Below are 144,179 nucleotides of genomic sequence, written 5' to 3' on the forward strand. Positions count from 1 at the left end.
AGCCGGTAATGGATTGTAATGAGTTGTTGTATAGGCCTAGTTTAATGTTGAGAAGTCTAAATGTGGTGTGAATATGTTTTGTGCATAAGCAATTAATTTGTATATTTAGAGTCTTGTTACCAACAGCCAGTGTTGTGTCTTGCATGTCAACAGGTTTTACTCCTTAAAGGGACAGTGCACTCAAAAAGGACAATTCTGTCATCATTTTCTCACTTTCATGTCATTCAATACCTTTATGACTTTTGTTTCTTCTGCAGAACAAAAAAATAAATATAGTGGAGAATTTTGGTAACCAAACAACATTGGACCCCATTAACTTCCATTGTATGGACCCAAAACCACTGGCACATTTCACAAAATGTGTCCTTTTGTGTTTCACATATACACAAGTCATATACAGATTTTAAATGACATGAGGATAAATAAGTAATAACAGAATTTCATTTTGGCTATCCCTTTAAAGTCACGTCTTGATTCTGTAATCTTGTGCATCTTGATCCAAACTTGTCTTTCCATATCCACTCTGCCCTCTGCCGAGTCGGTTAGCGTGTACATAAGAGGCAGCGAAGGCTTGCAGGAGGCCATAGCTGTAACCTGCTTATGAGTGGTTTTGCCAGGCTGACAGATGGTGTGGAGCGCCAGTCAGATGTGCCACATCCTTCACCAGTTCCCTGGCCCTGTCATCGCATCTCCAGCAACACACTTGGCCTCTTTTGGCTGTCTGAATACTTGCCTTTTCTCGCTGGGGATGGATTCAGTGCCAAATGGGACTGTGACTTTTTTTATTTAAAATATTAGTAGATCTTTGTAGGTCTTTTTGGCCATTCACACATCTAGCAGTGACAAGCCATCATTAGTGCCATGATTGATAATCCTTAATCTTGTTTGTGATATGAATTGATGCACGTTTATATTTATACTGTGAAACTAAATTCCTATCAAAACTAAATGACAGTTTAAAAAAAGAATTTTGACTGTTTAGCTAGGGCATGTTGGTTCGCTAACCAGTAATATTAGGGATTCCAAGGAGCATTTTATTATGTTTTATTTTATTTTTTAAATTACACAAATTACATTTATATTTAATTTATTTTAAGTTTAGTTCATTTTATTGTTAGTTGTTTTGGTTGTTTAATAAACTTTTTGTCATTATTTGTTATTAATTGTATGTGATTGCCTATAATTAAACAAAATGAATTATAATCTTTTTAATATTTTGTAAATAAATCCGCTAAAAATATCTTGATAGAGTCACAGAATCATAAATCCAATATTGTTTATCGTTTCGTGAGCTGAACACATCGCTACCCCTCTGTCCGCAATATATCAATTTCAACATAAAATGGTGCCTAGATTCATTTATTTGTTTTCTTTCGTCTCCTCTCTTCGGGTTGAGCTCAGGTCCTCATCTATTGAGAAGCAGGAGTAACTTTAGGAGGGAGGGGAAGTTTTGCTATAGCAGGAGCCTGAGCAATGTGCTTCTCATTAAAGCCGTGCGGAAATAAGTGCTGACCCCGCTCGTTCATGGGGGCACATCCATTTAATGCAGCAATGAAGTGAATTAGATACGGAGAGGGCTCTGGTAGCAGACGAGAGCGAGAGATGGACCGTATTCACGGGTGGAGGGAGCGATCAGACGCACGACTCGAGCGTCAGCTTAATTGAAAGTGAAGCTGAAAACTAAACACTTCCTTCGACATTCCAGGCTAGTTTGTCGGAGTTGCGTGTGGTCTCCATAGCCCATCACCTTCGGTTCAGATACTTGTGTTGTCACTGCAGTAAGACGTTGCGCTTGCCTTATTCAGTGAATCGTCACGTTTTGTGTTTTTCTTTTAGACCTTATAAAGAGTAGACGTGATCATTTAAGACAAACTAAATACATCCACCTTAAGATCTAAATATTGTACCTGAACCTGCTAAGCTGTTCTCATGTAGCATGAATAAATAGGACAGCACGGATCTTTTCCTTAGACCTCCTTGAGACTGATGGAGTTGTCAAAGGTGAAGACAGGCACACATACTCGCACCGTTGCTCCTCTCACACCCCACACTGGGCAGTCAGGCCGGCTGAAGTAAATGATGTTGTTCTTCTGTCCCAATTTTCCTCGATGCATCCTTCATCCACACCTGAAGGCTTGGTAGGTTTCTACCCCTGCATTGTTCATTATTCACCTGCTCCGTATCTATTTACCTTCGTGTCCACCATTGCACTACTGGAAGCATCACAAAGACTTTCATGAAGGTGTGCATGAACAATTCTTGGACATATTTGTCTGTAAATATACAGTTTGAAATGTTATAGGAACTAAAAGAGAAAGATAACTGGATACTTGGAACATTGTATTGAAATTCTTTGTTGCTTTGGAGCACATCTGTGTTGAGATCGCAGTGCTTCCGCTTTTAAAGCTGTTGCTATGTGAGCGTAAGCAGTGGGCTTTAGTCTGGAAGCCAAGCGATGACTTCCTTAAAGGCATAGTTCACCCAAAAATTTAAATTGTTTCATCATTTTTTCACCCTCAGGTTGTTTCAAACCTATATACATTTATTTGTTCTGTTAAACAGAAAGAATTGTAAGAAACATTGTAAGAATGTTTGCAATTTTCAGTTCTGTGACATCATCCACTACCATAGTAGGACATTTTATTTTGATCTCGTTGTTCAGTTGAACACAAAGTGAGATATTTTGAAGAATTTAGGAACAAACTGTTCTGGGGCATCTTTGACTACCATTTAATGTTACTTCTATGGTAGTCAATGATGTCACAGAAAAGAAAATTCCTAACATTCTTCCAAATATCTTCTCTACTATCTGTGTAACACAGGTTATACAGGTGTGAAATGACATGAGGGGGAGCAAATGATGTCAGAATTTTCATTTTTGAGTGAACTTTCACTTGTACTCCTTGCTTGAATGGACAGGACTGAAGGAATAGAAATGGTCATGTATAAATGGTCGGAGTTTCTATTTACATATAAATTAATACGTTTTTTAATACCATTGGAAACCAACAAAGAAATACATGACTTGCCTTGAGTCAAAATCATTTTTACCATCGTAGAAGTGCAGTTACCACAAATGACCGTTAGAGGGAGCCATTACTCTAAAACAGACGTCTGTCTTATCACATTTACATGCAGATATAATGTAGTACAATACATAATGTATACAACTGTTTGAAGGTTTAATGACATTATATATGATATATTTTTCTGAAATCAAGATCGCTTAGGATGATCAAAGTTATTTTTTTGTTTAAAGATCTTTTTTTTCATTTGGTATTGAGACAACATAGCAAATGACAAAGTCATCCGACAGCAAATGTGAAAGACTGACAGGATGACAAGATGTATGAAAACTGTGATAAAAACTGAGGTTATCACATACAAAAGTAATTTTTAAACTTTCCCTAATTGCAAATATTCCTGTTGTATTGCTTAAAAGTGAACATGAACTTTTCTTTGCAGTATTTGAGATCTGTAAACATCCAGAGTATCTTTTCCGTTACTTTTACCTGTTTCTCCAGTTTTCATTTTCTACCAATAAATGCAAATTGAAACAACATTTTTATTTGAAATTTGGGAGAAATATCGTTAGTAGTTCACAGATTGTGAAAGAACATCAATAATATTAAATTCAGAAAAAGTGAAAATAAATTTTCCAATTTAATTTCTTCTGTCTCAAAGAAGACAAAACATTATTCTAACAACAAATGAACAATTTAATGTTGCATAAAAACAATTATAACATAACCCTCTTAATTTAAAACAAACATGATTTTTTTTAAATGATCACTTATGTAAACGTATGACCCCAGTCATATTCCTGCTTGATAGAGACTGAACTGTTATGTAGTGGTAAAAATCTTTGGCCCAGTTTGAAAGGCAAGGCTTAGCTTAAACCAGGACTATCTTAGTTAAATTAGGATATTTAAGTAGCTTTTATTAAAATGCTTAGGATAAAAACATTACTGCTGGGCATCTTGAGATAAAAGAATGGCCATGACATATTTTAAGATATGTCGGGGCAATTTATTTTCAGTAAGGAAAGCTCAAGCTTTCATTTTTGTCTGAGACTAGTGTCAAGCCACGTATTTCTTCTGACTGTAAGAACACCAAAAATACATCTTCAATCCTTTCTCTTCCCTTTCCCTCTCTCACCCTATTAGTACATTTACAGCATGCACCAGACCCCCCCCCCCTCCACACTTAATAAAGGTAGACACATCCACATGGCAAATGAAGACGTTTAACACAATACTGTGAAAAGCAGATTTCAATTTTTTTGTGGGATACTGCCAGGGTGGGTTTAATATAAGCACATGTTGTGGGAAGATAGCAGAGCCACAACAAAGGCGGCCTTGAGTGGAAGCAACCAGCGGTTGGTCCCTTGGCTGGGCTTGGGCCCTCTTCATCCCTGGCACTGTCGTCATGAGTTAGTCACACCGCAGGAGAGGGCCCCGAACGGCCTGCCTGTCTGTCTCTGCCGCAGATGGGCACAATGGGCCTGGCACTAGCGCACCTCTGATCGGAGACATGAAAGCTTAATGGAGCCGCATCAGAGTCGCCCTTCTCTCCACAATCGTTGACTGCGTGGAGCTCTTCATGGGCTTCGTCTAATGATGAACGACACCTCTTTGGCACAACGTGTTTAGCTTGTGGTGGGCTTAAGCTACGTCAATTTAAAAAATAAAGTTACATAGTTCTAACGTCGGTTTAACGTAGTTTTAATGTTATTTAAAAAAAATCACTTTTAGCTTATTCTGTTTATTTTTTCACTTTATATATTTTCATGAGAACATTCCAAATGCTTATTTGTGTGTTTGTATTTTATTTTTTAGTAACCAGCTTTTCGCTTTGCTGTGATCTCCTCAGCCTGCTTTCATTTCCATCTTTAAAATAAATGGGAGACTTTTCTATATCGTCCCTTTAGTTAATTTTCATCTTATTCACCTGTCATTTTGTACATGCTGAGACAGCATGCACATGTGCACGTTGCGTACGCTGGGAAGAGGGACCTGTTTCCGTATCCAGCTGTGCGCTCCGAGTCTTCTCTCACATTTTTTTCCCGGGCCAGGAACAGCTGTCAGGTGTCTTGTAATGTTTTTAAAGCGTTTAGAGGGGGTAGGTTGCCTTGCCACATCTGTTTGCGTGTGTGCGCGCGTCACCTTCGCGACGGCTCTCTCTCCACGGGACCCGGTTTCAGTCATTCTCCTCATCGGTGTCCATTGAGGGTCATATCCTTTATGCACCCGGTCTGCTGAATGAATGCACGTATGCAGTAAACAGCGAGCATGCGGTCTGGTGTGCTCCTGGCGGTCTGCGTGGCATTCTGCCTGTGCACAAACAGAAGGAATGAGGGGGAGGGTGAAAACGTGTTATATATACCCGGCATATGCCCGGCTATTCCAACAGCTTGCATATGGACCATACTTGCCTGCGGGCTTGTTTTTAAGAAAGACTCGACGTGAGCTGTGGACATTTGTGAACATGATGTGTTTAGTAAGGCGTGATTTCTCAGAACTGATTTCCCAACATATTCAATTCAAAGGAAATAAAAACACTGATGCACTTATTCTGAATGCCAACATTTTAATTTTTTTATATCTAATGATAAAGAAGTGTAAGTTTTGCTTGTCCATTCTTAGTTTGTAGGTTTTACATGCTTTTTAAGGTGCAGTAGAAGGTCATAGAAAACTTTGAAATGTCTATGTGTGGGAAAGTCAGAAGTAATTGTCACATTTGTTTTAAACTGAGCAGAACTAGAAAAACGTATATTAAATATACAAATGTTTTTTTTGTGAGTGTGGTTTATACAATTCTGGAAATTTCTTATAAGGAAATAGGAGATTAAATACTTTTTTTTACTTTGTATGGCTACAGGATATCAAAAATACGTGATCTGGCAAAATTTCAACTAGAAAAACTTTCAAATGATAATGCTTTTTTGTATGTAAAAGTTTTTTTAATTATAGTACATTTTAAAACCCGACAGTTTACTTGAAAAATCCCATTTCTCTAACATTTGAAAGTTAGTCTCTGCTATATGCATTGCACTAAAACGTTTTAAAGTATAAAGCAGTTCTCACAATATAATTTTTTCACTTTATGGTAATTGTGGTCAAAATAATTCCCTGTGACAATATAACCATTCTTTATGATAACAGTACAATTTAAGTTTATTTACAGTTTTATCTTTTAGAGTTTGTAAACATTATGGCTCTTAAGGCAACACTTTAAACGGGCGCTAAATCATTTACTCTATTATTACACGTGAAAAATGAACACTGAATATTTTCTTTAAAATATCACGGTTATTGACAATTAGGGCTGGGTATCGATTCTGATGTCCCATTCAATTGCGATTCACGAACGCTCGATTCGAGTCAATGATTATAGATTTCATCCAAATCCTTTAGATATTTCTAAATCAGTCATTTAGTCAAATATCCCATTACGAGTTAAAATTGTTCATTAAACGTTAAATGTTAATAAAAAAATGAAATGAAGAGCCACGAACCTGTATATTAAACTTAAAACACACTTGGGTATATTGAAACGGAACAGGTTATTTTACATTTAAGATACAGTATAACAAACATAATTCAGTGGTTGCGATCATATGAACCGCTGACTTTTATGTTAAGGTGATGTTAAATTCGGCATCCACCATGTTAATCAAGCAATGAATGAAGGATATGCTCCCTGTCGTAACATCCACCCATTGTAAAAAGAAAAGGGACATCTAGTGGATAGTAGTAGCAATAACTTTGACGTTAATGAATGTATTGAATTAATCTATTTTTTGATTATTTTTTTGCCAAGCCCTATTGCTGATACCTGTATGTTGAGACACCTGTAATTGCAATATGCCTATTACAATAGCTGGATTTTAATGTTTTTGATCATTTGCAACACTAGCACTTTGTAATCCCTAAAATAGAGAAAAAAACAGAAATTAAATCATTGAAAAGATGCCAGAAAAGAAACCCTTTTATTAAAAGTTGCTTACATTTTTTGCCGACATTCTCTCTCTAAAACAGCCCTCAAAAGGCTTCTGAAGAACTTCTGATCAATGCTAACGTTTTTCTCCACTCATCATTTGCGTGCGATCTTGCACAAGAGGTCTCTATCACACGCAGTCATCAAGGTTCTCCTCATGTGCGCGTTTCCTGTCCATAAACCCCTTCTGTCCGCTCTCGCTCTTCTTTATTCTCATGACTGCCTCTCGGTCCTATCAAGGCCTCCTTCTGCAGCGTGCCGTGCTCATTAGAACCGCCGTAAGCATCACCCTTCATTAATCTGCAGCCAATCTGCACAAACCGTGCTTTAAACACCACATCGCTCTTATTGTTCGCTATTTGTGGAGGCTTGCAGGAAACCTCATTGTATTTATTTGTTTTGTTTTTTACAACAGAGAGACGATGTGAATGCGAGTGGAGTCGTGCGTGTTAGCCGCAGGTTCGAGCGCTTTGTGTTTGTGAATGAGGAGAGTGCCATGCAGGCCCGTGTGTGTGTGTGTGTGTGCGTGTGTGCGTGAGAGGGGGTGTATTATGGGCCGGACCTGGCCGTATTCCAGCGTTGGCATCTCAGTGGCAGCAGGTGGAGGCCACTGCTTCCAAATCACCACCACACCACCACATCTCACCCCGGCAACACGCACACACGGCTATGTAATGCATGAATTCTCTCAATGCAGATTTAATAATGAAATTGTTCATTTAAAGTTATATTTCCTCATTTAACTGGTCATATAAAGTGCAATGCAAACTCTGACAGTGCTTAAGGTCTGATCTGTTTAAAAACACAATAGAGGCTAAGTAAGGGGATCCTCTGCCTTTTTTCTTGTTGTTTATTCATAAGGAACAGCTTGGCAAAGCCCCGAAGGCAAGCTGCTGTAGCGCAGGATAATGTTATTACCCTCCGGCCGCTTCAGCAGAACCTTAGCCCGGGTTCCAATGTCTCCACACAATCCTCCTCTATCCCCTTGTCAACCCCCTCCGCAGAAAAATCCTGTTCTTCATTGCAGCAGGCTCCAGGTGTGTGCCGCAGTTGTGTTGCCGAGCGTGGGACTCCGGCTCGGGTGGTATTTACATTTAGAATAGGCAGGGGGCCACCTGGACGTTCCCAAACAGCCATCTTTAAATCGGTATCATTTGAGGAAACGTAAAGACGAACACCTGCATTTATAGCTTGTGACAAATTACACCCAGATAGGTGCGCTTTGCAAATGAGAGTATTTTTGTACCTATTCTGCGTATTAAATGATTGTGTAAATAATGCGAATAATTCAAATTGAAAGCACGATTGAGAAATGTTTGGTTTTCTGTAACATTCAGAAGCAGAAGTTCAGGCCTTTTGGAGATTGATGGACTATGCACTCTTGGTGAACTGGAGGGAGCTCATAGTTACAGCACATGAGACGGGATTTCAAAGGGGCTTATGTATAGAAAGATCACCCTCTTGTGGCTTTTAATGGAATGAAGGGAAAAGGGTGAATGTGTGCACCTCCACATCTCTCTCCTCTATGATTCATATTGAAACCAAATTTCGTTTTCAACAATTATCAATGTTCTGTGTAATATTTTTAACATGTTAGGTTTAACAAAAAGAATACAGTAGCTAATATTATACTGTAAATTTAAAAAGGTACAAAAATCACATTTTACATTTAAAAGATCGTTCACCCAAAATAATTGTATCATCTGCTCTCTCTCTCACCCCATTGACTTCCAAAGTATGGATACAAAACCACTTAAGGCATTCCTCAAAATGTCAAATGTTGTGTTTTTCAGAAGAAAGAGTGAAATACTGAGTTTAAAGACATGAGGGTGAATTAAATGATGACAGAATGTTTGTTTTTGGGTGAACTATCCATTTAATCTTGATAATTTTGGAATTGTATTATTATTTCAGTAAGCGCAAACTACACAACTGAAAATGGAACCTTCCTTTATATTATGTTTTAAGTTAAATGTATTATAAATATTATAATTACAATCTTTTTGCCTTTATTTTAAAGTGGTTTGTTTTTATGGTTTACACAAAGTATATTTCATTTACATTTGAATACATGTTTAATGAAGCACATCCACCCACTGATCCTTTTATCATTTTAATTCTTTACAGATTTGCGTATTGTATTTTTGCGAAAAAGTAAGAAAAAGCCTTTGTTGACTCAAGCTGCACATATTTACCATCCAGTAATCTTTAATAAATTGTTTTGACAAATATCGCATACATCACGACCATTAAATCTGTTCTTTAACATTTTACATATGCTTTAGCACTCACTGTATTATAAATAGACAACAATATTATATTGCCATATGCATGTGCTTCACATTTTTATGATATGATTTAGGCTAAAGAAGACCAGAACTTGAATAGTCATATTTATCAAGAGAAGCAGACTGTCATCTCTGTTGAATCTACTTTATTTTTTTTTTAAATAATGTAATGAGATACATAATTATTATAACTAATATATAATTTTCCAATTTTATATCGTAATGGTCGAGCCGCTGCAGTTCAGATCATGGCCTCTAGGTGGAGTCTCTACCAATTTTTGATGGCTGGTCCATTAATAAGAAGGCAGACTTCGAGCCAAATTACTACTTTATTAAAAACTTTAAGTGAAGAAAGTCATAAAAATGACATACTGGATTTATAGGGGAAAAATAATAAAAAATAATACGCTTCATGATTATGATAATATTACCATAACACAACCTGTAGGCTATGAATTGGAACATTTATTAGCTCCAATATTTTATTTGTAAATGTGTATGTACTGCTATTTTTTATCCTTTTTAACATACAGTGTCAATCGCCTTAAAGACTACCGTTAGTTTTAAAAATGGTTTTCGCTCTTTTATGACTTAAATACAAATATGTTTTATTATCTTCTCTAATTCTTGATGATCTTAAATCAGTCAACAGTAAGCTTTAACGTGATTTTTTACTATACATGTGCCTTGCCTCAGAACCACGATCACGTACACTATTTATAAAACTCATTTCGCTTGTGTTTGTGTAGAAATTTCTTCTTGATTTGAGCTGGAACGTCAATTTACAATTAGTTGTGAACTGACGCTCGCTGCGTACAAAACCTGTAGGAAATATGACGCACGGATTAAAAAAAAGTTGTATTTGCATATAAATTAAGACATCTGCTGTATTTTGAAGATAATAGACATTTTTGTGTGGATGATTGGCACGGACATTTATGGACAACGTGTTAAAGTTGCGGCAATATACTTGTATTATAGATTATTTCTATGCGATCTTCCGTTTGTCCAGTGTGTTTATAATGGAATGATGTCTAATTTACACTAACTTGATGTCTTGTCTTCCACGTTTATCCAAAGTGTCCAGTGTGATGAACATATATTTGTATGTATCTGAGGCATTGAGAACATAACGCAGTATCTTTTTACTACTTTAAAGCCGCTTTAATAATAGTTTTTCAGGAGATGCAACTCTAAATGTTATGTCCAGTTCAACCCCTGATGACAAACGAGCTCTTCATCTTAATGTGACCGCAGCGTGCGTGCGTTTTCCACACACACACACACACACACACACACACGCTAAATTTACTAAACAAGAAGCGCCAGCGACGCTCTTTCACACCCGAACGGATTAGCAGTCATTCGCAGCAAATGTATTTAGATATTTTCTGTGTTCACCACGAAGAACAAAATCGTGCTCGCGTCAACCCCTGAGGCTGCAGAGAAACTTTATCCGAGTGGAAAAGTGACCTTACCTGATTTGGTCCCCACTCTTGATATGAAACAAAAGCGCATCATAAAACCAAAGCGTACAGCATTTGTATGGAGGAGTTAGTTCGATCTGTTGTCCATGCCGTTGCTCTTGACACACTGCAGTTTTTGCTCCGTCTTTGTCACTCTGCATCCAAAAGCCTTGGCACAGTTGTCTTGGCATTTAGTACCTTCTCGTAGAACTTGGCAGAATATGCCATAAGGCGTCTCTGATGTCTACCACAATTAAAGACACAGAAAGACAAAGTCCTCGTTATGTTGTTGTTGACAGAAGGAAACGTGAATGTCAAATCTTATTTTAAATGAATGATTTGAAATCGAGACTGTTTTTTGTTTTCATGAGAAAAAAGGAATGCATGATGTAGATTTGATCATTCGTGTATTCTTTATGTTCAAACACTGTTCGTTTTAATTCTAAATTTATGATATAATCAACCAATTAATTTATTCTTAATGTTCATTCTTCATGCTTTTTCCTTTTGATAGTTATTGTATAATATCATCTACTATCTTCGTTTGAAATGGGCCTTAACCAGAGTTTTAATGGATGAAAATGAAATGCCATTTAGCCATGGGTGTTGAATAAAACTCAAGTCATTGCGTGCTTTTGCATTCATTTAAATTCTTTAAAAAGAATTGGACACGTGCTTTCTCCTACTGACAATAGCTCGTGTTCTTGAGAAATTGTAATTTTCCTCTCAAAAATGGCCATTTTAATTGTTTTATACAGTGCAGGTAGTAATATGAAATGATGAAACGAATGCGTTTGGCCTGCTATTCCGTGCGTCATAGGCCCTACAGGTGTAAAATAAATGATTTAATGTTTCTAGAAAGTCGACTTGTGCGAATAGAAATTCGTTTACTTTTCTAAATCTCATGAAATGTATTTAAGGTGTGAGTTTTAAACTTCAGTTTAGCATTATTTCGACCGGAGTTGAATTATGAATGTGTTCCACAAGGTGTGTGTTTATGATCAAATGATATCCCACATTTGACTTTGATTTATACAACCTGAAAACTGATTATTTCGTTCAGCCTCATACCGATGTCTCCATGTTCTCGATTTGGAGCTTCAATGGCTTCGAGATCAAAAACAGATTTGCTTTTAAAAGCTTAGATTTCGGAACGACGATACATTTGACGTCATCCTTTTCTTATTAACCTATAAAAATCGATCATGAAAAAATCAAACGCATGATGCCAATTAACGACGCAGCGCATTTGAATGGGACATTTTAAGCTCTAATATCAAACCAAAGAGACCAGTCCACACACCAGATTTACTTTAGCGAGGGTTGAATAGGCGTTCGTGTGTTAAAAAAAGATCAGACCGCTTCCACCCGACTCCTGTTCTTGCGATCGATTGCAACTTTTGCGAACCGAAACGAAACCGAGTCACGTCGACCGGCACTTGTGTGACTGGACGCTGTCAAAAGTTCAGAAATGAATAAGATAAAAAGAACAGATCTACAACAGTGACGTCATTTAGCTTATTCTGAAATTGAAGCAACACGAATGTTAGTTTTTTATATGTTGCAATGCATTACCAGTCAAAGCAATTATTGATATTTGCAACATTAATTTTCAAAGCAATAGTAAAGCGGATTAGTAGCCTACAAGAACTGTTCTGAGATTTACGACAGGTCTGGATATTCATACGCACATTATAAGCCTTATCATACTCCGCAGGCTTTCAAAACGAAATGTCTGATGTCATAAAAGATACGTTTTTTCTTCATTCCCAAATGGTTGTGTTTACGAGAAGCTGTTTTAGCTACAAACCGAGAGTCTGTGAAGGTGTTTCTCGTTAAGCGTGGTGGGCTGTTCGCGTTGACATGCGTGTGAAACTTGGACCAATAGCAGCCTCATACGCGTTGATTTTTCAGATCTTCGTCCAATCACACGCGATCTCGTCTAAACTCGCGAAAACGCCGGAGGAACGCTCGCGCACCTGCAGCAAGTTAGTGTGAGTGAGAGTAATTATAGACACTGCATATTCATTTTTCATATTTAAACATCACATTACTTGCATTTAACAAATCATCCTTTTGGTTGGTTTGTCTAATGCTCGGAAATCTCGTTGCATGTATACAACTCGATGCACGCGCACGAATGCGTATTTTCAACGGATTAAAACGATTGTAAAACACTGTACATTAAAATAAACGCAGAAGGCACGTTGCGGTTTCCTAGGGGGCGCCCGTTTGACTTATAGACGAGAGTTGGTTAATAATAAAACGGTGTTGAGTGCCAACTGAACAGCGCAGCTGAATTACATTACATTGGACTTGGTTTGATTATTAATGATGTTTTCACGTTCAGTACGCGTGATTAGAACCATAACATCGCATTGGCAGTCACTTTTCATCTCGTTTTCCCAAACAGCAGTTTTGTCAGACCAGAGGATGTGGATGACAGTATCATTTAGTTTTTACCATTTTCCAGAAAGAGTGCATTGGACCTGTTATTTAGACCGATTCTTAAAATATAATAAACTTAATATCTGAATTACAAATGTTGATAGGCGTATGCTCAAAAGAAGCATGCAAGGTACGTGAAGTTTGCACTCTGATATTGACAACGTCATTGGCCTCTTTGATAGCCTATACATTGTACGCAATATGGAACAATACTGATCACGTGCTCCATATCGAGAAAGAAACGTCATTATACTCTAAAAGCGTGAAGATGTAGCCTACACAATACTGTGTATTTTACTCTCGTAATATATATATAATAGGTAATTCTTATTATTTGGTATGTCAATATAAACCACGTATGCGTTATTTACAGATATTTTAGTGAATTACAGCGAACATCATTTTCGTCACTTACTGTATAAAAAGGCATATCAGTGCATTAATCGAAGCAATCGATGACAGTAGTTGAGCTTTCGTAAAACAGCACTCGCGACACTTTATAATTTTTAGCGATTTTCTACGATCTTTCGTCATCGCTTCCCTGTGCGTTTACATTAGTTTATTGGTTTATCTTTCTCGTGCCTGCGTAACCGTTTCCACTGCCATTTTCAATAAAGGCGAACGAAAACACAGAGTCGATCACTTCATATGCATATTTAAATTCACCGCGCAACTTATCAAACATATGCGCCAATGCGTGCGAGATAAATCACACTACCCCCATCGCAATACTTTTTTTAAACCGAGCAAAAAGTGCTGCGCCATTCAGAGTGCGCATTTCTCTTGTCCCGCATGAGTGTATGCCTCTTGTGCCGATACTGAGGGCGCTGTGCTGAGGGAAGAGCCCAAGAGTTTGTCCACCGGCCACTGTGAACGGCAAAAGTGCACGGCAGCTACGTCTCTGCGCTCTGTCGGACGGACTCCAATTGTGCGCTTCACTTTTTTCCTCTCTCTCTTTCTCTCAGGTCGAAGCTACCACGACACAAGTGCCAGCTTTTGCAACAGGGTGTTTTAAGGATATTGCTCTCTTCCTTAACCCGCCTCGCCGCATGTAAACGGGACTCGGTTCGGCTCCGCACCGCCACATGCCTGCAAAGCTCGCGGCGGGTGCCAGCGCGCGACACGGCTCTATGAGGGACAGCGAATAACGCATCACACGAGACTTTTGTTAAACACCCGGACGACTTTTGACATCGTTTTCTTTTCTCCACGAGCGCGAGATGAAATGATCGCTCATCTCGGCGGTTCACCACCACAGTTTTACTCATGGCTTTGTGAAATCTCCGCGCGTCCGCCCGCCGTCGGGACTTTGCTATAGGCTGCGATTGACGATAATGCCTTTGGTGGAAGTTTGGATGTACAGCTTTAACAGCACAGTACAGTAGATGTGTGTAACTCGAGGCGGGGTTAAAGTTCAGCTCTATGGAGCGCTGAAGCGTCGCGCGCACTTCGCGGAGTTGGAAATGTGAAAGCAAGAAGCGAGGCTTTATTTCCCCTCTCTCCCTTCTTCTCTGTCTCTCTTTTTTTCTCTTTTCATACACACGGACACGCATAGACATACATACACAGCCCATACATTAACACACACGCACCCTCACACACACAACACATACATAAACACGCCGATTCGTTACAGTTATCCAAACACGCATCGTCAATTCAGGAGTCAAACCCGACAGATATGTATTCTCCGCTATGCCTAACACAGGTAAGTGACATTTTGATGTGTTCTTGACTCCGTTTGTTGCATTTGAGCCGTGTCTTTAGCCGGGACGAGACGTATAGAGAGGGTTAACCGTTGCTTAAGTAACTTTGTGTGCTGTGAGGCACTGACAGAGTCAACCGAACTACCACATGGCGGATGGCGCCCACCTCGCATATATGTTTTTTATACGCGTTGACATAGTTGGCAACTATTTTTCTTACTTCGGACGCGTTTTGAACAGGGTGGACCACTTGATGTTCAACGCGTTAGGTTTTTAAATAGCGCAGTGCATGGAAATAAGAGGAAAGATGTGTGCACGAGCTTGCACAAAGTTTCTTTTTTTAAATCGATACTGTAACCTTAAATCTCGATGCACATTTTACCGACTGCTCGTTGATACGAATCGATCTTATGCGTCACGGAGGATGATGCACGTAAGGAACAGCACGTGAAATTCATTTTTTATTCCCTTTAAACTATATTTTGGGATCAGATAACAACGTATTTATAAATAATATTTGCAGGCATTTTATTGCTAATTGTTCATACGACCCAGTGTGTTAACTTTTGTGTGAAGCTGCCGACATGACACACAGCAGACGTATATGCGACTTTTTCCTTGCACAAAAGTTCGTTCTTCTTTTAGGTCCATGTATCGTTAAGCCACTAAACAACCTTTTTTGATTTAATTGTTTGTTTTTGGTAAAACATGAATGATTTTTAGGGGTTTATTTACCATGCACATTATTTACATTTTTGAAACTTTGGTGCTCTCTCATGTAGGTTCGACAGAAAAGAGGCGAATGCGAAGTGCATTTATTCCTTTTAGTCTGATTTTATTCTTTGCTTTTATTCACGAATAACCCAGAAAACGCAGCAACAGAGTAAATACAGCGTAAAATAAAAGCCATTCATTGTAGGAGTCAAGGTAGCAGGTGAAGTAAGGTGACAGATCTGCACAGGCTCTACCGTTATATTGTAGACATGGTGGGGTTTTAAGCTGTTTGCTTATTAAAAGGTTTTTTAAATGCACAAAACAAAGTGAAGGCCTCAGTGTTGGTTTGTGTGTTTAGGGATGCTGTTTTGGCCATGTTAAGGGTATGATGTGTATAGAGATACTGAAGTGGATTTAAAGGGGGAAAAGTTTGCTAAATTATGATACGCGAGTTCAATGTTCAAAGATTAGGCCTGTGATCAAAACTGAAGTCCAGTCTTTAAATTTGATATCGTACAATTCATTTATTTTTCTGTAACATTGACAATGTCATGACAATTTCTCAAAACTACTGTAAATATACAATTTTAGCTTGAAATCTCCTGACAGACGTCATGCGTCCAACACTTTAGCTTATATGTTTTTATTTGCTTGATACAGAATGTAGTTAAAAAAAGTTTGATGTTTAATGAAAGGGTCTTTAGACAAAATTTAGAGGACTAGTGCACTTTGGACTTTGGATTTATTTTTATAATTGATAACTAAGAATATTGAATGGGTAAAATATTTTTGATACTTAATGTGGCTGGGCAGTGATCCTCTGTTAGAGACAGCATGAGGTTTGCTTTTTTGAATGTGTGTGTTATCGTCTTTAAATATAAGAAATAACTGTAGTCGTCCTGTAAGTTTTAGAAAATCACCTTCTGTGGTTATTGCTTTCATTTTTAAAAGTTAACTTTAAAATAAACTTAGTTGTAAAAGCATGAGAGCAGGTAAAAATGTAATGTCAGGTTAATGTAAAAATATATTTTTATTTTGCATTTTGTCAGTGCACCTTTCAGTCTATTTTTTGCAGATGTTTGTCTTATTAGAGACCCCTGAAATTACACGTTCATTTCACCTGGTACTGTATTTTAACACGCATTAGAACTTCAACGTCTGTCTTTGCTACGAGGGGCTATTGTTCCCTGCTGAGGCCTTTTTACGGTTTGGGACAGAGAAGTTCAACTTGAAACACTTTAATAGTCTGGACAAATCTGACGGGATGACTAGACTTTCTGCACATTCTTGTGCTTTTAGAAAGCCTTATATAGTTTTTCTCCAGTTTCTCTAAATTCTGTTTATGTTTAATGGAACTATAACAAAAGGAGAAACGTTTTCTGGATGTATACTATAACACAAATGTTTTCCATAATTTGCACTTTTTGTTTTTATGTTTATGTTGTTTACTACTACTGCTTTTCAACAAAATGCACCGAAAAAAAGTCATGTAGGGACAGTCCTGATATACCTCGGTATATTTCAATTATTAATAAAAAGAAAATCTAAAACGTACATGGATATACATGTACGAAACCTTCAACAAACGATGATGTCTGTTATAGAGTCCACAGTTTTTCCACACAATTTGGATTAAGTTACTTCGAAGGACACAGAAGGGAGAGAAGAGAGTTCATTCACTGAATTGTGTGCAGAATGAAACAATATCATTTTTATGTTGCAAAGGCAAGTGAGTTTGATTCTTGTACAAGACAGCAAGGAAACAATATGATTAAACATACAGATTTGCAAAAGTGTCTCAAAAGGGGAGGGCTATCCTCGCACGCACGCACGCGTACGCACACACACACACCTTGTGCCATACACAAAGATCATGTTATATTTGCTTTATGCTAATTTTATTTTCTCTGTTTTGTAACAAAAGTGAGATGTCCATATGTGTCTGATTGTTGAGTCCAGATAACTGTTAAAATCAATACAACATCAAATAGCAACATTGCACATTTATTCAAATCCACAGCGATTATACACCCTTAAAAATAATTTTATTTTATTTTGGTTGAATTTCAGATTTAAAATGTGTGTTTATTTATGCTTGATAATATGCATTAAGATGTAGATTTTTCTATTCACCCAAACAAACAATAGCAGCAGTGCTTGAAATTGAAGAATTAATGTCCCTAAATTTATGTTAATAAATTACACGTGTTATTTCCAAATGTGCGGTTATTTAAATGAAATCTACGTCCAGCACAGAGACTGCACTACGCTTGCTTGTTGGCAGCCCTCTCGTTGCTCACCCGGTCGGTTTTAGGACACGATGCGGGACTATTGCTGTTTGTGGAAATGTTATTCTAGTGATTGGCAGCCTGCCATTATTCTCTCCATGTTATAAAAACCTGGAGTTGTTTTTTGTGTAAATTCCCAAATTATTTCATTTAAAAACACACGCATGCATTATTCGCCTTTTTCAGAAATGTGTTTGTACATGATCAGTTCTCATAAATACATACACAGATGCAAAAAAAGCTGTTCTTATGTTAAAAGAATACCAAATATGAATCAGAATAGCGGCTTAAAGAATTCAGATTTTGTAGAATAATTATTACTTAAGTTTATGTAAAACAGAGGGTAGACTCGGACAAGTGATTGTGTTATGCAGCTTTTTTCGAATTTTTTTCCTCTGTAGACATGTATGAATGCACAATGCGCCCTCTTTTGTCATCATTAAGCCATTTCGTCCCTAACTATTGTAATTTTGAATGAATTTTGTTTCTAGGTTGTGAGTTGGCAGCAGATAGAAAAAGCAACCCCAAAATCCCCACGATCCCCCTCACACACACTCCTTTCTGAAAACAACACACTCCTCTCTGATACAGAATAATGTAGCACGCTTTTGGAACTCTGTGTGCATTTTTTAACAGAGAACAGATAAAAATAGCCAGTCCAATTTTCCTGGTCTGTTGTTGTATTTTCTCGGCCCTGGCAGACCCCTACAGACCAGCATTCTTGCCAGAGAGCCAAGATATGTCCTAGACCAGCTACACACGCACACACACACACTGCCCTGTTCGACACAAACACACACTCATGCCTTCCAAGGCTGTTTTTTTTTATAATTTTGTTTTGATATACAGGCTTGCTTTGAAAATACTTTTTACTTCAGCTTGTTTTATGTGTAATCGGTTAAGATGTCCTGAGAAAATGGTTTAATTTTTACTGCTTCAGTTTTCAACCCCACTATTTTTTTATACATATGTAAATATCTACTTTATGTTATTCTGTAATTTTTTTAAACGTTAAAAACTGTAACTTTGGGTGAATACACATTTCTGTGCACTAATTTCCGCTCTCTTGCTTTTCCCAGGATGAATTCCATCCTTTCATCGAAGCACTGCTGCCCCACGTGAGAGCGTTCGCCTACACCTGGTTCAACTTGCAGGCCCGCAAACGAAAGTACTTCAAGAAGCACGAGAAGCGCATGTCTAAAGAAGAGGAGCGAGCCGTAAAGGACGAGCTGCTCAGCGAGAAACCGGAGGTCAAGCAAAAGTGGGCATCGCGGCTACTGGCCAAGCTCCGCAAGGACATCCGGCCGGAGTTCCGCGAGGATTTTGTGCTCACCGTCACCGGGAAGAAGCCCCCGTGCTGTGTGCTCTCCAACCCCGACCAGAAGGGCAAAATGAGGAGAATTGACTGCCTGCGTCAGGCGGACAAAGTCTGGCGCCTGGACCTGGTCATGGTGATTTTATTCAAAGGTATTCCGCTTGAAAGTACTGACGGCGAAAGGCTGGTCAAATCTCCGCAGTGCTCGAACCCGGGGCTGTGCGTACAGCCTCATCACATAGGAGTGTCCGTAAAGGAGCTCGACCTGTACTTGGCCTACTTCGTGCATGCAGGTAAGCCCTTTATTGTCTAAGCTAGCGTCAAAAATATGTTTGTATGTAAGCAGCGGATGCATGATTGAGTGTTTCTGCTGGGTGAATCGTTTTTTAGTCGACATTTTGGATGTGAGGTTGAAGGAAGTTACAAACCAGATTAGTGGCTGAAGCTCTTCATTTAAATAAGCAAGTCAATAAAGCAGCTAGTAAGAATAGGACGAGCGTGTCCGGTTCCCTCTTTACTGCCTGCACGCAGATTTGCTCCAAACTAAATGACAATCATTTGCTTCTTTTTGCCAGTTTACACTTCCCAAATAAATACAATGTGGAAATTGAGCGCAGGGACCGACGTTTGTCAGAAAGTACGAATACAAGCGGCCAGGCGCACATCTACACGGCTCTTAGGGTTTGGTTATGTCGGATCTGTGATTGCCTTTGTAAATTTGCAGTGTGTTTTTCTCTTCTTTGGAATCTGTGGTAACTGGATCGAGTTTTCCCAGATCCGTCCCTGTGGCCCTTTATTAAATATTTGAGTTAATTCAATTAAGCCTTCGAAGCGCTTTCACCTTCAACAAATTGTGTCGCACTTAAAATCCATCTGCAGCGTTAGGGTGGATTATGTGAAAAAGGCCACAGGTTTCATCTAGACATATGTAAGTGATGTGAGTTAATTAATCGCCTTAATTGCAAAGTCACCGTGGAATATAAAACAATACATGTTTAACTGTCGTGTTAGTTTAGCTTGTACGTGAAGTACTCAGAGAAGTCCAACGCAGATATCTGACTGGTAATTGGCAGAAAGCACCAGGGGATCCGTCTTCACTCTTCAAGCGTTCACTTGGAAGCACACTTTGTTTCACCACCTTAAATAACAGAGCTTAATTACTTTCACTTCTCGCATGCGAATCGCAGCACGTTAGCAGTGATCGCTTTCTGTTACGCGTTCTGTACAGTTTGGACTGTGATAAAAGATTTAAAATGTGTGACCCGTAGGCCGCTGATAAAACGCCGTAAAAAAGCGAGCTTTAGCGCAGGATATATCGCAGGTTGCGAAACAGGATCGTGTGAAAGACTGCGACTCGCCGGGAACACAAAGGCCAGAGCCTTTGAGGTCTTTGTTAGGACAAGAACGACGTAACGTACACTGTCGCTTTAAACGCCAGTGCTGAATTCCTCCGTTTTGAGGTTCTGAAAGCCTATTCAGCAGGGAGCCTATTTAGCCGCCTTGCTCCCGCTAACATCCTAATCGGCAAAGTCGCCTTTTTTTTATTCAGCCGTGACTTGTGATCATGAATGGGTGTCAGCGAGAGAACAAGAGGAAGGGAAACTCTCTCCGGTTCCTCTCAACTCTGACCCGGGTACAGCCGATCAGATTTCCTCAGCTGTCTTATTTAAAGCAGCCGAGCGTTGTTGGAACCCCCGTGATTAAAAGCCATCTGAAGAGAGGCTGACCTCATACGCAGATGGCGAAAGTGGGAGCTAAAGTCAGTCATTAAATTTATCCCACAGTCTTGGCAGGGCAGAGGGGTGCGGGACAGTGACACACCCTCTTCCTCTGGACAATAACACTTTGCCATTGATGCTGGGTGGGTTGGTTTGTAATTGCTGGAGGAAACATTATCGTTGACCTTTGTAACATCCGAAGCAGTGTAAAAAATGTCGCGTCTGACTTAAAATATCCTTTTTGGGGTGTCATAGTATATCGGTAAATATGAAAGTTATATAAAAAGTTTAATATAAAATTTGACCATAGCATTATTTTTTATTTCGATTTTATAAAGCTGCTACAAAGGAATCTTAAGGCCACGATAACCTTGGAGTAAAAATCTGATTCCTTGACAGCCCAATCCTTTTGAAATAAAGTTGCAAGTTCAAAGATGAAGTGTGTAGTTACATTTTTACTTTAAACTTTCTCTTTTCTCAGCTTAATACATGGAGAAAAAAAGAAAATGTTTTATTTTCAAATACATGTAGATGCTATGGCTCGACCAATTGTGCAAGTTCGAGGTTGGACCATCAGTTTGACCAATAGTGGATTTTAATTCATGTCATGCGTCACAAAAATGATACTCCTCAACTTTAGGTTTTCAATATTCAATGCATCTAACCTACACATTTTGCGTTTTTTTGTTGTTGAATTGTATTTAGTATATAAATATATTTAAAGTTGACACTGTAGGGGGTTTGATTTTGGTGGGCTTGTTTTTGACTTGTTTTAGTCAATCCCACTAAACCTGTTAAAATAATATTAGGATTTCTATGCAAAAGACACACGTGGTGAGGTCGAGGCCTCCGTCGCGCTAGGGAAGAGGCCACGTGCGTACGGCTAATTTACGACAGGAGCACTCCACACGTGGGAGAGGTCACGGCTTAAGATGTTAAGGTCACGACCCCATCTCCAAGGCATTTGACCCCCTAGATAAACATCGACTCCTATTAGCAGCCAGTCAAGCGGAAGGTAAGCTTTGGTTTTGGCTTTGACCCCTTGACCTCCTGTTAAAACAGGTGGTTTTGTTTGGGCTGCTGAGTGCTGTGCGTGGAGACCCAGACTAATGTTACGCCACCGGCCGTTTCTATTTAAAGCTGGGTTTTGGAGGCGAACTGGTGGTTTGTTTCACATTATGAAGATTCGTTTGATGCAAATGTGTGAAGTGAGCGTTCTGTGTTGTGCTAGGCTTGGACACACATTTTCTTTTCTTTATGGGATGTAAGGGAAGTTGGTTTTGAAAATAAAATGGACACATTTGATCATTTTTTTATTGTGAGGTCAGATGCGAGGTTAAGTTCAGTTATATATTCAGTTCCATTTGTCTGCGAGAAAAACAAAGATGACGTATTGTGTTGGATTGAACCTTTTATAATACACAGAATCAAAATATAAAAAGCACAATTTATGGAAAAATAAGCAATATACGTCTTGTAACAATAGAGGTCAATTCAAGCTCTTTGTTGCTATGTCAGCTTAATGGAGTTTAATTTGTTGAGAACTGTACTTGTGTCTCATTGCACTTTGTGTTCAATCTTGCCGCACAATGGAAGGATACCGCTGGCATACATAGATAACAAACCTGAGACTGGGCCGTGTGGACATTTCCAGAGCGCCTGATAGATATTTATATTGAACTTACCTTAAGTGACCTGCACTGTGGCCAACAAACTGTTGATGGTGTCTGACCCACTTCCATTTGAGCTCTCAAAACTTGTTAGCCCAAGCCTTATGTTTTTGTGAATTTGTATGAAGTTCTGAGAAGTCTGCTATAACTGTTTTGTCTTTTGTCATGGGATTTAAAGACTACGCAAAGGAGAGGACGTAATACAACCTTATTGCTACGTTAAATCAACGTAGTTTTGTATCCACTGATCCAGATATCTTCAGGCTGACTTTTGGCTTGTCTTGCGTTACAGCCGTTTTATATTCTCTGCCTTTCCACAGGCTGAGGAATAACAATAATTTGGCTCTATTTAAGGCGATTGTGGGATAAACCACAGCCTTTGTTGTGGTTACTGCAGTACACACTGCGGCTCGGGACCTCCCCGCCCCCTCGCACCCATCCTCTCCCACTTCTCCGGCTGCTCGTTTGCTCTGTAAATCTCAACAAGTACCATTCATTAAAAACCAGGTTGTTGTCCATTCATAAAAATATAATCGTGCCACACAGTACGTCGCTCCACGGTACCTTTTCTCCTCCGATTGTGCAAACCGGCCAACCTCTACCCTGGCACAGGCCCAGCGCTAAAAGACAAGCCTCCATCCAAAGAAAGAACGCAGTGCAGTTAGTTTTAATATCGTTGCTTTTGACCTGCTTTTGAACCATCTTTTTTCTGCATCGTGATCGGATTAAAGAAAGCAGATGGTTTTGTGGGACGGGGAACACTGGGAGATGTTTTGTTGCGCAGCGTTTGCCTTTAGTGGGTACGTTTCTTCTAAACCTGATTGCAAGGCAAATTTGTGTAATCCGGTTAATGTGCATTGTCAGTGCCGATCTTTTGGACCAAATTCGCTGGCTTGAGTTTCACATGTCAACGTTTCAACACAAAACCATTTTTTCCCTGTCGACTGTTATTGCGCTTCCAAAACGATTGTCGTCTTTGTAATTTTGTTTTAAAATTAATTTACATACAGATCATCTTTTTGGATTCTTCTCATCTGTCTTCCGAATTTCTTGACTTTTCCTCTTGATATAACAGCAGCATTAAGAATCCATCGACGGGTTTCGAGTGTGGGCAGTAATCTCGAGCCTGTGTGAGCGCTACACATGTGTTGTGGGCTTACTGCTGTGTAGGGAGGCAGGAAAGGTAATGGTAGGGGTTGGCACCAGTCAGTTTTTGCTAATTAGTTTTGTATTAACTCCTCAGTTGTCCCAGCGCACAGCCACTGAGAGAGAAATGGGCCCCGTGATGGGAGATCGGCTATTTTTACTTTAGACTTTTTCCCTTTTATTCACACGTCTAATGCTTCCTGTGTTAACTGTGTATGACTTGGCTGTATGAGAAGGCATTACGTAATGAGCAAGAAAATACGCTGAAGTGTGCAGGATGGATTCGAAGATGATAAAATGCTGAACTGTTTGTAAATTGTTGTTGATTTTGTTTGTTTAAGAAATTAGAAAATTACTTTCAAAAATAATATGTTTAAACATGTATATTAGGATCCGTTTAAAAATAAATATACAACTTTCATGCGTCTTTTGCATTCTCTCAGTCTTTAATTTTCCTTCTGGATGACTTTGTCACTTTTAAGGTTTGTTTCTGTTGACATTGAAAAGACATTGGACTGAAATTGCCCCAATACAAGCAAAAATGCAGATTTAAAGCTAAACTTTTCACTTAAATGTTTCAGCAACTGTATATATGGAAATATTTCATAAAAGCGTTTTTTCTGTTGTTTTTGCAAACTCATGGCTCTGTCATATCATTGTAACCTAGCGTCTCGAGTACATCGGGTGGCTGTTAAGGATCAGACCGTTCTAGACTTCCAAAGCGCAGACATCTTGTTCATTGCAGAACAGCAACTTTGGCTAACTTCTGAGAATGGAGCCTTTGTACCCACATGCCAGTCAACAAGAGTGCCATTGTCTTAAGCCCCGTCCGGTAGCGAGCGAGGCATTGCAAGACCTTTGCTGTGAGGAATTGTGATCGTATTAAGTCTCGCTGAGGACTTCATTAGAATGTTGAGACCGCTCATGTGCGGATCAGGCAGAAATAGGAACTATTTTGAGGCGCTACGTTTTATTCTCGCCAACAACAATGTAGAAGCAGTGCTTCTTTTATTGCTAGCTTGCTAAAATTCAATTTGTCTTTCAGGTTGTTCGCACAGTTTATGATGATGCTGTAAATGTAAATTCATGTTTAATAAGCTGTTAATAGTAATTTTACAGTGGCCATCATTGAATCCAAGACAGAGAAGTTCACGTTAAACTATTCTACCGTCTGTATAAACTACCATCTGTATAAACTATTCTACCGTTTTAATCTGTTGGAGAAAAGAAACCCGAGTGATGGGTTGGAATGCGTTGTACTGTACATTCTAAACCGAACGAAAGTCATAAAACTAATCCTAGCAACCAAACACCTCTTTATGTGACCTTAAACTGGGGTTTAAACAGACGGTTTCTGTCTACTTAAAGTGGTAGTTCACCCAAAAATTTAAATTATGTCATCATTTGTCATTTCAAACCTGCATGACTTTCTTTCTTCCGCAAAAGAAGATGTTTTGAAGAATCTTGGCAACTGGAACCCATTCACTTGCATTGGTTGTGTGTCCAAACAACGGAAGTCAATGGGGGTCAGTGTTGTTTGGTTACCAACATTCTTCAAAATATCTTCTTCGGAAGAACTAAAGTCACACAGGTTTGAAATGACAAATTATTTTCATTTTTGGGTGAACTATCACTTTAAACCTTGATCAGAATCTGCCTTTTGATCAGTAGAATCATCATTCATTTTATATAAATTTGTTTTAATTCTTTATAATTCTATTTGCTGATACAGATCTGATGAAAGAAAGAAAGAACGTAAACAACACGTTTTCAGGTTGTTTTGCTTTCGCCATAGCGATCATGCTATCACGAAAGCTCCACTCCCACTGCCAGGAGAATAATGCAGATCCGGTGATTGAGACACGGGGCGCCATTGTGCGTCTTAGACGTTCGGGCCGGAATATAAAGGAGAGCACAGACATGAAACGGGACAGCTGTGAGTGTCTGTGGGGATAGTTGCTACAGATGGTAAAAGAAGTGGAAAATAAAGTACCGTATGGCTGGTAAAATATAGAAGAAAGGCTGGGGGTGTGTTACTGAACGCCATTCTCTCGTGATGTTGTTGTTGTTGTTGTTGTTTGTGCATTTGTGTTTGTGGGATTTTATGCGTGTCTGTGTTAAAGGGAACGTGTTACCTCAATTGCTCGTCTGTCCCGAAACCCGTTACGACCATCTGCTGCTGAGCAATGCACAGATTTATTTCTTTACACTGTCTGTGAGTGACATGTGTTCACTCTAGTCTGAATCCCTCTGTTTTCACAGGATTTCGAGTCTTTATATTTGGATTAGGGATATTAACGTTTACATGAGATTTGAAGAAGAGATTTGAGCATTTCTGCACTTTTTCTAGTTGTAAATGTAGCTTGCTTGGTTTATTGTATTCTTAAAAGGACAGTTCACCCCACATTACCTGTCTGACTTTCTGTCTTCTGCAAAACACACAATAAGATTTTTTAAAGTACGTTGGTAACCAAACAACATTGGGCCTCATTGACTTCCATTGTATGGACACAAAACCTTTTTATAGACATTTCACTGAATATCTTCTTTTGTGTTTAAGTTAGTGTAGAAGAAAGTCATTCAAACAGGTTTGGAATGACATAAGGGTGAGTAATTGATGAAAGAAACTTGTTAAAGTTAATATTTTTCTAAACCTTACAGGCAAGCCATATGTCTACAATGCACTCTATAAACAAGCTTACGCATGTATTTATTATGTATTTTTTACGTTCGTGCTGCAGATGTTGTTTTTAATTATTGAATGAACGAGAGGCAGTATGGAATTTACTTTAAATTATTAAACTATTTATCCCCAGAACTGCCCCAAGTCCCTCCATCTGTCAGAAATATAAATAATAAGCCAATAAGGATAACGGGGCTATGGCGCCCTCAAGACCCCAAGTCCTGGCACCGTCCTGTTCCTCATTTCTGCGGCCAACGAGGCGCCACTTCAGCCGAACACGCTCCCAATTAGCCTGTTCGCTCCTGATTTGGATAGAATGTAAACACGGCCATTTAAGGGGAGTCGTGAATGGCTCGGGCGATCGCGTTTGGAGGAAATTCAAGCAAGTAATGAAGGAATGTTGAAAATTTTAACCTCCAACCTGCCCCATTGATTGAGACTGCAATCCTTCAACTTTAAGGCCATGCAAAGCAACATGAGGATTGTTTTTTTAGGAATCGTGTGCGTTTTTATGTGTACTTAATATTTGTTGGTTTTATTAGTATAGTTACTAAAGTTGCTGTGTATCTCCGACCCGAGGGGACCTCTCCTCCTGCAATGTTAAATGTACCTAGCGCACGTTCTTCACCAGCAGAATATCTGGCTGAGTTTTACCCTCACTTCAATCCCACAACTGTTTTCACAGACAAAACAATAGCGGCACTTGATTAGCTGTGAACCATCTGGGAACGGCGAGCTGTGTGACAAAGCTAATTGGTTAGATTTCAAAAAGAATGAAGGAGACCCTCTCGTCGCACGCATGTTTGAATGAGACCCCCCCGAAACGCAACTTGTGTTCCTCGACCCCCCCCCCCCCCGCCGCTTTTGTTATACGTTCCCAGCGATGATCTGCCGTCTTAAGGCTAATGCGCCGGAGCTGGGAAAGCTCACACTCGCATGGGGTTTGTGTTACTTCACAGTTGGGAAACAACTGGCATTGGAGAATGTGGAACTGTGTTGTGAAATACAGACTGTTCTGTACAGAGATTCTTGGGTCGTCCCGGTTGTCGTTCAAGGTTTTATTATTGGTCACGCAGTGGCCAAAAGCAGACAAAGTGTAATTTATTGATAATTGGTTGGCTCGGCGGTTACGACGCCACCTGTTGGGCATGGTCACCTGTGGCCACGAGAGGTTGGTGGTTATAGTGATTTACCAGTTGACCGGTATTTAAACAGTTTGTAGGAATATGTTGCATTAAAACCTGATTAAATTGATGTTGGATCACAGGTGTGAATAAATTAAATCATTAAATCTCATCCCGTAAATTCATGGGTTGGATTGTCTATGGGTGAGGGTTATTATCTGATCAACATTTTTCCTATCAATCTTAAATGTTGTAAAATCAACTATAATTTCCAGACTTAAGTATATTTTTTGTTGATAAATCTTCGTTTACATTTTATTAATTTCTTAATATTTATTATTAGTTAGTAACTTGGCACATTAATATAGAATTTGCCATCACAAGTGTACAACAATAAACGCTACTTTTTGTAATGTATATTTTTGGTCAGAGGTGATTCCTCGATATTTACCTTGCTATAATTCTGCGACGACTGTATTTGTACATGGATTAAAGCACAGGGGTTGTGTTATCTGTGTTAAAGGCTATCAGTGTCAGCGTTGCTTGTTAAATACACATTTCTTGGAATATTGACTCGTTCCGTTGAAACGTTACAGGTATGGAGCACTTCCTGTGGGATAACCCAGACATTATCCACCCACTCAGGCTGCAACTCACATTTGCTGCGAGGCATTCTCTGCCCCGCTGTAGGGAGGAGCCAATGTACAGTTCAAAGTCAGACATACAGAGATAAGACATCAGTGTAGCTTAGGGACTATATATTGTAAGCAGGCTGACTGCTCTTATTGTGACCATGCAGGCAAAGCTTATTCATATATTTTTCTTAAAAGGGATAGTTCACCCAAAAATGATACATTTATCATTTACTCGTATGTATGACTTTCTTTCTTCTGCAAAACACGAAAAAATATATTTAAAGAATGTTGGTAACCAAACAATATCAGCCCCATTGACTTCCATTGTATGCACACATTTCTCAGAAAATATTGTGTGTTCTGCAAAAGAAAAGAATGTATACGAGTTTTTAGTGACATCAGGGCAAATCAATGAATTTGTATTTAAATGTTGGGGTGCCGGTTTCGCAGTGCAGATAAGATCCCAAGCCAGAGAGTCCTAGTGTCATATGCCTTCTCTTGTGGCCAAACCACACACGCGCAGGGACACGCGACGCTCCTGCGTCCCGGGGAATCTTCTGGCCCTCACTCTGCGGCTTTCTGCTAATTAAATTCCAACGCTGTCCATTAGATGGATAGAGCGAGTGCAATGCTGACTCAACACAGGTAGGGCAGCGCGCTGTAATGGGGAGAAGCGCTCAAGTGCCCAAGCAATTCATTTGGACCCATTTTTACACATCCCTGGGTCACCGCATGCTTTCAAGGATGGAAAAAAGAAGAGAGAGGGCGGACAGAGGAGCAGATGGGGAGGATAAGCTAATATCAAATGCTTTAATTCTAAAGCGGACACCAGGAAAGCCTGTGTCCTCTAACGTGTCCTGAGGTCAGAAGTGCCTGTAGTTGTATGTGTTGTGTACAACAAACTTGACATTGACGGTCTTGCACATCGAGTGGTAGCGTTAAAAATATGATGCATATTTTAGTTTAAGATGTTGTAGCTGCAAAACGAGCAGCTTTAAATGTTCTCCATTGGATTAGCCAGAGGAGGTCATCTAAAGGTCTCGACTGGAAAAAAACTTGTGACCAGTAAGAGAGCGAGTGTCGAGATGAAGTCTGTAATTTGGTTGGTCAGAGTTTGGACGCGGTCCCAGACTGACTTAACTGGATGCTGTGCTGTATTCTACGCCAGGCTGCGGAGGCTGGGCTGTCGATACGTCATACGCTCTTACACACTTTCATGTCAACAGGCATGTTTGCTTTTGGTCGAAAGCTTAATAGACCGCGTCACACATAAATAAATAAACAACGAACAGGGAGAATTGTGTTCTAGTATTTTCTCGAGAGAAATAAGAGCTTGATGGTTCACCTGCTATACGTTACTGCCAGTTGGACCTTGAAATAAATTTTTTTTATTAATATGAATTAAATCTTTCATTTGAAATGTATTTTTAGTTTTTTCCATAGTTGTGTTTTTGTTCTCTACATATTTTCTAATTTACAAGTAATGTTCTTTAAAGTTTGAATTTAAGTATTCATTTCAGCATTCAGCAACAATTCCAAAAGCGTTCTATTTAACAAACGTCACGAGCCGTTTTCACGTCTATATTAAGATTTAATGGCCCACAGCTTGAGTTCTCGTGAAAAAGTTCAACTCTAAAGCCCGACTAACAAAACGCTGGTTGTGCAGGAATGAAACATCGAAAAATGAGGCAAAAACAAAACTTTCTCTTTCCTTCCTGTCTCGCATTAGCATGTGAATCGCCATTCATTCATTTATGTTCCATTATAACCTCATGAGTGGCCGTTTCTAAGGGTCTGCCCAGCAAGCGTTGCGCTTTAAAGCCTTGGCGAAGATTTAAAGTGGAGCAAAAAGCGCACCTATTTCTCCCGTCAGCTCCGGTCAGGCAGGGGTGACGTTCCGTGTCAGGCTAGCGCTCGGGCAAAAGCGACAGTGTGTCAGCACCCTACAGGGAGGCACAGGGCACAAGTGAAGTTGTGCGTGAGGAGGGGTTGATGGAGGAGCGAGGGGTACAGCTGGCTCCCCCGACAGTCCCATTCCCACACTACCATTCCAATGGGCTGGTTTGTACTGGTATATTCTAATTCACCATTTGCCTAATTAACATCTCATTTGCATGACTTGTTGCACCCCCCCTGTTCTTTTTCAAAAACAATGCGGCCCGACTGAAGAGAACTAATCCTGAGCGTCTCTCATCAAGATAAAAGCGATCTGCATTTTTAACAACCCCTTTTCTCCTACGCCATGAAAACAGCCCTGTCCAAAACCGCCTGGTGTTTTTCGTTACGCGTATGTATCCCGTCCAAAGATTTCACTTGATGTGTGCTTATTTAAGCGTTATGACATCACTCCTTGGCATCATCTTATTCCCGTAAACTAGGTAATGAATTGAAATTTTCTCTTTTATATGATTTTAATATATTTACACATTTTGACCCTGAAGCACAGGGTTTTATTCAACCATTTTTCCAGATAAGGACAGATTTTAAAATAAGGTTGTTTTTGTTAACATTAGTTAATGCTAACATGAACTAACAATGAACCAAACCTTTACAGTATTTATTGATCTTTGTTAATGCCAACACAATAGCTAATTCATTAACTAATGTTAACAAATTCACCTTACTCTAGTTACCCCAAAATATATGACAAACCAACCAATTTTGTCTGTTTAGTAGCAAATGCCTGTTTGGACTGGAAAAATATGGATTGTATAAGAAGTTGTGATTCAAACCAGATGCAAAGCCCTTCATTGTTGGCATCTGGTCATATCTCGCAATGATGCGACAGGACCACAGTGCTTCTGCGAACGCTTTGGCTCCCAAGACCTCCACAATTCACGCTCCGATAAACCCTTTTCTCCAAACCTCAACTTTTCTCCAAACACTAAAAACCTCAGTCAATTCTCATTCTTGGAGGCGTAGGCCACAGAGCGTTTGAGGTTACATTGATACATGCTCGTATGTTTTATCAATCAGAAAGCGGAGAGCATCACCACACAAAATCCAAATCACCGCCTTTGTTACATTAGAGATGGAAATTTCTGGTTCGTGTTTTATTTTTTTAACCCTGCCACTGCGGTTATCCCGGGGCCAATGCCATGGTAATATTTATACCCCAGAAACAGAGCAGATGCATTTGTTCCTCTGGCTTCTTTTTACGAGCCCTGCACAAAGACTGCTAGTGCTTGAGGTTTTGGAAATGAAAGGGAAACGAGATGGGAGCGTTTTGGTCGGGCCTGTATATTTTTGCAGCCCTCCTGCACGAGGGCCGCCGCGCTTCTCGGTCGTACCGCAAAACACATGAAGACAAGTGCTTGTTCTCCACCCCCGCCGCTTCTGACATCTCTGCAGTGAATCTAGGCAATTTGAAAAGAATGAGAAAAACGGAGGTGTGTTATTTCTATTTTCTATGAGTAGATGGGCCTCTGGGTTTAGGACTAACCTGACCACAGATATCCACAGGCTTGGGGATGAAGATTGAGTGTCTGTGTGGCCAGACGCAACCTGTTCGACGCCTATAATTCCTCTGGCTCCTTGTTTGTTTATCTCTGTGGAGAGATAGCTTTGACTTTTTCAGCGTGCTTTCATGACACTGAAAGTAACGGTCTGGCTTTCTTTGGCGCAGAAGCTGAGCTAAGCATAGTCGAACGCTGAAGATGCTTTTGACCGGTCTCAAAGCTGACGGTAAACTCATGAAAGCCTTTCTAAGGTCCGCCGACCTCTCTTCTGTAGCGCTAATCAAACCCAAACACAAGCAGAGAAGCCGGGGCTCCTTGTTGTGATGTGTTACACAATAGCACTTCATTCAGTCCCAACTTCACACGGAAATAACGCTTCACAGGCTCCTTTGACGGCTTTTGAGGGACATTTGTTTTACACATCTTTAATTTACATTTTGTTAGATTCTCATCCTTTATAGATGAGGAAAGATAAATTAGCTTGATGGCTTCCGCTGTGCCAGCGCCTGGGTTTGAGACTTTTGCCTTGGATTAATGGCAGACGTGGGTTCAAAGCAGTCAATGAAATGACTGAGCCATTGTGTAATGTGAATTCATGTATTCAGTTATCAGAGCAGCGTGAGGCATTGATCTGTTTATAGCTATATGATTCGGGACGCTCTGCGCGGGGAGAGAGGATTGTACTGTAAATATCCGTCAGCTCCGCTGGGGCCATCTGAAGCAAATGCTCTTCCCCCAGGGGTCCGGCCTGGGACTCGTCTCTATTTCTGCACGGCTAGTGACACGGACGTGGCACCAGGTTGACCGCTACACCCTGCGGTGGCGCATTAAGCATGCAAGCGGATGATTGTTTGAGACGCTTTCAAGTCGGCTCTAATTAGAGTTGAAGCAAGTCATTTTTCAAGCTAGTGTCACTGGACAGAGTTGATAGTCTTGCCTCACTGGTTATGCTGTTACAATGTTTAGGTTTTTTGGAGAAAAATATATTTATGAAAACCTTATTTACAGTAAGAACTGAAGACATTTTTTTAATAAGAAATGTTAACGTTACTGCTATGTTTTGTAAACGTTATATATACGTTACTTGTAGTAGCTATAGGTATTACAAAAATGTATATTCTAAATTAATGTCTACTTATTTCTAATCTTCATTTTTTTCCCACTTTAGTTTATTTCATGCAGTAGGGGGGTCAGTAAATGTTTTATTTTATTGTATTTTTGATCTTCTCCCACGCTGTGTCTTATAATCAGTAAGCTTAATAGTTTCTCTATTGCATAACTGCAGCCTTCCACGGCTGTAGGGTAAAAGCGTCTTGGTAAAAGCATCTCTTTTCTCCTGATCACAGTGTATCCATCCATAGCAGCCGTTCTTCAGATAACGTAGTAGAGCTCATTAGCCTTTCCAATTCATAGCTGCATAAAAACAAAAGCATTTGTATAGGAAAACCCATAAAGCGAAACACGAGGACATGATTTGAGTCAGCGCGATATCATTAGATTAAACTGTAATTAAACCGAGTGCAGCGGGGATCACAGAGGATAGAGAGAGAGTCCGAGTCCACAACTCTCTTGGGGAGAGGTCGTTGTTTGAAAGGATGCTTCCCTTTTCCCCCTAGATATTTGCACTGTGCAGGGGTCTGTATTCTCTCTGCTCTCACCTTATTTGTTCTGGAAAGGCAGAATTATCTCCTTTTCCCTTTGGTCCCCCTGCGCGGCACATGATATTTAATCCGTCATCTTTGTTTTCAACAAACACGGCGCAAGCTGTTGCTGGCAGGCCGTGAGGCTCAGGGCCCATCTGGAAAGCGGGCCGTGTGCAGGGGAATTAGAGGGGAATTTAAGTAGGGTTTTGCTTGGGAAAGCCTGATAACCGCGCGCTACCTTGGTCTGTTGGCATCGCCGTGGCTTTTCCTCCACCCCATCACAGTCTGCACTGCATTATTGATGCTGTGTCTTACGGGGGGGGGGTCGAGGCTGCAGCCTTTTGTGTTTGTTTGTTGACGTTGCATTGTGTCGGGTGAACGGTTTTTAAATAGCGAGGCGGGAATCCTCTGGTTTCTTATGATACATGCGTTAAAGCATTCATGGATATGTACGCAAACCCCGGTGATCGATCAGAGTGCATCAGGTTTCCAGCATGCTGTCGCATTTACTGCAGGTGAGAAGGACACATGACTGTTGTCAGAGCAGAGCAGGCCGGTGATAAATGCGTTTGCTGGGAGCTCAGCTGTAGTCATTCCCACGACTCGAGTCCTTGCAGGCAGATCTCACTATAGACAAATATTTTGTGCTTTGCAACATGTTTCCATTTCCTTAATCTGTTTCAGGATTAAAACAATATAAATGATGACGATGACAGTGGGCTCTTGAAGACCAGGCTTTGGTTAGAATCCTTAGGATTAGCTTCTGATTTGTCGAAATTGATTAGAATTAAAACGACTGCAACTAAATAAATACACGGCTTGGTTCTCGCAGTTTAATCCAACGGGCATTACAGCACAGAGAAATAAAAGATTATAATGGTTTATGCGAACATCTGTTAGCAATGAGGTTTTGATTGTAACAAGATTCTGTTTAACCTTGTTGTACTGTAAATACAGCCTATTAGTTGATATATAAACTTTAGGCTGAACAATTGAAGAGCTACTCAAAAGTACATTTTACCAAAGTTGAATACGCAAGAGACTGAAGCTTGTTTTTTATTTAAGCGTAGCCATGGTTTTCGTTTCTTGGCTGCTAGGCCGTTCCTGTACTTTTCGTGAGGTGCAAGAAATCCCCGTCATGTGCTACATTTTTCGGTGCCTTGGGGCTCAAGCTACTTTTGTTCTTGCGGCAAGCCGTGCCAAATTAACCCATCTGCATCATAGTGTTATCTCTACGTTTCTGTCCTGAGCCTTCTGGTATCGCCAGGTGATTAAACTGTATCTCTATGCAGCTGAGCCCGGTCTATACCCATAATAAGCCTCACAGCTATTTATTAGAGTGTATTTCTGGTTTATTTATCAGCAATCAGCTTTGAAGGTGCTAGATAGATCTCGCAACCTTATCTTGAACAGACACTCCCTTGATGCTTTTGTCTGTACAATTGCATGTAAATAAAAGAATCTTAAATTAACCCACGAATACCCACTCGGGTTCATGGTGTGCACTTCCTGTAAAGGAAGTAAATATTAGCGATTATGCTAGAGCCGTGTAAAGTGCATGCTAGAGGTACGACTGGATGCTATACTGCAGAGTCCTGCAGGGCTGTGAAACTTTAGAGGCGTATGTGACAAATCCCCCCACAGTCTTCCCCCTAGTCTCACGCCCCTCCCTTTTGTCTGCCTGCACTCTTTCACCCTCAGAGGGAATAAGTCCCTGATGGGAGCCAGACCAGTCTAGCCTGCCCCACCAGGAAAGCTTTTTTCCCACCCCTCTCTCACTTTCAGTGTCTTCCTATGTTTTCGCTCATTGGATTTGATCCTTGGCTGTAGGAATCTCTCTCTCTCTCTCTCTCTCTCTCTCTCTCTCTCTCTCTGAGATCTGGGTAGAGCAGATGCATGCCCCTGGAAGACGCCCAACTCTTTGCAACAGCTCAGGTTGCTGGGAGCTGACTTTTCGACTAGGTCGGCCTTTGCCACATGTTGCTATTTGCATGTGCGTATGCATCTGGTGCTTTTTGAAATACCACATTCACACAATTAATGGTACCTTTACATATGTTGTAAAATCAAAATGATAGTGGCTTTTAGTCCATGTGTGGTTAGATTTGAGTTATGCTGATGTATAATTAAACATTTACAGTCGTTTTCGTACAAGACAAACAGATGACAAGTATTGATGACTCATCCTGCACCACACTGATTTTTGTCCAATCAAACGATTTCTATGATTTTCAATAGCTGTGGCTTAACTTTAGCTTGTTGGCAACTTAAAAAAAGACGTTTGACTTGTCATACCTATATTCCTAACAACTCTGCCCTATAAAACAATAACTGTTTAGGAGGCGATGTGCTCATTGACGAAACCTGCTTCCGACTAGTAGGAAACGAGATGTCCGCTGAGCATGTTTCCAGGCCATTTGGAGTCAAGATGATGCACTTTAGACACACACTCAGACACCCACCGCTCACCGTAAGTCCTAAGCACTTTAAGAATGCCTGCCTGGGGTGGGGGTGGAAACATTAAAGCGGGATCAACAGAAGGGTTGCCTGGTAACAGTAGACGACGGTCACAGTAGCTCATGGCAGCTCAGACACGGTCAACCTTGTGCCCTGACGTGCCTCCCCGCTGTCTTTAAATGCCAACAAACACTCTTTCTCGTGAATAATGTTATCACATTGCTACGTGGACTAGATAGATTAACTGGGGATTTCAGAATTTATAGCATGAAAATTATTCGTAAAAATTCTTAATTTATTCACGCTCTTGTCACGTCAAATCTGTATGACTTTCTTCTGCAGAACACAAAAGAAGATATTAAAGAATCTTGGTTACCAAACAACGGTGGTACCCATTGACTTTGTTTTTCTAACATACAGTGGACGTGAATGGGTACCACCATTGTTCAGTTACCAACATTCTTCTAAATATTTTCTTTTGTGTTTGTTAAATTTAGCCAAAAAATTATATTTAAAGAAATATAAATACGATGAAGTGTATACTTTAGTTATAAACATGAGGTGACATTGGGCTTTTATTTTGGTATTTCTAGTGTAAGTTATCGTCCTACTAAAGCGAGTAGTTCTGGAGCTGTGAAGACACAAACTGTGTATGTATGGTGGAAAGCCATGCCCCTGCTCTGCAACAGCTGGCTAGCCAATATTAAAACCCTGCCGCCTTCCACGGCACTGCTCTCTTCACAGCTGTGATTACGGACGTCCGGTCTAACCTCAAGCTCGGAGCTCTGTGGACAGGAAGTGAGGTGCATTTCGAGGGCAGCGTGTCAGTTTGATAAGACAGGTGAAACATCCAACACACCCAGACTATCTGTAATGAGGGCAGAGAGTTAAAAATGCAAAGCCGATTCATATGATAGTTTGTTATCATTGGCTTGCGGATCAGCGTGCTTGTTGGTGGGGGGGATGTTGCTGATCCACCCAGTAAGCTGAAAAATATTTAAGAGCTTTTGGAGCCACAGGATGGGTACAGTTGGAACTCCTCATCTGGGTTCTTTAATTAGGACGCATTCTGCTCCAGTGCCCTATGCCTCCTGCATCCTGGGAGATGCGGGGTAGAGAGCGGGGCAGAAGGGCTGCTTTCCCGGACCCTACTTGAGTGAGAGAAAGAGAGAGGAGATCAGTCTGCCAGCGTCTGCCGGGTGACATTAAACATCAACAGATGCCACGCACATATTGCGAGCCAAGATGCGCTGCTTTCCACAGAAGGCCCTGTTTTTTTTATTACTCGTAATCACAACATCCGTTCAAACAAATGACGAGAAGCAAAGCCCCGGAGTAAACAATAAAAAAATATGAACAACAACGGCAACGGCGGCTGCAGAGAACACATACTCTCATCTGGAAAGCAAAGCATCGCTCAACCCAAACATTTCATCATCACCAATATTTTTTGGAAAACTATGAGGTGATTTCTGATTTGTGTTACAGATCTGAGCACAGTGGTATCCCACCTGCAGCTGTTACTGGTTTATATTTATTTATTTTAAAAAATCCCAGATGCTGCGCTAGCTAGCCAGTCTTTAAACCGGGCCACACGGATTGCGTGCTTTCCTCAGATGTGAGTTACGAGGTCACCCTATAAGCTATTGCTCATCTACACACCTTGAGCATTGAACCTGTACTCTGCTGCCCTTCACCGCTGCCCCGCTGTGATGACCTCACACAGTCGCCACGTCTGTAAATAATACCGCTGTGCGTTCCTTTGAAATGACAGCGTCCCTCTGCGTCTCATAAATGATACTGTCAGGACCCAGTACAGGTCGTCCATTTTTGAGAATCCTTGCCGAACCACCTTCCCCTGTCAATAACAGACACGGTGTCACACGCTTAATCAAAAGGGGGCAGGGATGGGACATTTCAAGCTTTGACCTGATTGGATAGCTTGCGTAAATCTCTTAAGTGGCAGCATAGCTTCAGTAGCTTCAAATAGACACCCAGAAGCTAGTGGAAGAGCCTCAGTCAGGTTTGAAGTGCCGTAACACAGGAAGTAAAGCTATAAGATGCGTAATTAAACAGAAGCGAACACAAAAGCCTGGGCAGCTCGTATGCGAGCGCTTTGCGCTCCGCCACAGAGCGCAGGTGGGTGGCAGGGAGCAAAAAGACGGAGGCCAGGTTAAGCTTGCTTTACAACTCATGAATCTTTCAAATCATCAGGCTCTCTCATGCAAGCATCTTTGCTTTTTCTAAAAAGAATGGAGGTTTAGTAATTTATCAGGATCAGTGCATTGTGTGGAAAAATAAAGGAGGGAGAAATAAATGCAAGCCGTATCCTTTGAGGTGTGCCCCTGACCTCGCCGCATCACTGTGGTCGTATTCACCGCCTCGACTGCAGCAATAAGGAGGCTTTATGTGCACTGAGCCCGGGGCCATAGCGTCAGGAGCTGAGCACCTCTGCACCAGGAAATGCTTTGGGGATCTGCTCTTTCGCACAGTCAGTCTCCCACGGACTCCGGGAAACCATTTTATCTCCAGTTGCTAGGATAACAACTCAAGCTTCCAGCAGTCAGAAGGCCTGCTGGGCCTTTTTCAGCGCAGACAGAAAGAACGCAATGCTTTTTGAAGGGTTTCGTTATTTAAAAAAATGATTTTGAAAGTTCATCCCTGAGCATTTGGCTAACTGTTCCAAAATACATAAATACACTTTTTGGGGCGGGGGCGGGGTGGGTGTTGATGGGGTTGTTATTTTTGGAATAGCGAGGGTGGGGGAGGTCTTCGACGACCTAAAGAAATAGCCCCACATTGGCTTTTTATTAATTTTGTTGTTTTACAGTGTGGCGAGGTACTAATAAAACATTAACATAGATAAATGAAAAGTGCTCCAACTTTGAGTTACTGCCCCCGCCTGGATTAAGTGGACTCCTCCTGTTCATTTGTGCACAGTTCCCAGCAGCACAGTCGTGTCCGGGTTGCCAGCACAAGTGCGCTGCGAAAAGCGGCACAGCGACCACTTTTGGGCCCCATTCTTTAAGACACGCCGGACTGTAATTACAACACTCTGTCAGTCGCCAATACACCCTTCACTACGGCCTCCAGACACCTTGGCAACATCAGTGTAACAAAGCTTGAATAATATCGTACAGCTTTAAAAAACCTTGAGTTAAACAGTTGCCACATTTTTCTCCGCCACACATTTTGCTGCTAGTGCATGTGTGCGCTCTCATGATGTGAATACTCCTGTTTGTTTGTTGATCGGCAAAGCAGGAGTGGTCCAGCATGTGAAAGCGGGAGACCAGGTTAGTGTGTCACGCAACCTGCTTCAGTGGCCTACTTCTCACCGTGGTCAGTGGGTCGGCTGTCCCGGAGTGAACCCTTTCCACTCGGCACTCCCCTTAAGTCTAATGCCGCTCAGAGCTTAATCACTCTGGACTTTCCAATTATGCCGAGGCTGCTCCTTTCGAGTTTTTCCTTCCCCTTCTGGCAGGCGGTTAAAACAGATGCATTGTTGCAGAATTCAGCGCGAATCTGGCAGCTGTGTCAGATTTACAGTAGTACTGTACATCCATGATCACGCAGCCCGTGGCAAGGAGCTTTCTCTCGGGGCGCCGGGAGAAAGAGGTGGAAAGGATGTGATGGAGAAAGAAAGAGGCTGCTGTTGGTCCACGGGGACGGAGGGGTCGTGGTGCAGCAGACGAGAGGAACAGACATTTGTGGGGGTGTTGTGTTGCTGGAAAGTAGGGTCAGTGGTAGGGCAGCGCTGAGGGAAGATGAAGGATACGCCACAGGCTGACAGCCACACAGGAAGCACATCACAGTCAAACTTAGTGAAGACCCCCCAAAACCCCCCCTCTTCCCGTATCGCCCCTGGCCCACATTGGGATCTTCTCAGTTTGGTTTTTGCCTTGTGATCTTGACTCTGATGTAGGGGGAGGTTCAGTAATGAAAATCTAAAACGCAACAGATAAGTACTTGATTCAGATGATGTGCGTATGTTGAGCTGGCTGTAACTGTTAAAGGGATAGTTCAGCCAAGAATGTAAATTCCTTCATTGTTTACTAACTCATGTCATTTCAAACCTGTGAGAACCTTTTGCAGAACACAAAAGATGATATTTGGAATAATATTAACTTGCATTGTATGGACACAAAACCTCTGAGGCTGTAAAGTCAGTGAGCCCTAAAATATGTCATGAGCTCTGACATGTGTGTGCATTTTCGTGCATTCTCGGTTAATGTGTGGGGCCTCCCAGTGAAAGTTCTTCCTTGCTGTTTGGGGGTCACACTTTAACACATGGGTCACGGGGGTCAGACAACCCCGCTGTGGAGCAATCTGGGTCAACATGGCAGTGACGGAAAGATGCAGTGAGGCTTTATGTCAAAGGAACAGGTGGCCATCTCTGACACAAATGCTCAGTTTAGAGCGGGCACAGGGGAGCTGGATTTTATGACAAAGCTGTAGTCAGGGCTGCTATTTTATACAGTAGTGGGTTAACTTGACCGTTTCCAGCTCGCCTGGCCTTTAGCTCAACAGGTCCGCGAAGCTGTTTAGCCTTTATCGCAAGCTGTAGCTAGTCTCTTTGCCCGGAGCTATTATTATTCACAGAGGGAGATTTGAGCGTGTGGGGTGGCGTTTGGGGGTGGGGACGCTCGCAGGAGTCTACTTTGGCTTACAGCTTAACAACAAACCAAATCTGGGAGCGAGCCGCTGTCCGCAGTGAAGAGTTGTGGTTGGCTCTGCATGTTGAGTTGGGGAATATTTGAAAGGGAGACTGGGAGTCAAGCCATGCCGGCTGCTGGCAGCGAAGCTAAGAAAGGAAGGGTGACAGAGAGAGAGAGAGAGAGAGAGAGAGAGAGAGAGAGAGAGAGAGAGAGAGAGAGAGAGAGAGGTAAAGAGAGGACAGTTTAAGTTGGCTTTCAGGAGCAACTTTGATATGACCTAAACTTCACACCTACTGTATGCTTGGCTGTGCTCGGGGGTCTTGCCATTCAAAACAAAAGATTTTCCAAGAGCACAAAAGAAAGCAACAAGCCACATTTTTAGTCTTTATAAAATGGATAAGTTTGATGAATGTTGATTGATCTGTTCGATAATCTTTAATGGTGATTATTTATATTTTAGGAATTCAATTTCCCATATTTAAATTATATTCTTCAATGACTTAATATATGATTATATTATATCATGTTACGTTACGTTATAATTATATTACTTTACAATGTTATTTCTTCTCTATATCTGGAAAAAACACTGCAATCAAAACTGAAAATACCAAACTATACAATAATGGACACATTTTAATTAATTCTGGATTCTTTATTTGTAATATTTTAGATTTTTTTAAAGTCGTGCGCTGCAGTACAAGCAAATTAGCTTAACAAATGATTTGAACTTACTATTTTACATTTTTAAAGGTTTTTTATTACATCATGTCAAAGTTAAGCTTTCAACTTTTTATAAGTTACAGCAACTCACAACTAGTTAAAATCTAAAATAGTAAGTTGAAATGACTTATAAAGCCAATAGGATTTCTTGTATGCTTTTTTTATGTATTACTCTTCCAAATTCTTAGAGCAAGTCAGAGTAATAAAGAATGTAGAAGTATGCAAATAAAAACATTAAATATTTAGCATATACAAAATGATTTAATGTTTATAAATATTTGTTGTACTGTTGGACAATGTTTCAGCCAAAAAAGTGCTGTATATATCTATAGTACAGAAATGCCATGGTCTTTCTGTACAATAAAGAATGAATCGCTCGTGTTAAAGAAGAGATACAGCCCCTTTATGGCTGACAGTAGATTACCTGTCAATAGACTCTCATTAACCTCATTTGCACTGCTTGGCTATAATACGAGCGATGTTCCTGCCATCTGAAACCTGAGCGGTTGTGCATTATACTGCCTCACTTTTCTCCATTAATGCCCGGGTGTATTTTTGAGCTCGGTTTCTACCTGTTAATAGGGCTAGCGAACAATGGCCCTTTCAGGGTGCTGCGCAGCACAGAATCAAGAAGCTGATTTAGTTTGTCTGCTATTTCTATCAATTGTTCTAATTTACATAGGGTTCTTAAAGGGAGCGGTGTTCTGGATGTGAGAATTTGAGTGGTTCTCGAGTTGTGAGGAAGCCCCCATTCGTAGCCTGTAATCGTTAATGCGAGGTCGTCCCCCTTCCCAGCTTTCGGCCAGCACGTTATTTATTATTCAGTGAGAGCTATTACTGTGGATAAGAGGCTCCTCTCAGGCCTGTATCGATTGCTTTAATTGCTCCAAAACATTGTCAACTCTTAAGATAGATATTAAGGAAGGAGGCTGCCAGCGTGCATGACAATGCGGCGCTGCGCAGGGGAGGGCCGAGTCAACTGTGCTCTCACCCATGTACAAAAAACGTCCCTCGCCGCCATGTAGCTCTGATAACGTGATCAATAACATCTTGTGAACATAAGTATTCGCTCTTGCCGGGAGGAGACTTGAAGAGCCGCATCAAGCGCCTGCCCGGGCCCAATCAATACCTTTAGAAAAGAGAGCCGCCATAGGAGTCTATAGTGCCACTGCAGAGGCCTTCTGAGGCTACTGGTTTATTTTGAGGTTATGGTATAACACGCAAGGACTGAAGCACTTGCGTGGCCAGTTGGGAATGTATACGATCCCTAAATCCAGACTGGTCGTGATTTAGTTGGTAAAGCTTTTTCTGACCTGCTCTCTAACAGAGATCTGTCTGATCTGTCTCATCTGATTTCCAAACGCTAGCAGAGGTCAGCTAAGGCTGCACACCCAGTGCACCATGATACGCTAATGCTGGTGTGGCTAGCTCATGGTCACGATCAGAAGATCAATGACCAGTTAGCATTGAGCCTCCCAACAGCCAGCGGGCACTATGTGGCAGTGCGTAGCATCCTCCACTCAGTTTTGTGCGATCTTCCCTCAAACCTGTGTAAATGTGTAAAGCAAGGCATTTGGCGAATTGAATATAATGGAATAAGGATCATAAATAAATGTCTGTCTGCATGTTTGTGTGTAAATGGTATAGGCAACACTGCTTCAAGTCGCTATATGCCCGACTCAATTATTCAAAATATAATTTGCTAGATATTGAGCATTTCTAAGCAGTAAGCCTTATATGAAAAACAGAGGTCAGGCATTCTAGTTGTTTTTCGTTCTTGTTTTCTGGAGATCATGAGAGGTTATTTTAACAAAACAATATTTTTCTCTACCTCACTATTAAGAACATATAATACTGTATCAAAAAATCAGTTAAGGAGCCATTGGCTCCTAGGGGAAAAAAAGCAGGCGCCAAATTATTATTTTTAAGAGCCACATAACATGAACTTACATTTAATCACATACTTTGTTTGCTGATGTGTGTTTATCTTCCCTCTCATACGTTTGGCTAAATAAAAGTTTTTTTTTTTCAAGTAGTGTTCCCTCATAAGCAGGATCAAACCAAACGGATCTGCAGACTTTTTATTTAATTCCACAGAAATTTGGGAAAACTCGTGCCTATCCCTCACGGCTCTCGTCCCACCCTGCTCGCCACAGAGATTTTTCACTCTAGCCATCGTCCGATGCCAATTTGGTTGGCATCACCCAACCCTAATGTAGAATGATTTTATGTAGAAAACTGTAAATGTAAAAAAGACTGGCTGAGTTTTTACAGTGTGTAATTGTAATGGTGTTTGAACAGCGACAAACAGAAAAGGAACAAAACAATCCAGAAAGTGCATTTATAAAAAGTTATGAACCCCTTTGCAAAACATGACTTAGTACTTTGTGGCAAATCCCTTGTTGGCAATCACAGAGGTTTGACGTTTCTTGTAGTTTGCACACATCTCAGGATGGATTTTGTCCCACTCCTCTTGGCAGATCCTCTCAAAGTCATTCAGGTTTTTAGGCTGACGCTTGGCAACTCAAGCTTTCAGCTCCCTCCACAGAATTTCTATCGGATTAAGGTCTGGAGACTGGCTAGGCCACTCCAGGACCTTTATGTGTTTCTTCTTGAGACACTCCTTTGTTGCCTTGACCATATGTTTTGGGTCATTGTAAAGCTGGAAAACCAATCCACATCCCATTTTAATGCCCTGGCTAAGGGAAAGAGGTTCTCACCGAAGATCTGATGGTACATGGTCCATCGTCACATTTGATGTGGTGCAGTTGTCTTGTCCCTTTAACACCCCAAAGCACAATGTTTCCACCTACATGTTTGACAGTTGTGATGGTGTTCTTGGGGTCATAGGCAGGACAATTAGGAGTAATTGTTGCCAAAGACCTGGATATTTTTGTCTCATCTGACCACAACACTTTCACCCAGTCCTCCTCTGAATCGTTCAGTGGCAAACTTCAGACGGGTCTGTACCTGTGCTTTGTTTGAGCAGAGGGACCTCGGCACTGCAGGATTTCAGTCCTTGACGGTGTAGCGTTTTACTTTTATGTTTTCTTTGTGACTGTGGTCCCAGCTGCCTTGAGATCATTTACAAGATCCTTCTTAGTTCTGGGCTTATTCCTCACCGTTCTCATGATCATTGAAACTCCATGAGGTGAGATCTTGCATGGAGCCACAGACCGAGGGAGACTGACAGTTGTTTTGTGTTTTTCCATTTGCAAATAATTGCAACAAATGTCATCACCGTCTCACAAAGATGCTTGGCGACATTCTTGTAGCCCACTCCAGCCTTGTGAAGGTCTGCAATCTTATCCCTGACATCCATTGACTGCTCTTTGGTCTTGGCCATGGTGGAGAGTTTGGAATCTGATTGATTGCATCTGTGGACAGGTGTCTTTTATACAGGTCACAAATGGAGATTAGCATTACTCGCTTTAAGCGACTGCTTCTAATCTCATTTTCTAACCTGTATAAGAGACACCTGGTAGCCATAAATTCTGCTGATTGATAAGGGATCAAATACTTATTTCACTTATTATAATGCATTTTTCTCGATTTTAATTGCAATTCTGTCTCTCACTGGTAAAATAAACCTACCATTAGAATTATAGACTGATCATTTCATTGTCAGTGGGCAAACATACAAAATCAGCAAGGGAGATCTCTCTCTCTCTCTCTCTCTCTCTCTCTCTCTCTCTCTCTCTCTCTCTCTCTCTCTTATATATATATATATTTCTAAGAAGTAAAGGATTTTAGAGAGGAAAGAGAGAAAAACAAAGTGTTTAAATAGAATGAAGGAGGTGGAGATTAACATTGAGCTTTAAACGTCTCCCAAGTAGCATAGAGCAGCTTAAAACTAGGGTCCGTCACAGTCCCTGTCTGAACGATTTACGAGCAGCCGGATAAATGTTAGAAAACCAGTGGATTAAATGCAACTAATGTAACTGTGACTAAATCCAGGTTGAAGTGTGTTGATTTGATATAACTGTCACGCACGCAGTCACGAAATGAAAGTAAACTTTAAAAGCTTGTGAGAGACAAAGGCTCCTTTGTGCTGTAGATCGAGGTTAAAGACATAAATTTGACTTTATCAACTGTGCCATTTAATTGCATTAAGTTCCTTTAAGAACCGGTCCTGATGGAGGCCCTGCAGGCTGCGGTTCACAATTAATCCCTGAGTTTAAAACATCGTCCACGTCCTGCTCGCGCACTGGTTCCAGCTGGCTCGTCCTGTTCCTCTTTCTCCGTCTGTAAATAGCCAGGTTGAACGAGAGGAAGCACACAGGTGCGATTACTAAAGGAAATCCACAAGTAATCCAGTCTGATTAAAGCAATTAGTTTGACTTCTCAGGCTGCCTGCTTACCTAAACAGGACAAGATGTTTTTTTACGATTTCCTGAACGGTCAGGAGGATGCTGGGGGACCGCGTCTAACCTTACACACTCCTGGGTCACTAAAGTGCTCGCAAGGTTTCTGGAGAGGGTGCGATTGGGCAACTGACCGGGTGGCGCCTGATCCCATCTGGTCGCATGGGGACCTCGCTCACACTTGGATTAACAGGCACAAAGTGACGTTCCCTCACCCTGGATTGTACATGCCCTGTAGCGCCCTCTTCTAATAGGTCTCAATCATATGGTCTATCGGTCATGTGATTAATAGAGGGTCAGCTCTCTCGAAGAGGGCCGGTCTTGTGGAATGTCAGATAGTGGGCCGAAGACAAGCATGTGATCAGCCCTCACTTACTGGTAGTTGAACAAAGTTGAGTGGCGTGGCTTACAGAGTTCACAAGCGTGCTATGGTCAAGTTTCCAGAAGATTTAAACACCTGTAGCCGAGTTGTTGGGAACTATTTGTTTTGCTCCACATCAAAAGCAAACCTGGTGGTTTCCACCCACTCTAACACTCGATCAGATCTTCAGTACTCTCCAACCATCACTTTGGTCCTTAGCGCTCGCGTTAAGCCGAACGTGAGTCATCCGAAATATTTGCGAATGACCTTGCAGCGTTCGCTATGTGAGTGCTTGGGATAATTTATATATAAAATGTGGGGTTTGAAAAATTGCCATTTCCATCTTTAGGTGGCCGGGGCTCTCCATTACCAAAATGGGCTGAGTCACCACACCATGTGAATCTTAAGCAGCCTGCATACAGCTTGGTCTCTCTCTCTCTCTCGCTCTTTCGTTCTCTCTCTTTCTTGCTCTCCAGATCAGATGAAGCTGACTAGCTACTTTTTCTCGTACTCCCTCTGATTAATAGTTTTACAGATATCTATACAGCACAACGTTTCTCAAACAATACCCTTTGCCGTCGGATATTTGTATTGTGTTTTTGTGAATATGGTATTGTTTCGGTCGTGACAATAGATCGCCTTTTGTTTTTTATTAAGAGCTTTTTAAGAGTCGTAGAGCTTAAGGCAATGTTGGTGTTTAATGCACTTTTATTTAATGAAAAGACTCAAATGCACTCTGCTTTTGCAAAGACGGAGCTGAAGGAGCATAGCAGATATGGTTTGAATTAGGTTGTTGTGTTGTCTTCTGTGTTTGTGTGTTTTAGGGAGTTGGTGTTTGTGTGTAAGTGTGCACATGGGGGAGGGCATCGGGCCAGCACGGAAACAAAGCGCTCTGGAAATGTGTCGAACACAAGCTGTGGTTTTCCCTTTTTCACTTTCCCTTATGAGGTTGATCTGGGGCCGAGCCTCCCCAGTGTCACAAGGCCGTCACAGTCGTCCTTTACCTGAGACGTTATTAGCCATTCTCAAACTTATATCGTAATATGTAGCTGAATAAAGGGAATACCCGCTGCATTTCCAGCCCAGACAAGAAAAGCAGTTTCAAATCCCCTTCAATAATAATGAGCCTAACACTGGCGGATCAGCCGCCTTATCCTGGCTAAGGTCATTAGCGCGCCGGAACAAGTCGTTCTCTACGCTGTAAGTACTTTACAAGGGAGAGCAGCTGTTCAACAAATCGTTAAAAGTATTTCTGTCGTAGGTCTTTGCTTAAATAAGATATTTGATGGATAAAGAGGGCCCTGTAATATCCACAATTAATAGCCATAATTGCCGTAATTTTCCTAGCGGTAATGCGTCACCGACATCTGCATCCAACACACAGGCCAAATTGGTTTCTCCACCCTGGGGCTGCATTGCCTGCAACAATTTCATATTTGTATACTTTTGTTGATGCCCTAGAGACTAGTTTCCAAAGAAAATTCCAGGTTTGCTGTTTGTCCTATAATGTGACTAATATTCAAGCTGCGTAGGCCCGTTTGGAGAGCAAAGCCAGACCAGGGTGAGTTTGAAGAAGAGGGAGGGAGAGTCACAGTTTATTATTAAAATCATTATTTATTGTTAACATAAGCGATCACGCTGGCAGAAGAAGAGACCACATTTTAACTCTGCTTAAGGAATAGTTCTCCCAAAAGTGATAATTTTGTCATTATGTACACGCCCTTTTGTAATTTCAAACCTGCAATTGCTTTCTTTCTTCTGCAGAACACATAGAAATATTTTGAAAAATGTTTGGCAACAGAAAACAATTGGTCTCCATTAACTGGCATTGTTTTTGTCTATACAATAGAGGTCAAGTGGGACCAGTTATTTTTGGTTACCAACATTCTTCAAATATTTTCTTCTGTGTTCAGAAGAAGTCACACAAGCTTGAAATGTAAATGATGTTTTCACTTTTTAGGTGAACTTTCCCTTAAAGGGCAGCCAGACTTGCTGTGTGATGGATCTAGATGTATAGTTGCATGACAGAATGATGCTGAATGTGAATTTTTGCAGATCGTTTACAGCATAATAACTCCATGTTCAGCACTTAATAGTCATATGAAGTGATTTTCAACCTGAAATTAGTATAAAGTTTAACTGGTTTCGTAGCTTTAGTTCTTTGAATAGCATCTGTGTACTATTTATATATATTTTTTAAATAAACAAATTATAATATTTTAAGTATGTAACGAATTTGTGACATTTTAGTAATAATACACTGCATACTCTTGTATGCAAGTCAGTTTGTTCTTAAAACAAGCAAAAATATCTGCCAGTTGAGTAAAGAAAACTGTTTTCAAGTTTCAACAAAATTCTGTCGACTTATCTTGCAGATATTTTTGGGCTGATTATGCATAAAACCATTTAATAATCTTTTTTATTTTAAAGGTTTTAGACATTAACAATAAAAAACAAAACAAAAATGTAGAGTTTTTTTCACTTCTTGTTCTGTGATCAGCGTAGGGTCTCGATCGCATTATATCTGCCGGCTCGCAGCTCTGCTCTCCGCGTTCTGCAAAGCCCGTTACTGTCAGCTCCTGTTGTACAGATGCAGCTGCAGATGGGACTCCTGTACCTGCCTGCATAGCTAATGAATCCGAATGGCATTCCCCCTTATAAAGCATAAATATGTAATTTGTTCAGCTGTTGTAATGAAATATGTATGTGTGAAACAGCGATTGTTTGGGTCATTAACAGCATGCCACTGCGTATTAAGAACTTAGTTCTCAAGAACAACAGAAAAAATCATAATAGCCTGAAAAATTCATCAGAGGGAATGCATTGTGGAGGGAAGACTGACTGATGCGAGGGCATGTTGAGGAAGAGAGAGAGAGCGATTCCCTCGATCAGATGCGGTTACAAAGAGTCCCGTCTGGTGCAGTAGGAACATGACACTGATGTTCTTAGCGAAACTGGACAGAGTTAAGACTTATCTGTATTGCTTACTGAGTTCCCTACAAACTCCCTAAACTGGTTAGAATCATACAATCTTATGAGCAAAAGACCACCATAAACATCCATGCCAGGGGAAACATGCCTGACCTCTTTACACATTAACAACATGCAGCAAAAGTCAGAGCCGCAGCGACGGTGGCCGGCCGAGGTCGTTTAAGAAGCGTCTCTTTTAATAGCCGCGGTCCTGTCGCGGGCCACTCTGAAAGATAATCAGTTTGACCCGGCCCCTGCGGTCGCTGGAAGGGATCTATGGCAGGGTTAATTCCATCAGGCACATGCCTCTGGGAACAGAACATTCCACCATGATCCTCTTTCATATGAATCACCCATGCCACGATGAGATGATTTTCACCTCTTAACACCGGTGCTATGTCCCCAACAAAACACAAACAAAGTACTTGCCCAGTTCGATATAGAGTGCCCTATTGCCACTATTGTCGTCTTTCACGTTGCTCACCTGATCAAAGGTCATTTTTAAGAAGGACCAAAGAAATGTTGTGTAGCTTAAGATGCTGCAGATTGCGAATCACGTCGCTATAAAATCAGGTAGGGGAGTTTTGAGGAACTTGATTGTCAATTTGCCATGCGCTTGGAGGATCACTTCCTCTGTTCTCTCCAAACTAAACCGAGGTGTGTTTTTATTGTAGCCTTTCCAATATTTCCAGCTGGATGAAGCTATTTTTGAATTCGCTGAATCTCAGTGCTTGATTTATTTTGCACCGGCTTTGCTTTGTTTACCTGCGGTAAAGGTTGGCCAGATCGCTCTGTGTAATTAAAACGAGTGTATGAACGGAACTCACCACAAGTCCTCGGATGGTAATTGTTACATTAAAAAGCTAAATGAAGAAAACAGTTTAGTGAATGTTTAATGTGTGTTGGGTGGTCTGCTAGCTTCCAGCACAAACCTTATGGCGTCCTCTATGGCCTGGCAGCGATGCAGGGAGGGTGGGTGTGCCAACAGCGCCGCTCTCTCTCTCGTATATGTCGCCTGGCACACCACCCCATCCCATGCGCTGCTGGAACTTTAGCCCAGAGGCAAATATTTGTCATATTCATGCATGCAGCATTGAACCGTGTTAAGCCAGCGCAGGTCAGGATAGCACGGCGTGCATGAGGGACTCTGAGAACATGACTCTAAAACCTCCAAAGCCACCTGTTAGTTTGTTTGTTTTGTCTGTGTGTGTTTGCAATCTGTTTTCGTCTCGGTTTTCCAGTGCAGTGTTGTCCGTCCTGGACGTGCCACCCCTGTGCGACGCCTCCCGCCAGCCCAAAACAACGCATCCCGCTTCCTTCGATAACTGCACCTCAGCCCGCCGGACACGGCACAGTTAATGTTTTTTCCTGGCCCGCTTTCAAACTTCCTCCTGTACCAGCTAGCACGCCACGAAAAAGCCTGCTTCATCTGTTTCTACTCAAAGCTGTCCCACTCTCCTCTTTCCCGGCGATTTAAAAAAAAACTCCACGAAACGAAGCGTTTAAATGAGAAAGAGCATCAGGTTCGATCCCTTTTTGGCAGACTTTTCCCCCGGCCGCCATTTTAAGATTAGAGTAAGAGAGCGAAACGGGAGGGAGGGAGTGAGGAAGAGAGAATGACGCTTCCAGTCCTCCTTACATGGCGGACGAATTTGCTTTGCTTCCTGACCAATAGGAATATGGTCTGCATCATGTGGTATGCCACGATAGCAAGGAGAGAGAGAGAGACTCCGGCCCGTTTATCTCTCCTCCGCTCTCTCTCGCCCGCTCCTTTTCCCTCTCTCTTTCTCTTAAATACACTTAACTCGCTCATTACTCTTGTCACAATGCAATTAGATAAGCGAGTTTTTGCCTGGAGGTTGTTAGCGATCCCTCCCACGAGGCTGGCAAAATTTCGTCCCGTCGCAGGGATTTGGTGGAAAAGTTTAGCACGGCCGTGCAGCTCATGTGCGGTTCATTCTTCATGTTTCATGGATTTCCCTTCCTGGCCTGGGTCCAACTGAAAGGGATGGGGCTAAAGTTGGAGGGGCGAGCGACCAAGCAAGTGTGTGTGTGTGTGTGTGAGAGAGAGAGAGAGAGAGAAATACTTCCTGAGACAAACTGAGGTTAGGAGAGAATATCTCTAGGGGGTAATACCAGTGCACACCGTTTTGGTTGGTTTTACACCCTTTCTCCCTTTCTGAGTTTTGTAGAACTTCCCTGAAAAACTCTTCTTGCTTCCGCTGTATTTCTTCCTTTATTTCTTCCTCTTTGTTTGGCTGCCAAGCCCCGTCACCAGGACGGCGTTACGGAATTGTTTAGGAAACAAATTGGCTCTGTCTTTGGCTGGGAGGTGGAGATAACACAGGGTTAAAAAGTCAGACGGGGCGCTACACCGTACTCTGAAAAAAAGGAAAGCGATACGCCGGGCCGGCAGATGTTTTGCTTTCCTATCTGATCATCTCTAGTCCAATTTGCTTTAATCTCTCTCTAATGTTCAATGAAGTATTGTGTGGTGAAAAGGCATTAGGATTGATTTTTAATGGAGTACAGAATCGGATTGGAGTGGAACGTTCTCTTCTGTTTCCTCCGCATTGGAGCCTCTTATCAATTTGGGTTTGCTCTCATCTACTCCCAGGTTACTGCTGTACCCGGACAGTCAGTGGATCTGATGTATTGTGGCCGTAATGAAGCTGGTGGATGGCTTTAGTTACAATTGTAGCGTTGACTTTTTTTGCTTTTGTCTCTGTAAAGTAAAGTATCGACGAACAAACAATTCAGAGCAAACTCAATCGTGGCATTTTATCTCTAAGCGACATGCTCAGTTTATGCACGGACATGCAGCTTTATCTACTGTACTTAACGTTACGACATCCAAATTTATAAAAGTATAAACTCTGATTATTTCCAACCCTAGCGCTTATCACTTTAAAAGCAAAAGGCCAAGGGAGTTGAGGATACTACAAATCCGATTCTGCGGATAAGATTTAGGCACCATCCCCATCATACGTTTATCACGCTTACCTTTCATAAGGAAAGCTTAACCAAAAACACCAATATGATCTCCCATGATCCTCTCTGATAGATAATCGTAGTAAAGCTACTGCTCCCTCTGTACAATCCTGATAGCAGCTAGCAGACGATCATCTGCTTTGATCCGTTCGCTTAACCACTGAGCTTATGGCAGGACTTCTCTGGTTGTTTACAGCAGAGTGGCCTGATGGGCTTTGACCATGGAGCTGCTTTAAGAAGATTACAAAGCCACTCATTATTATGATCAAATTCGGGGATTGATGGATAAGCCTGTGATGAGCACCTGTCAATAAAGGGTGCTTCGGGTATCTGTGGCCTGGTGGCACGATGATATGATGTGAGAGATATGCAATATAATATACATAACTATGTCTTCAGAAGTGTATAAAGACCTTACATAATGAAGCGTTATGTTTTTATTATCTTAGAATGAGATATTTCACCACAGGTATGCACAGAGCGCGTTTCGTACATGCATTATCTCTTTCGGCAAATAAGCGAAAATGTGACGACATCTTAGGTCTGTGTCAGCCACTGTAGTGCTTTGAAAGGGAGGGGTGAAGTGAGCCGTTGGTTGCAATTCACAACCTTACCAGTAGATGCAACAAAATTTCACACACTGGACCTTTAAGATGTGATGCTTTGTTTTTATTTCGATATTTTTTTGCTTTTTGTAGATTTTCTTTTTGTGGATTTATCAACTTTTACCCACCCACAGTGGACCCATACCCCAAATGGATCGCATTTGCGCAAAAATCCCATTTGCATGTCTGTTTTTTGAATAATTTGGCAAATTTTATATTTTCAGCTACCAATAAGTGGGTAGTACTCTCAGATCCATTTAACACATTTACGTTTTAATCTCTTTTTGCACAGCTCCACCATTCCCCCACTTCAAAACGAGCGCAGATAATGTGCAAAAAGTCTGCAGATTCCATCTAGACCTACTCATGACGCACCACGGGTGCTACCCACACTACTCTTTCCTCTCGTTTCACATCTGGACCGTTCCATTCTCAGTCTGTTCCCACGCAAAATGTGGTTCCCAGGATTAAAAAGAGGAGAGAGAGAGCAAGAGAGAAAGCTGTGGTCTAAACATGCCCCAACTCTTGAGTTAGAGGCAGAGCTGCCAGGGCCTGGCCGGCCCGAACACGAACATGCCGCCCGTGTGTGCGGATGGCTTGTGTTACTGTCATTCTGCAGTTCCGCCCATAACAGCGGCTAATAGCAGAACAGTGGCGGGCGAAACCACGGCACTTTTGGCAGGCGTTGTAGTCGTTGTCCCATTAACTATGATGAACAAAAAGGGGCATTTTTATAGCAGCAGTTCTCTCTGAAATGACAAAAACGCGGTATGTGAGGTAATATAGATTTTTTTCGTCCGCTTGAAAGCTCCGTGCACTTTAAATAAAAAACAGTTTGAGGGAAAAGTTTAAGCAGAGCCGGAGTAATGACTGTGGAAAGCTATTATTGGGCTCAAATGAGAGGGAGGGCTGGACCCAATATGGATGTAGGTGCTGCATATTTGCTGATTTATTTGTGAAATGGCAGACAGGGTAATGACTTGAGCGAAAGCCCTGGGCCTCTTCCCAACGATAATGATCATGGTCCTCAGACAGCCTCGAGTCTCCTTATCATTGACCACATGCTTTAGCCAGCTACGTATGCTGCTCACGTTTATTTGGAACGGCACGCAACTAAAATAGTTTGTTTTACGTGAGATTCAATGTGAGATGTTATGGAGACTTTTGAATAGCATTTCTTTCTCACGTGTCCTAACTCAGAAATCCATTCTAAAGTTTGAGACAAGATCTCAATAGTGTCTCAAATTGCTCTCAGATTTCCAAAGTCAGAGATGTGTCCATATTTTAAACTTTGCTATAAGTTACAGACATCTATACCTTTTCTGTATTTCTCATATCGTAAAGCGTTTTCAACAATTCTTCTCAGTTGCGTTTTGTTTAAGTGTGAATTTATTCTCAAATGTTTCTCTTAAAATCAGAAACAAAATACATGAATTTGTAAACTGGATTTAGGCAAATTCAATGAGAAATGTTTGAGATCTTCAATAATATTGGTATTTGATTTCAGACTTGACAAATCTGTGCTCAGTTTGTGACATTGTTAAGATCTTTTGTGAAACTTTAATGGAGACATTTTAGTGAGATTTCTGGCTCTTTATCTAATGAGAAATATCTGAGACTGCAGGAGACTTTCATTCACTCTCCATGTAATGATGTATAGAAGATATTTGAGATCTCTTCTATAATTTTTCAAATGCAAAATGAAACAAGAACTCAATTAAATCTCATGAACAATCCACCTCCTCCCGCTTGACCTCCCGTGTGTCACAGGGGATTAGGGAGTGTTGAGGAGAAAGTTTTGCGGTGGACTCAGAGCCCGTTCGGCATTCCACTTTATTTCTGCCGACTTTTACTATCGCCCCAATCCCCCCCACCCCCCTATTGGAACATAGCTGAATAATGAGCGATCTGTAAAACTGCTGTTAGGAATTAAAGCCCTTCGCAACAAATGAGAAACACATGAACACGCTTGTCGTAACAGGGAACCCCCCCCGAATCGCGGTACAAGGGGCACGTTTTTCTATAATCACGGTGATAGCATGTATTTATCTTTGGTTTTGGGTGAAGCCAGTGTGTTGTACCTTGGTATTTCAGCTTTCCCCAAAATGCGTTTTTTGTCATGTTTCTCTTATTATTTCATTTTTAAGCCAAACCACAGACCCCTAAACCCTCGTCTCTAATTCGTTTAGCTCTGGCTCGCGGAGAAGGAATACAGGGAGGACAACAAGGGAGTTTGCAGAGGAGAACGGAGAGACTGAGAGAGAGCTACTCTGATTCATGCGGGCTGGAGGATTAGATGTGCTCCCCGTGTGTTTATAAAATGCTGTGCTTCATGAGGCCTGTGGTCAGGAGAGGACTGCACAGTTAAAGGGAATGCAACCACTCTTTTTAAACAAAAACAGTGGGAGAGAGAGAGAGAGAGAGAGAGAGAGAGAGAGACCTAGTAGAATTTGGGTTTTAGCCACTTTAGCTCCCTAACAACTTTTTTGTTGGTTCAAGAAAAAAGTGTGTTTAAATTGTTTTTTTTCCACATAAGTGAATGTGCTCAAACTTATCTGGCTTTCAAGTTCAAGTTCAATTTTCTTTTGTATTTCAATTAAAATCGAAAAAAACGATTACATATAAATTCTGTTTTATAACATCAAATTTTCAAACCTGAATGCTGTTCCTTGCAAGCATTTTAAGTATTAAGAAATGCTGCTGAATTTAGTTTTTTAAAGACTAACATGTTCAGCTAACCTCTCGAGCCGTTTCATTCCGTAATAAACTTAAGACGGAATTACGTGTTTTTCAAACACTTGATTAAAAACGACATTGCAAAGAAGCTAAAGAGGATCAAGTTTTGCACGGCCAGCTTAACGCGCTGTTTTTGGTCACGCCGGTAATTGAAGTGCAAATGGTGAATTTTATTCACACACTCAAAAATAGGTTATCAGAAAATAGCTGTTTTATTTTGATTTTAATTTTCGCAGAGAGACCTCTCAGTCTTTATACATGACACAATAAATAAATCAATCCATAATATTCCTCCCCCCGCTTGCTATTAATAGTAAAGAGGACAGCTACGAATCAAGACGGGATTAAAATCACATTTGATGTGGTTCCACTTTTTATGGAACGTGATGATTTTTGTGTGTCTATTGCACCGAAACTTCAGGCTGATGATTTGGATGTGTGTGAAACAAAACCTTGGAGAGAATTGTGTGTGTGTGTATGTGAGAGAGAGAGAGAGAGAGAGAGAGAGAGAGAGCAAGAAAAAGAGAAATGAGAGAAGGAGAGCGAGGGGCCTGTGGTGGATCAGAAGAGATATTTAGCAGATTTTAGCGGATAGAATGATCAGAGGAGAAAGTGCTTAAGATGGAGAGGGGAATCATTTGGGGGTACGGCGGTATATGAGAGCGACGGGTAGAACAAGCATGCATCAGATATCAAAAAGACATCCGTTGTTCTTTATTCGGGACGAACGCTGTGATCTTAGTTGTTTGGGGATCTTTCATCACATTGGATGTTTAGGAGTGAAATCTAGTTTGCATGCAATCGTTTATTGTGAGTTTGTTTGGTTTGACTCTGTTGAAATGTTTTATACAGCTTTTGAAATTCAACTTTGTTTGAGTGTTGAATAGCAAGTCAAGTTTGAATCATGAGCAGCCAGTATATCAAAGATGATATTTTTATTCTCGAACAGGCTTGTAAAGATGTTATTTACCTTGAAAAAATACATTTAGAGTAAGAAATCTCAAATAGTTCCTAGAAGCATGCATAAAATAAAAATCATAATGAACAAGCAAAACAATAATAGTATAAAACATCAGTCTTTATGTATGATGCATATTTGAATATTTGACCCTGCCTCTGTAATCTAGTCTTGTGTCTAATTTTGAGTAAACAAGCAACAAAGTTTGATTTCAACTATTCATTGCACAATCATTTCAATCTTTGACATGGCCCTTACTAAATGTAATGTTACCCTAAAGCCTTCTGAGAATTCAGAGCAACTGCTTGTTATACAAAACATTTGACACACTACAGAAGATGGAGCTGTCATCTGTATGTCTCCACATGCGTGTCTTCTCGACCTCCTTTGAAACTCCACAACACACACATACACAAAAACAAGTACGGCAGCGTCTGTGTGAGATTAGCTCCATTTACAAGCCGGCCTGCTGTAAGCAATATAAAGCCTGTAAGACTCAGACAGGGAGAAGGGTCTGCCACAAAAGGATAATGGCCAAACATTGAGCCGGGCCTGAAAGGACTAACCTGCCCCTCACTCACCAGGGGTGGAGGGCGATGTCTGGGACGTTCAGAGGCGCGCTGTGAGGATTTTAGCGAACCGCTTGACATCTCTAAAGGGTCTCTCCCGGCCTTCCCCATGGCTAGACTTTTTGTCCCGTTTGCCACGTTTATCAGTGGAATGGGGAAAGTGGCCACGTACCGTTCACAGTTGCGGTCTTATTGTCAGGGGTGTACGATGTAAACGCAGGCCAGAGGACCGGGAGGACATTTTGGGGGCTAATAAGCATTAAAATGGGACGCTTGCAGGGGGGCTTATGATTCCACCGGCAGCGCTAAAACCACATAATGATTTGGTAATGATGCCGTATTGTACATACCTCAGGACCACGGGGCCGCAGGAGGACGCTGTGAGAAAGACGGATTTCAATTGATGCTCAATATTTTATGTTGATTTTGAGTGTAAAGGGTAAACATTTCATTAAAGAACATTACATTTTTTACATTTGTCTTTGTATAGGTTTCTAATTTCTACATTTAATCATACTAAAATATACAGTGAAAATGGTGAAAAGTCTTTTTTTCACCATAGATACACAAACTTTTCACACCACAGTATATGAACATTTTCAGTGTGTTTATTTATCACACCCTGATGCGGCTTGTCAACTGCAATGCGTCGGTGTGCAATATGCGTAACTGTTTTTAACTTTGTCTGCCAAGATAGAATAAATGCTTTTTAAAAAATTTAATCCTTACTTAAACACTTTTGTGTGGTTTTTGGATTGGTTCTTTTGAGCACTTTCTTTAAACGTTTACTGACAATTTAAAGCGCCAGTAAAATAAAGTCATTTGCTCACCCTGTGGACTTTTTGTATAACATTTTCATTTCAAACCTGCCTGAGTTTACACAAACACAAAAGAAGATATGAAGAAAGCTGGTGAGCAAACAAAATTGCTCCCCATTGTCTTCCACTGTATAGACACAAAACCACTGTGACATTTCTCAAAATATTTTTTCGCGTTCACTCAAGAAAGAGTCACATACAGGTTTGAACAACATGAGGGTGAATAAATGATGACAGAACTTTTATTTTTGGGTGAACATTTCCTGCATATGTAAGTGGTAAAGTACTGGTCATTGCAGTATCCATTTTATCCAATAGTCTGTTTTTTATTTACCATCATGTTGTTCCAGCCCCTTGCATGTAAATCAAATGTCTAAACGTGCAGTCCAAAGATTACCCGGAATGTTTTTATCGCAATCACGAAGTCATATTTTCTCGATTTTTACGATTTGTATTTACGAAGGCCTTTGGTGTGTGCGTGTACATCAATGGAGCACGGAAAGGGAGGGTATGTCTTCTCTGGGTGCAGACAGCTGTGAAGCGGGGCTTGGCGAATCCTCCTCCATATGTTCTGGGAGCGTTTCACACAACCACAGAACCTGATTTCAGGCCCCTATAAACCTGGAACACAACAGCAGGGGGAATTCGTTTTTTCGATACATATTTTTGGTTTGTGCATGAGAATTCTTGCTGTCGAAACGTTCTTGTCGCATGCAAGCGGAGTGAATCGATACACGCATCCCTCTTTTGTGGTGTCACGCGCGAGCTCACGGAACAGAGGGTACGCTTGGGGAGTTTTGGATGCCATGGTGATGGTATACCAGCATGGCACTGCACACAGCAGGCATGGGCACATGCATAAAGCCAGGCTGGCACAGCTGGTTTCTCCTTCCTTTAAAAGGCCTCAAAGTCTCCATCGATGCTGTACTAAATAAGCACCTTCATTTAACAATCAAATTTTCTTTTTTTTCTCGCAATGCGATTCGTCCTTAATGGAGGGCATATGTCGGACTTTAGATGTTCATGTTTGCATATTAGAAGAAAGAAAAGAAGACGGAGAGAGAGATCGACACCTAAAAAAAGGCGGCGACGGGAGCCATCTGCATAGGGCGGCGTGCCAGTGTCTTGCCAATGTGCCCAGACCACCTGGCCACAACGCTAGCCAAGTATGCCAGCCTGAGCCCTGTAGCCTCCAGACTGCTGCCCTCTTTCACTGCTTTGAAACTCCAGTGGCCCTGGAAACAGGGGCTGTTGCCTCTCCCTTGCCAGTAGCTTTGTTTGAAGTGAGACAGGCTGTGCGGTGCTGGGGGAGGCCAGACAGTAAACAGTGCCCCCTTTCACGAACCATCCCCACCCCCAAACACACACTCGTACACTTAGTCTTTGTGCGACTTGGTGCAATGTTTTGGTGTGCGTTTGGGGGTGGGGTTGATCTTTTTCTTTGCCTATAGTCATCGTCGTATATTTTGTTCGCTATCACCTGACTTGATAAGTCATTCCGAGCTTTTGTTGTTGGGTTTTCTCAAGGCTGACACCCCCTCCGCCATCATTGTGCCCGATCAGCGCACCACCTTGCGCTCCCCCTCCTTCCCCTCACCCGCCTCCGTGCCCGCAGCCTTGGCATGGGCTCCCTGACAACCCTGGGAACCAGTGATTCCGAGTGGCACTCGAGGGCCGCAAACACTGGGTCCGCTGCCCGCTCCTGCCTTTGTTCTGTTTTTCTGTGCTTGAATATCAATGAGCGCACTCTTGTGTCATTTATTCACCAAACATTTAGTCAGCGCCGACAGATTTATGTAAATGCTCGTTCGCAATTACAGAGACGCACTTAGAAATTATACGCGGCGAATCGATACCGAAAGGAAATGAGATTAGGAGGTATTTTCGTTTAGATTAATAAAGACAGGAGTAAAATTAATTTTAGACTTAATTATGTACACATCTAAGTGTCGGAACCAGACTGAACAGTCAGTTCCCACACGAAATCCTAGTGTTAATTTAAGTTGGTTGAGTAAAATACGTTTACGAGTGAGATTGAGATACACTTTGACACCATACAGAGCCGCAAATGTCCAGACTAAAATCGCACCCTTTTTGTAAGGTGGTCTTGACTGGTATGGAATAAAATTTTTGGGCGAACTGTTACCTTTAATTCACCCTCATGTCATTCCAAACCTGTATATGATAGCTTCTTTTGTAAAACACAAAAGGAGATATTTCAAGAAACTGTTTTGTTCATATAGAGGAAGTCAATGGGGGCCAATGTTGTATGTTGACCAAATTTCTTCAAAATATATTTTTTATATATATATTTCTGATATTCAGTTCCATAGATTTGTCTGGGGTCTCTACTAATTTTTCCTTATCCCGTTTTCTCCCAAAGGGGAAAATCATTTGCCCTAACACTCACCATACCTTTCATAAATATTCAGAAATTATTCTGAATTTTGCAACAAAATTTTATACTTACGGTGTAACATTTAATAGAATTGTCCGGAAGTCGCTCCAGTGCACCAACCCGCTTCTACAGCCGAGGTGTGTCTAATGTCCAAACACTGAAAAAGAAGGAAGGGTAAAGAAATCGAGACAGACTTAAGCGAGAAGTTCAGTCCCAGCTATTCGAGGAAGTCAGGTTTGTGCCAGGTAGCGCCGGGCCGAAGGGGCCAGGTACGCCCACTGAAAGGCTAATTGATTACTGCGGGAAGTGCTGGGTGATAAATAGCCAGATGCATCACCTCCCTCCAGAGACACCGTCCAAAGGCCAACCGAGGATATTCTGGTGAAGTGGACCAGAGAGAGAGAGAAAGATCGTATACAAATCTGACATTGAGATGTTGCTTTTGCGATGTCGCAACCCGTTTCCTTGGAGTGTAATCCATACGGTGACAGGGCTCTGAAGTGGGATCCAGTCATGAATTCAGCTATTTGAATTCAGTATTTGACAGGTCTAAAAGCGGCATGTGGAGGTTGGGGGCACTGCTTACACGAGTGCGTATTTATTTATTTTGGTCCGGTTTTATTTAGTTTTATAACTTTAAGTTTCATTACCTCTTTGCTTACTGGTGTTGCATTGGCTTCTGGATTCCCAACAGGTGTGAACACACTTAACTTGTTCTCGTTCTAATTATGATGAATTTCCATTATGCATTGCCTGAAGTAAGGCAATAGCATAATACACTCCCAAAACATCTCCGTTTTGGCTCAACACATTCCTCTAACCTGCAAACATAATTTTTTTTGTTAAAACATTCATGCAGAAATGTTACCAAATGACACTCCAGTCAACGATCACATATCTGTGAATCAGATATCTCAAAACAACAACCAAAAGACTGTTTCCCTGTTAAAAGAAAGGGAGTCCCAGAAGTTTCATCCTAAGAGTGAAAAAATCCATCGAGGGAGAAGAAAAAGCAGTGTGGAGAGCCAACATTGGCCAGAAATCCTAGCTGCAAATTCTGTCTCAATTTCCCCAAGCAGCGATCGATACGTCGGTCGATGGGCTGGGCTGACATTGTCCACAGCTCAACAAGCGTAGCTAGCCAATACACACACATTTGTAGATCTGCAAGTCCATTCAGACGCCATGACGTTTACAATCCAATTACACTTACTACTGAAACATTACTGCATGTCGGGTTTAACGCTATTAATTATGCAGTTTAGCATTGAAGCTAATGGATTAGATTTTTATGAATACGTTTGATGTATCGAGCATGTCTTTTAGGTTCGGTCTGCATGTTAACACAGTAAAATGTAGAACAGGAGGGACCAAGTGCGGCGTGATGCAAACCGTTGGGAAGTGTGTGTGGTCAGGGCAGAGCTCCAGACGGGCTCGTGGGCAACTAGCACAGTAACCTGAGAGACGGCAGTCCCTTACGGGCCCCATCGATCTCTCCACACCACCCTACTACACGCTGGCTCTCCTTCTGCCCCAACACCAGCCCCCTGAACTAATCCCTGTGACATAGTGACATTGTTTCTAACAGACAGATTTCCATTTTTGTTAGTGTGTTTCTTTCTTTATTTTCTTTTTTTATTAAACCAAAAGCAATTTTATATTTGAAAACTTTCAATTGTGTTGAAAGTAATGTTTCCATTTGATTTGAAAGTAAATAATGAGATCTGTTTAATTCAAAAAAAGTACTTTTTTACATTTTATTTTATTTATTCATATTTATCACTATTAACATCATATCGCTGCCATCCTTCTGAAACCTTGTATCTCTATATTTTGTGAGTGTTCTTTTTGTCATCATTTTTATTAGTCACCCTTTACATTTGTAACTAGGTTTTGCAAATATATAACCTTGTTAACTTTGTCAACACAGTGTTGAATCAATTAAAAGGTACAGTGTTTTTTCCATTTCCTGAAATAACGCAAATTTGGATATCACAGGTTTCATGAGGACAGTGACGATATGTAACTTTATTTAAACTTTTATTTTCAGACATATATAGTTTTTGGGGAAAAACTTTAGGCTAAAGCTAAATAAATATAAAAATTGTGTCTACTTGTTTTGTACTTTTGTGCTTTACTACTTTAAATTCTATCAATTTTGTAGAAAATAAACAAAGACTACAAAAAGCATTCTGTACACGATACCACTATAAAGGGTTGAGTCAGTATGTAACCGAGCCTTCTGAAGGAACACTCGCTCTCTCTGTCTCGCTCTCTTCTCTCGCTCGACCCAGGGGGTTGCAACAATACAAGAAGCCCATTGTCTGGCTCTGAGGAACTTCTCTCTGGTAACATTTTCTAGTTATCAATGACTGAGATGTAGAGAGAGCGAGGGGGAGAGGCAGTCTCCACTCTCCTGCTATGAGTCGGCACTTTGTGTCTATAAACGACTGACACCGGCTCCCCACGCCGGCATTCTTCGTCAGATCAGAGCGACCCTGAGAGGCAGCGTGCCGCCGAGGGTCACGACACAAAAGTGCCATGAAGGCATGTAGGTAGATCTGCGTTCGGACTGGAGGATTGGGCATTGGGGAGGGTGGAGTGAGATGTCCTGTGCTGTTATTTAAAACAAAGTAACACAATGTCGGCACGACAGTTGAATAAAAATATACATGTTTCAGGTTTTTAGGTCACCTTTTAGATGAGATGCATGGTTTTGAACAAATAGAAAAATAAAGAATAACACAAATATAAAAGCAGCGGCAGTGATGCTATCCATTACGGAGTTATAATTATGGTAAGTGAGGCAGAACTGAATCAATACAGCAATTCATCAATTGGATCTCCAAACTATTTCGCTCTCGCTTATATCATGCTGCCTCTGATGGCGTCCTTCATTGCCGCACGTCAAAGTTCCTCCTTCTAATCCACTTTGCTCCCATGTCCATTATTCCGCTCTCCGGTAATGTTAATCACGCTTCTCTTAATTGATCCGCCGCCGCCGTTGGAAGCACTATGGCCGAACGATTCCTCGAGCATCTGAAGGGTAATATGAACAAGGCTAGGGTCTCTGGGTCTAAATCCACGCAGACACGTACACGACTATCATACATGCACGTGCATACACCGCTGCAGTAGATATGTGGTTGTTCCCTGGCTGTAAAACACAGGGGATAATGTGAGACTTTATATAGCTTTATATACAGCGTGTTTTGAGATGTGTGTTATGGCTTCTGAAGAGCACAGCCGGACAAATATTTACGGCCCAGCGGTGACTTGTAATGCGAACTGTGGAAAATTCCTAGTGTGTCACTTCATCCTGCCTTTGGCACAGTTTGGAGATGATGTCTTCAACATATTTTGATAAAGATTTGGTAACAAAGCCTTGTTAGTTTTAGGGTCCTAAACTCTACATTGATGCAAAATTTTTATATTAATAAATAAAAGTATATCTATTAAAATATATATATATATTACTACTGTATTTATTATTTGTATATTGTTTTATGATAGAATATGTATATCCATAAATATATGCGTATGTCAAAATGTATCATAATGTCAATAGGAATGTATTCTATATATACAATAATTAATTAATTAAAAATGAATAAAAAATAATATAATAATTTTAGAGGTTTATATAGTAATAATTATGTATTTAATTATATTAAATATAATTTATTAATTATGTATAATATATACACACGTTTTTCAACACACAAAATCATAAAAAATGGACATAAGGTAGCAAAATATGAAAATTATTACAAACTACATTCAACATCAATGTAAATGGAAGAATAGCTACATGATTTCCATTGTTTCACGTTTTGTATCTTTACTTAAATTCTACTTTTTTTGTGTCAAAATGCCAATTTGTGGATTTGGTCGCCACGGTTGCTAAATCCTGAGTAGCCCATTGTTAAAAAAAAGGGTGGCATGGGGGGGATGGCAGGCGCTCAAATAAGAAGAGGGTACTTTTAAAATGGTTGCCAGAGCTTTTAAGATGGCTGCCAGGGTGAAAGTATTAAAAAGAGGGAGGGTATATTAGAGGTAAATGGGAACATCTGCATGGATTCGTTATTGATGAATCCCTCAATAGCAGTGTAGATATGCACCCGTGTGTGTGGGACGGGACTTTTGTCTTTTTTCCCTCCTTTTTTCAAATCACGATGTTGCTGAACTTGGCAGTAAACTTCTTGGCATCACCGTCTCCTGTGTCATCCAACAATGGGAGCAGCTAACATGATTCTCAGCATCGCTGTGCCTGGCAGGACGATTTAGCAGCTATGGTTGGGATAAGCTTGCATGGCGGAGAAAAAAAGGACGGGCGCGATAAGCGAGAACGAGTTGGGTATTTGGCAAGAGAACGCGTTTTTGTCCCAAAATGAAGCCTTTTGTTTAATGCCGGCGATTGCGTTTTTAATCATTAGGACTATTGTGTTTAAATAGTCTGAAGTAGATATGTGCCAAACAAGACGTTTTCCTCACCTGACAGGCCCGATTGTTTTTTGCCCGAGAAGCGGCCATCTTAAATTGGTGGCAGACTGGCACAAAATGGAGGAGCGATAGTGTGGGAGCAAATCGTGATAGCATTTCCACGGGTAGGGTGAAAATGAAATCCAGCATCCTACGTCAAGTCGCAAGGTCTCGATCGCCGTCTGTCTTGATGCGAGCTGGATTCAGTAACCGTTTCTTGTCCTCACATCGGAGACACACAATGTTTTTTCACGTTTTAACATGACAGCAAGCTCGAACGCAAACGTCTATCTGTGTTTCACACCCTTTCTGTTCTTCTAGCAATTTTACTACTAGCTAAAGGGCCTGTGAGGGTTGCAATGACAACCTAGAGCTTTTGGCTGGCATCTCTCATAATGCCGTTAACGCTCTCGGGTGTACGCCAGGGACTTGGACCAAGCCACCATTCGCAACCGAGCATTTGTTCAAAAGCTTTCTCTTCCCCAGCCGCTCGATGTGATCGGTTTTGAATTTTAATTCACGGCTCAATTGCACGGCATAAATAAAAATGAATGCACTTTGTAGGTCTTGACTCTTGACAGTATAGTGCTTGCGTCTACTTCGATAGGCTGGGCGGAATTGTTTATGTAACATTTACTGTATGCGATCCATGTGAATTATGGGCAGTTGTGATTTGCATGAGATTTAGAAAGTGCAACGGAGTCTGTTGCATCGACCAGCTACATTTTGAGATTAGTTTTGATCATTTTCATTCGTGGGATGAATTAAAACTAATCAATATAAAATGTAAAATCGATGAGGAATGTATTTCTTGGGAGTAGGTTTTTATACACCACTTATCCTCGACAAATAAATTATAACTGATATAACACTGCAAATTTACGTTTTTTAAATGTACTTTTAACCTTTTTTTATGTTCTATGTTACGTTTTTTAGTAACTTTTTTGTTTTTGAATCCGTATTACCTTTATATATATATATATTTTTTCATCCTCAAGCCTATTTCCAACATGACCACATATTAGTTCAGACCACATATTTTTTATATTCAATGTGAGTGATTTGACATTTTGTGGTGTGGTGGGTGGCCTCCGTTTCCAGTGCCCAGGCCGCAGGGGGGTTTTCCACGGCGAGATGCGGCTTGAGAAAAATGCGACGCAGGGGAAGTGTGCGCTCCAGCCTTGGCAAGTGTCTTCCAGTCCGTTCCAAACACGGGCCACAGCCAGCCGCTCTCCAAGTAAGAGAGCGAGCAAATAGAGAGAGACAGAGAAATGGGAGAGAGTTAGACAACGAGAGGGAGTGAAAAAGTTGGCTGCCAAATTGAATCACCCCATCTTTTTTTTCCCGAACGTCCCACTGCCAAGATCATGGAGACTTCTATTTTCACTCATTCTGAGGGAGAAGGAAAAAGGGGGGTCAGAGACACGGCCTCCCTGCCCACAGTGTTACAGTTCTGTGTGGCTAGCCAAGCACACACGAAAGGCGCAAATGTTACCCACCGTTTATTTATGCGCGGTGGAATTGTTTACGTAAATGCAACGGAGCATTAATATTATGTTTACGTGTAAAGTTGACAGTTTCGTTCCTAAGAAATACAAAAGATTTGTATTGAGAGAGCCAATGGACCTTAGTGGGTGCCATGTTTAATTTGACAATGAAAACAAGGCTGTCGAAATTTTGTGTTAAAGGGATAGTTCACCCATAATCTAGTATCATTTTTTTCACCCCCGTGTCATTCCAAATCTGTTTAAAGAATGTTTGTCACCAAACAACATTGGCCTTCATTGACTTCCATTGTATAGACACAAAACCACAGAGGCATTTCTCATAATGTTTTCTTTTGTGTGCACATAAGAAAGAGTCAAGTACCGGTTTTCGACAACTTGAGGGTGAATAAATGATGTCAGAATTTGTATTCATGGTTGAACTATCACCTCTTGGTTTTTAGTCTAGTTTTCATTCCCATCAAATTAAACATGCGTTCATTTAGCCTTTAAAAGCGGAGGTTGAAAATCATTGTACAGTCAGGAACGCTGGAGTCCTGGAAAAAAATCCCAGACACCTTCTCTCCTTTCACCCCACTGTCAGCATGATGACTATAGCAAGCAATGACACCTCCGTGTCAGCCGGAGACAGACTACCTGGCTACAGGCGGGAGGGTGTTGTGGAGACAGGTGTGTCCACCATCCTGACAGCACACGGACACCCACCACGCACATCGCATGTCTCCTTTCCATCTGCAGCTGGAGCCTGTCAGCTGGACTCTGGGCGAGCGATGAATTACACATGCACACAGACTCCATTTCCCTTTGCTTCTGCTGCCCTAGACACAAAGACAGGATCTCACGGTACTCAGCGAGATTAGATCTCTGACAAACGACAATCAAACTGACAACTTTTTTCACGTTCAAAACGGCATCCTCAGACACAACTCCTCGCTTCGGGAGGAAATCGGGCCTGACAGAGGTCAAACAACACACATGGGCTCTGAGGCAATGCCAGCAGTACCTATTGTGTTTCTCTCCTGGATCTCAGGGGCAACACGGAGAGCCTGGTTCTTTTTATGTTTTGTCTTTTCGTGTGTATTTTTGGATAGACTAGTAGTTTCTACCTGTGCCGTACTGTACAGGAAATGGAAAGACATGCTGGAGACAAAGACAGGATGTGCTCGTGGAAGTAGGCATCGCTGCTTTTTCAATCATTTGATTTGGACGTACGATCATTTGGTAACAACACTTCTGACAATGCGTGCACAGCCTTTGTTTCCGTGCTGTTCAGTTTATTTCAGCATTTTCAACTATATTCTCGTGATCTTTTTACAGTAAAAAAAGTTTTGCGCATATATTCCGCCTCTCATACTCCCTTTGAGGAATCCATGCTCGCACAGACACTTGACCCACTCTGTCTTTCTGTTTCTCCACATCAGGGCTACAGGAGGTCGCAGTACACATTAGATCCCTGACAGCTTCAACTTCTCTCTCACAGCCCTGCTATTTAGAGAGAGAGAGAGAGAGAGAGAGAGTTAAAGAGAACTAGAGAGAGTAAATTGAAAGTGGCCCCAGGGCTGTATATTTCACCATATCTCAGGGGAATTCTGGGATTCGGATTCTCTCTCTCCCATCCTGGGAAAAGGCCAAGAGTTTTTTTCTTCCTCCTCCTCCTCTGCTTGCCTTTCCTGCCTTTTCCTAGAAACTGCAGTTCATAGATTGGAGTCGAAAAGCTTTAACTGAGTTACAGTCAAGAAGAATAAGAACGAAGGAGGGTTAGCCTACAGGCCGGGAAAGGGGCACTTTTCCCAAAGAGAAGCTGGAGGCATTAAGGAATAGATTCTGGATAGTGTACTTTTGTCTCTCTGTAACAGTCTTGTTAAGGAGTCCAATACGTTTTATTTTGTACAAGTGATATTTTTGTCAATATACACAACATCATATTGTACTCTGTACATCTTATATAGTTGGATGTCTTTATGGCACTTGCCTTTTCATCGACAGAATCCAAAAGATGATATTTTGAGAAATGTCTCTGTAGTTTTGTGTTATATTCATACATTTTTATCGGACTGCTTTTTTAACTTTCTGTACTGGCTTCACATTACACCCCACTTATCCGGTCTTAACTAATAATGATATCTTGTTTCCATGTCCCCGCCAGTCCAGGGGGGACTTGGACTCAGGAATGTCCCGCTTTTGTCTCCTGGTAACGGTAACTCGGCAGTGCGGACAGCTTCTCTTACAGCACCCCGAACAAGGGCTGATTTACAAGTTCAAGTAAGAAGACGTGGCTTTCCTTAAGGCTGCCGATCTTCAACTGGTGCCCAGCTGTGTGCTCGCAGAAGGGAATAGCTTGAGTCGCACCAACAAAAGAACAGTTGAGACTCTTGTCGTGTTTTATTGCTTTTTGCAAGATTGCACTTGTTGGTTTACTGTACCGCAGCGATCCCATAATGTCATCGCTGGTTGACCACAAAGCGGATTCTGCTCGTTTTTGCACGCCCCTTTCTTGTCCATGAGCACATGTGAGACTCGCAGAGAACCCAGATTGGCTCCCGGTGCTCCCTAACTTGGTGCGCCTTCTGTATTTCTCAGACAGAGGCGATGAAACAAAACAGAAGAACAGAAAACACACCCGTATTACTATTCAAAATCCAGACAGGATCAGTATACACAGGCCGTAACACTATCCCACCCGTCTCGCTTCTCGATCCTCCGAAAACAGCAGTGTAAACAAGCGACACTCCACGAGAGAAGAAAAACAGCGCAGGCCCGGGCAACAGGCTGATGTATAGAGGAGAAGCAGAAGGGTCCTGTCTAAACACTGCCTCTCATTAAATACGGTGTGACGTAAAAGTGAAGAGGGGAGAGGTCAGGGTTACTCAAACATCGCACACGGCAGCGGCCTAACGGAAACAAACGTTCTGTACAATCCTCCCACTTAGAAGAATAAGAAACAGTCCTGATTATGAGTGTGTATATGGTAACAAACAATGCCTTTCTTTTCCAGACCACAAAATATATTTTGAAGAACATTGCTAAGAAAACAACATTTGCTCCCATTGACTTCTATGGACACAAAACCGCAAAGACAATTTTCAAAATATATTATTTTGTGTTCCGCAGAAAAATATCTGGTTTTGAATTGACAGATTTAATTTTTGTGAACTGTCAAATTGTCAGTGTTTTGCACGTCATTCTCAATGTCAGGTTCATCAACATGTTCCCCATCTGCCTTGTGACTCACCACAGAAAATATCAAATCTTTTTACGTCTGTTGTATGTGCATCACAGCCAAATTATGCTCTCCGTAGCGATTGTTCCCGCTAAAACACTTTCCGTCCGGAGTTCCTCGTGTAGTCCGGCTTCAAGTGTGACTGCACAGGAATTCCGTAATAAACCTTCTGGCTTCCCAACTCCCACCATCCCATCCGTCGACCGTAAAAAAAGTTAAAGAGGAAAGAAATCTGCGGGACGATACTTGTGGAAACAATGCGCCAATCCCTGGAGCTTCACCTTCTATTGATACTCCAGAAAGGCCCGTTTGTATTTCTAAATTAAGTTTCTGCCTCCTTTTATGGGGCTTCGTGTTCCTGAGCCCACTGTGTAAAAGGCCTTTTGAAAGCCGGGTTTTAACACACAATTGGATTACAGCAAAGCACTTGGTGAGAAGGCAGTGGGTTGGGACGGAGGACCTGCGAGAAGTACAGATGGTTTAGCGCATGCATAATGAAACAGACCAGGCGGTGTTTGTGCGCCCCCCCCCCCCCCGAAAGCAAGGCCTGGGAGAGGAAGAGTTGGAGAGGGAGATGAGAGAGAGGGGGAGGCAGGCCAGGGGGTATAACACTCGAACCCAACCTGCCTGCCGCAGCAAGCCGGTCCTAATGATCTAATTAGGTAATCACCTCACCGACTAATTCACAGAGTGCCATGACATTACATCCGTTCCTAACGGTGTGTGTGCGATCCGGCAGTGCTCGGTGAAAGCTTGTTACGCTTGTTTTACATCCTACATAGAAGTTTTCAGGTGGCTGTAGTATGTAGAAGAAACCCGTCTCTGTTATTTATTGCTTTTAAAATTTTTTAATAAACAAACATTTGTTATTGAGCAAGATAATAAATTAACATATAAATAGATTATAATAATGAATATAATTATATTAAATGTTATGTACTATGTTAAATAGTTTTATCACTGTAATTAATTTGTATTGTTTTTGTAATTCATTTAGTTTAGTTACAAATAATCAATATTTAGTTTATACTATTGTAAAAATTATTATATAATAAATAGTATTATATTAACTATTTAGTTTCTACAAATTTAAGGTTACTTTATTTTAACACCACTCGACTAATAAATATAAGTACGTACAGTTACCTGCAATGCTATGTTTCAAACAGAGATGGCGCTAGAGAGGCAAGTTATGGATTGTAGTTTTAATTAGTTCAACCTTGTTATAAGTTACTTAACAGCACTAGAAGATCCTCATGAAGCCCTTTTATTACCTCAGCGGCGAGGAATGTCCATCACATGCGAGCATATGCGTTGCAGTCGATTGTTCAATAATGAATTCTGTTGTCCAATCGAGGCGGAATAACACTTTTACTTAGTCACTCCGGGTTTCTTTCATTCACCCACGCCCAGCCGGCGTTCTTGTCTTTTTGATGGTGTGAGAACAAAATTACAGATAGGCTGAGACTACCCCGGCCTTGTCTTTCAGAGCGGAGCCCAAAGAGTGGCTTGTTATGCACTTGTATAGAGGATTTAGGCCCCGTGAATAGCCCTGTTTGTGCACGGTATTTAGTTGTTTGTTGTTTAGTGTCTTTTTTGTGTTGTTTATTTCAGACGGGAGGGGATTTTTTTGTTCTCCGAGGGCCCTCAACAGGGGGTAAATGCAGATGTGACACACAGAGTCTGGGTCTCACGCCTCATTTGCATATTTAATTAGCAATGGGCGATGTGTGGGAGAGCACTCGGTCTGTAGAGGGCAACTGGGAGAGTGTGTGAAAGTCTCGGCGCACGCACACCCACCCAGCGCCCGGTCTCGGCCCCCTCGTCGTGCTTTCACATATCTCTGGGCTGTTGCCGGGGGGGGCATGCATGTTTCGGCCCACTCTTCAGATTGCTTTTGTTTTAAACTGTTGATGCAGACGGCAATGCTGAGCTGAATGCAAACAAGGTCCTAAATTGTTTACTTTGTCTAGGAGCAGATGAAGGGGTTGGCCAAACTTTGCTTCAGGTTTTTGGTGTGGGGTGCGCTTTTGTTCGTTATACTTTCCATTTTTGGGTCTTTGGTTATTTTTTTTCGTTTCTATTATGGTGGACGGCACAAATCAGTTTCTGATCAAAACCTCACCAGCCCGATTTGTTTCGTGCTGCACTTCCTTGCTTTTTTGTTTTCGAGTGGATGTAAGTAATATTTCTCCCAACTGTTTTATCTGCAGTGGGAAATCAATACTCACCCCAGCATCTAAATCATCTTAAAGAGTATAATTTTTGGCTCTTTTTAGCCGTAGTAAAGGAGTTCAAGCGACGGCGTCTGGTCCGAAGTGAATTTTACGAAAGTTTCCCCCTGAAGGTCTGGGTGAGAATCATGGCTATCATGGCTAATGGCACAGTTAAAGAGCACTTCTTGGGAGAAATCTGGGCCCATCAAATTTATAGGGCTTTTTTATGCAGTGCGCCCATGTCCGATGGCTTTCTCTCCAGACCTATTTCCATAAGTGCCTCGGCTGCAAATAGCACACTCTGTGTGAATTCACAACCCGAACCTCACTGCTGGTTTGACTTGCCAAACCATGTGCCAAAAGGACTTCCTTTTGCATCTTAATAGGAAATATTAATATTCAGTCAAATGACTAGATAAAGAAAAGTTGCCTTTGGTTTGTTTATATGATGTTTGCACTATTCTGATCTGTGTGTCTGGCTGTCGCAGCAGTCAGCTTGGAAAGTCATCCCTTATCGAACCTTCTTGCGTACGCGCGGCAGAGTAGGGTTTCACCTGCATGCCTACAGCCAGACTGCACTGTCAGCAGGCCGGCCGGCAGATGATTCGCTTGAAGTTTGTCATCTGCGTCCTGAGCTTGGTGAATGCTGGCCATAGAAATGCCACAAAAGCTGCACGTTTGTGTTTTTTTTCAGAAATGAAACCAAAGTCTCACAGTTCACTCTGTCTCTCTCTCTTTCTACAGATTCAGGGCAGTCTGACAGTCCGAACCAGCCCAGTGAAGGTGACATCAAGGACCAGCCCGAAAACGGTGAGTCCCTAGACGCTCCAACAGACATCAGCAAATTAAAAACAAGGGTTGTCACAATATTTACATTTTCACCACACGGTACGAAAAATTTAAAATTCACAATAACAATATTATTCAATATCTTTAAGAGGCCAGTAAACAGTTATATTAGTCAGATTTGTCTATTTTTGTTTCTTTTTTGGTCTAGAAGTCACACCTAATAAATAAAAGAACAAGGCAATAAATTGTTTTTCATCGAACAAAAAAACATGAAAGAAACACAAAATAAAGACATTTTTGACTAATATAATTATTGTATTATTATTATTATTATACATTTTTTTTAAATACTGCGTCATTGTGGCTCTTAAAGAGACAGTTCACCCAAAATAAAAATTCCATCATATTTCATTTGTTTCCAAATCTTTATACATTTCTTTGTTCTGACGAACACAGAAAACCATATTGGAAGAACGTTTGCAACCACATAGTTCTCGGCCACTATTGACTTCCACAGTAGGAAAAATGACAATGGTAGTCAATGGTGACCCAGAACTGTTTGCTCTCCTACATTCTTCAGAATATTTTTCTCTTAGTTCTTCAGGAAAAAAATAATTTATACAGATTTAGAACAACTCGAGGGTGAGTAAATGAAGAAAGAATTACAATCATTTTGGGTGGGTCACTGTCACTTTAAGAGCCTCAATGATTCAATATTTTTTTAAATGAATAAAATATCCAAATATTAGAACAAACGATCGTATACAGATTTGTAACAATTTGAGGGTGAGGGGGAACAATTTCTCACAAAAAACTCTCCATACTTTTTACTAACATTACGACTGAATCAGTTTAGTCGCTTCTTTTTTTACTTTAAACACAAAATAACGTTGAAAAGTCCCCCTTAAACAGCCCCTTATTTCAGGTATGTGTATATCCCTCAACACTGGATTATCAGGCATATCTGCTTCCTAACTTTAAGATCATTGCAGATGTGTGCCCCGGAGCTTGAACTATTATTTCTTCGCCCTTGTGTGTGACACTTACGTCGGCCTGTTTACTCAGATTAGTGGATATGGAGGGATGAGCGTGTTCATCATTCTCACCCTGCATGTAGCTGATATTATCTTTTCATCTGCCTCTCTCTCTATGTCGTTGAACTGAGGATCACCCCTAAATTCTGATGTCTGCGCAGATGCTGCACATAATCTCCTCACTAGTGCCTTTGTCATCTGGAGTTTGTATCTATCTGTCATGATATAGAGATTATTTCTGCGTTTTATCCAAAACAGTACAGTTTAGGGATAATCCAATGTTGATATCAACCTGTAAAGCCATAGGATCTGAACTGTTAAAGGCATAGTTCACCTACAAATACAAATTCTGTCATCATTTATTTCCCCCTTAGGTTGTTTAAAACCTATATATGACTCTTGAAGTGAAGATATTTAGAGAAGTGTCAATGAGGGTCAGTTTGGTTTGGTTACCGACATTCCTCAAAATATCTTCTTCTGTGTTCTGCAGAAGAAATAAAGTCATACAGGTTTGGAATGACATGAGGGTGAATACATGATGGAAGTATTTTTTTGTGAACTATCCCTTTAAGGTCTATTACAGCAGTGTACTGTAAATATACACACGCCAACACACACTTGTCCCTGTCACTGTCTTTATTTCTCTCGTATTGTCTCTCTATTTCTCGCTTTCTGTCCGTCCCTTGTGCTTATTTCTCCATGATTTGTTTTTGCTGGTAAACCTTGACCCTTGTGCTCCATGCTACGTGCACTTTCACCAAGCGGGTGGCTGTCTTTCTGGGATAGGACGGCAATTGCACAACCCATAAACTATTAGATAAGGCCAGAGGATATCCTCTATTCTACTGTAATGAGAAAGTGAGGGGTGAGAAATGAGGCACAACTTTTATTCGGCAATCAGTAAATACAGCTAAACACAGAGATTAATCGTTTCACAGCCCTATTTTTAACAATTCATGTATTTGCTTGGGTCTGTTTGAAGTTCATTATAAAACGAATAATTTCACCCGTTTTGCATTAATATATATTTCTGGTTTTATCGTGCGTGATTCCTCTCTGCACATTTTTTCCCAAACAATCCAGTAAGTTCCCTGTCCTCCCCAGTTCCCCAAAGTCTCACCCCTTCTTTTCTTTTCTTGAATAACCTTTTCACTCATCTGAAATGTGTCCTGTTACCACTGGGTTTAGTGTTAAACGAAATGAAGATTTGCGTTAACCTAACCATTTTATTAACCAACTACCCGAATGCAGTAAAACGGGTTTGCCGTCTCTCCCGAGGCCTGTGAACACAGCTCAACGCCGGAGTTCGAGTCGAGTCAGTGGTCTTGTTGCTGTGCTAGAGACTCGCCGTAGTCTCAACGCTGCTTTGAAAGGCGAACCCTCGCCCCTCCCTACAACTGTGTGTGTGTGTGTAGATCTACAGTGGACACAGCTGGGAGTGATTATCCATGTTGAGATATAGAAGCCCTGCCCCTTCCCTCGCCCCTTTCTCCCTATATGAGGCGCTCATGGAAATGCCCTCGGTGAACTTGGAACGCATATGCTCCCTATACTGGAATCCTAGTGACGAAGGATCCTTCGCTCGCTCGCTCTCTCTCCCTCTCTGTCTCTTACTTCCATTGCGTCATTTCGTCATTTTCCAAGTAATAGTGCACCTCACTTCTATCCCGAGTTATTGTTGTTTCACAGTATGTACAGCTGTGTGGAAACTTTGACTTTTCGCCTCTCTCCCTCTTTTCTCTTTCTGCGACAAGTTTGCATGTCACTCCTCTTTGCCCTCTTACATACATGTGTTTAATACCCCCGAATGAACTCTTTCTCTCTCCATCTCGCTTCTTCGCTCAATCTCAGGGGCATCTGCGCAGGAATGCTCTCCGGCTCTGCAATCTTTTAGCTCATGTCAGCACTTTCTCTTGCAATGAGCCGGAGATATTACCCCTCCCTCCCCCTCTCAATCTCTCACTCTCCCCCTCTCTCTCTCTCTCTCCCTCTTTTTTGATTATTTATTATTCCACTCGTCCACATGCTTTACATCTTCTCGTCCAGCCAGTCAAGACTAAACTAATTTCTATTGTTGGTTTTATAGCTCACCAGCCACCGAGCCCCACAGGAAGTCATTAAATAGCTACATCACTTTTTCTTGAGATTCGTCTTGTCACTCTCTTTCTTTCTTACCCGCGAGAAACATCCCATATGAGAGCGGGCATAGAGATCTCTGGAGTATTTTGAGACTTTAGTTTTCAGACTTTATTTGTTACGTTTATTTTTATTGACGAAATGTGACTCAGAATTGAGTTTGACCTTTTTCTTAAGGTTGCTGTTAATGTTTTTAAAAAACAAGCAATTTTTTCTGCTTAAAGTTGAAGTCATAACAGAATCATAGTGCTGTACAGCGCTGTATTAGCATACATTTAAGGTTGATATTGTTTCTTTTAATTTTAAATGCATTTTATACTTTTCTTATTTTCCTCTTATTTTAGTTTTTTTAGATTTAGATTCATAGATGGGATGCACGATATTAATAGATGATAACTTGCTAAATAATGTGATGAAAAGTATCACACAAGTTTTTAAAATCAATTGGAATTAAATTGAAATACGTATAAATATTTTTTTAAGTATTCAGGTCATTCACTTTTTTGCAAGTTATGCGATGTGCATATAAATGTATGCACATTTGTGATATTTTGATATCTTGCTGCTCAGATTCATAATGTCCTTTATTTATTTTTAAGTTGTGACTTCTGCTTTATGACATTTTCACTTTCGTCTTTAAAATAAGCTAAGATCTGCCAGCAGTTATTTATGCAATATGTAAACTCTGTGGTATTAAGAGATAGCAATTGGTGTATTTGTGAGTTTAGGGCCGGTTATATATGGGTAAATCTAAAGCTAATGTGGATTCCTGAAACAGAAAAAAAATTCAGTTGTCAACACCGCAAACACTGGAGTTAAGGTCAGAACCCAGCTGTCACTTCCAAAAGAGGGAGTTTAACATTGAGACCACCACATATCATAAACATATGCCAAAATCATACAATATTGCGTTCCCATGCAGATTGAAAGTGTGTGTGCCGCACAGGGAGCTCCTGCCCCGCTCTAATACTGCACATACTCAAGGGACTACATCCAGATGTTCTCAACCCTCCTTGTCACTCTAAACACTCCCTACTCGTATCTGCTTTCTATTGGGACTGTGTGTGTGTTCCAGTTTTTCTATGTTGATTTTCAGTGCTCTCAGTTTTGTGTTTTATAATCACAATTTAACCTGTCACGGGATTGAATTTGATCTTCTGTTTTGTTTTTCTAGGACACCTCGGCTTCCAGGACAGTTTCGTCACATCAGGCGTCTTCACCGTCTCTGAGCTCGTGCGAGTCTCACAGAGTAAGATCTCATTTAATATCAGTTTCACATTCAGATTTCAAACTATTATTTGTTATCTATTATAACAAAAATGTTGTTTATTGGAACCCATCCATGGTACCATACTGTTTAGCGTTACGGCTAGTCAGCATTTGCATCTTAAAAGTTTATTAGTTTATAATATAAATTATTTTAAATCCACAGCCTTTAGCAGGGAATTACGTCGGTTGTATAGTTTCAGTCTTAAGAATGACATCACAACCTCAAACTTCTTAGTTCAGGTGTCTTAAAGTTGGACAAAATGAGGCTCATGATGATCCAGCGCGGTGGAGGAAATCGTCTCTGGTTTCTCGCTGTTTCTTTAAGAACAATGGGCTGAATCCACTATGCCTCCTCTCATTAGAAATCGAAACAGCAGGAAAATGCAGCAGTCAGCTGAACGTGTACTTTAGTGCAATGCGGTTGAACGGTTGTTGGACTGCCAGTCCTTGCACAGTACTTGGACATCCAATTGAAGTTTTATCGGTAAAAGATAACCTCGCGTTCTGTTTCGAAAGTTCGTATATGCTGCACATGCTATTTTGTGAAGTATCGTCACAAACCATCATGTAGCCTTAAAACGTTCAGAGATTGATAGAGCGATTAGGACGAGGTGCCCACAAGGGACATGAGACTTTCCCGAGGCGACAGGTAGCTCGAAGGGGGATGGGAGGGAGCGGAAAACGTGACCTTTAAAAATTGCAGACATCCACGGTGGAGAGTGACAGAGCGCAGCGCAATCCATACGTACCTGTCGATACCCGCTAACAATAGCGATCCAAAGCGCCTGTCAGCACTCACAGGAGCCCTCTGATCAAAGGTGCATTGATCCCACTCCTCCGTGACCTAATCTCGGGCGAAGGAGAGGAGAGGAGAGAGAGGGTGTTGTGGGCCCGGGCAAAACGCCCACCGTGGTCTCACCTCCCAGTCTGCTTTGAAAAGCCCTCATAGCGTCTGCCAACACAAAGACAGCGTCTGGGGAGAGCAAACATTTGGGTGCCACCACATTCTGGCCGGGTGACAGGAGACTGGCGGAAAGGGGTCAGCGCGAGTTGAATGCGTACGAGTTGGCCAGCGCGTGATGGATCAGGCGTATGTGCCGGGTAGAAGATGATGAACGATATTGGAAGTCTGATATTAACTCGGGCCGTATTGTGCTGCATCAGAAGTCTCGGCGTATGATGGTAACAAGATTAAGGAATATGCATAATTGATCCAGCTCTGCGGAGAGATCGGCTTTTATCCTAACATCTGTGACACACTGAGAAGAAAGCAGAGCGTTGGGTGGCATATGCTGGATGTTCAATTCAAATCAAAGTGTTCTCTCTTTCTTGCTTTCTCTCTCTCTCTCTTTTCCCCATCTTTCTTTTCCACAGTCCAGTGGCTCTTAGTTAGCAGGGGGTAGGGGCTCATGTAAAGCATACTTCTTCCCACACAGCACAGATTCAGAACTGATGTCTACGTACGCTACAAAAAATTGAACTTGATAAAAAAAATTGTGTTTTTGTAAATGTCTAAATATCCATATCTAAGCAAAACAAGATGCATTAATTTACAGGAACACTTCACCCAAAAATGAATATTCTTTCATGAATTTCTAACCCTCAGCTTGTTTCAAACCTGTATTAATTACTTTGTTCCGATGAACACAGAGAAATATATTTTTGGAAGAATGTTAGCAATTTTCACTTTTGGAACATCATTGACTACCATAGTAGGACAAATTAAATGGTAGTCAAAGGTGCTCCAGAACTGTTTGTTTTCCTACATTTTCCTGTTGAACAAATCATCTTTCGTGTTCAACCGAACAAATAAATATTTTTCACTATGGTAGTGGATGATCCAACATTCTTCTAAATATCTTTCTTACGTTTTTATTTTGTTTTCTAGTGCAAATATCCAAATATTCTTTAATCAACATTCATCTACTTCAGAAGCTTAATGACTTAGGATATGCATCAAAATGTAATTGAAAATGTAATTTAAAATAAAAATAAATATGTAATAATCTGCCAGTGCAGACATATATATAGGGGGGACAAGATGCTTTACTTACCACATTTGCACTTGCTTCTCTTGTTTTAAGCAAAAGCTTTAGTATGATAAAACATTGTCTTGTTTTCTGTAACATTTAATGCAAGCTATTTTGTAATTTAGCTTTTTTAACTAAATGTAGTTTGTTGTTTAGAAGAATGTTTAGATATGTGTGTTGGAAAACAAGACAACGATAAGATAGAAAATCGGGTTTTACAAAATTGCTTGATTATTTACTGTGTCAACGCAAAGTTGTTTCGCAGTAGCAAGTATCTATAGTAAAAATGAGTAAACGTCTTAGTAAAACAAATCTTTTGAAAATAAGTGAATACGTTAGCTAACACAATGATCAATACTTCTACAGCAATTAATCATGTTGGTTCATGTTCATTTCAGCTTGAACTAATACATTTTTTATCAAATGTTGTATCTGTTAACATTAGTTTAATGCACCATGAACTAACGTAAACAATTTTATTGATATTAAACTAGTATTAACAAAGATTAATACATGGTAATAACTATATTGCTCATTGTTAGTTCATGTTAGCTAATGTATTTTCTAATGTTAACAAATACAACTTTATTTGTAAAGTGTTACTGAAACACTGTATTAACTATAGATATTTTCACTGTAATGTTTTTTTTTAAACTGGATTATTTGGCTGCCGCCTTTATCCAAAGTGACTTCCACATGTATTACAGGGACAATCCCCCCAGAGCAACCCACAGTTAAGTGCCTTGCTCAATGGAACAGCGGTGATAACTCAACCGCTACTCCTTACTGCGAACAAACCGGCAAAGTTCTGATTCCCAGCCATAAGCATGAACCACTAAGCCACAAAGAAAGGCAAACTTGATTTGTGATGGACAATGAACATATCTAAAACATAGAGAATCATCCATTCACAGTTCCCATTCTGTCTCACCCTCTTCCACGAACCTTTCCCCTTCCTTAATGTGCAATACCATCTCCAAAGTTCAGCAGTCAGCAAAGCCCACCGTTAGCATAAGTCCTCTAACAGGATTGCTCCCTACGGAGTGGCCGTGAATTAAAGTGCAGTATGCATGCTCATGACTTTGGTAGGTTCTTGGGGAAGGCACCGAGATGATGCGGTTTGTCAAAGTGAAGAGGGTAAGTGCACCAGATTGGAAGAAGAGGGTAATCTGGTGCCCCGAAGTGGCCCGCGAATTACCCAGAGGACTTCCTCCGAGGGGCTTCTGTGTGGAAGATTTATTTAAGCGAATGGGAAAGGGGTCGAGTTCAGCATCGTGCCCGTTCATAAGATGAAAGGTTGTGATATTGAATGGACAGCGGGCTGCCTTAGCTCTTCCCTGACTATACACTATGACCTTGGCTTTGTTGCACCCATTACACAATTCAGTGGCAGCCCAATCGAATCTGCTTCTGTCGATCAATATCCTATTAAAGCGCCACACAAAAAAGAGAGGAAGAGAGAGGGAGGGGCAGGGTAGGATGGGGAGCGAGAAATGAAAGTCTCCATAAAGTTAGATGCTACGGCTACGTTTTTGTAAATGGAACTCCACATAATTGGCCAGTCAATACCAGGCTGGGGTAATTTCTGAGATTGGGTCCGCCCTTTTCATATCCTCCATCGCCCCACTTTTCTTTCCATGTACCTCCATCTTGCAGTGTCCCTGTTCCTATACGCACCTAATAAGACCCGGAGTTTCTTTTCCCCTCCTGTATATATATAATGCAACTGGTCCCCTTATGAAGCGGCACCCGGTTGCACCGCGGTTTGGCACAGGTGAACGAGAAGACTTGTACGTGAGCCAATTCTACTGTCGCCGCCCCCCCACTCGGAAGCTCTCCAGAGGAGATTGAAAGAAAAGAGAGAGGATACGGATTAGGATGAGGTTATTGTTATTAGTTCGCCGGCAAGAGACTCGCAGAAATGTTGGCAAGCGGCGTGCGCCGTGGTCCAGGGGCAGAGACACCTGGAAATCCCTAGGTGAAGGCTAGGAGCTGGCACGCACCATTTAGCCATATGACCAAACAGGGGGAGCGGATGAATTATGGAGTAGGAGCGGAGCTGCCATGCCAACGCCAACGCCGCGGCCCTGCCGACACTGCCAGCATGTGCCAGCGGTACCAATGGGGATACGCCCACCGCTCTTGTCAGCATTGTGCCAAAGCCTGCCAGTGGGCAATGCCATCTGCACTGAAATCTACACGCAGGTGCTGAAGTGCTGAGTCTTCTGCTTAAATCTAGTTTTTGAAGACCTGATGAAATCAAAAATGAAGTTGTGTTCATTTTATTTGATCGTTGGGGTTGACCGTATGCTTATGTACCCTTACATGTGGCCAAATTACCTTTTTTTTTTTTTTTTTATTGAGAACTTGTGACTTTACCATGGACAGACATTCACGTAATTACTATAGTTTTATCTGTTGTTGGATAATTACCTTGGGTATAGCCAAAATTTTACTACAAATAGCATTGGTTAAACCATGGTAAGCTGTCATAAGGAATGTTTTAATAGGAATTTTTTGTAGGAAGAATGTCAACAGTAATGAAAACTGGTCAATCGATTTCATAGGGTTTATTAACATGCACAGCAAAAGAAAGGTCTATAATTGACCGTAAAAGTGGAATGATTATTTACTTTCACATGTATATTATGAGTCCATGATCGACTTCATGCTTTTCTACTCCTTGACCTCCATCAATTGGTCAATGACCGTCAGGCGTTACAAGCAAAGTGCCTGCTGCTTTCTCCCCATCTGATTGAAGATCCAGGGAACACTCTTCCTCAACAAACCTCCACCGCCAAACCTGTGCCATACACCTACGGGGCCAGGATCTACCCAGGAGCTGATCAAGCACTAAAAACCCCACCGTAGACCTGTCAAAGCTCACCAACTTCAGACCAGCTTGAGATGAGATCCCATCACGCTACGGCCTTCTCACTCAATAAAGCGATGAGGAGCGAGATGGAGGGGGGGGGAGGTGCTTGGACAGACGTCCAGGGTTTTGAAGTTGATTGCTGCTGCCTTTGTTGTCAAATGCTTCAATTTGAAAATCCGGCCTGAACAAAAGGCCACTTTTTTTCTCTCTTCCTCCTCCCCCTGCTCTTTTCAAATGAATGGCCTCCGCAGCTTTTGTAGATGCTTAGCCGGCGGTGTTTGGGTGGAGGGGAGGAGTACATCCATGTGTGTGTATGTTAAGAGGGTTAGACTACACTTGAGACGTGAGACCACACCAAAGAAACTCATAGCGAATCGGTCACTTTGCTGTCCCGACAACCAACTTTTTGTGGGTCTTGGTTGTTCAGTTCATTTTTAAAAGTTTGCACATTTATCGTAATGACAATGCAATGAGTTTTTACTAAATACAAATGAAAAGGATTTTAAATTATATTCCGATAGGATTGGTCAAATTGAGCCAACTTCCAGGGACATTTTTATCCTCAAACTACCGCTAAATAAACCTGCATGCGACACCGTGTGACCAAAATTCCGCTGCACTAACAGCACTAAGTAAATAGAATAGATTGAAAGATTTTGCTAATGTACTTTGTGCACAGCTACTTGAAAGGTAAAGCAGTAAAGATCAGCGAGAGAGAGAACAGAAGAGAAAGAGAGAGGGAAAAGATCAATGCCGGCCTGATAGCCACAGGCTTCATGTGGAATCCTCGAAGCGAAAGCATTTGATAAAGCCTTTAAGAGGTAGAGACTGCGGATTACCTTTATGATTGATTTCCATTCCAGTCAGACAGACTGCAGTGTGGTCATTTTTCTACCCAAACTGCAGCGGCGGGGCCGGCCGATCTATGTGTGTGTGTGTGTGTTTGTGTGTGTTGAGGGCCGGCTGAGTTACTGCAGCCCGGTGCCCAGGTTAGCTCTCACACAAATTACTTCAGATCCCTCTATTAGCCATGCAAATGCAGCCCGGCTTTACTGCTCCTCGTAAATAATCCGCACCGCCACTTCTATTAGAGGGGAGGACCACCCCCCTTTCCAAAATAAGTTACGATAAAGAGATGACTCGGAAATTATAGCAGTTCCTACTAGGACCACTTTTCCCTTTAACCGCGTCCTCTTCCAATGTTAATTAGGCAGCCCATTACCGTGTCTATCATGGTCTTCACACTGCCGTCCGTCCCGATCGCAGCTTCTCTCTTGGACCGGCCCGCTCTAATAGGTATGCAGGTCCAGTGTTGCGCTCTTGCACATTCGTGCTGTCCTCATCAAAAATAGTGGTCTCAGTCACCGTGAATATAAAGAGGCATCACAGCTTTATGTACTTTATGACAAAGGCGTTTGATAAAGAGCGATGCTCACCAGTGACCTACAGGAAGGGAGGTTGGTCGCTTGCGGCGGGGTAATGTTTAGAAAACAATGTGTTCATATACGTGTGGTACTTGGCCACTTTTGTTGACGTGGGCTGTAAATGGAGAATGTTTCTGAAGAATAGAGAAGGAACGGGTTGGGAAAAAGCTCTCAATTGGTTGTAAAGAACCTGTGCTATGGGTTGTGTTTGCATGTGCTTTGAATCGTCTTGTTGGCATTCTAAATACAAAATTCTAAACTAACAAGAGAAGTGTTAAGAGGTATAGTATAGAGAAGATAAAGATGGGACTACATTTAGACAAACAAGTAGGAGACATTGCAACGCTCAATTTTCATTTGGAATTTTGCAATTTGGAATTCCGGAAGGAAGAGACAAAGTGGAATTCTTGCTGTGGTTGAGATATTTATTTATTTCAGAACTGCATATGCATTATTTTACCAGCCATAGACATGTACCAATGTGTGTTTATTATTATTAATAATAATAATGTAGAAATTGATTAAAATGTATCGTTGTCGTTCAACAGCGAAGTGTTGAAACCCTATTATTATCATTATTATTGTTTTTTTTAATGTACATATTAATAATAAATAAATATATGAATATTCTGATTATGAGGATAATTATGTTATTATTATTATTTTTATTATTACTTATAATTAATTATTTACGTGTTATTATTCAGCAATGAAATAAAAAAAATACATTTCTTGAAGAAGTAGTTCCATCCCTCTTTCTAAAACTGCACTGGCAAGGATAGAAAATAACTAACTTACTACCTTGAATAAAGTTTTGATGTGTTTGTGTCTATTTTGTGTTAACGCTGTGTTTTTGTGCTGTGTTTCCGTGTGCGTGGCAGCCCCTATCGCGGCAGGAACAGGACCCAACTTCTCGTTGGCGGACTTGGACAGCTCTTCTTACTACAGTATGAGCCCCGGGGCTATGAGGCGCCCCCTACCCAGCACTTCTTCTAGCAGGTACACACACACGCTCTCTCTCTCTCTTTCACTGTGAGTCTTAATTAATCAGCCGAGGCAGAGATTGATGTGTTGGCTGCGTTTTGGAAGAGGCTGCAGGAGTCGGAGCTACACAAGCTTCCAACATATGTGTGTCCACCTGGAACCTCCTCCTCCTGCCACCCGCTCAGCCTTCGGGCCAGTCTCACACACGCGCACACACACACTGCTCCCCAATGCAAGACTTCACCACGTGGCGCCCCTTCGCATGAGGTGTGTAGACAGATGTGTGTGTTTGGACACGTGTGTGTGCACAGCTGAGCGCAAGCGTATAACGGTCGCTCTGATTTCACCGACGGGCCGAGTATCACTGTCACTTTTACATAACACAGACCACCGACACGACCTATTCGCAATCACAAACGTTCGTTTTTATGTTTATCGAACGCAGAACGTGTTTATGTATGTTCGCTTCAACCTGTTTCCTTGAAATACTTGAATGCTTAAATTTTAAAGAACATACTTTGTTTCAGATACAAAGAAACGTGGTTGTATTTAACACACACTTGTGTTTCGGCAACTGGGTTTGTGTTCGTTTGTTTTAGCCTTTTTCCTTAAAACACTTGAATGCCAAAATTTAGAGAACACTCTGTAGCGCAAACATAAACATACACGCTTATATTTGATTTATACACTTGTGTTTCTATGAGCGTGTTTGTTTGTGTCTACCTGTTTATCTAAAACGTTAAATGGTGAATTTTGAAGAACGCATTGGATCACAAGGTAAATGTGCTTTGTCCGTTCTGCGTTTGTTACTTATTGCCTGATTCGCCAAATTTTGAGAGGACACACTGTTTTCATGTTTTCTCTTTCTCTCTCTCGCTGATCTTTACTGCTTTACCTTTCAAGTAGCTGTGCACAAAGTACATTAGCGAAATCTTTCAATCCGTTCTATTTACTTAGTGCTGTTAGTGCAGCAGAGTTTGGTTTATTTATAAACAATGTCCCCAGAAGTTCGCTAAATTTGACCAAACTAGACTAGATAACAATATACTTAAACTTAAGACGCGTATATTTACCGTACACTTAAGTTTTGGCAAGTGTTTGATTAGGTTCGCAACCAAACGTACATAAGCGAAGAACTCACTTGGTTGGGTTATGCATGTGACTGGACATCGTCTATACATTCATGTAAAAAAACTTCAAATGTTTGGACGTTTAAGTGCCTTTGATGTCTGTTTTAATAGGTAGATATTTAGATTTTGAGGCGCACACATTTGTGTGTGTGTGTGTGTGTGTGTCAGCCCACATGCTTCAGTGGCCTCTTCAGCCAGGCCTGCCAAAGCAAACATCTGGAATAAGGACCCTGTGTGTGGCTGCATGCTAGAAACTAATTAAGCGATTATGAGTGAAAAAAACCAGTAGGCCTTACATTAACAAATAAATGTCAGAGCTCAGCTTTCAGCAGATAACTCACACACACACAGCCGCCAGTCTCACCTCTTCAGCGTGTGTGAGTCCATGAGACAGTGTGATGCAGTATATACAGTATGTTAGTGTGTGTGTACAATATAGTGAAAGGTAATTGTTCTCATTCCCATGCATCTCAAAGGTGCGTGTTTGCCTTTTTTTCCGCATACAGTTACAGTATTTACCAGCCAAACCTTGACCCCTTGGTCTCACCTCAAATTGTGTTGTCTTGACCTTGAATCAAATATTTTCTATGATAAAGTACAGCAGCTCAATACCGTAGAAAACACTTTTCCTGGGCTTGTATCAAATGTATCAACTTTATAAAATAGCTCTTTGCCGCTGACGTCCTGTAATCATAAAGTCTTTGTGTTGAAAGTAAATTGACCAATAACATCATAGCTCACTTTTCACTGAGCCATTAGGATAAATCAAGTCCCGCCCCAATATTTTGTTGAATGTTCGTACATACAACTTTATGCTCTTTTGGATTATTTATATAGTTTTTTTTTAGCTTTGAATATATATTATAACCAAACACATGCCGGAAGTTAACTTCGAGCCAGGCACGTGCGTCTGATGAAACCGTCTATTGGAAATACACATACATTTGCAGAATACAGATAAACATTCGCTCTTAAACTGACTAAATGATGTTTCCTTTAATATTTTTATGTCAGTTCATTTACATATGATTTCTGTCTTGTCACGCAGTTCTGCAAAGCGTATCAAATGCATGGAGGACGAGGTGGACAGCCCGGGAGAGGAATCCTACTACCCAGGTCAGGGACGCTCTCCTGGCAGCGGAAGCCAAGCCAGCAGCTGGCATGAAGTAGAGCCAGGTAACCATCCACCCCGACGCCTGGCCTCCCCAACTCTTCTACACACACACACACATTCACACTCGCACACACCGCAGGCGATGGTGTGTTTGTGCGTCCCGTGGTGCATGCTGGTTCCGGGTCGGCTGGGATTATTTCTGTTTTCTGTTACATTTTGGTGGAAAGAGGGTTTTGTTGACTACACCCTCTAACTCAACAAAAACAATCCTCTCATTTTCTTTATCTTCATTAGCAGTTAACCGTGGCAAGCTTGTGGGTTTAAACTCATTTTACCTTCATACCCATGTGTGTACTACTAATGATGCTAATACGAAGAGTCCCATGAGATGTGGATGTGAGGATGTTGTGTATGTGTGTGGATGGTAGTGTCATTGGTTCTGATTCATCCAGGGCTGCTATAAACCACGCTGCATCACTGAAGAGCAGAGGACTGTAAATCTGTCCTGCCGGGAAGCGTCTTGAATCAGACGTTCTCTCTCTCAATATTAGAAATAGCGCACAGGGTGAATGTGTCCTCTTTTATAGCCAAATAACACCACATTTTTGGTCATTTAGATCTGCAGAACTTCAATGTTTTGTGAATGTACAGTTAAACTATTTTTAACCGATTCTTGAACCCTTACCCCACCTCAGTTGACTTCAACAAGATTTATTTGTTCTTTCTCTCCATCTCTTTCATGCTGATTCTTAATTTCGGTGTTGCTTTAGATATTTCTCTGTCCCACAAAGCCCGCCCCATTAACGTAAATACAGATCCGGCACACTGTATTCTGAGAACGATTGTCTAATATTATCCCACAACCAGGAGACCGCCTGTCGTTTATTTGAAAACAACTTTCACGCACACGATGAAGCTGATGCCAAGCATTTGTTCTTCCAATATGACAGCCGATTCCCCCAACCCCCAGCGCCTCCCATTGTTATGTCAGAATGATAGCCCCTGATGCAAAATGTTGTCTTCGTCCATCGGTGATGGCTGAAACTGCTACCTGCGGATGTCTGAACCAAAAGATGCAAAATATGTTCAAGGTTGTTTGAAAGCTCGACTGGAGGAAGTCAAGAAGTGCAATTTAAAAGAATTTAGAAACCGTGCATGTGCCTTCCAGGTTTGGGATTTTTTGTGCCAAGACTTGAGAGGAAGTTTTAGGCGGTTTTCAAAGATAATAAATAGTATTAAATTGGCCAAATCATATTTTGCTTAAATCTAATAACAGATTTGTGTTGAGGGTTAGAGGTAAGGCATATGAAATATTATTAGCTTGGTATGAAAATGCTGGAAGTCTGCAAGATGTCTCGAGTAATAAAGTGAAATAAACCTGTGTTTGTAACCTGAGCGTGTGGATGTCGGACATCCTGCAGACACATCAGGGAACAACACAACATGAATGCTATTGCACATTTGCTTCTACACCTCTTAATCACCCTGCCTTCTTTTTCTTTCTTTTGTCCCTCCTTTATTTCTTCCTTCCTCGTCGTTCAAAGCTGGATATAAACTGCGTGGCTCGCTAGCTAGTTCGTTCATCTCAAGACAAGGTAAAACTCACATCACTGTTGTCATCCTTCCACAACTCACCCCCCCCCCAAACCAGCAGCTTGTCCATTGTGCCGTTATAGTTTTGTTGTTGTTGTTTTGTATCTTTGTGGTTGTGTCTTGGTTCAGGAAACTATCCCTTCACCTCTTACACCCACGACCCCTCCCAAGCACCTTTCCCGCAAGATAATAAATGAAGTATTGTTGGACTTCCTTTCCCATAAGATTCCTGTGATTTTTTATGTGTGCATGACATCATCCATGTTTATTAATGGTGCATCTGGAAATGTTTGCTTTGCAAGTGACATCACCTTGTTTTGCCAAATGTATGTAAGATGAAGCTGTAATCTTTGCAAGAATGTTGTTAAAATAGTTGGCGGGTTGTTTGAATGACTAGTTAAGTGGTCTTTGGTCTTCGAGAATCCCTGTATAGCTAGTCTTGATATATTTTATTATTTACTTACTTTTATTACTGAAGGTATTTTTAAATTATAAAATACATATTTTTTTAATAAATATTTTTTTAACTATTAGAATAATGATATAACAAAATATTAGTATTTGTTTTATTTTTATTATTTTTATGTTTTGTAATTATTTGAATAATAATAATAATTATATAACTTATTATTATTATTAATAACAATAATAGTAATAATAACAATCATTGCTATTTATTTTATAATTCTTTAGCTATTTTTTATACTTTTTAATTTGAATTTTTTTATGAAAAGACAAAGATATTGTAATTTATAACTATACTTTTTTCCAATGTTGACAGTCAGACCCTCACCTATATGCATGGCTGAACTCACTAGTCGACATCACTAACTAGTTGTTCCCCACCCTGTATAATTATTTACAACAAAGATAAAACCAATGAAAATATACAGAACAATGCTATTGATTTATTTTGATTTGATAGTGAAAGCTGCGTCTCCCTACTATGTGATTTTCACAGTTGCATGGGCAACAGAGCAATTTAGAGTCTGTTCTTCATGTGTCATGTTAGAATGTGAGAGGGAATGTGTGAGCAAACCAAGAGAGGGAGAGAGAGAGCAAGTCAGACATGACCTCCAGATCCCTTGCTCGCCTGTGACGGGATCACACGTCCCCTCTGATCAACGACTTCCGCCCGTTTTTCAGCCAAGGTGTTGGACGTCAAAGCCACAGTGACATCTCGAGCACTTGTTATGGCCGCCATCTGTTTGATTTGTGGCCGTTTCCACAAATCCGCCCCAAGAGTGTGTGGACTTGTTTGTTTGCGTGTGTGCGGGTCTTTCCTATCTCTATTTGCTATGCGTTTAAAATTAGCTAGGCTGTCAGTAGCATGTCTACGGCAGCAGCGTGCCTGTCATTGCTTAGGTAGCAGGTGTCACGTGCGCCCATCATTTTGCACGCCCTACTTGGGGTCACTGAGATCTTTTTTACCTAGTTTAATATACTAAGGATAGAATACTAATAGAATAACAAAATAATAGCAAATAAAATTCACATAAATTAAACCATAAACCAAAGCACACCTGTAAATGGAAGTCTAGTTGGAGTAGATTCACAGCCTGCTGCAGCACTGATTGATGTTCCGAAGGGGACGGCGAGCGCTTCAGGATGAGAGCGATGGAGAGCAACAGCGAGATGCACTCTATACAGAATTGCCTCCTCGCCCGTCTGGGTCCTGTCATTTTGTCAGCCATGAGGACGGAGAAAGGGAGGGAAGAGGAGAAAAGGAACAGGCCAGGACCAATGCCCAGTGTGTAATAACGCCTAGGAAGGGAAAGTGCTGACTACGGCTGGTCTTTGATTCCAACTGACAGAACCTTTTCAAGTGCTCATTACTCACTGCGAGACATCAGGCCGCGTTCACCACAAACACAAACGCACCTTCACACACACAATCAAAGAGAACCGTCCACCGAGCCACAGGTTTCATTTTGTTTTCCTTTTGGTCCTCATCGCTCTTCGGGCACTGGCCTGTTCCCGTCAGAAACACATCTTTAGGCCGTAGAGCGTAAGAGAAGACACTGCTAGAAAATCCAGCTTCTGCATGGTTTCTTGCTGCTTCAAGCTGCTTATGAGCATTCGCTTATCCTATCTATTCGCATGTTGTAGATGTTTATCATTTAGCCGGTTAAGTTGGTTTTGGTCTTTGATCAATTTGGTAAGGACTGTTTAGGGCTGGTAGACCACCAACATATCAGAGGTGTATGAAGTCCTTATATTATGAAGAGTTATGTTTTTATAATCTTAGAATGAGCAATTTCTATCTACATACACCGCAGGTCCTTATACATGGATTTCGTCATTTTGTTTCTACAGTAACCGTGTGTGTGTGAGTGTAAAATATTAGTAAGCTGTACTACCCTGCTGAAAGACGTTTTTGTTTTTGAAATCGGTGTGCCGGGAACCGTACCTAGCTTAACCACCAAGGTTTCTTTGGTCAACCAGTTTGACCAAAATAGTGCTCAAGTTTGTTATACCAGACTAAACCGGTTTAATAATCTATGCTTGTCTTTTCAGCAGGGGTAAAGCAATGCTCAATATGCCTGACAGCTTTTTTCTTCAAAACAACATCCAGCGCAAGTAGCATCTCTTTCCTGTTTCTTTGACCTCTGAAGTGAACATAATAATAAAACCGGTATAGCTTATGATGGTCAGTGATACTGGCAAGAGATGCTCTTTCTCTATCTTATTCTTTTTCTTGTGCCTGAACGGGGAAGGAGTCTGCGATGGCTGGAGAAACCAACAACGACTTCCGCTCACACACACGACATCAAAACATCCCTCAACACATTCCACCCCTTTAAATATTGACATCCATGTTTATACGCAATAAAAACCAGCAACCTGGCGTGTGGTGCCACGGTCCACGTTTTCTAAGCCATGGAGACGTGTGGACAGCGAGAGAATAGCGAGCGATGCCGGCTACATCCATTAATTCAGCTTTAGCCCCAGATGATTGAATTGTGCTAGCTAAAGTCATTTTCTAGTGTCTGGATGAAGTCGTTCCTTCAGTGGTGGAGGGGTGGACGGCTCACAATGCTTAAACCCTGTCCCAGCGCAGGACTAAATGCTTTGACAAATGGGCCGGCGGTACCTTCTAATTCCCCCCTGTATTTGCAGTTCATTCTTATCAATATGCATTCTTAACCTCGAGCATCAAATTGGCCATGGGTTTTCCTCACGCCTGTCTACTTTTACCCTAGCACAAAGCCAGGCATTATGGGATGCAACTGGAGGGGGCATGTACTATCATACTACAGTCATTCTTAGTTAGCTCATGTTAACCTGTGCATGTAAACTGTTAACCCCCTGCCAAACAAAGCCAGCGTGTCGGACTGTGAATGTGAATGTTGTGTGCTTTGCATCCCTAACCTTTTTTCCCCGTTCATGTCTGTTCATCTTTTTTATTCACTCTATTTTGTTTTGCTCATCTTTACCCAACTTTAATTTCACTCCGCTAGACCACGGGTATGGTACAAAAGAGACTTCAGATTTGGTCGGCTCATTCCTATTTTAATTTATTTGGTTATTCCATGTCGCAAGTGCATTTTTAACATTAACTGCTAACCCTTACACTCGTAATATCAGAAATCATTCGATCCAGACTAAAATTGGTCTGGTTGCACATAACAGTGTGTTTAAATGCACATTTTTACACATCTTTACTTAAAGGGATAGATCATCCAAAAATTCAAAGGTTTTCATTATTTACTCACCCTCATGTCATTGCAAACCTGTATGACTCAACAGAAGTTATTTTGAAGAACATTTGAAACCAAACTAAACTGGCACCCATAGACTTACATTGTAAGGACAGAAATCCAGAAAGAAATTTCTCCAAATATCTTATTTTGTGTTACACAGACGAAAGAGTCACGTACAGGTTTTTAATGACATGAGGATGAATAAATGATTTCAGAATTTTTTGATTTGGGGGGATGAACTATCCCTTTAAGAGTAGCTTTTCTCTTACGTTATAAGTAGTTTAACTAATACATAGTAGTCTGTCAGTCTTGTATTGTAAAAAAATGGTGATTTCACATTTTATTGACATTTGCGCCCCTTAACCTCCCCTGTCTCCAGATACATTTCATCTATACTAGGACACTACACATTGACATGACCTTGTGTTTTACTTGGCCAGGATTAATGTCAGCCTCAGCCGTCACACACAAACGCCTCTTACACCTTCTCGCCTGCGTCATCCTGTGCCACACCCCGATGGGTCTCGCAACAGTGTCCCCTGCTGTCTTGCCCCCCATCCACCCTCTTTATCCACTCTCTCTCCTTTGCGCCAGCCTGTGTCTCCATGACCTTGCGTTATTAAATTGCACTTATCAATCATTCTTGCCAGGGATGCCATCGCCTACCACATTAAAGAAGTCAGAGAAGTCTGGTTTCAGCACCCCCGTGCCTACGCAGATCTCTTCCCCTCGAATGGCATTCACACACCATCATCGACCTGTCATAACAGGACCCAGAGGTGAGGTCCCCACCCCTCCAAACTACACCACAACCCACCCCTTCCAAAGTCCCGTGAAAAACCCTCTGTCCCTCGAATCCCCATCTGAATCCCTAAGTGGGGACTGATTCGTTCAGCTGGTTTGTTCGATGTCCCATTGTAGCTAAAAGCCGCTGGAACTTGTTAGAATCACAGATGCTGACAAATACGCCAAGTGTGGTCAAGTGAGCGCAAACCTCAGAGTATCTCGCCCTGCGCAGCCTCTTGATTTACATCCGCTTAATGTAAACACTTAACCGGATCCGTGAGCATGACTTACACGCGGGTGCGCGTGTAATCCGACGGCGGCTTTATCTCAGGGAAGACTGGATCAGGTTATCGCTGCCTATTGTCGCTGGCCGTGAATGGATGTGTCAGAGGATAAGGACAATCAAACACGCACCCGTAAACTCATACAGACACGAACAGCTGCTACAAATTCCAGTATTTGCGTGGTTATGAGTTATAGCGAGAAAAATAAACTCCCTCCTGTCTGGATTTATAGCTCGTTGGCCGGTTTTTCGTTTTCCATCACATTTTCAAAGCACATTATCCGGTATTCTCTGACCACTGTGCAAACATTTGCGGGTAGTTAAGAAACTTTTAAAAGTTTTGTAATGTGCAAGAACAGGTTGTTATTTTGGAACAATAATATTTAATTATTATAAACATTATTAACTTCACTTTAAAATTCATACTTTACATGATAACAATAATAATAACAATTCATATGAGTATTATTACTATGATTAATAATAACAATACTAATATTAATATTATTATTGTTGTTTTCCATACAATATTAATATTTCTTTATTATTATTTTCACATGATTATTTATTATTGTTTCTTATTATAACAGTGTTTACATTTATTATTATTGTTGTTACTAATAATAAGAATAATAAACTATTTATTTAACATTAGTATTTATACTTAACATTATTAGTAGTAGTATTATTTTACATGGTTCATTATTATATATTTTATTATTTTTCATCATTATTTGTATATTGAAATAATAGTTATCTTATTTTAGCAATCTTTTAGGCTTGATAACACATTACCAAGGGACTCGTTTCCAAAATGAACAACTAAATATTCACTGACACGTTTAAGTGGAACCCACACAGCTTAATTTGCGAGGCTATTAGTATTAAATCATGTTTGGAAGCCATATCACTGTCACATCGTGAATACCATATTTTATGCCCACGTGGAAGCAAGGAGGAAAAGACTAGGATTTAATATGCATAAGCCGTGAGGCCGTGAGTACTTCTTAAAAACTAGATTCATGGATCTATGATTGATTTAAAGTGGCTGAGATTTTTCTCCCTCTCATTCGAAGCATTAGGCCGCTGGGTGGGGCAGCGGAAAAACCTTTTCTTTCGAAAACCATTAAAGAATATTTAAAACCACCTAAATCTGTCCTCCTTTTCAATTGACCGGGTGGCTTTCTAACACAGCTTCCTCCTATTTTAATGTTGTTCAGATACCCCAAAGGGTGAAGTGGGGACCTGTTGCTGATCTTGTCTTTTATTATCACCTTTTATTATTTTGATAATCCACATTCACTGAAAGTTGGCAGCAATGGGCCGATGGGGAAAAAGGTGGCGGAGAGGATCAGTGAACCAACACGATTTGCAAAGTGGAACTAATCCCGAGCCATTTCTATTAATCGCTTAGCCTTGTGGGTGGGAACACAATAGTGACGGCGGCGCCGCGTACAACCAGCTGCCGGGGTCTGCCTCCTTTTCTTGCATTTAGACAATTTCCATATTTGCTTTGGGTGGTACATGTCAGCTAGACCCCCCTCAAAGTAACTTGAAGACCACCCATTACATCTCACACCAGTATCTCTTCTAGTTAGGCTACCAAAGTTGCTATTGAACCTTGTGGCGCCGTGCTTATGAGAAGCAACCCGCTGGTTAATAAAACCCAAAGACAAGTCATTTCTAAGGATCAGATGCCTCTTTTGGGGCTCCCGTTCTCTCCTGCTGTCTGTAGTGAAGTGTAGTCTCCTCTATTCTCCGTCTCAGTTGTGTTTTTTGGTATTTGTCTCATCTGCACCCGTTTCAATTCATGATCTCTCCCATGCCAGCATGTGAATGTGGTTTTCCGGCGTTTCTGTTTAGTGCCGCGCCTCGAAAGGGTAGGAGGAATTACGGCGTCCCTCAGCCTTGCCAGCTCGGGACACGGTCAAACTTTGTTTACTTGCAATTTTCCGTCCAAATAACCACCATTAAATGAATAAGTACATGACATAGGAGCAAGCCATTTAAGTAATTGGCTATCGTTCCACAACACTTGGATTCCGTCAGCGAGCGAAGAAAAAAATAGGGTGTTTTTTTGTGCCTGCTAATTGACAAGTACCATTTGCATATCTGACGGGAGGTTTCCGGAACCGTTCCGTGGTGGGCGACTTGGGTAAAACTGGCCCATGACCACAGAAAACAGTAATGATTTAAGGATGGGACAGGTAGGCGCTCGGCCTCAGGAAAATGAATGTTAGACGAATTGTTGAAAAGTAGTTTTATTTGGCCATGAGAGAAGCGGTCCAGCCTTAACATGTTGCCTCCAGATTAACCCAAGGATGCCAATTGGATCCACTTCTTAGAGTAACCAGAGCAGGAACCATATGCTGCTCAAGTGTTTCATTAAATCAGTTCTTGGATTATTGATAGCGCCTATGAATTTCGTGGAAGAGGTCGTTTAATGCTGGCTATGAACTAGTGGCTTTCCAAGTTCTGCTCCGGTTACGTTATTTGATGTGCTGCACGTAATGTGATTTTCTAGCGTTAAGGTTTAGCGTTAATTGTTGTGTGTGAATATATATCTATACACTTCCAGAAGTAGGAACAGAAAGAGAAAGGGTGTGTCTCATTGAGGGTCTGTCACTGTGGCAAACAGCTAAACCAGTCGAAGAGCTACGGTACGATGCGACGCACGCGGGCCACCGTAAAAGTTTGTGTCACCCCCGAAAAAAGATCAGATGATGCCGAGAGAGGCAAGACGGTGAACGACAGCGAAAAGAAGGGCAGGAAAGAGTCATCCATTCCATTATTACTGTAAATACAATGGCTACATCGCAGTCCCAGCGTCCAGAGTTTCCAGTCACCCTCTATTGGCAGAGCCATAAATCAAGGGCCGAGCTAAGTGAATTACTGCAGCAGGGGACTGTGGTTTTAACAATGTTTATGTAGTATCAGCTTACCATCTCTCCTCGAAGAGAGTGGGAGAGAGATCGGAGAGGGCGAGCACGGAGTCTTATTAACTGCGCTGCGATACATCACCGGCTTAAAGACCCTGAGCCGCCGCACATCCCAGGCATTATACTAATAACCAATAACTGAATATTACCTCTATTAAGAGCCGCCTAATTACATTGTGTCGCTTACAATTAAATACTTGATAAGGTTCGATCCATTAAAGGACTGTCAGTCTGAGGGCCGCCAGGGAGGTGTGGGAGAGCGAGGGAACGACGTATCTGACAATTGTTTTTTTTTTTGTATTGCTTGTATGGGGAGTGAAGATGTAAAAATCTGAATTAGGAATTCCACTTTTGTTTGGTTTAATTTTGCACAGTGGAGGGTTGCAGATACAGCATGTGGCTGTTTCGTGTTTTTTTGAGCGTCCGTGTGGATTTTTCAAGTGGTGTTGACTGCACAGCTGGCTGGTACGGGATCTTCCCATTGTTACGAACAGGTGCACGGTTGTGTGCGAGTACGTGCTGTCATAGACCTCATTCTCAGAGTACACGCAAAGTTGATTTGACGTGAAAACAAGGCTGTGAGGGATATCAACAGTCTGTTTCTATTAAATCTGTAAATCTACTGAAACCTTGTATATCCATTTTTCGTGATTTTTTTTTAGGCATGATTATTAGTCATCCTTTGTTTGTCAACGGGTTTTGCAAATATCGAACCAATAAAAAGTATTAAAACGCATCATTTGAAAAAACTACTGCAAATTTAGACGTTAAAGGTTTCATAAGGACAGCGACTATATGTATGACACAATTTAGCTGGAAGTGAAAATCTTCATAATTTGAAAGTCTTTCATTTAAAGTCTTATTACAGATCACATAGTTTAACTTAGCATGTCGCTGATGGTTAAGACAGGGGGATTCAAACTTTTTCATGCCAAGGACCCCCAAATATGGTGAACTTTTTGCGTGGGACCTGCTTTCTAAAATACACATCCAATTTTGCAATAAAGCAGCATTTAAACTGTACAAATAGTGGGGCTGTGTATTGACAAGTGCCTCCTTATACGATACATATCACGATAGATGAGTCACGATACAATATATTGCAATACTTCAAACAGAAAATGTAAAAAGTAGAGCCAGAAATATAACATGCTGTGCACCACCTTGGGTTTTCTGTAAGGATTAGTGTTAAAACATCCCTTAACTCTGCAGAGTGGCTATGATGTGCGATGCATGGACCTTTAGATCAGAAGTTTGGGTTCCCAAACTGTGTATTGTGCCCCTCAAGTGGGTAGCACAGGGGAATAAGGTGGGTCACGCAAGTCACTTGGCCGATGTGTCGCATTACAGTTATACAAAGAACATGGGCCCCTGGTTCATCTGTGCTGTAAATGAGCTGGTGTCACATCCGTGAAAGCTTGTCATTGCTACTTTTTGGACTCAACTTTTTGTCTAATGCAAACCCATCAAATGTGGGTTATCTTCAATATTGACTGAATACTACCAAAATCTTAGTGAAATCAATGCTTGAAATTAATATGTGATGCTTGTTAAAATAATCAATTCGATTACGAGATGTTAGTCTGGGTTTCCACAGGGTCACAGATGTTTACATGCTGACTAATAATGCTAATGCTAAATGTAGATAAAAGTAATAAAATATCACAAATCTGGTTGAAAGGTTTGAGACATATACGTAGCAAACAGTAAACAGACTGACGGATTAAAAAAGCTTTAATATTCGCTTCTTTTTGTTAACTGTTGTGTGTTCATTTACCTGCTCTGCGTGTCTGCACTAGTGTTGTTAAAATAAGCACGTGTTTGCTGCTCTTCATGCTCTTTGACGGGAGAGAAGAAATGCCCAAGCAGAGGAAAGGGTTAAAATGAAGCCCGTTTGGCGCTGAATAAAGATATTAGAGGATATTGCGGGAAAAGATCAATAACATAAATGTTCCTGAGAGCGCGTGTGATGTGATTCTCCGTTGTGAAGACACGCAGCTCACTTTAAACATCCAAAATAGTCAAAAGTGTGAAATGGTTCATTAGCCCATGCCTGGCTGTCCGGATGGAACAAAGCAAAGGTACGGATCCGGACCGCGGCCCGCCTATTGACCTTAGAACATTCTAGAGGCCCCCCGGGGGTTCCCCGGATCCTTGAAGAGTTAAATGTGATTTTTATTGTTTTGATGACTAAACAGTCGACACAAAGGTCAAATGCATTGACATCCAACGTGCCTCCACTCCTCATAACTTCAGACTACAGTTTATTGACTCTCTTTATAGAAAAGTGTGTGTGTGAATATTTTGAACCAGTGAACCCATCCCCATCTGCATGAGCGATCCCACCACTCACAAGATCCGCACCCTTTCTTCACTGTCTTACCCTAAATGCCCCTCTCCACAGTTCTCTCTTCCAATCTACTTCTCTTTCTTCTAACTCCTCTCTTTTTTCCTTTCCAGCGAGTCCTCATGCCACGCCGTCAAGTCTTCATTTCCCGACGTCGCCGATCATCCAGCAGCCCGGCTCGTACTTCTCCCACCACGCCATCCGCTACCACCCCCAGGAGACGCTCAAGGAGTTTGTCCAACTTGTTTGCCCTGACAGTAGTCAGCAAGCTGGACAGGTGGGCTTCCTAAATGTAAGGAGGAGCATTTTTGCACATACACACACTCCACCTACCTCACGCAAGCCCTCTTTTGCTGTCGTTAAATTGTGTGTTCGTAGCGATTCGATGAAACGGATGTGGTGTGCTGAACATTTTGCTTTTGTTTTATCGTCCATATTGTTTTATTGTCTTAAACGTGTTGCTAGCTAAATAGCAAAACAGACAATTAGCGTGTCAGACATCAAATTTAAACTCAAACACGCGTCACCTTACAAAACAACTGCCTCACCTACTGTTTATTCACTTACTTTTTATTTAGGATCAGGCCCACCCCGGGTGGCCCACAGCATATAAACAATTTTCGCATACGCGTCTCATAAATGACAATTAAAGCGGTAGAATCAATAAAACTAAGTTACATTACAGCATGCATTGAAATTATTGGTAAAGACACGCATTCAGTCGCTGTTTTCTCCGGGTCACTTGGGTAATAAATCCGATCCTTTGGAAGAGTGACCGGGCTGTGGGCGCAGCGACACTGCCCTGACGGCTGGAGGAGAGACAGCGTGCTGTTTGGGTCATAGATTATGAACAGTGAAGTGCGCAGAGCAGCAGAATTTTTTATGACTGGGAGCAGCAGAAAATTGCTGAGCACCGTCACACGGATCCTTCGAATGCGCACGTGTGTGGTTGAAACGCGGTGTGTGCGAAAGCAGGGCGGTGTTTACTTGTTGAGCCGGTCACATGATCTGCATTTTCAGATCAGTGGGATTCGTGAATGAACTAACTAGACTTGTTTACAAATGTTCCACCCTGGACATCACTTTTGACCAATACTGTATGTATATTTTGGTGTTTGAAATGTGTCGGACGAGAGGATCATGCTTTTATTTCCTTTCTCGCTTTCATTGCAGCCCAACGGGAGCAGTCAAGGAAAGGTGCACAACCCGTTCCTGCCCACCCCAATGCTGCCCCCTCCTCCGCCTCCCCCTATGGCGCGACCTGTGCCCCTGCCCGTGTCGGACTCCAAACCTCCCTCGACCTCCACCGAGGGAGGCGGCAACTCTCCCACCTCGCCAAGTGAGTCCCTGCATTGACACATAATCTCTCACTAGCAATCCTGTCTTTCATTTCGAACCTGAGCGTAAACCATCTCGGGTTTCCCAAGCATGTGTAAGTTTATCTAGAGTGTATTCGTAATGAATTTCCCATCCACCATGCGCGGTGTCCATGTCAAACCTCGACTCGCAAGCCTGTGTTCTCGACAGCTGCGACGCTCCCGATACAATATTGATATTGTGTCTGTGTTTGTGTGTCGTTCTCGCCGCAGCCTACTCCACGCCGAGCACGTCTCCCGCTCAGCGCTTTGTCAGCGTGGGCCCCCGAGACCCCAGCTTTGTAAATATCCCTCAGCAGCCTCAGGTGAGTACACATACAGCCACACACAGATTCACAGAAATCCTTTAAAGTCCATCAAGAGTCTTCCCTGCCCGTCATAAGAGAGTTTTCGCACGGTTATGTCGACTCTAAGCTATTCTCTGTTTCAGTACGAGAGCTTGCAGGTGATTTATTGCGTTTGTAATTGGCATGTTCTGACTCGAGTTTCTGCTGTACAGGGGGCGCAGTCCTGATTTACACCCCTCACGCACACGCACGGTTAAAGGGAAAGTTCACCTAAAAATGCAAATTCTTTCATCAGTTACTCATTCTAATGTCATTCCAAACCTGCATGAGTTTGTTTCCTCTTCAGAACATAAAAGAAGATATTTTTAAGAATGTAAACAACGTTGACACTCATCTTTCGTTTTAAGCTGATAAATGAAACAACAGGTTACATGATTGGACACATCACGCTACACTTATGCCACACCTGAACGATTGCAATGACATCCCTATAGTCTTTTCGTGGCTATATCTCAATGCCTTGTTATATACACACACGTATTGTATATATACTCGACTCTGCACTTATGACTATTTAATTTTACTACTATTAATACACATTAGGATCTTTCTGTAGATGTACATAAACATGCACTTGTTTTGCATTTGTAATGTTTAAAGCTTTGGAGTGTCTTTGCTGCACTTAACCTTAATCTTCACACACACACATATCTCAGATGACAAATGCAGCCTGTACCACCACTTCACAAGAGCAAAACCGGACTGGTTTTAAAGAAACACAGCAGAGATGATGCTGCACTCAGAGAGTAAACGCTAAAGACTAGATTGGAACCGTGAGAGAGTGAGTGTGTGTGTCCGGAGCTCTGCAGCAGTCTTCCATCGATTTATTGACTGTGTCGCAGGCCGCAAGACACGCATCCCCCAGTAGAGTGGAGGCAGGTGTTTGTCAGGCCGGCTGGAAGGAGAGGGGAGCGGGTGGGGGTTGTTATTATTTATTGTTTTTATTTATTTATTACTCCTCTCCAACTCTGGCTTCTCTTTCTCCCTCCCTCTCGTCTCTCTCTAGATTATTCTTTTTATCTGTATATCTTTAGATCTTTTTGTATATATTTTAGTAGGGTCAACTACTAAACATGTTAACATCCGTAAATGCATTAGCTTACACAAACTAACTTTTACAGCATTTAGTAACTTACTTCATAGTAATTTCATTTATTACATAAAACATACATTTATTGTATGTGTTAACATTAGTTAATACAGTGAAATAACATGAACATCGACATTAATAACATTAATAAAGAAACTAAATTTTAATAAAAAATAAAAAACATTAATAAAAAAACTATTTTTTTTGTTAGATCACGTTGATGAATGCATTTATTCATGTTAACAAATACAACCTTATTGTGGTCTTACACCTTTGTTTATGATAAAGGCCATTTTTAAGGCTTATATTTATTTAAACAGCAACATAACAAGTGTATGTTTGAAAAAGGCTATGATGTTGTTTGTTATATAAAATGAAGGACTTTTAATATAGACCAATGAGGATTAAACCGCTCTCCGTCTAGACAGCCAGCCATCGTGCCGTGATGTTATATTAAAGCACTGTATGTGTCTCAGACCGGCCATATTGACAAGCCTGTGACCCCACGGCAGGGTTCGGTTGCACCATTTCATTGGCCTCATAAGCCTGCGCAGACCACCCCGGGGCAGGCAAGACAAAAGTTGCCAGCGGAAGTCGTCGTGTTTCGGAGGACGCCTTATAAACCGGGCAGATGAGAACGACGTGACCCTAACTATAAACATTCCTGTCGGCCTGCTCATGGTAACCAGGGGAGAAAGAGAGACGGGATGGTATGATAGAGGGGTCTGTCGTGGGAGGAGGGGTGGGCAGTGAAAGGCAAGGGAGGGAGGGTTTGGCTGCCATGGGAGCTGTTGGCGATTGCCCTCGGAGATGGAGAGGTTGGCACCACATGCGGGGATGTAGGGAGGCGGGTTGGTACGATGCCCTGAGAAGGGCCATTTCTCACACATGGGCACATGCTTGGTAATAGCCGCCATCTGCATGCGTTGCGTGTGTGGACCATAAATCTGAAGTGCCATAGTAAAATAAATGATGTTGCGAGTTTGTAGTTAGTATTCTTTGTGTACAAGATGAAACGTACGAAACCGCAAACACTCACAGGCCCGTAATCTGCGTTTAATTGCGCAGCGCGCGGAGACTGAGGCCTGACCCCGGTCCCGAAGCGCTGCTGATAAAGCAATGATTCATAAACAGCGTTTTTAATCAGAACGCGCTGGGAGTAACTCAGCATGTGATGGGAAGCGCTGATAGGCAGCACTGTGACTCACACACACACACACCCGACTGTAAATCGGCCCCATTGAGACTAGGACGAGAACTCCAACACCCTTTGATTCCCTTCCTATAAACGTTAGCATGCGGGAGAGATAACAATAGTAATTGACTCTTGTCCTCTGTGTCAATTTGCCATAGTTAAGCGTCCACCGAGACGTCTCGCAAAACACCTTACAATTGCTACTCGGATTCATAATAAATTTACATTTGCGAATGCCTAAATTGTTTATTTTAAAGTGAATTCTAACGGCGCGGTTGCGTCAGCAAATTGTTTACCCTGCAGTCGATGGCTCGTGGAGGGTTTATCTGTGTTTCCTCCAGGAGCCAGAAGAGGGCAGAGCGCCAGACTGCCGGACACACAAATTAATTACCCAAGATTGATTTCAGCGCTGTGCTCCGTGTCACACCGCCAGAAAATCACAGGCTCCTGTTTCTGTCCGAGCTCATACACACTTCCACAAATCTGCCTTGGTGGAACGAGACAGAGAGAGAGAGAGAGAGAGAGATGCTAGTTCTCTCTTTTAAAACACATCTGCAAACATTACCACGTCGATTCCATACACACTTATGAAAATGTGCGACTGCACAAAGTAAATTCATTTGTTAATATAAGTTAGATTCAAAGTCATTGAAAACAATTAGGTTTATTTCTATTGCTTCAGTCCATTACTGTACAGACTTATTCAATGTTGTAATAATTTGAATTAGAAAAAGTTATTAATGCTAAGGGATTACATTTAAACAGTTAGGAACAAACTCCTCAGACTGGATGTGTAGTCTGCATATTCTAGGATCCTTTTTTTTATATTTCAGTGTAAATTCTGTTGAACTAATTAATTCAATATTAAAATAGTTATTTATGCAGATTTTTTTATCATTATTTAAATGACTACGTATTTAAATTTCGCAATACTATTTTTGTATATTTATTTTTAATAAATTATATTAAAGTAATAAAACGTTTCACCAAGTACTGTCAATTTTGATTGTAATTATATTAAAAGTAATAACTAATTAATAATAAACAAATAATTACTTTTACAGTGTCAGGTGAAATTATGGACAACAATTGCGATTTTTCTCGTAATCGTTGTGACTGTGTGTATATCCCACAGGTGTGAACTGTTTGTTTGGGGTCGTCTAATGGACCGCCGAGCTCCGCTGTCTTTTTTTCGTAGCGTCTGATGGCGAAATGTAAATAAATAATGTAGTAAATGTCTGCAGGCTCCCGCGGGAAGCTGTAATACGCGGCTGGGCGGTTTGGGTTGGAGATGGCTTTTATAAGCACTGCTCTCCAGGCCCGGGCTGGTTTGCATTACATGAGGCTGAATTCCTCCGAGATGACACTCATCCTCAGGCACTTTAGCGTGGCCGCTGACTCAGCGCTCCTGCGAGCTGATGAGATTACTCCTGCCATTGACAGGAGTTAAAGGACCAGACGAAGATTCCCTCTATCATTCAATCTCTCTCTCTCTTTCTATAGATCATGCACTACAATCTCCTCTGATCTCTTTATTTTTTTGAGGGTCTCCTTCACCCAACTTTCTTGTTTTTCTATCCCCAGATTTCACCTTTCACATGCGTTCATACTCGTATGAATAGGTGTTGCTGTAGCAGATGTGCTGTAATGTGTGAACAGAGCTTGTATTTGCATGAGGTAATCTTCCCTCCGCCTCTATCCTTTCGCTACATTAAAACAGCTTTCACCTTGAAGGCTTTCAAACGGGACACTTAGGCTATTGATGGGTGGAGAGTACAGCTATCTATCCATCAATTACAACCGCTGACGTACGTCCTTTAAAACCAACCCCACCGGCGTTGGGAGGTCCCATTCATTTGAGTGAATAAGTGTGACCGGACGGTCCGTTTCAATGAACTGGTTAAATTAAACTGTTGGAAAATGTGAGAGTCACGACTCATCTCCGTGTATCTTCGGTTGTTTTATAAAAAATTTATTAACTATTAACCGTAGATGCTTGAAATGCATCATGTATTATGTCTTAAAGAGACAGTTCACCCAAAAATGAAAATGATTTCATCATTCAGTTTCATTCCAAACCTGTACTAGTTTATTTTGAAGAATGTTGCTAACCAAACAACATTGACACCCATTGACTTCCATTGTATGGACACAAAACCACCGAGACACTTCTCAGAAAATCTTATGTGCTCCACTGAAGAAAGAGTCATTTACGACGTCAACCCCGAACCATTGGGTTTTGTTTCCGTGAATCTCTTGGTCTCTCTAGGTTTCCCGCTCTCGCTCTTCCCAGGCCCACGGCACAATTCCATCCCCTTAGAGATGAACGAAAAGATTGAGCGCAAAGGGAGGTTCAATCCCACTATGCCTCTCTTCCTACACACCCTGAAGCTGCACACAGAGACCCCTGACCCTACATGTGTTTACCCTCCCTCGTGCAGAGCTCGCGGTGCAGACCACCTCCACCCAGAGAACCAGCCGACCCGTCTTACATAATTCCAACTGCAGCCCCTCCTGATTCAGGGTTCGGGAAAGGTGACGACAAAAAAAATGAAACCAGGCCTCAGGCCAGGGAGTGTGGTTGTGGAGTGAAGAGAAAGGGGGGAACAAGGGTGTAATCATCTAACCGCACAAAAGCACCATGTACTGCTCTTTACTGTCTATGGAAACACCCGCTGAGGGAAAGGAGGTTTGTGTGGTTTGCACCTCACTCTCTCATTTTTGGCTGCGATGAGACTACAGCCACTGGAAGGGGACGTGTCGAGCGCTGGCCGTTTGTCAGCTTTGTGGTCGCGCCTTTTGCCAACTTATGTGGCCAAAAGAAAATACGACTTCTTTTTCTGTTTTGTTCAGCAAAGGGCTCCTTGTTTTTTGTTGCGTGTTTAGTGATGAGCTATCCCACAATGCAACAGTTTGAGAGTTTGCAGCAGCATAGGAAAAAGTGATTTTACACTAGATGTTTTCATTTTTATACTGATCTAGGTTCCGTCACCCTTAATTAAATCTTAACATCGTCCATTAGTAGAGAGTCTATAAAAGTGATGTGTGCGAAACCACTTTAATTTCTCCGGCTCGATAATTCCGCATCGCCGCAAAGGACTTTGAAAGACTTTTTGTTGAGAGCCAGTGAAAAGATATATAACATATATATTAGTGGTACTTGCTTAGGCAAGCATCGTTGTTATCCGTCGTACTGAGTATGTGAACAAACCAGAAATTTTAAAGGGAAAGTTCACGCCCCTAAAAAATTTTCATCATCTATTCTCCCTCATATCACTTAAAATCTGTATATGACTCTTTCTTTTGTGGAACAAAAAAAATGTCTCTGTGGTTTTGTGTCCATACAATGGAAGTCAATGGGGTCCAATGTTGGTTGGTTCCCAACATTCTTCAAAATATCTTCTTTTGTGTTCTACAGAAGAAAGAAAGTCGAACACGTTTTACATGAATTCTCACTATTCTGTCAATTCCCCCCAGACATGAACGTAAAAACGACAGGTTGTAATTTCTCCGTCTGTCTCGCTGTCCTCCACACTAGCTCTCACCGCATTTCCGCAGGCAAAATCACAATTGTCAGCACACCCCCTTGTGTTGTAACACACCCCACCGTCTACAAAGTTACATATCGAAGAGAACCCCACACACTCCCCCTGTCTCCGAACGTCTTCTCAGGACGGGGCGGGAGGGGGCGGAGGAAAAGTTTCAGAACGGTCGAGCCGATAGACAAAGACATGAGGAAGCTGCACTGCACCGGAGCGCAGAAGTCCAGAGTCAGCAACTTCTATTGATTAAAAACTAACCTTCCAGTTTCTCCGCTGCGCTTGCGGTGAGCAATAGAATTTAAACGAGCCGTAAGCCTGAGCCCTCCACGCGGATGTCTGGGACGTTTCCAACCTGATAGAATCCACTCTGAATCTGACAAGCGAGAGTGATTGATTTAATTGTTTTTAACTTTATTAAGTTATTTACCGTATTAGTCCTAATACACTTTCAGTGAAGCTTGTGATGCATTATAAAGCTGTCAATCATTCTGAAAGGGATACATCACCCCAAAATGTAAATGTTGTCATTATTTATTCACCGCCTTGTTGTTTGAAACCTGTATATGATATTTTGAGAAATGTCTCATTGGTGTCAATGGGGGTTAATGTTTGGTTACAAACGTTCTTTAAATATCTTCTTTAGTGTTCTGCAAATGAAAGAAACTCTTACAGGTTTGAAATGGCATGAAGATGAGTAAACAATGAAAGAAAATCTTATCTTATAATTTTATTATTGTAGATATATACACAATTATATTATTTTAACGTAAATTAATTAATTTAATCATTATTGTCTTAAGCTGTGTTGTTTATGGATTTTAGTTCATTTGTTTTAAAAATTCAAAGCTCGACTTGAATCTCTTCTCTCTGATTGGCTAAAGTCAGGTCAGCTTTAATTAATCATGGCTGTTTATTGGTAGACAGTGGGTTTATGTATGCAAGAGCCGGACAGTAGGAGGAGCAAGTGAATCTATAGCGTGTTTGTTTGCATCAGGCCGGATCACTGGAACAGATCCACCAGCCGGAGAGAAAAGCAAGAACGGAGCAGGCAAAAGAAAGGGGATATTAAAAGAGAGAGGAGCAGAGAGCCAAGGCCCGGTCTTGAAAATGATAGTCACGTATAGGGCCGTCTGGTTGTCCGTGGCAACCAGACATGATGTAACACCAGCATGAACTTGAACTTGGTAGGAGGAGGGAAGTTGGAAAGGGGAGGAGAGAATAGAGTCAGAGAGGGAGTGGAAAAGCAGGGGGGGCGAGCGAACGACACCCGTGAACAATGGAGCAGAGCAATCAATAAGCCCATTTCACTGAAAGATTACAGGGGTGTACTGAGCTAACCTCAGCACTCGAGACCAACTCCGGCTGGGGGACGGCATTGCTTTGGAAAGCTCCGCAGTGGAAAACCAAGAGAGAGCAAGGATGGGTGGGAACTAGAACAATGTTGGGTGTGAAAGGTTGTGATGGAGACCCTTAGAGAGTCGAGCACCTCTTTCTCCTGCAGAACACAAAGAAAGATATTTTGAAGAACGTTGGTCACCAAACAGCATTGGCCCTTATTGACTTCCATTGTATAGACACAAGACTACAAAGACATTTCATAAAATATCTTCTTTTGTGTTCCACAGAACAAAGAGTCTCAAACAACATGAGGGTGCACCATCCCTTTAACTATAGAAACTCCCAAATGAACGTCATTGTGTAGTTTTCAAACTAACCTATGAGCATCGAACCTCACCAAATGTTTTCTCTCATTGCAGTGGTACCTGGGCTAAAGACTTTTGACACAGACCGGCCGCTCCAGAGGTCACATGACCACCCCCACCGTCTCCCCTCAGTACGACCCGCAAAAACATGTATACCAGTCTGAACAGAGAGAAGCCACTTGCTGCCCCAGTACCGGACAGACCCACAGCATGGCTCCAGCAGAACCCCACCCAAGCCCTGGAATCAAGAGGAATCGATTCAACTCGCTTACACCCACATACTATATATCTATATAGTCCATATGTATTCCTCCATATGTATGGTTTATATGCCTATATTCATATATAGTAGCTGACCGGCTCTTCCAAGGGTGCAGCTTGAAAAGAAGAGTTTCGGAAACATGCACGTTTTTTGTCGTTTCTTTTGTTTGTTTTGTTCGGTTCACCCTCACAAAAAGACTCGGAAAACGTAACGCATCACAATCAAAGAGCTTCCCTCATCTGTGCCTGGGGATGAAGGCCTTGTGTCATTTTAAATTCAGTCTACGGCCAAGGGTTCGAGCCCACAACCACCTCCAGGCTGGCAAGCTCTGCCTTTTCCTCGCTGGTGTCTTGACGGATCTACTTGGTGGACGTTGGCGGTTGGCGGGCGCGGAGGTTTTACCTGGGTCAGATACCACCAGCTAAAATCTCTTGACTTGTTTGCGTCTTCTGGCCAGGACCATTTCCTCCCCTTCCACCACCTCCATCATCTCCATCATCATGTCTAATCAAACTTCAGAGGACTCTATACCAGACACCATTGAAACCCCCCCTCCCCATCGTCCCATTCTTTGTGTTTTGCATCATGTCGGGGCAGGCAATGAAGAGCTCACGATGTTTGATTAATCAGGTCATTTTACGGGAGATTTCGTTTGGAAACATATCCCCGTTTGTTTTTCGTACAAAACCATTGCAGTTCTTTCTACGAAACCCCAGCTACAGGTCTGTCGCACGCTGCAGAGAACACAAAGGTTCGAGCGAAGGTTTGAGCTTCCATAAACTGATCGAGGTGAACCGTGAATATTGAATTGAGGAAAGTGCAATTTCGGTGGAGGGATGTTGGATTGTTAAATATCTTTGTAAGATAGATCGTTGAAGCGATTGTTGAAAATTATATATAAATATATATTTTTCTTCCTAGTCCGTTCACACCTCCAGGACTCTAAAATATCGGGGTAAAAAAGAATAACGTGAGGAGAAAAATAGAACAAATAGCCTTGTGAGAAATAAGGGGAGCTGTAATTGCTTTTTATGTTGTTGTTTTTTAATGTGTTTTTGTTTATCTTGTAATTTTGTTAGTATTGTAGCTCAAATATCCCTTTAAGACGCCATTTAAACAATCAAGGTTTCTGGGCGTGTTGGTAGTTTGTTTTTAAAACACTACGTTCATTAACTTATTTTAATGAAGCACATAATCCAGGGGATAAAAATAGACGCTAAATAAACGAAGGACGTCAAATCTTTCCTAAATCTGATGGAGGGCTGTCCCAAAGCTTTCCTCAGGCCGAAGCACTTCAGCTTCTTATTCATAGTCACAGGTCTCGATAAAAGATTGAAAGATCTTTCCCGTTAAACAAAAATGTGAAAATCAAAACCGCAAACTCATCCAAACAAATCTTTTCTTCACTTCCCAGGCATGCAATTGAACTATTTTTGTCGCCGTATGTTTCATTTTTTACCATTTATTTGCGTTTCGACTGTTTCTTATACAAAGCATATATATATACACTTACAGCCGACTCATCCACCGTCGTTCAAAGCTCAGTACAGATTTTAAAAAAGTAATAATAAAATAACCTGCATGTTCTAGTGTTAGTGACAAATTTTTACATAGATTATGTAGAGTTAAAGTAGTGTGAAAAAGTATTGTAATCCCAACATCAGGCACTTGCCGATAAAGTATTCGTTTGATCCCTTAAGAAGGGAATTTTTTCTGCTGTTCTCACATCAACCAGCTAAACATCTCTCTGACTCTTCTCAGCTTGTCGTCATTTCGTTATTTCCGTCAGAACAATCATTTTCACATCTTGAGTGTTTCATTTCCCCTCTTCGAAACGCACGAAACAATTGTTCCACATCAATGTGCCTTGAGCGATGGTCTAGTTCAGAGGAGTTGCACAAGCTGCAGTGTGGAGAATATTTTCTGAGCCCGTCACCCCACCCTTTATAGTTAAGTAACGTGAGAAAGTGGGCGTCGTTCTTTAAACGCGAGCGGAGCGAATTTGACCTCAATTGTTTACTAAATCATTAAAGTCATGTAAAAACTGCAATCGCAACTTTTGCTTTTATATCGCCCTCTCTGTTTGACATGTAACATTGCAGGTTACTTAACGTACTTTTTTACACGCGTCGAAATCAAAACGACATTTCCTGTGTAATCATTAACTTAATGAAGAAAATCATTATAAGCTTATCGTTGTAAAGCGAGGAAAGATCAAGAGGTTTAAACACTAAATTTATTATGTACTTCCTTAATAACCTTTTAGGTTTTTTGTCTATTTCAACTATAGAAATGACAGATTGCAGCTTTATTTAAAATCACGTAAAAATGTGTGAACTATTCTAGCACAAATTCGTTCTGCTGCCCTCGACGCCCAACTAAATAAACACTAATTATAATTTCCAGACTAACACTGTGACATTTTCTGTCACCATCATCGGTCACTATTGTCGGTCCTCTGTCTATTTGAACACCTAATGCTGTACAAGACCTTAAAAGTAATATCTTTACATTTCAATCAGTCGAAAGTCAATCATTTCCTGAGTATTTGTACAGAATATGAGTAATTCTGAGATCTATGTGTCAACATTACACTTACAACATCCATCCCCTCTCATCACATTGTTGATTCAACACTAGTGTTTTGATATTTATGGATGTTGCTGCAATTTCTATATGGAGTCTACTTCTTTTCCTTTCAGTCTTCCTGTTTTTCTTTTGTTTCGTTCACAGATGAAAAATGAGGAAAGTTATTAATATGCAATACTTGCTTGCACTCATGTAAACATTCATTAGTCATTTAATTTACGTTTAATAATGACATACCCACCACAAGAGAATGTGACATGAAGTCATCATCAGCTTCTCTCGGGTTTCTCATTTCTTCGCGTTTGACACAAATGACCATAAATGTTTGGGGAAACTCTTGGTCTTTTTTTGGTCATAAGCCTTAAAACAAGGAAACACATTTTTGACAAGAGCGAAAACGTCCAGGACTTAAATCTGCCCACTTTTTGATGTACATTTGGTTCCGTGTTATATTCATTATTTACCTGTTTTTTTCTATCGCTTATATCATTTAAGAAAAAAGACGGGAATGACTTTCCCAGGAATCTGATGTGATGGTTTTGTAGTTACACTTGTGTGGGTTTAGTTTTTTTCTAGCGTGACATTTTTTGTTTTGTTATTGTTCATGCCTACCCTTTAGAAATGAGTTGGGCATTACTTAATTGTCTGCACTAAATATTAAACAATAACAATTGTGAAAATTAAAAAGAGAAAGAGAAATCACATAAAAAAGCTTCCAGGGCTTAAAAGAGCGAAGGGAAACACAATTGCACGGATACTTTTATTTTTGTCACAAAACTTTGTTTCGAGCAGCCGGGCATCTAATCAATGAAATTGGCTGTGTGTGTAAGATAATGACAAAATTGCACCATTTTTCAAGAAAGAAAAAAGAGAAAAAGAATTTAAAAGCAATAGTTTGGGCAGTCTGTTTTGTTTTTCGTGTCGTGTGTTATTTAGTTTTTTTGGTACAAAGTGGAGATAACGTGGGAGATGCGAGCAAACGATTGGAGAAGAGAGTCAGGGTGGCCGCACCTGAGTATGGGAGATGTGATGTTTGTATATTGTATAGTTTTATTAATTACACTGATTTTAAAGCTGCCCTATTTTATAATGCAGGACTTTTGTAACATTGATTAAATGAGGAAAACTAGTGTTGTGAATTTGCTGATTGTTTGTATTATGGCCACATAAATAGAACTGGTTTGTTTGTCCTCTGGGAAACTGGATTTAAGTTGAAAACTTTCCCGTTTCCTACATTGTTTTTATTTTCCTTTTGGCTTTTTGTATGTATTTAAAGACTTCTTTCTTCTTTCGATGGTATAGAAGTATTCCTAATCTTGAAAAGTGTGGGATACTGAGGTGAAAAGCCCCATTGTAAATGGATGTTACAAGTATGCTGTATGATGTTTTGAAGGTTCTTTGTTGCATCAGTGTTGATGAAGCTAAATCTAGATCATTCTGAGGATGTTGGTTAAGAGAGCGTTTTTATGCATTTAAAAATTTAGTTTTAGGCAGAAGGTATTGACATAGACCGCCAAAGGATGCCCCTATTATAAATGCATCTAGGCATCTTTTTGTGTTTACCATTCCATGCAGGAAAATAAACCGCTTGATATGCAACATGATTCTTTTTCTTTTCAACTTCTTCATCTTCTCCCACCGCCCACCAACGCATGAACCACAGACACTTAAATAACAGGAAAGGTCGGTGACAATAGAGCATCAATGAAGCCATAACGTCTACATGTAAAGATTTATCATTCCACTCACACGTGATGAAAGATTTAGTTTTATGTCTTTTAAGGCCCTCGGGTCCGAACTTGCACCATAACTCACACGGCGATCATTTATTTCTGGTTTAGATACTATACGAACAAGCCGGATGATGTTCAGGTATGAGGTCCATACATTTGTGTCCTGCAAACTAACAGCAGCTCAGATGCATTCATCACCACCACAACCACAAATGCTTTTCTAGAAATGATCATCCCATTTTCTTACCTGGGCCAATCGGCAGTCAACCTCGAATCAGTTAGGCTGTCGTAGCGTTCTTATGTGGTCAGTGTTAATAAAAATAGCCATCATTTATAACAAGCAATTTATCAAATTCTTATAATCAAAAACTATCCTGTAGATGTATTTTTAAGGTGTAACTTAACCCGACTCTATTTCCCTTTACGAAGAAAAGATGTTATACATTTCCACATTCAACGGTCCTCTTAATGCTAACCAAGATAACCGAAAGATGGAAATTTTGATTTTCATCAAGTACTGCGTTCCGTGCATTAAGGTTGACACCCCTAAAAAATATTCATAATCTGTGAATTTCTGCTTATTCCAAAACAGGGTTGAATAAAGGTCCCACTTTGCAAACGTGATGCCTTTAGCATTTTTACGTCCCCATTTTTGTGGGCAGTGATATCGTGTTCATTTGTTTGAAAATAAAAAGCATTTAACGATTAAAGAAAAGCGGCAGAATGAAGTATTTTGTATCAGGGTAATATTTCATCATAAAACGAGCCAAAACCAAATATTTGTCAATCAAATACAAGCCCATGAGTCCCTCTTGAGAAAATGTTTGACTACAAGTGAACAGCAATGTTTTGGGTGAACCTGTGTTTCGCACTAGTTTGTTTGTTCCTCTCTATATTGCAGGTAACAGGGTTGACGCAACAACCACATTAAAGGCATAGTTTGCCCAAAACTGAATATTCTGTCATGATTTACTCACCCGCTTGTTTTTTCAAACCTGTTTGACTTTCTTCTGCAGAACACAAAAGAAGATAGTTTGAAGAACGGTGGTACTCTTGATTTGCATTGGTTTTGTGTCAAAATAATAGAAGTCAATGGTCATTTGTGTTCTGCAGAAGAAAGAAGATCGTTCATGTTTGAAACGACAAGAGGGTGAATAAAGATGACAGAATTTTCATTTTCGCCTGAACTATACTTTTAACACGTTTCTTAGATTAGAAAGTTAAATGCGACTATGAGGGTATGGTTAGATGTGTTTTTAGCTTCAAACAACATGCCGTCATGAATAACCCCAGCATGCATTGATAGCAGGCGACTTAACCGCAGCGACCGCATTACGAGTCATTACCAGGTGCTAAGTCACACCGATAAAGCGAAGCGGAAACGAAGACCGTCATGAGTGACCCTGCTTTCTGCTCGCATAGCAGTCTAATCTGCATGAGAACTATGCACTGACCTCATGCTAATCTAATCAGAGTTTGGTATCTACTTCCGACCCGCGCCTTTGCCTTTGCTGTTTTTTGAATACGAATCGAAGGGAAAATGAAAACAAACGCAAACCAGCATTTTAACTGATATATTTAAAAAGATCAAATGGTAGTGCCTGTGAAAACCTGTATTATATTGCTCTTCTGAATATCGAATACCAGTTAATACTTTGTAATCCTTTCGAGTTTTTTCAACACCAGTAGCCTTTGCTGTCTCAGACCCTTCAGATTATACCTGTCAATAATCACACACTATAACCTGCATGCACCTCCATAATCACATAGTAAACTGTTATGAACATGACATGTAAGATCATCTGTAAAAACCCAGCTCTGTCTTTTATAAAATCTCTTTCTTGCTCTCGGTTGTTTACTACAGTTACTGTTTACTTTTCTCTTCAAGGTTTACTGCTATACATTTACAGTATAACTGGAATCCATGCTGGACAAATCTAACTCAGACTGATAGCTTAATGGGATAGTTCGACTCAAAATAAAAACAGACATCGTTTATTCACCCTCATGTTGTTCAAAACCTGAACACAAAAGACGACGGATGGTTTTTGTCCATACAATGGGAGTCAATAAGAGCCAATGTTGTTTGATTACGAGCGTTCTTCTAAATATCGTCTTTTGTTTTCTGCAGAAGGTCATAAAGGATTAAAATGACACCGGGGTGAATATATATGTTTCTGGGTGCACTATCCCTAACCAAGCTAGTAAAACCAACTTGTCATATTCCAAAACTCAACAGATTTAGGTTCAACTTTAGAACTTCCAGCTGATGTTTAGGGTACTATGTTTAGACCTCATCCATTCCCTGTTGTAGCTCTTCATCACCTCCAACAATCACAAAGATCCATAGCATTTCCTGATTGTGTGCATTCTGTCCATACGTTCCCACACTCGACAATCTATACTGAGTGGACGTGGTGTTATCTTGCCATAGTTGCAATCTGGTCCCCGTTTAACAAACCATGCTTGGTTCTTCAAACTGATAAATCTCAACTGAATAAGACGCAACGGTGGTTGCATTATAGCTGTATTCAGCACTATTGTGGGCAGCGGCCTTCATTGACTTGCATGTATCTCCCTGGACAATTCTTCAAACGAGATGTTTTGCTTGAAGGCAACAGATGGGAGTTTCTCAAGCGCTGTTGAGATTCAGAATTAACCTCTAAAGCTGAGCCACCCCGATAGGAAGTGTAAGGTCTATAATCTTATAAACCCAAACCGTGAATGCACAAGGCTGGTTCCTACCGTATTTGTTTCCTTTATATGCTTATTAAATCGACAAATTCTGAAATTGTGTAAAGAGACGTTTGGGTCTGAGCCAGAACTTTGACCCTGTCATTAAATGTAAAAAAAGACAATCCCGCTATTACGTGTGTAAGATTCAGGAATCGCTGTGATGTTTCAAGCAACTTTCAACAAGCTCTACCATCATCATCCTTTGTAAATTTCATACATCTCCACCCCAAACCGAAGCACCACCATATATTAACATTTTAAATACAATCGAAAAAAGATCGAAAAAAACGAAAACCTTGTGCCTCTAATACATTTACTGAAGAGAAAATGATTATTTGACACTGTTGGTGTTGAGACCAGCTCCATGTCTAGCTCGGTGGAGCTTGTTGTATTTAAGCTGTGACTTTTTCCTCTCTATTCTGTTATAAATTGTTTCTCACAAATATTTCGAACAGCTTTTCCTTTGTCATTTCTGTGTAGCGTCATGCCCTTTTCTTGGAACCACTAGTGTGCGCCACCACCATCGACTCAACTACTAAAAGCAAGATGTGCATTTCCTATGCAACGACAAATACGAGAAAAAAAAACAAATTGAAATAAAGACGCTAATGCTGTAAAACTCTGTGTTTGTTTCATTGATGTTCACATTGTAGTCAAAACCGCCGCTTTTTTAATACATGAGGTTATCCAGAAAATGTTCCTGATGATTTGATGAGTACAAAGTGTGCGGCGGAGCTTTAAAAGATGTTGTGAGTAATCCAGGCACTTTGTGGTTAGTTTGCTGATGCCAGCTGTCTGAGCAGGAGGCCCGAGCTGTACTGCCGGCGTTCTCTCTCATATGCTGGTGTCTTGTGTGCATGCCTCGTTTGATGTTGAAGTGCCCCGTGGTCTACTAGGAAAGATGTAGTTATGGCTCGGGGACGTGGAATGAGAGCCTGCTTAGCACAGGGACTCTCGGGTACCTATAGGATTTTGGACAAACGTAACAGTTTGCTGAAGGTATTAAATAGGAAATTATGTAAATGTGTACGCTAAGAAATCCTGATTTGCTGAACAATAACAAGCTTTTTATACTTTGTATGAAGCATTTTCAAGGAAATGGGCAAGCAATGACTGATATATTTGTTTAGATAATAACTGGTTTATACTGTATATGGTTTCAATGGCAACAACATAAACCCACGTTATATGGCCCAAACTTAACTCCATACAGAATCAATAACAACCCTGTAGAGTAGATTATTTGGTTATAATGAATGTACATTTTGTATCATATTAATTGTTTGAGACTTTGAATATAAATGATATAGACTGATAAACTAAATCAGATCGGAGCTTCGACCCAGTGATAAAACCATCTACACTGTAACTCCGATTTCATAAGCATTGTGTTAGTCGAAACCGGATATTTCTGTCCCTAGATATACCTTATTTAGTTTTCACTGTTATTGTAGTTTTATTAATATTTAGATATATGTAGAAATATGTTTTAGCTATTTTGTTGCATGCTTTTTTTGTTTCATTATATTTTATATGATTTTATATTTCTTATACAAGTTATTTAATTTTGTATTATTATTTTAGTTATAGTTTAGTTTTAATTGATCAATAGTTTAATAAGTTGAATATTATGCATCATTTATGTTAATAATAACACATTATTATTATTATTATTATTGTTAAAACAACTTCTTGTTTCTTTGCAAAGGCAACATTTCTTCCACATAATATTTGATTTCAGTTAATAATTGTATACATAGTTTTGTTCTTAGTAAACTATAATCACTTAGAATAGTGTAGCATGTCTTAACAAGCTACACAGTTTGAGGTAAATCATTCATGTCTGTTGCACAAATGTGCTGGATGAGTTACAAAACAAGCTTCCAAACATTACCACTAAGGTGTCTCTACAGTTCTGTCAACTTACAGTACAATTGAAACAAAATATCCAAATGTCTACAGCACCTGTTCAAACAACAAAGAATCGCTGCTAAAAACCCATCTGACATATGTCGTAGTGTCACTTTTGTGGTTGAGAGTACCTTAATCAAAGCAGGTTTGTGCTGCAGAGACTTCTACCTGAGCAAAGCTGCTGACCATAACCCCCCTCTCTTCTCTCACTTTCACTGAGAAGTGGTGCGACAGTGAACTTGGATTCTCTCGGGGGAACGCTGCTAGCGTGAGATTGGGTTTCGGGGCGAGACACAATCCTAAAACGAAACCGCAAGAGGCCCCGTGAATAATGCACAGGCAACACAGGGCTTCGAATTTCCGTCGGGATCGGCCCGGCTGCACCCTTTCTATGACGCAACGAGGGCCGAAAGGTCAGGAGGTTACTCCGTCAGGTGTGCAATCTGCTTCTAGTGCGCATACTCATATTGCGCACCTAGACGCTGTGTCGTCTTTCCTCGCTCTCATTTTTCTAGTTTTGCAGCCCAGTGCCATATTAAAACCATAGATCATAAATAGAACACTGACTTAGAGGAGCTAATCTGGGATTTAGAAGGCATTCAGTGAAAAAAGATAATTAATTTCCCTCACACTCGCCGACCACATGCTTGTGAAGAGCTTAGTAGAGATGCACATGAATTAAAACAAGTCTTTAGAAAGTTCAGGGTAATCCTGTGCGAAGCGGCTCAGGGAGAGCTGTTGTCGACATGGTTGGCTGCGGCCTCCGAGCGGGACTGGTTCATGGGTTAATGCTACGGAGCGTGGAAAAGACGGGATATTGAAAAAACAACAATCCGTTGCCCGTGCTAAAATGAAACTACGGCTGTAGCAGCCGTGGTCTGATGATCGCACTGGTAGTAGAAACTAGATGGGTACATTTTCTGAAGAAAATGTGAGTGGCGCTTGAGTGGCAATTTCAAGTTTTAACTTACCGTGATTAAACATGATGTTAACATGTATTGCATGTTACTAATATGAAGAAAATACGATTAGCACGTTTGTTAGCATGATAAGCATGTTTGCTAGCATGATTAGCAGGTTGCTAGTATGATACTCCAAGCCATGAGTGAAATGAACCAACCCCCATGTCTCTACAGTGTTATTTGCCCTCATTCATCGGCCTACCAAGAACGGTGCAAGGCAAGTTACGTGCCGAAATAAAAATCAATGAACCAAATGGGATGAAACAGTGAAAACATGTCATTTTGCAACAATGCAAAATCATGCAATCACCATTTATTGTCATTTTTTTGCAACAGAATGTGAGGTGTAGTTTAGTTTTCTGCAGAGCAAATATAGCGACAGTTTTTAAGTTGTTAAGTCATCATGATTTAAATGTAAAGATGTAAATCAAGCAACGTAAACAAAGTAGACATATGGATGTGTAAATAAAAAAGTAAAAATCTATATACAAGTACAAAACTTTAAAATAAAAAAATAAATGATGCATAAATAATATGTATATTATATGACTTTATTTATAGATATACATTTTAATATACATGCTAATTGTGTTTTATTTGTTTAAAAAAACAGTTCATTAGTAAAAAAACGAATTTCCATTTTTTTCTTTATTAAAAATTACAACAAATTTATCTACAGTACCTCAGTTCCAAACATTTCCAATTAGTATACAATACGAAAAAACTGCATTAACAATTTGGCCACGATTCAATATTACGCCTTTAAGTATGATTCTGGATGTTCAGCTATGCGATAACCAAATCAGTGGTTGTGATTGCAATCCAACACGTCAGTACAGCGTTTGGACACTCGCTGTTTGCATTTCCACAAACCATCAGTGTGAACTCCAGGGTGTCGCCTTCTCAAATTCAAAACAGATGTCACCTTTCGTCTGGATCAACTCGTTTTACAGATAGCAACCGAAACATGTTCAAACAAGTGTAGTTCTCACAGACAGAAGGTGAAGTTAATTAAGCCCGTCCAAATGGTGCCGTCGGAGTTGAGGGCACCTAAAGTTTAAACTAATAAATCAGGAAAAAGGGATTGTGTGAGCTTTGGCAAAAACGCAAATCTCGGATTCATCAGAGAGATAAACCCAGTCAAACAGCGAGCTATTTAATTTTTTCAATTGCAGTATGGCGCTGTACAGTATAGTTAAGGGGGCGTCTTAAAAATATGAACCGTTGGCGGCCATGCAACAATTACACCTGTTCTCTTTTGTGATCACCAGATTTGTGCTGTGTGTCCGGGGTAACCGTGGCTCATTTATCAAAGGGTTCTCGGCAGGATGGGGCAGGCCTCTCCGCGGCGGAGAAAAGTTCGCCCTGGGTGATAGCAAACCTATTACCATATTATCGCCTCAGGCACTGCTATTTAACTGAAAATGTCTTTTTTTAAATGGACTTTCACGAGGAGATCTTTAGAACAGCTTGTAGCCACTTCAGGTCTCTCTTATTCATAATTTCTTCGGTTTGGTTTATTTCTCCACTCAAGTTAATCATTCTTGTTTATTTTTCCGGCCTCCCTAATTTTCTTCAACTTTCTCATCCTCTCCCTGTCAGTGTCTTTGGCTTGTCAGATCGATGAAAATTAAATGTGCTCCCTGGCATAAAGTCGGGTCAGAAGTCCGGCCAAAATAAAAGCGTGTCTATATCATTACAATCTGTCCAACTGTCTTACGTCTACTGTAAGTCAAATAACCTTTAAAGTCAAAGTACATTTCAGCGGAAATTTGTTATCGAATTCAGACCCTTTTGACGTGATCTGATATTTTTTTCTCAAAAAATACCCTTTATTACCGCTATGTTGTATATCTGACATGAGACAATCAATTTATTTCATTGTTTTTATTTGTGACTGTAACAGTGTTTAGTGTCTCTCGTATCACTGTGCAGTCTCCTTACCTTAATCCTAAAACATATTTAATGTACATTAATGCATTTGAACTTATCTAGTGGTGCAAAACGGGCTTTATATTTGCATCTATTTTGAAAAGCTGTCCAACTTACTGAATATGTAAAGATATAGTTCATGTGGAAATTAATGAAAAAATGAAGGTACACCAAACTCTTTTTTTTGCACAATATAATTTAAATGAAACGTAACAAATAATACTAATTGTAATAAATCATTTGAAGTCTTAAGGGTTTCCAAGACGTCTTAAAACCAAAAAGTCTCATCATGTGATTATCGATGCAGCTCATTGTGCATTACCATACCGCTTTGCTAATGGTCGGGCTTTAGGAACTCCTCGCCGGATAAATTATCCGTGTCTGGTCAGTGTATCACAGATTACTTGAATAAATCCCCTCAGAGGAGTCCGGTATCGGGTCCGGCCCACTAATGTGATACATGAATGGGCATGGTAGCATCCACACCTCCCCTGGCCATGGCTAAAGCAGAGGTAACAAAGCCCAGGGTGATGGAGGGCCCGATCCACGCCTGGCCCCATAATGAGCGGGTAATTAGCGAGCGGGATTACAGCCCTGTGTCCGCTGAGAAATTAGCATTAATCAAAGAGCCAGTCTGGAGAAGAGAAGTATTGGTCACACCAGGGTCTGATGGTCCTGCTGGACTCTGAATGGCAATGGGTCGCCTAAGGCACAAACTCAGCACGTCGCCCTTTAATTGCCACCAGTGTTTTAGAACCGGGGCGACAATCAATGGCTTCCCATTGCTTAATGGCGCTGGGATGGAGAGTGGAGAATGCGAACGCTGGCAGGTGCTGGGGCCCGGGCGAACACGCTTCTGAAAAACACCACCTCACCCGGTTCTTAATCTGCTGTGCGTTCGGTGAATAATGTGTCTCTGTGCTCTCACCGGTGAGGTTTAGATTTGAAATACGAGTGGAACAGACCGAGGCTGAAAGCTTTGAATGATTATTTTTTTGTTTCACGCTTGCGTTTGGCATCTGTAAATTATGCTGAAAAGGCCTTCAAGTGTCCTTATTTAAACCTCTATGGCGTTCTTTCTTGAGAAGAACGATAGTAACCAAACAACATTGGACCCCATTGACTTCAATTGTAATGAAACAAAACCACTGACACATTTCTCAAAATATCTTCTTTTGTCCTCCACAGAAGAAAGAGTCATACAGGTTCTGAATTACAGAAGATTATCTTTTTTTTATGTCTCTCGAGCAAAGTGGCCTCTGGGCTGGCCTTGAAAAACAAAAGCCTCCACACACGTGTTGCTCAGTGACTGTAAGCAAAGTACAAACTAAAACTCCTCTGTGTTTACTCCCAACAGAATCCTTCAATAAACTCACACCAGCGTGAGCTGTTGCGGTCTGAACGTCTGACAGTTTGTGTACGAGTGTTTATCTGGATTTATGGATGGTTGACCCACAGAATGTCACGTTCGCTAAGACGTTGTATATTTATGCATGCTTTTAAAACCCAAACGCAGCTGGCCGTAATTATGTCCGGTTTGGGTGATATTCCAGTGAGAAGAGACGCCTGGTGTGATGAGCCGCGATCTAAACTGAAATCAGTTCACTGTAAACTCACTAGAGACCAGACACATCCCTGTGTTCATCTTATACTGTTTTGATGGTCGTACAGCTCAACCAACAACATCTAGTCACAAAATTGGAAAATTTGGAATCTGAGGGACATATTGAGAAATAGGCTTTAAAGTTGTTCATCAGAGGCGCTGTCCCAGCACGTTGCTGCATCCACAAAAATAAAGTTTTGTTATATTTAAGGTAGTCAATCTGTACTTAAAGGGATACTTCACCCAAAAATGAAAGATATTTGGAAGAACGCTTTATAACCAGACAGATTTTGCCCCCCATTGACTACCATAGCAGGAAAAATGACACCTGGAAGCATGTAGGAGCTTCTGGGGCACTTTCGACTACCATTGGATTTTCTCCTACTATGGTAGTCATTGGGTGGCAAAATCTGTTTGGTTACGAGCATTCTTCCGAATATCTTTCTCTGTGTTCATCAGAACAAAGAAGTTTGTAGAGATTTGGAACAGCTCGAGGATGAGGAAACATCCTAATGATTTTTGGCATAAACTAAAGATAATTTTGACCCATACAATGTATTGTTGGCTATTGCTACAAATATACCCATGCTACCCAAGGTCACATTTAGCTAAAAACAGCAGAGTGAAGCACCTTTTCTTTAAAGAGTTTAGCATCTTGTGACACTTTTCACGATACAAAGTAGCTGGTGAATAGAAAAATGACTCTATTTTTAAAACAATCAAGCTTCTAAAAATGAGGTTTGCTACATAAAGAACCGCATGCTTCTTGTTTTTCAGAGTCTTGGGTCCTACTATCCGAGCAAAACTTGAGAGTTGCCGCAAAACGACACTCCACACCAAAGAAACAATGCACGTGATAGTGCTGTAAGCTAAGCAGGTGAGTGTTTTTTTTTTGCTGGTGTGTATTTGTGTGCGTGTGTCTGGTCAGGCACCATTAACTCTCCCAGTGGCCTTGGCTCTTAACCTTCCCTCATGCCTGGGGCTGAGGCTGTGACGGGACCCTGACAGCGGGTGCGGGCCCTCGCGATTCATGTGTGCCGTTCACGCTCCACTGATGCGCTTCGGCCTGACAAATGAGCACCCTCCGTATCTCGCCCGTATCCCACCTCCCGCTGCATTCGTACCCCGATGGAGTTACACCACAAATGACGACACTCAATACCATCCGTGTTTGCCGCTTTTGTGCAGCATCATTTCGACTGGACGAAACGTGTGCTTGTCATTTACCAAGTGCATCGTTTTAGTACACAAGCGTTTTCCCATTGTGCCCTTAATTGTTCAGATGGAGGATGTTATTATATGAGGTGTCTCTGTCTTCCTCCCAACCCTCTATAAATCTCTGTTTGGTGTCATACTTAAACAAGACAGCTGGTACAAAGCAGGACTGTAGCCAAGAAACCAAGTGCTTAAATATAGTGTAGAATATTAGTGCCTCTTATAGGTCGTATCAGGAACTGCACCCTGAGATTCATCTGTCCAAAGCATACTTAGATAAATTAATTGGGAACAAATGGAAAGAAAAACACACTCAATAAATCTAGATGTATTTGGAGTAGACATAACATTATTTATGGACTAAAACGTGCATTTTTATTTAGCTTCCCGCAGCTCAGTTGCAAAGCATTGCGATGTAAAGGTTGTGGGTTTAAATCAGGCAATTACAATATTTTATGCACACAAATACTGATAAAAACATATTGTTTGAATGCACTTTATTTCTTCAGATCTTCGCATTTTTCATGCATATTAGAAATGCACGTAAACTAGTACAAACCTGTGCAACACAACATAAACTAAACTCTTTTAAACTTAGCTTTACTTTTTTATAACCTCATCCAAAGTGTGATTTTGTTTTATAAGTGGCCTCCAGCTGTTTGGCAATAACTTTGCATGAGCCACAAAAACCTGTGCGCTTCACCGGGCGAATAATCTTCAGTCCTCACAATGATCCTCCTGTGATATCAAAGAACATTTGCTTCACGCACTTCATCATCCATCTCATTAACAGAGGTCGCTCACATCTCAGACTTTCATCGTTTCTCCATTTCATTGAATCAGATGGATGCCAAATGCTTTAATGCATGAACCATTAGTGTTGCAATGGTCCTTGATGGTGACTCGTGGGTCTCAACGTAGAAGACAAAGAGTTCAGGTAGAGTTGGGTTTATGGAGGGATGTGTGTTGTATTGTTAAAACAAAAGATTCAAGGTTACCCGTCTCATATTGCACTAAAGGTTGCCGTATGCAGTAACTATGTCAGCGAGGATTCAAGTGTATTTCCAAACTATAGCTAAAGCAAACATTGAAAAACTCAAAAACGATCAAAAGCTTCTTTACAAGTAACACACACCGCTTTTAAAATGCCAGGCTGTGCCGGTCGTCCCTGGCAAAGAGGTACAGTAAACCGTCAGCTGAGAAACCCAAGGCTGAGCCGGCGTACGAATGTTGGACCGGCTTATCGGGTGACACGCCAGTGCCAAATGTGAAAATTAAAATAAAGGATTAGAAGCATGGGGGGGGGGATCTGGCGGCATTATTTATTTATTTCTCAATCACCATTTTGCGAAGCCTGTCACCTTATCGTTAATTCCTCTTGACACTTTTGGTTCCAAGTGACACAACTGTAATTTCATGGGCTTGTGTAACCTGGGCAGGCGTGCGGCGGGTGTTGTGAAGGGGGGTGGATGGAGATGTGTGTGCGTTCTTCTGTCAAAGATCAGAGAAAGCGGGTTCACTCCCACCAACAGTCCTGTGAGCGTAACGTTGATAATGTTTTCATTTCAGTTTTAAAATCAGGAAAATTGTTGTATGCGAGCCATTTTACTGTTTATTCACTATGAGGTGGTTTCCCAGACAGGGATTAGGTTAAACCAGGACCAGGCTTTAGTTAAATTAGTACATTGAAGCAGTTTTTACAATCATGCCTTACAAAGGATTTCACTGGTGTGCATTTTGACTTTAAATAAAATTTGTATAGTACATAGTAGATCTAAAAAATATCTAAATATTTTACAATGATATGTAGTATATTTATTTATTGTATTAATGATTTATTTTATAATTTTTTATTAGTTAGAATATATTTTATTTATAATATTTGTTTAATTATATTTTATATATATTGTAATTATATATAATATTTATATACTTACATAGCCATAATAACAAACAAAATACAGCTAACTAACACAATACAAACTGAGTTATCTCATTTTGGAACCAAACTCATCATTTATTTGTTTATTATAAGTTCCATTAAATTTTAATGAATATTTATTTACAACTTATTTATTCTTATATGTACTTAATTTGTAGTCTATTTATATATTTTATTATATATTTTATATATTGAGTTTCATCTCTCTCTTTATAAACAAAATCTAACCATTAACTTTCCAACGCACCAACCAGAACATTTGTAATATAATCTGTTGTGACGGCATAACAACCGGAAAGCGGCACGACCTTGACCCTGTGTCCCTTCAAACTGACCCCAGTGATGTAAGAACGGGTGGAGTAAATGAAAAAGAGCAGGACACAACGGAGAAGGTGCGGAGGGGACGTGTACTCTCGTACCTCCAGCGCAGGAAGTTATTTATCATAACATGCTAGAGAGATATTGACTCCATACTGAAGCAATTAGGGCCCGGTTCTGTTTCATCATACTTCATAACCCGGACCGTGGGCTTTTGGAGCGTGGCGCTGCACAGTAATTGAATTTTGATGAAACACACATGACGCCTGACCCTGAATAACTACAGCCAACGCTGGACCCGAATTTGCACAACTTCTCTCGGCCAAGAACTTGCCGAAAACAGGATACAGTTTAGAGGACGGAGAAAAAGTTGGGTGTGTTTAAAATCCTTACACAATCTGGCGAACAAAGACGTCTTTGTGCCACGGTGTCTCTCTGGACCAGGATGAGCTCTGCCCACACCACCGACTTGTTTGATTCAGAGGTGAAGCTGCGCTGTCATGAATCTTGCTGTCGATGTGCAGCGTCCGTGGCTTCATTGCAGTGCACGGGTGACGTGAGACGGTGACTGACTGCTTTTTGCTGACTCACAGTATGTGCCGACACGGGACAGTCTGTACCCGATCCAAGCACAAGCAGATAATCTTCAGGACTACTGTGTGGCTGAAGGTCACACACTTTCTGTAAATGAAACATTAAGACGTGTTTCATTTGTGTACTTGGTTTAGCAGCCATGTCAAAAACACACGTTTTGCTTGACTACAGCACAATTTGTGGCTATTTCTTTATGTAAAAAGGGAAAGGAAATAGAAGAGTATTGGTTGGTACAAACAAAGAACGTTTGAAAAAACCCAAACAACATTGACCCCGTTGACTTATAGCCAGCTAGTTTGACCTCCAGTCTTAAAGGATCTTGACCTTTCAACACTTTGACATGAACATCTTTCACTCATTGAACCTTTTATAAAATATATTAGTTTCAAACCTCTATTCTGTGCTCTATTCGTGGAAATGCGGCGCTCATCACGTGCAACAAAACGGTTTTGACCCTGTCACACCGTCCAACTTAAGCAGATGTCGCGGCGACGCTCGATACTATGAGCGCAACTCGACGCCATCGAAGAAGAAACTAATTGTAACTGATTGCTTTTCCTCTCAAGAGAAATCTCAGCTCGTGGTTTTAATTTTCCTCTTGGATTCCGGCGTTAGCGCACGCCAAGCGTTGATCAGAAACGCGCAGCGGAAGATGGCGTGAATGCGCAGTCTGTCAGAACTCCCGTTACACTAGAAATGTGCTCATCGTTTTCTTTACAGGCTGTTGAGGGTGACAAGGACAGCTTGCTTGGCACGGTGTCAACGAGAAATGCTTGTCAATATCACAAGTGTATGAGCACTTCATTCATGGGTGCATCTGCACTCCGCTGCTGGGCGATGGGGGGGGGAGAAAGAGAGCGCACGCGCAAGTGATAGCAGACTGATCTGGACGATCACAATGCATGACTGTGGAATTCTGGGAAAGGGAGCAGATAGGCTTGTTCTCTGGGATTATGCAGCTGCTTTCCTCTTCTGCGAGTTCCTCTTCCTGTCATACTAAACACACAACGCATCTGCACAAATGTTTTGCTTGTCACAACACAGTTGGCCTAAAAGTATTCGGGCACTTAAAATGTAGGCTATCATTGCCATTGCATTAGATCTCTGCAAACAGATGTCCGTTATGTTTTGCCAGAATTAACCCACTGACCCCATTGTGGTTTCTTGGTGTATGAAAGACAGCTCTTCACTACAGGTGCGTTGTAACATTTGACAACCAGATCAGTACTTTCAACTTCCTCTAACCTTTTTTGAAATCGTGCAAAACATACATAAAATGCATAATGTCAAAAAAGCATCATCTTTAATAAGAAAACAAACTTGTTTGTTAATGTTTTTAAATGAAAGAACTTGATTTTAAAGGAGCAATGTGAGGATTTTAAAGGCAACTAGTGGTGATGTTGAGAATTGCAACAAACATCTCACTCCATCCCTCCCTTTCAAAGCACTACGGCGGCTCTCGAAGGACAAAGATGTCGTGGCAATTTCGCTTCTTTGCTGAAACAGTTTGTCCGTTTTAGGGCTGTAAAACAACATGGCGAATTCCATGTAAGGGGACCCATGATGTATGTAGATAGAAATAGCTCATTCTCTATAGAAACGCTTTATTATGTAAGGTGTTTATACACCTCTAAACACATAGACAATACATCCTCCACATACGTAATTACGAGTTGACCCTTTAAACCAATGATTTATTTTCTTTTACGGTGTCTTTAATACCATTGGATGAAGCGTAAGACAAAAACATTTGGTTAACACAACCTTTTCAGGCCTCGTGATGTCATGACGGTAGTGTTTTCATATGAAATATCTCAAGTGATTTGGTTCTCTGTGGACCAGACTCTTTGTGTAGACTCAAAGCAATGACTCAAGGTTCAGCCCTAGGCCTTTGACACCTCAAGGCAAACAATCCGACACAAACAGACAAACCTGCGTAAATCTGCCCAACGCGCACACACAAATACAAAACGTTAAATTTCCCACCTGATGCAGCCATCATCGGAATCAAAGTGGTCTGCAATGCCGGATCCTATCCATGGGAATTAGGTTTTGGAAGGGTAAAAGAAGGGGAATCTTATCTTAATTTGTCTTCATCACAAGAGGCGAGAGAGGGAGAGCGAGCAAGAGCTAGAGGCTGCACCTATAAAACATCAGGTCTGGATGAGGAATGGCCTGCTTCACATCGACAGTGGGTTTAGTCCCAGAACTGCTGCTCTCTCTTGTGGGAAGTGCACTATAAATCTCTGGTCTCTTACATGGCTGGTGTATTGATAAGCCCTGCAATGCTGTGGAACACGGAGAGCCCTCTAGAGTGAAGATGCAAGCGGGAGAACAAGGGGGTTAGGAAAACATATTGCACTCGCTTTATTCTTTTAACTTAAAAGTTTGAGGATCAAAGAAATCTCGATCTTCATATCATTGACCTCTAAAATTGTGTATTTTTGTTATTAGTATGGTGGCGTCTCTATTAAAAATCTATAAAAGTCTTACGCTATTTTACGTTGGTTGAAGCCAAATGACGTCAAACTGACATTTTCATAAAATCCAAATCAACTGCTCAACTTAAACCATTAACATAATTTACCGTATTAAATTGGTATATGCCCCAGCATTCGATTACTAAATTATGTCAACTTATTGTTTATTTCTAACCAAAAAGTTACCGGTTTTCACTTTCAAGGAGCAATGTGGAGATTCTAGCGGCATCTAGCATTGAGGTTATGAATTGCAACCAACGGCTCACTCCAACGACAGAACTAAGATGTCGTTTTTGCTTCTTTCCCGAAGGAGATTCTACTGTAGAGTAGTTTGTCCATTTAGGGCTACTGTAGAAACAACATGGTGAATTCCACGCAAGGGGACCCGCGGTGTATGTAGATTGAGATATTTCTTTCTAAGGTAATAAAAACATTACACAACTTTATAAAGGTCTTTATACACCTCCGAACACATAGTATGTTATGTATATGATATTGCATTTCTCTCAATAGATCCTCGACAAAACTGGACCTTTACTTAAAGAAATTTGAGAGAAACTTGATTGTGACAATTAACATATGACCTAAAGTAAAAGTTGAAGAAAAAACACTTTGAAAATGAATAAGACCCAAATCAGAGCCGTCCAGCACACACTTACTCCACACTATTGTTTTATGGAGATTAATAGAGATGCCTAGCTCAGGAGACCAGGCGTTCCGAGAAAGTCCCAAGGCAGTGCTGGTCACCTGTCATCGCCGACGTTGGGGAACGAGCTAAATCTAGTTTTACACATCTAAGCAGAGTCGTGCGTGTTGCGACAAGGACAATAGTTTGTATAGGAGCGTACTGGCTCGCACACACATTGGTCAGCGCCGCTATCACTTCTGCGATGAAGGTTGTACGGTATTAATGGTGATATGAGGGACTGAACCAGACGCTGTCGAATGAAACTGAGGGAGGATTTGACATTGGTACGAGACAGATCGCTTGGAGATCACAGAGGGGGTTTACCTGATAGGTGCAGCCCACTTACAATTCTCCACATTTTTATTATGAATTTTTATTCTGTGGGTTACAACAACACAGATGTTCAATAATTGTAGAAGGCAATATTAAACAGTGTACACAAAGCTACACTTGCGAATTTTACATTTTGAAAGCGTTTACATGGCTAAATTTGTAGAGCACTGCATTGTGGGTTCGACCCCAAGGAAGATACATACTGATACAATGTATATGATAAAAATGCATAATAAAAGTGTCTGTCAAATGTAAAAATAATCTCACAAATATTACATACATTACACAACAAAAAACTGTCTACTTTTTTTAGCACTACCATAACCGATGAGAAAAACATACTAGCCCATATGTTTATAATAAAATTTTATTTACACTTAAATAGCATCAAAACACACAGCAAACAACAGAAAGTGTTGAACGGAAAAGAAAGGCAATAAAATATGGATGACATTCCAGAACTGTGACGCAGGGAGGAGATTGATGATCGATGGACAGCTGGACGGAGAAATACGGGAAGTGATGAGATTTGCGGCCCAGTAAAAAAAAAAGAACACTGGGCCGGAGAGCTTAACTTGTTTGAGCAGCTCCATGTGTGGAAACAGTGATGGCAACAAAGATTTACATTATCCTGTACATTTGGCGTGTCGTCTCATTTAGATCCACCTGAAACGACAGAATGGAAAGAGTTGGTTATGTTTGGGAGCATGTCCAGGACAACTCAGGCAAAAGATATATTGGTCTCATCCCACGCTGGAGGAGAAGCATGCGGTAGGAGATGTTTCCAATGTCAAAAATGGATCGGTGCCATTTTTCCTACACGAGTAGGAACATCTTCATTCAGCTTTCTGGATTTATTCCCAAGCTGATGTAAACATGTGTAACCTGTGTGTAAACTAGAAACACATCAGCTAAATCTAGCTTTAATCTACCTTTAAGGGCAATACACCATCTCAAAAAGATCCACAAACTGTCAATAGACATACATGGGGACAAAAAGCCAGAGATGAGACACAAAAAAAGGGTTTGGAGACTGAAGGGCAGCAAGACATGGAACAGAGATCAAGTTAAGGAAATAAAGATAGTGACAAAGACCTCAATTCGTTCTTTTCGAGTCTCATGCTGGAACAATGTAAATACGTGAAAGCTCAACATGCGAATGCTTCAGCATAACACCGCTGTCACCATCATCACCACCACAGCAAAGCCTCACATTAACCAGAGTACAGAAACTGATAGTGGGCAGACACAGATTTCAGACATTATTTTCTTAAGGGTCCGAGGAATGACTCGAGCAGTGATTGAGTGAGAGGCACCAGGATAAAGAATTCAACAGATGCAGCCCAGTGCCAGCTGTAATAAGTGCAATCTCACGACCCCGTCGCATTTTCCCAACCTCCTCCCTGCACGTCTGACATTTAATCGCTTTCTTTTCCCAGAGAGGGGAGCCCGTTGTGTGTAGTGTGGGGTTGGTTAAGTGGGGGTCAGAGCACAGCTGAAGGTGTCCTTGGTCCATCAGTTTGCTTTGATGCCCCAGGAGGTCACTTGAGTTCGGCTATCGGTGTGACCTTGACTTTGTTTCAAGAAGTCGCACTCTCAGAAGAACTTTCAGAAGTTGTCATTTACCCATGAGCCCCTTGACCCATCTAAGAAACAAGGCCGTGAGTCATGTGAACCTCAAAACACTTCCTTATTGCTTGACCAGTGATGGACCATTTTTAAAGGTGCACTTTCGGTTTCAGTTTTTCTTAACATTTATTTCACATTATTTACGTTTTAAAAATGTTCATTTAACATCTTGATTCAGTTGGAAATGTCTTGTTGGTTGTATCTTGTTTTAACACTTGTGTAGTGTTTAAAAACTGAATAAGGAAGTGCATCTGAAGTTGTTAACGTCTTGCGAAATGGTCTATACTTTAGAATTTACCAAAACGCACAATAACGGTTTCACAATGTTGACAAGGAAATTCTCACCTGGTGCCTTCACGGAGAAAGCTGCGTTCTCCTGTAGGTCTCGTTTGTTATGGAAAGACGCGTGAGACGTGCCCCGTAGTAATCCACGATGTAATCCGACCCATCCGATGGACCCACGATCTACAACAGAGTGAACAGAATGATTCTCACGTGTCACAAAGACCCACATAACGATGTAATCCTTCACTAGACAATTACATGATTTTACATTACACAAAGATGAATACCAGGTGGGCCGGCTAGATCTATCGTTCTCCTCAGACGGCTCACGTTTGCACGATTGAATTATAAGACAGTAATCGCGATTTGGAAGCAATTTAAGTTTAACCCCAGGCAGTGCTGTAATTGAGGTTGCTCTCGGAGTTCTGGTGAGGAGGAGTGTCCCGAAGGACAGGCCTCGGATCAGAGCTTCAACAATGAGCTCGGAGCCCGAGCTGGGCCCATGCCAGTTCTGAGATCAGCTCCTATCCCGGCAACATGCTCGGACTGACGCACAAAGACGGCGTAATGGCTTCCTGCAGGCGTGCGCGCCTAACACCTGGCCCTGCCGGCTCGGCTTGTCTCCGCTTTGGGACGAGATGATAATGAGAACACACATCTGGTGGAGGGAGAAAGGCGCCCGACGAACACAGACACAGCGATTCTCTGTTCTACCATATCGAGATTAGCTCTAGTTTGGCAGAAGGCCAATACAAGCCGTTTACTCGCGTCTGATTGGACGATTGCTTTAGTTAGAAGGCGACACTTAGGCATCCTGTCACGTTACAGTTTAAACCATCAAGTCCATATACTTTCGTTAGCAAACCTTAAGTTCTGCGATGTTGTTAGTCTTGCGTCATTACTTGCGCTGTAACTTGCGGAATATTGATGGATATAAATTACAGCAACATGTCCCAGGTGCTTATTCATTACTTTTCAAAGATGCATTTCCCAGACGACGTGGCTCTTAGCGATGGTAGTTTGCTATAAAATATGGGGTTTTAGCTAGGAGCGGCATGTGCAAATGGGGTCCCGAGGGAAGGGGATACTCTTTATCAAAAGTGTCACAATTTGAAAACGGAGAGGCCCGACAGTCGACAGCTAATTGAGAATGTAAGCGCGTGACAGCTTTGGCTGCCAAAGGCGCTCCTTAAAAGCATTGCTCTCCGAGGGCCTTCAATAAGACATTAGGAGAACAATAAACACTGCAGTGGCCCTGTTAATCAAAGCCGCCACGGCCATTTAAAAATATAAAAGCTTGCTTTATTTATCCGCTGCGACTAGGTAAGCCAGGAACGGAAAACAACTGGAGGGATGATAAACAGGTAGACGTATGAAATTCATCAAAAGACGAACAGACTTTGTTTTTAGGAAATGTGATGCAAGCGACTGAACCAGGAGAATCCAAACCAAAGTGTTTATGAAAGTCAGTAAGTTGAAAATAGATTCAAGGCCCAGAACTTTGAGCTAACAATATTGTGCGTATTCTTAATATCTGAATTTAAAAAGCTAAATGTATATGGTTTGTAATACAGGGTTTAAACTAGAATATTACATTTTCAACCGCCAAAGCTGCAACTTTAACCATTTTTTACTGATGCGGTGCCCGAAATTCTTAAAAACATGAAAATAACAAACGTAAAAATGCGGAAAGTTATCATTTTTGCTAAACCTTTGCTGAAACATTGGAAAACATCCGACGTCTCTCCAAAAATTATTTTTGCCTTGTTTTCAAGTACAAATGTACAAAACAATTCTTTGGTCAATTTTTCTCTTTACAGTCTTGTTTTCTGGAACAATTTATTAAAAAAAATAGTTTTAGCTTAAAACAAGAAAAAATATAAACTAAATTTAATACACGTCATTTTTAATTCAATAAGAATGAATTATTTAGTTTTGTTTTCCGAACAAATGTCTGAAAATCTAATTTTGCTTCTTTCCAGTTTTGTTGAAAAAATTATAAAAATGTTAGTTTGTGCTTAAAACAAAAAAGAAAAATCTTCAATAAAGTTTATTTAATTGTCTCAATTTAGAATTTAGGATTTTTTTACATTTGTACTTGTAAAACAAAACAAAAATACAAACTAAGAAACTTATTTTTTGGGCAGTATACGGTTCCCAAACGTCTCAGACACAATCTCAACATATCACAAAAAATATTAGATATATAAGTAGCCATCCCTGCAGCCGTTGGAATTCTGACGTACGTGTAAGAATTATTCCTAGAGTTTGCAGGCATTACAGCCATAAATATCCGTCATCGCCGGTGGCCAGAAGTGCCGTCGAAGTGCGAGTGTCTTTCACGTAAAGCTTCATCCAGAGCCGTGCAGCCTAATTATAAAGTAGCGGGTGAGATTTTCCCTAACAAGATGACAAATGGACTGGCTTTATTCAGTTGTCAGGTGTAGGAGGCCTTTAATAGGGGTTAGGGGAGTCCTGTGGGAGTGTGCGACCCGGAGGGTAGAGGAAAGAGGTGGAGGCGCAGGAGGCGCAAACAAACCACGCTCTCATTAGCTCCTTTCACTGCGCTGAAGCCACTGGAGGAGAGACACAGGTGCCGGTGAATACAAACACAAGCATTGAGACAGGAGTCAAGACTGCGATCCTCTGTCTACAGTTCATTTGGAGGATTGCGGGTAAAGCTCCCTTAAGCAAGTATCGTGATTAAACAAACGCTTCTTTATAAAGTGGTTCTTCTATATTTTAACTATTTAAAATATAGTATACTACATGAAAAAATGCAACAAAACTCTTGATAGTTGTCATTCACACAGCTACGTTTTTTGTTTTCTGCAGCTACTGAAATTCGGTGTGAGGTAACAAAACATTCAAAACTTAACCATGGTAAAGGTTTTTTGCAGAATGATTGCCATTTGTATTACCAGTTTTTAAAGAGATACACTGCAAAAAATATGTAATTTTTTCTACATCAAAAAAACGATTACTAGAGGAATCGACCCAGAATATTTGGTCTTGTTTTATGAAAGAAAATATAAGAATTAAGTTTATGTCTGAAACAAGTAAAAAATCTGGCAAGAAAATGTAACTTTTTTTCTTTATTTTCTTACCCCATTGGCAGATTTCTTTTTCATGCCTGAAACATAAAAATACTCACATCTTAACTATAAGATATTTAGTCCTTAAGAAAATCTAATACAGTAGGTTACTTCCTTATCGAGCTAAAGTATCTTATAGAAGATAACGAAGATATTTGTAGTAAAAAACGAAACAGAAATGCTTGGTAAGCCATTTTTGCAGTGTGTGGTTATTGGGGTGAGATGGTAGTAAATTTACTACAAATAAAACAAAAACTGTGGTTCCTATAGAAAATGTTCATAAGAAAAACAAAGCCAAAATATTTTGTCGCCGTTTACATTTTTCTTAATGTAAAACAGAGAATAAGAATGGCCAAACGTCTAGTAGAGTTTCCAACACAAACTGGGGCAAAACCTGAAAATGAATATGTTTTACCTGCATGGATATCAACATGAAATCCACTAAACTTCCAATTCCACAGAATCCCACAGTGCAGAACTTCAGCAGACCTGAAACAAACAAAGAGGAACCAAGACGTCAACCAAGAAAATAAAGCTTGGTGATTTTGAAAGTGAAAGTTCACCTAGAAATGACAATTCTTTCATCATTTACGCATCTTCATGTCAAACCTTTTTTCCTGCAGAACACAAAAGATGGTATTAGGAAAAATGTTGGTAACCAAACAACATTGGTCCCTAAATGACTTCCACTGTGTGGACCCAAAACCACTAAAACATTTCTCAAAATATCTTCTTTTGTGTTCCACATAAAATAGTGTCAAATACATTAGAAATTTCTTGTTAAACTATCCCTTTACCAAAGTAAAAAATGTATACCAAACATTATACCCGTGGCTGTACAAATGACCAAAATAAACAGTTCCAGTCCCGACAAAAGCAGATCTATTTTGAAACGTCATGGTCACCATGGGATTAAAAGTCAATTAACCCCCCCGCCATCTTGGGATTCAAACATAATTGTGCCTAATCGTCTCTAATATTACTTATAATTGGTCATTGAGAGACTTAGACATATTGATTCCAGGGCGGATATCAAAATAGCCACCTGCAGAATGTCTCCTCAACAAGTCCAGGCCTTCCTTTCAGAGGGTAATGGCCCAGCAGCTCTGGGGTCAGCCCGGACCAGGTGTGGCACAATGAAGGAGTCTATAGAACTGACTCCAGCGCGGTGTGAGACCGCCTTTTATAAACGCCTCGCACAAAGAACACAGGAACAAGGGGGACCGTCAAACGCCCAGGCCCTTTTGTCCTAACGCAGGTGCTTAATTGATCAGGAAGTCCTTAAAACATGGAGAGATGGAGAAAGATGTAGCGTCCTGCTGTATCCTGCGTAACATTGGCTTTGAGATGTGTGGCCCAGGCTAATCTGCATACGATGATAATAAGCGCACTGTTTAGAGCGCCGTGGGATAGATGCGCACCCCTAGATCATCAAACAAAAACTCAGTACAGGAGGTGAAGGGGAACTGTTTTAGTTAATTAGTTGTCAAGTGGAGACTTGTTTTGTTAAAACACCTTGTAGAAAGCAAGCAAGGTGCTTCACTTGTTCAAAAGTGTGCTACGGGATGTTAAAGCCTTTTGATTCTGTAGGTTCGTATTTGAGCCGCAGAGAGCTTTTCTTAAAACCATTGTGAGTATGCTTACGTCAGTGGTGCACTGGGGTTTGTCTCTAAATTAGTTGGAGATGGCTATTATTGTGGTTATAAAGCAAGGGCTATAGTTGTTCGACCAACAGAAAGGCCAAAAACAGTTTTGCCACCACGCTTGAAAGCATCAGTTTGTGGCGTAAATGATTCATTCATCAGTCAAGAAGATCATGACTGGGTGACATTTCATCTCAAATTCAAAAGAAGTTAAATTTTGCACAAAGAAAAAGCATATTTTAAGGTCAATAAAATGTTTTGCATCGCAGCAAAATCGAAGGTAAACACTGCCACCAAATTCTCATTAGCAGAAGTGTATCTGGATCTCATTACTGTAATTCAGTACTTTTTTTTACTTTAGAAAACGTTATAAACTAGTTAATACAAATTATAATTATTGATCAAATAATATTAGATACAGAATTGAACAAATATAACCACTATTTATAGACCACTTAAGAACGTAAGCAAAGCCCATAGTTTTTTGACATTACACAAATGTTTGAATACACTTAAACCAACAGAATATTTATAAACCAATCAAAATGAAAGATTTAATTATATATGTATCTTACAAAGTGGTCTATTCGAATAGCGGGCGAATTCGTGCCCTGGATCAACTGCAAGATGCTATCCTATCAATATGGGCCAACATTTCTAAAGAATGCTGGCGATAAATCTAATAAATGAAGCGATAAATGCAATAAACAATTTAAATTGCCGTGCACCCATTAAAACTCAAATCTGCCCAGAGTGGGGTTCGAACCGGCGGTCGGTCTGAACATAAACGAGAGTCTAACGCTCTACATGTGTCCTATACCCCATGACGTCTTCAGTGCATAATTGGAGCACCGATAGGCAGAGAGAAAATTAAGATTTTTGTATTATTTCTGTTATTTCATTCATTTAATGACTAATGTATTTGTTTATTGGTACATTTATCTATTTATTAATTTAAACAGACATCATTGTCAGTTTATTAGTAAATCCACTGTATGCAGAGTGGAAAGTGTGTCTTGCTCTCAATGCTTTCTGCCGACATTTTGCTTTTTTATTGGTGCCGTTGCCATGGTGAATCGTAATATCGGAGCTTTATTGATCATGGCTTGTCGTAGTTGTGGAGCAAGCGCTTAACTCAAGGTGAGCCTACCCAGAGTTGATAGAACTAACTAAAATCAGATGATCTGAAACCAAAACTCAAAGTTTCTCATTTCCAAGTAAACCGACCCGGAGTTCAAGGTTTAACCTAGAGTTGGTTGAACCTCCTTATTGAAACGTGCCCCAGGACTTAATTTTGGCAGATTTTGTGAGATTGACCCATAATCTCTACATTAGACAAACAATAGTACACTATTTTAAGGTCAACTAATCGCTTGATAAATCTTGAGAATAGGAATTAAATCACACAATACCATACCACCAGAATAGCAACAACAAGTAGCAAATCACACTCAATACTATTGGCCCCAGCATCCTGTATCCATACATGTCATCACAGGAGAAAAAGATCACGCTTGTGTGTTCCATTTGTGCATCTCTCTGAATCCATGACACATTAGGACAGAAATCATATTTCTAATACATGCAAATTCAGCAATTTGGTGTAGATGTTATTTGCTACTAATCTGCAATAATATAAATTACTAGCCATAAAAATTATTTCTCTCAGTACTGTAAAAAATATAAATAATATTAACCATCGTTCTGTCTGAATGCCAGTAAAGAGATTGTGAAATTTCATTTCAATATGAAAAGGTGGTGAGCGCCAAAGAGCAGAGAAAAATAACGCCAATCTGTACGGTTTCTCTTAAGAGAACATCTGGCAACAAGGTGTGTCCTTGGAGAAGAGGAACGAGATGATGTCAACAGCAGAACATCCAGGACTGACTGTTCTCAAGTCCCTTGTGTTTCAGCGAAGCAGCAGAATGAGATCTTTTTATGAGTGATTGATATGTAAATGGTTGCCAGAACTCCATCTATTTAACGTGGGATGTCAAAGCGTGAAAGGAGAGGTGAGTTCAGGATATGGCACAAAGCCGAAGAGAGAAAAACAATACAGATGTCGAAGCTGTGGCGTAGGGGTACCACGGCGCAAATGTGGGCAACACAAATTTGAATCTATCTTGTAACATTCCTGTGCACTTGCTTTTTTTAATCCCTCTCATTTCCATCTAATTGAAAAACAAACATGTTTTCATATTTTTACACTGAATAACTCTATTAGTTGAATTAAATTAAACTGAAATGTAATAATAATCTGGTTAAAGTGATGACAAAAACTACATTTATATTGATTATAACCATTTAAGCCTGATGAATAACTATTGTAATCCATTATTGCTGCAGGTTTGTACAATATATAGCATCAGTTTAATAGTTTGTTTGTTGGCTGGTCTCTTAAAGGGATACTTCACCCAAAAGTGAAACTTCACCCAAAAGTGAAAACTCTGTCATTATTTACTCACCTTCGAGTTGTTCGAAATCTGTATAAATGTCTTTGTTCTGCTGAACACACAAGAAGACATTTTGAAGAATGTAGTAAAGCAAACATTTCTGAGGCACTTTTGATTACCATCTTTCCTACTATGGTAGTCAATGGGTGTTGAGACCTGTTTGGTTATAAACATTATTCCAAATATCTTTCTCTGCGTTCATCATAACAAAGAAATGTATACACATATTGAATATCGAAGGCGAGTAAATGATGACAGAATTAATTTTTTTGAGTGAAGTATCCCTTTAAAATCATTATCATAGACATCTGGATAAAACTGCTTTTTGAAATGATAATCTTGTGAAATTTAATAGAAGAGAAGGACGCATCATACCCAGAGCTGGGTATCCCAAGTAGAACCGATCTGCTCCAATCCATCCCAGAAACAGTGACAAAGCAACAGCTACTTTATATGAGTAACCACTCCTAACACAAGAAAAAGATACATCATTCAAATAAGCTGTTAATCATATAGGCTTCATAAATGCATTCTTACCATCCTAAATGTAAGGTCACATTAGAAAAGCAAACTTACACATTCCGACATTGGACGCTTTTGTTAAAGCCGACCTCTTCTCCGCTGAATTTAAACAAAGTGGCATTGGACAGACGGCAGCTGATGTTTGGAGCAGGTAAACATTCAACTGAAATTACAAGATTGCAGATGTAATAAAACAAGTAGTGAAAATGCTATCAGCAAAGATAATATGTAACAAGTAATCAATGAAAAGAGTCTGACATCTTAAAATTAGGTTCTTCTGATTTCAAAGGAGCTTTTATAGAGATGCCCTGTATCTACATAAACATAACACTAATCAAATATATGCTAATTTAGACAAAATGCTCTTGGAAATCTGAATATATACATTTATATTTCTAAAGAAAATATAAAATGCTTGCATCTCATTCGGACCCCACTCTATAGTTCAATATAAGTATGCCACAGTCCACACACCCCAGGCCGACCGGTCCTTGCAATTCTCTGGTTCCTGAGTTGCATCATCTATTTTGGGTTCTTTACAGATATACCTGAGCACTGTTAAGGTGGTATCGAACAATATTCAAAGCCTTAAGCAACAGGAGTGATGCTGATTTCCAGTGGTGATGAATGCATTACATAAACAATCACAGACAGAATAAGACATGATCTGCAACAAACACATAACAGTGTGCTGGTTAAACATATAAACGCATAGATCTTTCACAAACACCCATATCTATACAATATAAACACTGAAATAAATGCAATGCGGTTAAAGCATGTTACACCAGGGTGTTTGCATGACATGTCAGGCTAGCTAACGTTACATGCACAACGAAGGTCTATGAATCACAAATCTAATCCCGATATCTTAAATGAAATAACATCAAATAAGAGTATACGTGTTAAATCATCCTATTCAAATCATTCAGTCCATTGCTAACTTCATCATAAACAACACATCCATCATAGCATCAAAGCTAGCTGGCTAGCAAGCCATCAACTCATCGAGCACTATATAGTAAGCTATTTTCATAAGGATATTGTCCCAATTGCAGTTTATCACAACTGTCCGCATCGTTTCCCAGGCTGTCGATGAAAGTCAGGCAGATGGTAAAGATAATAAACCCTTGTGTTGTTGACCGAAACAGCGTTAAACTCCTCCAGCGAGAAGCCATGTTGAATTGTCACGTGACCGCGCGGCTCTTAAAGCGATACAGCACACTATTCTCCTCACAGATAGCATGTAAGTATCTTGTATTGATCATCTTTAGGGCGTTTAACTCCGCGTTTAGACGTAACGAATGCGGGTGAGGTTGTTAGAACAGCTTGACATCTAAAACCTAGCGTCATGTGAACTTAATAACCGCGTTTGATGCCGGTTGTCAACTTTATTCGCGGCTAACAGAGCTAAGTTAGCCTGCATCACATAATGGGCTTTTGTGTTGGGAAGTAGTGGCACGTATGTTTCCTTGTGTGCTATTGTTTGTTAACTTTCATATGTTAGAACATCTTATTTAGGTTTCTTACGCAAACGCACGCTGATATATAAAGACTAGTTTACGTTGTTTAGGCTGTCATTGAGATTGTTTAACCGCAGTGATTTCAATGGCGACTATGCACTTGTTAGATTGCGCTTTTATACGCATGTCGTATATTATTATACGATTTCTACTTCGATTAAATGGTATTAAGACAAACATTTATTCGACCTATAGTCAAGTGGCGGTTTCATTGTATTCATACTTTTATTTGAAGTGAACAGAAACTGAACTGATCACGCACTTCCGGTTTCAGGTGAGTGTCGCGCAGGTGAAGAGACACTTGCAAGCTCAGACCAAAACAACACTTAAAATGCTGGAGTGTGTTCAATAAGGGAACTTATATCGACAGAGACTTGATTTAACGGCAAGAGTCGACACAAGTATTGTTTGGTAAGTATGATGTTTATTCTCGCTTTTGTTTTGATGGCTGTTCACGTGAACAAAAACATGCGTTGATCTTGTACGCCTTACGATCTTAAATAGGACATCATGTGTGTTGAAAAACAATAAATATAACAAAATGCATTTTATTTTGGTCACGTGTGGAAGTTGATGCTCTTGTTATAGGGTGTGAGCTTTGTTTTGCACCTTTCGCATGACGTTGAGGTGTGGCACTGTGTGGAGGTTCCGTGGGGTAGCGGTTGTAGTGATGGTCTGGAAACTGAGAACTTGAAGGGTCCAACCTAGTAAAGTATCAGAATTTATTAACTATTAGTCATATTAGCTGAGATTTTAATAGTGGTTATCATACCGGAAGAAATCATAAGGTAGGTAGGTAGGTAGGTAGGTACATAGATAGATAGATAGATAGATAGATAGATAGATAGATAGATAGATAGATAGATAGATAGATATTTCATAAAATATATAATTTCAACAAAATCAAACCTAAGGAGTGACGTTAAGTCCGACAAGCAATGTGAAAGACTGACAGCATGACTAGACATGAAAACTGTGATACAAATCCTGGTTAGTTTACTTTATTGTCTCTTATTTGAACAGAAATTCATATTTGACACTGGCACAACATGGATGTACAATGTATTCACATATTACATAATAAGAACACAAAACAGACATGTTCCTTTACAAACTGACCCCTGAACATTTTAAAACAATTGGTTTAAAATGGTTACGGTATCGGTTATCTCATAAAAAATATGTATAAATACATGTGCAAGTATTACTGTTGTATTGCTTAAAAGTTAATATGAATGTGTTTTCTTTGCAGTATTTGAGATCTGAAAAATGCAGAGCATGTTTTCTGTTATTATGACCTATTATGACCAAGTTTCCATTTTCTGCAGATAAATGCAAATAGAAACAACATTTGTATTTGATATTTGGGAGACATATTGTTGGTATATTTCAAAGAATTAAACAAAAATTATGATTTCACCTAAACACATACCTATACATAGTAAATAAAAAAAAAACTTTAAATATTTTTGAAACTGTCTTTGTTTCCCATGGCTGAATGTTTATATTTTACACACACATACATACGTATGTATAGCCATATCATTTATTATATGTGTATAATTAATGTATGTATACGTATTTGTTACATTTTTTTTATAGGTCCAAATTAGCACCAAAAGCAACAGCTATGTATGAGAACTTACCGACAGGTATACCTAAAATTAAATGATATACAGCCAGTCAAATGTGTTTGAGCCTTTCATCTGTGATCAATGTATTGGTCTCTGTGTGCATGTATCTTCTCAGTGTCAGCTTCCGAGCGACAGCAGGTCCTTCAGGCCCTGGAAAGGCTGCAGTCCAAGCTCGTGCAGAGAGAGGAGTGGAGTCACAGTGAACAGCTCGGTATGCTGAAGGAAGCCCTGCAGAGTCCTTTGTTCGGCCATATACTCACCCTGCAGCATTCTGTCAAACAGCTTAAAGACCAGGCAAGACTTCCTCTTACACATTATATAGAATAATTTGAGCTGACTAATAATCTTTAGGCATTATATAATGGATGGATGTTTGTTTATTGTCAAGAAGTTAGCAATACTTCTGTTACAATCCATGCGAAATTTGGAGCTCTTCCAAGGTCAAATGAAAACAGTGGTTTTATTGATTCTTTTGCGCGGTATGCTGTAAACTTGTATTTATTATCCCAGATCGGTTAGGCAAGGAATGACGTCACAGATTTAGACGCTTAAAAAATGAGTGCATTATTCCAGAGGCATCCCACAATGCAATTCTTCCCAACCGCAGAGTCCGGCCACTGCGAGTCCCTCATGCCTATTTGTATGCAGCCCGAGTTTTTATTGACACAAGAAACCTCTCTACAATAAACAATCCGCACACCAAATTAAGATAATGGCTATAACGGAAGCTCGCCTTCATATTGTAAGTGCTAGGAAGGTCAGATGTGTACCTATGAATGCGTCAAGTGAAAAACCTATCAAGTATGTAGAGGCGGGCAACAGCCAGAGTTTCTATCAAGCACTAATATCCACTGTCTCAGTTTGAGTAACTGCCTTGTCGGAGATGTATCGATAAAACAGGCTGGAAGCTGCTCTGTCAGCCCGGGCTAAATAAGCACATGACTGATAAGTTCCCACAGAGTGAGTCTAAAGGTCATTAATACATTACCTGTTTGGGACTAGCAAATACTGCAGAGGAATGTATTGATTTTTTTGCTTTCCCCTTTTTTATTTTCCCTTCCTCTGGCTGTAGGTCACGGTTGTTCCTCCGCAGGGAATAATCGTCGGATTGAGCAGTACACGATTTCCAAAAGGAAACTGCTGTGAGATATATGATAGACTTGGAAATAAATAACAATCGTTTTTATTTAATCTTTTGTAGTTTTCATTTATTTTGGTTTTAGAAGTCCAGAGTGGAATTTAGGGAGGAAGTTGTTGTGAAGATGGGGTTGGGAACAGGATTGGGACTCGAACCTGAGTCCTACAGAGAGCCTGTGATGCAAAGCTATATGAATCTAAATTTGTAAAGGAGTAGTTCACCTTCAAAATTACGATTCTGTCATCATTCTGACTTTCTTCTGCTTTCTTTCTTCTCCAAAAATGTTGGTAACGGAGCAGCACAGCCACACCTTCACTTCTATTGCATAGACACAGAACCAATGCAAGTGAATGGGGGCTGTTAACAACATTCTTCAAAATATCTTTTTTTGTGTTCTGCGGAAGAAAGAAAAGTTTGAAATGACCAGAGGGCGATTAAAGGACTAGTTCAACTTCGAAATAGAAATTCTGTCATCATTTTACATCAGTTGATGGTGCGATCTGTAACATTTGCCTCCTCTGTTTGAAACATATAATTACGGGTTACATATTTTCTTTACATGGGTTAAATTCAGATGATGGCTGGAGGGCTGGTAAACGGTTAATTGCGATATTGCATCCAGAATAAATGTTTGTCTTTACATAATATATGTCTGTATACTGTGCATATTTATTTTGTACACATACACAATATATTTATCAGATTAATAGGACTAGGTGTTATAATCCCACTATTTCAGCACAGTTGATTTGCCCAATAGGACATTCCCCACGCCTTATACAGGGGAAAGCAATCAAGAATATGAAAAGTGGAAAGGAGGTCTGAGGTTTCACTGGTCTCAATTTCATCACATTATCCTGAGTGAAAGAGGCCTTTTTGCTGTGGTGCAGCTGATAAGTCCCTTTGTATGGTTCACACCAACACGTCCTCACCTTAGCCTCATTGGGTGTTTCGGCCCTTTATCACAAGACACCCTCAGCCAAGGGAGTCCCACCGCAGGTTGATCAGACCTGGGTATGTGTCACATTGTTATAAGGTCATCTGGCAGCCTAAGCCACAGCCATTGCCTTCTCCTTTCTGCATCTCTGGCCAGTTCTTGATTATCCTCCACTGGACCTGTCCTCTGAGAGTGACCTATTTGTCAGTTATGGTGACCTTAACATGTCCCGTAAGTAGTGACCTCACGCATTGCAAGTCGTAAATGATACAAATCTTTTTTTAGATTTGTATTATTTTATATTTTTCTTAAATATGTTTTATAAATAAAATTAACATGCACAGTACACAGAGATTATTAATCATTTAACAGTCCTAAAACCACAGTACAAATTCATACCCCACACAATATTTAGGAATGTATATTTATATGCCGTTTAAAACATATTTAAACATTTATTGATTAAATATATGTTTTGTTAAATAAATTAATATGCAAAGTTCACAGACATATATTATGTAAACGCGAACTTTTATTCTGGATGCGATGAATCACGATGAGTTATTTAACCGCATGAAAACTGACATTACGAAATTATACTCGACTGCCCAAATTGTAAATCTTCATTATAATTTTACCTTTGCAAATGTTGTAGGATACTGTGAGGAGACTATTTTGAAGATGTTTATGTACTTGTTTAAAAACAGACTTTTGTTTATTTATAACACGAAATTTTTTGGGGGATTGCGGCTTTAAAGTTGTTTTTCTTGTATTGTTTTTACCAAATGTAACTTGCAGTTTTATATGTCAAACAGCGATGGTGATAGAGAGGCGAATGTTACAGATTGCTGCTTAAATTATGTTTAGATCAATGAATAAATGTTTTTCTCTTTGCTTCATGTGTATAGCTAAACAGCTTGCCTCCAGACACCTGCAGCGAGTTCAGTTTCTCCAAAAAGGGTCAGTTGATCGTCAGTGCAAGTCGCCCGTCCAGCAGTCTCGG

The 144,179-nt window shown here is 40.7% G+C and overlaps 3 protein-coding genes across 13 annotated transcripts in view; 2 read left to right on the forward strand and 1 right to left on the reverse strand.

Annotated features, from left to right (window-relative positions):
- Positions 1-14,076: 14,076 nt before the first annotated feature.
- nfia (nuclear factor I/A) lies at positions 14,077-111,491 on the forward strand. Of its 4 annotated transcripts, XM_079470729.1 has the most exons (12): positions 14,077-14,909; positions 18,989-19,517; positions 72,074-72,139; positions 76,463-76,537; positions 83,768-83,885; positions 86,049-86,176; positions 87,659-87,709; positions 92,062-92,190; positions 97,880-98,058; positions 98,940-99,105; positions 99,356-99,447; positions 107,074-111,491. In XM_079470729.1, exons 1-12 carry the CDS (start codon positions 14,883-14,885, stop codon positions 107,086-107,088), a joined length of 1,575 nt encoding a protein of 524 aa, XP_079326855.1. In that variant the 5' UTR covers positions 14,077-14,882; the 3' UTR covers positions 107,089-111,491. The 4 variants fall into 4 exon arrangements, with proteins under 4 accessions (XP_079326855.1, XP_079326857.1, XP_079326856.1 ...); XM_079470731.1 differs by lacking the exon at positions 92,062-92,190; XM_079470730.1 differs by lacking the exon at positions 87,659-87,709.
- A 17,175-nt stretch (positions 111,492-128,666) lies between these two features.
- On the reverse strand, positions 128,667-139,122 carry tm2d1 (TM2 domain containing 1; the record flags this gene model as incomplete). 2 transcript variants are annotated; one of them, XM_079471346.1, is made up of 7 exons in its annotated part: positions 128,667-128,983; positions 130,292-130,411; positions 133,742-133,815; positions 137,798-137,889; positions 137,999-138,107; positions 138,419-138,492; positions 138,989-139,122. In XM_079471346.1, 6 exons carry the CDS (start codon positions 139,120-139,122, stop codon positions 130,301-130,303), a joined length of 594 nt encoding a protein of 197 aa, XP_079327472.1. In that variant the 3' UTR covers positions 128,667-128,983; positions 130,292-130,300. The 2 variants fall into 2 exon arrangements, with proteins under 2 accessions (XP_079327472.1, XP_079327473.1); XM_079471347.1 differs by lacking the exon at positions 128,667-128,983 and adding an exon at positions 133,339-133,364.
- Positions 139,105-144,179, forward strand: part of patj (PATJ crumbs cell polarity complex component) — a 66,034-nt gene continuing 60,959 nt past the window's right edge. For all 7 annotated transcript variants that reach the window (XM_079471338.1, XM_079471339.1, XM_079471340.1 and 4 more), the window contains exons 1-5: positions 139,105-139,190; positions 139,742-139,878; positions 141,070-141,119; positions 141,217-141,395; positions 144,085-144,179. The exon at positions 144,085-144,179 is cut by the window's right edge and continues 79 nt beyond it. In XM_079471338.1, the coding sequence (XP_079327464.1) occupies positions 141,098-141,119; positions 141,217-141,395; positions 144,085-144,179 (296 nt within the window). In that variant the 5' untranslated portion in view covers positions 139,105-139,190; positions 139,742-139,878; positions 141,070-141,097. The remainder of the gene's footprint in view (positions 139,191-139,741; positions 139,879-141,069; positions 141,120-141,216; positions 141,396-144,084) is intronic.

This window comes from Barbatula barbatula (genome assembly GCF_947034865.1).
Source record: "Barbatula barbatula genome assembly, chromosome: 13".
NCBI lineage: Eukaryota > Metazoa > Chordata > Actinopteri > Cypriniformes > Nemacheilidae > Barbatula > Barbatula barbatula.

Excerpts from the sequence above, each read along its gene's own strand:
- nfia (XM_079470729.1), top strand. The coding sequence starts at position 14,883 with ATGTATTCTCCGCTATGCCTAACACAG. Across the intron at positions 14,910-18,988 it reads CTCCGCTATGCCTAACACAG|GATGAATTCCATCCTTTCAT; the intron begins GTAAGTGACATT and ends TGCTTTTCCCAG. Across the intron at positions 87,710-92,061 it reads TTCGTTCATCTCAAGACAAG|GGATGCCATCGCCTACCACA; the intron begins GTAAAACTCACA and ends CATTCTTGCCAG.